The 144,179-nt window shown below is 46.3% G+C and overlaps 3 protein-coding genes across 3 annotated transcripts; all 3 read left to right on the top strand.

Moving 5' to 3' along the window:
* Positions 1-25,321: 25,321 nt before the first annotated feature.
* LOC143961791 (E3 ubiquitin/ISG15 ligase TRIM25-like) lies at positions 25,322-136,032 on the top strand. The gene is made up of 3 exons (XM_077471126.1): positions 25,322-26,313; positions 28,566-30,653; positions 134,132-136,032. The coding sequence occupies exons 1-2, from the start codon at positions 25,510-25,512 to the stop codon at positions 29,334-29,336; spliced, it is 1,575 nt and encodes a 524-aa protein (XP_077327252.1). The 5' UTR covers positions 25,322-25,509; the 3' UTR covers positions 29,337-30,653; positions 134,132-136,032.
* Positions 77,564-89,215, top strand: LOC143961790 (E3 ubiquitin-protein ligase TRIM21-like). Its single transcript, XM_077471125.1, has 2 exons — positions 77,564-78,354; positions 85,106-89,215. The coding sequence occupies exons 1-2, from the start codon at positions 77,579-77,581 to the stop codon at positions 85,974-85,976; spliced, it is 1,647 nt and encodes a 548-aa protein (XP_077327251.1). The 5' UTR covers positions 77,564-77,578; the 3' UTR covers positions 85,977-89,215.
* Positions 130,971-136,032, top strand: LOC143961786 (E3 ubiquitin-protein ligase Midline-1-like). Its single transcript, XM_077471122.1, is given in 2 exon segments — positions 130,971-132,378; positions 132,381-136,032. Coding segments are annotated over 2 exon segments (1,569 nt in total). The 5' UTR covers positions 130,971-131,243; the 3' UTR covers positions 132,815-136,032.
* Positions 136,033-144,179: the final 8,147 nt, after the last annotated feature.

Genomic DNA, 144,179 nt, shown 5'->3' with positions numbered 1-144,179 from the left:
GTGGTATTCTTCTAAAGAGTCCTCCCCTGGAATGCTTGAAGTACACTGGGTCTCTCCCGAACCAGAGACGGCACCCCACCACTCCAGAATCCTCCTTTAGTTTCCTTTCCTCGGGCTAGCCAGCCCCGAGGCATTAAAGTCAGGTGGATTCGCACCCCAGGCCATAGCCTTCCTGGGGGCTGAACAGGAGGACCAGGACCAAGTAGTCAGCACCTCATACTGGACCAGAACCCCGAACCACGTGACGTCCGCATCTTAAATACCCTCTCCCAGAAAGCACAGTGAAAACGCCACTCCCACTGGGTAGGCTCCAAGAGAGAGTAACGTAAGCACCTAACCAGACCAGTTCCACGCCTGCCACAAGAGATAGTGCCCCCTGTGGCCAGACTGAACATCTCACAGTCCAGTCAGACTGATGCAGAGGTCCAATTTAGACAATTATACCCGAACCAAACTGCAATTTAGGCAAAGTTTAACTTTAAAAAACGCATAGCGCATGCTATTCAGGAGTCGCCGCTACATATGTAAGGATAACAAGGTGTGTTATAAACTATATTTATTATTGGCATATTTGAGCCTTCTTAATATCATTGTTATTGTTACTGTGAAAGTGCCACATGTACCACTTTTTTTTTCTCTTTTTCTGCTCAATAAAAATGTATTAATTCCAAAAAAAAAGTTAATCTTTGGTAACAATTTACACATCACCTGAAACATGAGACAAAAACAGAGCAGCCATGCGGGGATCTGACCACATGGGGGCTCATTCATTCATAGAGTCGTGTATTGCCACATTCATTTTATATAATTATTTGAGAAAGACAGATCTTTTCCTTGGTGGTTTTTAAAGTAGCATTGAGTTTTTATTTTTCAGTATATAAATAAAAAAAGAGAAAATATTGAAAATAAAAACAATGTTCCCATTACTTTCTATTGTAAATGTAACCACTTCTGGACCACCACACACCGATATACGTCCTCAGAGCCGGTTCACACAGGGGCGACATGACTTCCAGGACGACTTTGTGAGGCAACTTGGAAACGACTTGAACATGACTTAGACACGACCTGGGGCGACTTACAACACAACTTTAAGTCGCCCCAGGCCAGGCCACTTTTGCCATGGCCAATCAGAGAATGAGCTCTGAAGGGGGAACTCCACGCCAAATTTATGAAAAAAAATTGGCGTGGGTTCCCCCTCCGAGAGCATACCAGGCCCTTAGGTCTGGTATGGATTCTAAGGGGAACCCCCTACGCTGAAAAAACGGCGTGGGGGTCCCCCCCAGATCCATACCAGACCCTTATCCGAGCACGCTACCCTGGCCGGCCAGGAAAGGGGGTGGGGACGAGCGAGCGCCCCCCACCTCCTGAGCCGCACCAGGCCGCACACCCTCAACATGGGGGGTGCCGACTTCCGGTTCCGGCACCGCATGGAGTAGCTGTTTCTCCTCACAGCTCCCGCAGACCGCCCTACAAAACGGCATATAAACTCGACGTTTTTCGCCTAAAAAGCTCCCTGCGATCATCCCCACGTATCCGACAGCGCGATGGACAGGTTCGTGGAAAAAACCGGGCCGCAATCCTATGCGGCCGCAACCGCGCGGTCGGCCCCGCCGCAACCGCGCGCTCGGCCCCGCCGCAAATCGAGGCCCCGGCTTCGGCCTACACGGAACTGGCCTGCGCGGCCTATCCAGCGGAGACGGCCCCGGCTATGGAGGTAGGCGATCAGTCGGCCACACACTCCAACCAGAGGGACTCCTCGCCTCTACAACCCCAGGCATCGCCGCAAATCTCTGGCCCTGCACTATCTTTCCATGCGCAGCAACCTCTCATACCTCAGCCATTGCAGGACCACAACACTGAAGTTCTGGCTCAAGCTGTGGCTGCTCTTCTATCCCCTATGATTGCAGCATCAGTAGAAAAGGCTGTCAGCGCAGGCATGCAAAAGATTCAAGCCCAACTAGGGGAACATGCTTCCAGACTAAATGAGGCAGAACACCGTATTTCAAATCTTGAAGATGAACTCTACCAGACGCAATCCTTTGAACATGCCCAAGATAGAACGAACAAGTTCATTCTGGAAAAACTCGACGACCTCGAAAATAGGTCCAGGAGGAGCAACCTGCGATTTGTAGGACTCCCCGAATCGCTTCCCTCGTCTGCCCTGTCTGACTTCTGTGCCCGCCGTATTCCTGAGGCTTTGGGCCTGGGAGGCCCTTACACAGTTGAACGCGCTCACCGAGTGGGAGCCTTTAATTCGGAACGCAAGTCACCGCGACCGATAATTGCCAAATACCTCAACTACTCCGACAAGGCCACCATACTGCAAAAGTACCGTCAATCCAGATCTGTGCAGATTGATGGCGTCAAAATCCTAATCTTTGCTGATTACTCGGCGGACGTTTCTAAGAAGCGTAAGGCTTTTCAGCACATCTGCGCAGAACTTCATCAACGCCAACTCCAGTTCACCCTGGCATTCCCAGCCATTCTGCGGATCAAAACACCCGCCGGGGAACAACTTTCTTTTCATGATCCTGAGGAGGCGGCATCCTTTTTGAAATCTTCCCGCTCTGGCTCGCATCTGAGTCCCTCACCCAAAGCCCAACCAATCAACCGAGCTTTGGATCAACGGAGCCCACGGAAAGACTCCCCCAAGCGGTTTAGGGCTTCCGGCCCAACACAACATGGCCTCGCTGCCCGCTGAGGGGCAAAGCATTTGACGGTGCCCCCCCGGCACACTCTCTTTTCTCTCCCGGAAGGCCTTTCCTGGCCCCCACTGACCTACTCCAGGTGAACTGTTTTTGGACTCTCCTTACTGGACCGTCCACACCTCTCAGGTACTGTTTGACAAAAGTTTTATGGTAAGGGGTTTATCCCCAGCGTCCTCAAGGTCCGTTATGGCCTGAAACCTCTGCTGTTCTCAGGTGCTATTCTTTTGCTACAGTGTATGATACGGTTTAGTTTATCTTTATTGATACCTTAGATGTTGTTTTTACTATTTGTATGCTCATATCTTCCTCCCCTGGGTGCCATTGTGCGGATCTACACCCACGCTCCTATTCCTTACAGCCGCAGTTACTATACCTTATTTATCATTTGTAGGGCGGAAACCCTCACTTCAGGCACAGGGCTGGTTATGGGAGCTGGTCCTCACGGTGACCCCCATGCGGAAAAAAGCGAAGTTGGTTAATGCGTATATTCTTTTTTGTTCCATATACTGTTGGTATACATACCCGCCCTCCCCCTCCCCCCTTTTGTCTCCCCATCTCCCCTTAAGGCCCGTTGATATTATGAGCCCCTGCACTGATCCCCTTCATAGGCCTGGGGAAGCTAGGCCCTCGGCAGTTTTTAGCTATCTTCCTCACTCAGGCCCCGCTGTTCTCATATCTATAACACCCTTACAACATATCCCTAACTTATCCTCACAATGCTACGGATAATTTCGTGGAACGTGAAGGGCCTTCGTTCTCCTTCTAAAAGGATGAAGATCCTTCGCCATCTCAAAAGACTGAACACAGACATAGCGTTACTTCAGGAAACCCATCTTTCCTCACCCGACTTTGCTCGGATGAGGAAACTCTGGGTGGGCACAGTTGTGGGCTCTGCGGCTCTAGGCCACAAAGCAGGAGTCCTTGTTCTCATTCACAAACGTCTCCCCTTTAAACTCTTATCCACAGACTCGGACGACCAGGGCAGACTTTTCACTATCCGCGTCCTCATTGGGACAAGAGAACTGACGTGTATGCCCCTAATAGTCCCACGAAGGACTTTTTCAATATGCTGACCACTTGGCTTCTACGCCACCCACACCTCCCTCAGATTATTGGGGGCGACTTTAATTCTGTCATCCACCAGATTGATGACAAATCCACGGGAATACGCCCCACCTCGGTCCCAACTTCTTTAAACCCCACGGTACTTGCAGCAACTATGGAAATCCTCCACCTTCGGGACATATGGCGATTTCACCACCCGACTGATAGAGAATTCTCCTCTTATTCGCACCCACATCATGTCTTCACCAGAATAGATTATCTTTTCTGCTCTGATGATCTCCTTCCTCTCATCCCAGAAGCAGAGATACATGATATAGCCATTTCTGATCACGCCCCCATATCCTTATCCCTTGAGACCCCAGACATACATCCCAACCCTAGAATTTGGCGTTTCCCCTCCTTTCTCCAACACAACGCGGATTTCCAAACTTACATCACTAAAGAATGGCAGTTTTACACGCAAACTAATGCTCAGCACGCTGACGACCCGAACTTATTCTGGGATGCTGGAAAAGCTTTTCTCAGAGGCCGCATCATTTCGTATGCGTCGTCCTTTAAGAAACATGCTCACCTCAACTACGACTCCTCCAGCTCTAGACTTCACATGGCTCAACGCGCATTGTATGCACAAGACTCCCCTGAAAACCGGGCTGCTTGGCAACTAGCCAAACAGTCTTTTGACACCTGGGCAGACACTGTGGAATCGACCAAGAAAGCATACCTAGACGCCACCCTTCACAAATTTGGGAATAAGGCGGGTAAGCTTCTAGCCCGCCTTAGCAAGGGAACCTATCGCCCGACCATTATCCCCTCCATCCGTGAGCCGGATGGTTCTGTCACGACCACGCAAAAAGGCATAAACGCTGCCATGCTGCGCTATTACTCGACGCTATATGCCGCAGATCCCATTGACAAACCCACGGCGTGTGACTTCCTAGATAAGGTTACTCTGACCCCAATCTCTCCCTCCCAATTAGAAACCCTCAATGCCCCTATTTCTCTTCTGGAAATCACTACCACGATACGACAGTTAGCCTCCTCTAAAGCGCCAGGCCCAGACGGTCTAACTAGCGAATTCTACAAATCACTGCATCCTCTCCTGGCACCCACTCTTCATAGTGTTTATCAACGTATGTGGTCTGGTGGCTCTTACCTTCCCACGGGCAATCAGGCCATAATTAAACTATTAGAAAAGAAAGGGAAAGACCCCCAGGAACCAGGTTCGTACAGACCCATTTCACTACTGAACCTTGATGTTAAGATTCTCTCTAAAATTGTAGCCACGAGACTGGCTGACATCGTCCCCTTTCTGATCCATCCAGCCCAATCCGGCTTTGTGAGGGGCAGAACGGCGACGATGAATATTAGAAAAGTGATGATGGCGCTAGAACACGCCAGATGCCATCCAAGGGGGGATTATGCCATTATCACTCTTGATGCCGAAAAGGCTTTTGACAATGTAAACTTTGATTGGCTTGCCATGGTTTTGCGTAAAATGGGATTCTCTGGCCCTTTCCTTCATCTTATTAATTCCATGTACACCTCCCCGGCGGCTAGGCTGGTAGCAGCTGGCCTCCTCTCCAATGAATTTCGCCTTCACAAAGGCACGAGACAGGGTTGCCCCCTCTCCCCACTCCTCTTTAACTTAGCACTGGAACCACTTTCGAGATATCTCTTAACAGTTGCCCCGCTGCATGGCATTCGAATAGGGAACCAAGAGCTGAGGACATCCCTCTTTGCGGATGATGTCCTCATCTTCTCCGCTGACCCTTCCGCAGATATGCCCACAATAAAATACACTTTTGATTTATTCAGGAAATGCTCAGGGTTGCGCATAAACTATTCCAAAAGTGAGATTATGCCATTAGGATCCCTCCCCCCACCTGCCTGGGTTCAAAACTCCATTTTTACAACGGCTAAGTCACATATCACTTACTTGGGAATCAAAATAGGGAAACTCCCGTCATCTCTCTACCACCTGAATTACCCCCCACTTTTTGCTAAAATCACTCAGGAATTAGACAACTGGATGGATCTGCCCCTCTCGCTCCTGGGAAGATGTCATTTGGTAAAAATGGTCAGTTTCGCTCGCCTGTTATATCCTCTCCAGACGATACCCCTACTGCTAAGACACAAAGACTCTAAATTACTGAATTCTGCGATCTCAAAATTTATATGGCGAAACAAACGACCACGTATAGCTTTCTCAAAACTCCATCTTCCCAGGACCGAGGGCGGTATTAATCTCCCAAACCTTAGAATGTATAATCTTGCTTGTCTTTTAAGGGTAGGTCTGGACTGGGTAACCCAAACATCCAAATGCTCTAATTACCAATTGGAAGCCGCAATGGTCCACCCCTACTCTCTAACAGCTCTTCTCCACTGCAAGTGGAAATCTATACCAATACCACATCAACATAACCTTCTGCTGAGAGACACTGCTATAGCATGGAGGGAGGTAAGGAAAAGCCTCAGACTCTCTCCTTTCATCTCCAAATTTCTCCCGATACAAGGCAACCCGGGCTTTTCTCCAGGTCTGGAACATAATCCCTATGACTCCTGGCGGCAAAAGGGTCTCTCCACCTTCTTCTCCCTTTGTGACCCTGCTACTGGCCAGCCTCTACCTTTCCATACTCTAACTGCTCGATTCTCCCTCAATGCAACCTCATCGTTTCATCATGGCCAATGTCTCAGCTTTCTCCGCAACACCTGCAGAGATGCATCCACGAGATTCACGTCGTCATTCCTCGAGGCCCTTATACAGAAGGACTCATACAAAATCTCGGATATCTATAAGCCTCTACTCATCCAAACGACGCCTCCCTTGGAATCCTCATCAGTGTCCAATTGGGCAAAAGACTTCCCGAACGACGGCATGGTGGACAAGATCCTTCAAGGTCTTCGCACAGTCTACAACTTGGTTCCCAACGAATCCTGGAGGGAAACTCAACTCAAAATCGCCCACCGGGCGCACATCCCCTTTCTCTATGCTAAACAACCCGGGTCCACTCCGTCTCCACTATGCCCTCTATGCCAACAACCTAAACCCTCTCTTGTGCACCGGTACTGGACTTGCTCCTTTATCTCGGCGTTCTGGGACCAAATCCTGGCTTTCATCTTTAAGATCACACTGCTGAAGCTACCCAAAGACCCTTTACTTCTTATTTTTGGATATTGGGACGCCACACTACTTCCCTGGTGAAAAGTTTCTGGCCCACGAGACAAAGAATGGGCCTTGATATGCCTCCTGATGGCAAGAAGGGCCATACTTGCCAACTGGATAACTACTGTTCCACCCTCAGTTATACAGGTTCACAGAGATCTCCTGCATCTCCTATTTCGTGACAAAATTAATGCTAATCTAGCCCACAAAAAAGCCGTTCAGCGCTTCCACAACAGATGGGACTCTTTTGTGAAATCGCAACTTACTCCTCAGGAACAAGCCCACCTAGATGAACACTCTTTTATCTACAATGGCCAATGGCCCCCCGCAACCCCCTCAACCACTGGGTAACTACCCACGACAAGACTACAACTATGGGCCCCCCCCCACCCCCCCTCCTCCTACCCCTCCCCCCCAATCAGAGCCCTCTTGATGATCTGATCTAGATGTTTTTCTTCTCCCCGAGGTTGAGTTAGTGTATAATTGTTCCATGATCCATCCAGTTATTGTTACCTCGTTTCTATTTGACTGTCAGGGAGAGTGATACTCTCCATTATGTGGTTTATGGGTCGGTGCCCCGGCACCAATTGTTACTTGATATATTGCTATCTTATAGCCTGTACATTTTCGAAAATGAGAAAAATTTTATATGTACTGTTCACCCATTTGTAATGCACCCTTTTCTTTTCTCAATAAAAAATTTTTTGAAAAAAAAAAAAAAACATGGGGGGTGCCTTGGGGAAGGGGGGGCCGCATGCCCCCCCTCACCCCAAAGCACCTTGTCCCCATGTTGATGAGGACAAGGGCCTCTTCCCGACAACCCTGGCCGTTGATTGTCGGGGTCTGCGGGCGGGGGACTTATCGGAATCTGGGAGCCCCCTTTAATAAGGGGGCCCCCAGATACCAGCCCCCCACCCTATGTGAATGAGTATGGGGTACAATTTACCCCTACCCATTCACCTGTGAAAAGAAATGTAACAAAAAAACACAACACACAAGGGTTAAAATTGTTTATTGCACAGCTCCGGGGGTCTTCCGTCTTCGGGGGTCTTCTCGCTGGACTCCTCCGCTATCTTCTGCTCTTTTGCTAGCTCTTTCACTAGCGGAGGAGCCCAGTTTTCTTCTTCGCCACCGCACGGGGTCTTCTTCCGACTTCGGGGGTCTTGTCCCCCTCTTCGGGGGTCTTGTCCCCCTCTTCAGTTCTTCTTGCCGGGCCACCGCGCCTTCTTCTAGCTCTTTTACAGGCGGTGGCCCCGTCTTCTGTCGCCGCTGTCGCCGTCTTCTGTTCTTCTCTTCTTCTCTTCGGATGTTGCCTCGTCGCTGCCTCCGCTCACAATGGCAGGGACTCGGCACACGGCAACTTATATAGGGACATCACCGGATGATGTCCCCACCCATTATGATATCACAGTCCCAGAGGATGCTTCCCCAAGGCACTCCCCATGTTGAGGGCACGCGGCCTGGTACGGCTCAGGAGGTGGGGGGGCACTCGCTCGTCCCCACCCCCTTTCCTGGCCGGCTGGGTAGCGTGCTCGGATAAGGGTCTGGTATGGATATGGGGGGACCCCCACGCCGTTTTTTCGGTATAGGGGGTTCCCCTTAGAATCCATACCATGCTCTCGGAGGGGGAACCCACGCCAATTTTTTTTTTTAAAAATTTGGCGTGGAGTTCCCTCTTCAGAGCTGATAATTCCGTGAGAGTCGCCTCCGTATACACGGAGATCCGACTTGTAGGCGACCTCCATTAAAATCAATGGGTACCAGTCACCTACAAGTTGGATTGAAGTAGTACAGCAACCTTTTCTGAAGTGGGAGCGACTTCAGTAGCGTGCATTAAGACGGCTCTCATTCACTTACATTGATTTTTACATGTTGTCCGACCTGAGGCGACTAGGGGCGACCTGAAGTCGGATCTGAGTCGCCCCTGTGTGAAGCGGCTCTAACTTTGAACAGGGATATCTTTGTTATGGCAGCAGCTAGCTGCCATAACCCCGCTATCCTCTTCTTCAGCAGGCAATCCAGTTTCCGATAAGAGTAGTCTCTGTGGTGGATTTGCCGCAAAATTACTTCTGTCGGCGGCAGGAGAGGACCCCCACCTCCCGTCGCTCTCCGGTGCCCTACACCACTTACTGGAGCCGTCGGTAGTGGCGGAGGCAATCGGATCCCTCTTCCTCCTGGGTATGGAGAGGAATGAGGGGAAGATGGCCACCACCCGTCTACATACCATTGCAGGGAGGAAGCAACGTCAAAATGTGACTTCCGCCCATAGCTCTTAAAAGGCCATTTTATTTTTTTTATTTTTTAAATGACATTTTTTTTATTGCATTTTAGTGTAAATATGAGATGTGAGGTCTTTTTGACCCCCAGATCTCATATTTAAGAGGTCCTGTCATGTTTTTTTTCTATTACAAGGGATGTTTACATTCCATGTAATAGGAATAAAAGTGACATTATTTTTTTTTAAAACAGTGTAAAAAAAAAAAAAAAAGGAGAAAAAAAAAATTTAAAAAAAATTAAATGCGCTCCGTCCCGCCGAGCTCGCGTGCAGAAGTGAACGCATACGTGAGTAGCGCCCGCATATGAAAATGGTGTTCAAACCACACATGTGACGTATCGCCGCGATCGGTAGAGTGAGAGCGATAATTCTAGCACTAGACCTCCTCTGTAACTCAATACATGCAACCTGTAGAATTTTTTTAAACATCGCCTATGGAGATTAAGATAAAAGTTTGTCACAATTCCAAGCGAGCGGGCGCAATTTTGAAGCGTGAGATGTTGGGTATCAATTTATTCGGCGTAACATTATCTTTTACAATACAAAAAAAAATTGGGCTAACTTTACTGTTGTCTTATTTTTTAATTCAAAAAATTAATTTTTTTCCAAAAAAAGTGTGTTTGTAAGACCGCTGCGCAAATACGGTGTGACAGAAAGTATTGCAACGACCGCCATTTTATTCTCTAGGGTGTTAGAAAAAAAAAAGTATAATGTTTGGGGGTTCTAAGTAATTTTCTAGCAACAAAAAACTTGTAAACAACAAATCTCAGAAAGAGGTTCGGGGCTTAAGTGGGTAAATTATTTAACAAATGAAACAAATGACTTGTCACACCCAGGAAGAGAAAACTTCCAGTTACTCCCACAGATACATTCTGATACTTCTCCTGAGTATGAGGTAGACGTTAGTGATGGACGAACTTCCGACGGGATGTTTCACGAATGCGGACCGCGAACGCGGCCGATAGTTCGCGAACTGGAAAGTTTGCGGCGGGCCCCATTGATTTCAATGGGAGGCGAACTTTGCAGACCTACAGGTCAAATTTGCAGCCACAAAATAATTAATAGCTGTGCAAACATAGTCCCACCACATGGCCAATGACATAACACATGTATGAGGTGAATTTGGGATCGACAACTACAAGCATCCTTTTTTTATATGGGAAATTGTTGTGACAATTCAGGACTGTGGAGCGCATGAAGGCAATGGAGGAGAGGGAAGGTCTGGGACCAGGGTAGGCAAAGAAGAGGGTACAGGAGATGATCACCAGCAGCGTGACATACAGCAATGACACCTGCACCGTGATAGAGTCATCTGACACCAGCACCATGATAGAAAGCACTGACATCAGCAGCGTGACATAAAGCATTAACACCAGCACCGTGATATACAGCACTGACAGCAGCACCATGATAGAGAGTACTGACATCAGCACGGTGATATACAGCACTGACACCTGCACCGTAAGCAGCCCCAGGAGGAAGTCAGCATAGCACAGGGATGGTGGGAGCCCCTCGTAATGAGCATAGCACAGGGATGGTGGGAGCCCCTCATAATGAGCATAGCACAGGGATGGTGGGAGCCCCTCATAATAAGCAGCCCCAGAAGGATGTCAGCATAGCAAAGGGATGGTGGGAGCCCCTCATAATAAGCAGCCCCATTAGGAAGTCAGCACAGCACAGGGATGGTGGGAGCCCCTCATAATAAGCAGCCCCAGGAGGAAGTCAGCACAGCACAGGGATGGTGGGAGCCCCTCATAATGAGCATAGCACAGGGATGGTGGGAGCACCTCAAAATATGCACAGCAGAGGTACAGCCCCAGGAGGAAGTCAGCACAGCACAGGGATGGTGGGAGCCCCTCATAATATGCACAGCAGAGGTACAGCCCCAGGAGGATGTCAGCACAGCACAGGGATGGTGGGAGCCCCTCATAATAAGCAGTCCCAGTAGAAATATGACACCGCTCAACCTCTTCAAAGAGGAGGGTACAGGCATATAGTACGGTGTGCTTTTTTTGGACAAGGAAGTGAGCCAAATGAAGAAAGAAGGTCTCTGTGCTCGATTAAAAAAATTGTTTATAGACATATACATGGTCTACTGGTCACATGTATTGAATTCCTCCGAGATCCATGCCTCATTCATTTTTAGAAATGTGAGGTAGTTAACACTGTCGTGAGCTAGGCGAGTACGCTTATCGGTCACGATCCCCCCTGCTTCGCTGAACGTCCTTTCGGACAGGACACTGGATGAGGGGCAAGCTAACAGTTCGATTGAAAATTGGGCAAGCTCTGGCCAGAGGTCAAGCCTGCCCACCCAGTAGTCCAGGGGTTCATCACTCCTTAGAGCGTCCACATAGCCCGTTAACCCGATGTAGTCGGACACCTGACGGTCTAGGCGTTCCCTGGTGCTGGATCCGGATGACACCTGTCGATGGGTCGGCTGAAAGAATGACCTCATATCCGAAGTCACCAACACATCTTCAAACCGGCCTCTTCTTGCAGGCGCTGTTGGATTGGTACCCGCAACTCCTTCTCTGGGAGTGGAAATTGCTCCTCTGCCAGCGCACGCAAAGGCAGAATGCAGCATTTCTCGAAGCAAGGCCTGGAAGTGTCTATTCTGCTAGCCCTCTGTGACGGCGGTAACATTTCCGCCATTTTGTGTTTGTACCGGGGGTCTAATTACGTTGCCACCCAGTACTGGTCCTTGACCCTTATGCTTTTTATACGGGGGTCCCTATTAAAACACTGGAGCATGAAGGCCCCCATTTGCACTAAAGTGGAAGCGGTCGCGCATGAGCAGCCACTGGCGCGGTGAAAAAAAATCCAGCTCCCCAGAACCTGTTCTGCCGCAGAGTTCATACAGGTAGACGTTAACTGCACGTTTCTGCTGGAGCAACCTATCAAGCATATAGAAGGTTGAGTTCCATCGCGTCGGGCAATCGCAAATAAGACGTCTGACTGGCAGATTGTGTCGCCACTGAATGTCAGCAAGGCGAGCCATGGCTGTGTAAGATCTTCTGAAATGGGCCGAGATTTTCCTTACCTGCCGCAAGATGTCCTGGACCCCAGGGTATTTAACAAGGAATCGCTGCACGACCAAGTTTAAGACGTGTGCCATGCATGGCACGTGCGTGATTTTGCCCTGTTTCAATGTGCTAAGCAGATTGGCACCGTTGTCACACACCACTTTACCAACTGTCAAATTGAGCGGTGTTAGCCACTGATCTGCCTGTGAACGCAAAGCTGAAAGGAGTGCCGGGCCAGTGTGGCTCTTGGCTTCCAGGCACAACAGACGCAGCACGGCATGGCAACGTCTCACCTGGCATGTCAAATAGGTTCTGGGGAGCTTGGGCGGCGCAGCGGAAGAGACGGTAGCAGCGGAAAAGGAGGAGTCAGCCGAGGAGGAGAGGGAGGAGGATGGAGTAGGAGGAGGAGGAGAAGAAGAGTCAGGCCTGCATGCAATCCGTGGCGGTAAAACCAAATCTACACGGGTGCCACGGGTTACACGCTTGACGGCCGTCAGAAGGTTCACCCAGTGGGCAGTAAAAGTGATATACCTTCCCTGCCCGTGTTTGCTAGACCAGGTGTCTGTGGTCAGATGTATCTTGGCACTGACACTGTGTGCCAGAGATACATTCACTTGCCGCTGAACATGGCCATATAGCTCTGGGATGCCCTTCTCTGAGAAATACTTCCTTCCTGGGACCTTCCATTGTGGTGTTCCAATGGCTACAAATTTGCGAAAGGCCTCCGAGTCCACCAGTTTATATGGCAGTAGTTGGCGGGCTATGGGTTCTGACAAGCCAGCCATCAACCGTTGGGCAAGAGGGTTATCCGGCGTCATCATTTTTTTACGCTTGAACATTAGGCCCACGGAAGCCTGCCTTTTTGCAGAAAAACGTGAGCTTGGCGTGATGGAAGGTGGAGTGGAGGACAATTGTGAGGAGAGAGGAGAAGGAGAAGTAGAAGACGAGGCTGGACAGTGAGAGCCTGCAGTGTGGCTTTGTGTGTTCCGTTGCTCATACTGGGCTCGCTGATGGCTGCTCATGTGCCTTCTTAAGGCGGTCGTCCCTAGGTGAGTGTTGGGCTTACCGCGACTAATGCCTTGACTGCAAAGATTGCAGATGGCAACGCTATTGTCAGTAGCGGACACGTTAAAAAAAGCCCACACTGCGGAGCCATGTGCCGGCGTCCTGAGAGCGCCAGATGTGACCGTACATGGTCGATGACTCGCTCCTGATACATTTGCAGTCTGCTTTGTCCCTCCTGTGCAATGTAAGTTATTCCTGCTTCTTCTCCCTATCTGCTGGTCCATATCTCCCTCTGAACTCCCCTCCTCTTCCTCTCTTGTGGGCACCCACGTGACATCACTAGACACGTCATCATCGACGTCACCTTCCCCACCACTATAATTAGAGATCTCGGAGTAGGCAGCAACACCGGGATCAACCTCCTCCTTGGGCTGATCTGGGTACTGTCGTCAGACTGCTGAGTAGCGGTTGTTGCTACCTCCTCTTCCTGATCCAATACCAAGAGTGGCTGTGCATCAGAAATGTCTTGATATGGATCGGAAAATAATTCCTGTGACTCAAGCGGAAGGTATGTGGTGGTGGTGGTGGTGGTGGTGTTGTTGGTGGTAGTGTCTTTGGGGGTGCACATAGCAGAGAGTGAAGAAGAGGGTGCAGATCGAGAGGATGAGGAGGGTGCAGAAGAGTAAGGCTGAGCGAGCCACTCAACCAAGTCTGGTGCGTCCTTTAAAGTAATTGAACGCACCTTCTGCAACTTCCAACTTTGGCTCAAGCCTGTTGCTCCTGCCCTACCCCTACCACCCCTGCGGAAGGGCCTGCCTCTTCCTCTGCCTGCAATTTTTTAAATGACCCTGTGACAAAACTCTCAGTCCCTATACCGATGAAGGACTGCTGCAGTATAAGGCAGCGGTCAGCAGTAGTGCACCTCAACACTATGTATTGTGGACCTATACTAGTCCTTATAGAATAGCAGACTGTACCTCACTCAACCCTATGTACTGTAGTACCCTATACCTTACCAGTCCTTATAAGGACCTTTGTGGAACAAGTAGGTTGTGTGTGACTGATTAGCAGACTGTACGTCAGTCCCTATACCGATGAAGGACTGCTGCAGTATAGGTCAGCAGTAGTGCACCTCAACCCTATGTATTGTGGACCTATACCAGTCCTTATAGAATAGCAGACTGTACCTCACTCAACCCTATGTACTGTAGTACCCTATACCTTACCAGTCCTTATAAGGACCTTTGTGGAACAAGTAGGTTGTGTGTGACTGATTAGCAGACTGTACGTCAGTCCCTATACCGATGAAGGACTGCTGCAGTATAGGGCAGCGATCAGCAGTAGTGCACCTCAACCCTATGTATTGTAGACCTATACCAGTCCTTATATAATAGCAGACTGTACCTCACTCAACCTTATGTACTGTAGTACCCTATACCTTACCAGTCCTTATAAGGACCTTTGTGGAACAAGTAGGTTGTGTGACTGATTAGCAGATTGTACGTCAGTCCCTATACCGATGAAGGACTGCTGCAGTATAGGGCTGCGGTCAGCAGTAGTGCACCTCAACCCTATGTATTGTGGACCTATACCAGTCCCTATAGAATAGCAGACTGTACCTCACTTAACCCTATGTACTGTAGTACCCTATACCTTACCAGTCCTTATAAGGACCTTTGTGGAACAAGTAGGTTGTGTGTGACTGATTAGCAGACTGTAAGTCAGTCCCTATACCGATAAAGGACTGCTGCAGTATAGGGCAGCTGTCAACAGTAGTGCACCTCAACCTATGTATTGTGAACCTATACCAATCCTTATAGAATAGCAGACTGTACCTCACTCAACCCTATGTACTGTAGAACCCTATACCTTACCAGTCCTTATAAGGACCTTTGTGGAACAAGTAAGTTGTATGACTGATTAGCAGACTGTACGTCAGTCCCTATACCGATGAGGACTGCTGCAGTATAGGGCAGCGGTCAGCAGTAGTGCACCTCAACCCTATGTATTGTGGACCTATACCAGTCCTTATAGAATAGCAGACTGTACCTCACTCAGCCCTATGTACTATAGCATCCTACACCAGGTTACCAGTCCTTATAAGGAGCTTTGTGGAACAAGTGGGTTGTGAATGATTAGCAGACTGCAGCATTCTTTCTATATTTGGAAGAAAGAATATTATACATGTACAAGCCTATTACCATACCACTGATACCAGTCCTGAAAACAACCTTTGTGGACCTAATATAGTAACAGCTACTGATTAAACTGACCCTCACTGCCTCACACACAGCTTCCTGCCTGTCCCTATATAAACTGACAAAACAGAGGCTACTGGAACAATAACTGGAATAGCACTTTTGTGGACCTGATAGTAACAGCTAATGACTAAACTGACTGTCCCTGCAGCACACACCGTCCTGTCCCTTTCTCTAAACTGACAAAAGACACTCAGGCTGCTGCAACAATCACTAGCACAGCACTGCCTCAAATCTATATCCTGAACTATACCTAACACCTATACCAGTCCTGAAAATAACTTTTCTGTACCAAATAGCTAGCGATTTGGGTCACTGTAATCTCTCCCTGCTCCACACAGCAACCTCTCCCTATAGTGACAGAAGAAAGAATGTAAAATGGCCGCCGGATCGGGTCTATTTATAAGTTAGGGGGAATGTCCAAGTGTCCATGTGCTGTAATGTCTCAATTGGCTGTCCTGTACCCCATGATGGATGTGTCATCATAGGTCAAAGTTCTTTTACACAGTAAAAACACGGAAGTCCGCCAGGCCAAAGGCGGCAATAGTCCGCCGATCGGGCGGACCGCGAACAGCCGAAATTCGCCGTGGGCGAACCGTTCGGCCATCACTATTCCCCCTTTCACTGCCCAGCCAGGAGTCCAGGTGGACACGGAGAATTTTACCCAAATACATTTTTTTAATTTCATTTTTACGGAGGACATGTTGGTGTCAATTGTGGCCCAGTGCAATCTGTATGCACAACAATTTATTTTGCAAAATCCAACATCTTATTATGCCCGTCCCTATGAATGGAGAGACCTAACAGTGGAGGAGTTCAAGGTTTTTTTAGGCCTCAAATTTAATATGGGACTCAACAAAAAAAAACAATTGCGTATCTATTGGTCAACCCACCCCCTCCACCACATTCCGCTCTTCTCCGTGGTAATGCCCAGAATCAGGTATCTGATGATCATGAGGTTCCTACATTTTAGTGACAATACCCAGTGCCCTCCCCGAAATGACCCAAAGTACGACAGGCTTTACAAAATTCGTCCAATACTTAATTATTTTTCAGAAACATTCCCCAAATTGTTTACCTTGGACCAACACATATGTATGTATGAGGCCCTTATTAAATTTAGTGGCAGGCTTAAAGTTAAGCAATTTATCTCCAGCAAAAGGGCCCGCTATGGGGTGAAGGTCTACAAATTATGCAACCGAGCCACAGGGTACACATATTCATTCATAGTGTACGAAGGGAAGGACACCCAGCTGCAGCCCCCTAATTGTCCAGACTACTTGGGATCCAGCGGGAAAGTTGTTTGGGACCTCATATACCCCCTACTGGAAAAAGGCTACCACCTGTATGTAGACAACTTCTACACATCTCTGCCCCTGTTCCACAACCTTCACTGGAAGAAGACGCCAGCATGTGGCACTGTAAAAAGGAATCGGAAGGGCTTTCCTTGCCTTGTCAATAAGAAGTTGAGAAAGGGAGAAACGGCAAGTCTGCGAAACCAGGAGATTCTGGCAGTAAAGTGGAGGGACAGAAGGGATGTATATATGTTGTCTTCTATCCACAATGATACGTTTGTGGAAATCCCCAGAAGGAATGGCCCCCCATAAAAAAAACAAAATGCATTTATGAATATAATTTGTTCATGTGGGGAGTCGACTTCAATGACCAAATGATGGAACCATACCTTGCCACAAGACGGACATACCATTGGTATAATAAAAGTAGCAATTTTTTTTTTTCAATTGGCCATATACAATTCCTATGTCATTTACCGCAACTCCACCCAAAAACCCCAAACGCTTCTTTGGCTACCAGGAGGAAGTTTTCACTGCCCTTATTTTCCCGAACGGCCCACAAGAAAATATCCGACCAGATGTTGTTAATCGACTCTCCGAGCGCCACTTTCCCGATAAAATCCCTCCCAAACCAACCGGCCAAAGACGTAAAAAAAGATGTAAGTTGTGTACCAGAGTCAGAAGAGACACATCTTATTATTGTGCACAATGTCCTTCTCAACCAGGCCTCTTGCATAGGTGACTGTTTTCGCCGTTACCATACTTCAATAAATTATTAGTGAAGTATGGTAAACATAATCCTCAGTTCCTGCCTTCATACACCTTCACACCCCTTATGCCACTGCCTGCTCTATAACTGACCCTGGCTTGTTATTTGACCACGCTTCTGTCTGCTGATTCTGTACATACCGTTGCCTGATCTGGAACTGACCCTGGACTGTTATTCGACCACTCTTATGCCTGCTGATTCTGTACATACCGCTGCCTGATCTGGAACTGACCCTGGACTGTTATTGGACAATGCTTCTGCCTAACGATTCTGTACATACCTCTGCCTGATCTGGAACTGACCTTGGACTGTTTGACCATGGTATTTGCCTGCCTCTTGGACTGATCTTGTATTCTGCAACTGGACTAGTGGGATTCAACACGGGGTCGCACATATGTGAGGGGCTCCAGAATAGTTTTTCTGGATGAAGAAAACAATTTTATTTGCTTTCTTATTCCTAGATTAGGGTCTGGAGACTCGGAGGCTTCAAAGAGATTTGGGTGGGAGAAGCCTCTACCCCTATCCTCATTCTGTCCTGAACGAGGCACTACTTCTGTCTGCTGCCTGTAGGACTTACTGCCATCATGCCACACTGACTACACCACATGGATCTGCCTACTACCAGGACCAATATTTTTGGCACTGCTGACAATATCTCTGCACTGACCCTGGACTGTATATAGACAGTATCCCTGCCTGCTGCCTGAAAAACTGTGTTCGCTGTTGCTGACCAAGTCCCTGCCTGCTGCCTGGACCAGTGATATCCTCCTGTGGACAACTGCGCTTCTAAAACCACAGGTAATCTTTTCTTTACCCTTTGCTCAGAATAATGTATTTGGGGGTGTAATTCTTGGTATGTGCATGCTATGTGTCCCTGGAACGCCCGACGGTGTTCCTTGCATTTTGCGCCTCTGTATGTGGCCAGGCTGTGTAAACGTCTCACACATGTGGTATTGCCATACTCAGGAGGAGTAGTAAAATGTATTTTGGGGTGTTATTTTTGCTATGTAAATGCTATGCGTTGGAAATATCTTATGAATGGACAACTTTGTGTAAAAGAAAATGCGTTTTCATTTTTTTCCACATTTTCTAAAAACTTCTCTCATTATGCCTCATAGATTATACGTTGGGGTGTTACATTTCCAAAATGGGATCATTTTCTGGACGTTTCCATTGCCCTGGTGTTCCAGGGCCTTCAAAACTGTAATAGGTGGTTGAGAAATGAAATGTGTAATTTATGCTCCTAGAATGCCTGAAGGTGCTACTTCAATGTTAGGCCTCTGTATGTGGTCAGGCTGTGTAAAAGTCTCACACATGTGGTATCGTCATACTCAGGAGAAGCAGGAGAATGTATTTTGGGGTGTTATTTGTGGTATGCACATTCCGTTTGAGAGAAATAAGCTATTACAATGACAATTTTGTGGAAAAAAAAAATTAAATAAAATAAAATCTTAATTTTGCAAAGAATTGTGGGAAAAATTACAACTTCAAATAACTCACCATGCCTCTTACTAAATACATTGAAATGTCTACTTTACAAAAAGGGGTCATTTGGGGGGGCATTTGTACTTTCCTGACTTGTTAGGGTCTCAAGAAATGAGATAGGCCTCAGTACATCAGATGTGATAATTTTTTTATGATTTGCACCATAGCGTGTGGACTCTATCACAGAAACGAAGAAACATGCATTTTTTTTTCTAAATTTTCTGTTTTTTTTTTTTCATTTATAGCGCAGAAAATAAAAAACCCAGAGGTGATTAAATACCACCAAAAGAAAGCTCTATTTGTATGAAGAAAAGGACAAAAAAATAATTTGGGTATGTTGCATGACTGAGTAATTGTCATTCAAAGTGGGAGAGCACCGAAAGCTGAAAATTGGTCTGGGCAGGAGGGGGGTTTAAGTGCCCAGTAGGCAAGTGGTTAAACAATAAAGGAAAACATATCGGCCCAACATGTCTACCCTAGATTGCCTGCAGGAAAAATTCACCCTGGACTTCACCAACACACTTACCCCCCTACTGTACGCACTATGGGTTGAGTGGTACTGGCTTTGATATTTTTGTCCCCACCGAGTTCATAGTGCTGAGTCCTTTGTTAGGTGTGTTTCCTGCAGGCAAACCAAATCCACCCCACTTCTCTCTAGTGTGGAAAGTACCACAGCTTTTTTACCCGCTGTGCCCAACCCTCTCACATTCCATGATCTAAATATCTACTTTGCAATATATACCACCTCCCATTACAAACCTATATATTATAATTTTTTTCCCCTTTTACCTCGTTAGTGTTTACCTCCAACTTAATATGCACCCCTATATTCTTAAATCCGTTTGTATAAACACAAACCTAATTTCTCCATTTTTGCCCTGTGTTTCCTATATTTTTTTTCCTTTTCCCATCTCTTACACCATCCTTATTATTTAACAAAGTGCTATTCTTTAACCCACACTTCTCCATTTTTAAGCTTTGAACCAAACTAGTGTTCCCCTCCCCTCCCCTTCCCCCTACACTATTCTCTACCACCCCCCCCCACCCCCCTTCTCTATCCCCTTTACACTTCCTCTCATCCCTTCCCCCCTCCCTCCCCCACCTAAGGGGCTTACAGTGACCTTTTCCCACACCAGTTGCTATTCACTTCCCCGCACCCATTCATTACCTTCCATCACTTTACAGCCCCCCACTGTGCAAATCTCCCCCCCTCCCATGGATCTGTACACCTGCAAACTATACCATTATAAATCCGCATTTATACACTCATCAGGGTATCCATAATTGTCCCATGTTTTCCTCCATCCACTTCTCAACCCCAGCCGGTGTATCAAAAATCTGGGTACCACCCAGAGCCGTCACACGTAGCTTTGCGGGGTAGAGAAGGGCATATGACAGTTTAAGTTTTTGTAAAGTGCGTTTAACCTGGACATACCCCATTCATCTTTTCTGAAGATCTAATGAAAAATCAGAGTAAAAATAAATTTTTACGCCATTGAAAAAGATGTTTCCCGCTTCTCTAGTTTTTTGTAGTAGCAGAACTTTGTCCTTGTAATTCAAGAACTTCATCAGTAGCGTCCGGGGGTATCCTCCTGCTGGGGGGGGGGGGGGGTCTAAAGGGCACCCTATGAGCTCTCTCTATACAAAATAAAGATGAAAATGAATCTCTCCCAAACAGCTCAATTAGCTACTTTTCCAGGAATACCGCAGGGTTCAGGCCCTCACTCTTTTCGGGCAGTCCCACCACCCGTACATTATCTCTTCCACTTCTGTTTTCCAATTCCTCCAATCTGGAGGCTTGTTTAAGAACCTGTCCTTGCATATTTTTCAGTTCCTTTAACATCAGCGACACACCATCTTCCAGCTGACCAATCCTTCCTTCCAGTACTGTTGTCCTTTCTACTATTTTCTGTACTTCACCTCTAACCACATTTATATCCTCCTTAACCCCCCTTATTTGTTCACCAAGATCTTTGATTGATTCACTTGATGTTTTTACTGCTTTCAGCACGTCTAGTAGCGTTGGCTCCTGCTCTGCTGGAATATTGTCCACTATTTCGGAGGCGCCAATTGCTTTTTCCAGTTTGGTCAGGTAGGCCCACGTTTTTACTGTTCTGTGCCATTAACGACTGTGTCCGCGGAGTGGAGCCAGGAGCATGAGCCTGGCCTTGACCATGACTTTTTCTATCCGTAGATCTTCCCTGCTGCGATTTTGGCTGCGACCCCTTCTTAGTGGGGGACTGCATGGGGGTGTGCGCGTACTGCTCAAGTTTTGCGGCCGCTACAGCAGCAGTTGAGGCCAGTTGGTGAGGATTTTTATCTTTCGCGGAACGTAATTGCAGCATTTTGCTCCCCCTTTAATACTTAGGGGATTACTCCAGCACAAAAAAAAAATAAAGCCTCTTTAACTACTTCAGCCCCAGACCAATTGTCAGCCTAAGGACCAGAGGTCTTTTTTACAATTTCGCACTGCACTGATTTAACTGGTAATTGCGCGGTCATGCAATGTTATACCCAAACGAAATTTGCGTCCTTTTCTTCCCACAAATAGAGCTTTATTTTGATGGTATTTGATTGCCTCTGCGATTTTTATTTTTTACGATATAAATGGAAAAAGACCGAAAATTTTGAAAAAAAAAAAAGATATTTTCTACTTTTTGTTATAAGAAAAATCGAATAAACTCAATTTTAGTCATACATTTAGGCCAAAATGTATTCAGCCACATGTCTTTAGTAAAAAAAATGTCAATAAGCGTATATTTATTGGTTTGCGCAAAAGTTATAGCGTCTACAAACTAGAGTACATTTTCTGGAATTTACACAGCTTCTCATTTATGACTGCCTATCTCATTTCTTGAGGTGCTAAAATGGCAGGGCAGTACAAACCCCCCCCAAATGACCCCATTTTGAAAAGTAGACACCCTAAGAAAATTGCTGAGAGGCATGTTGAGCCCATTGAATATTTTTTTTATGTCCCGAGTGATTGAATAATGACAAAAAAAAAAAATGTTTACAAAAAGTTGTCACTAAATGATTTATTGCTTGGTCTGTTGCCACATCAGAGGATATGCCCCTGCGTGGGCAATGTTTGGCCCCTGTGTGGGTAACTTTGTATGCTAATGGAAAACTCAATAAAAAAAGATTTTGCAAAAAAAAGATATATTGCTCACACATGCCATGGTTATATGTGGAATTGCACCCCAAAATACATTTTGCTGCTTCTCCTGATTAAGGAGATTCCACATGTGTGGGACTTTTTGGGAGCCGCGTACGGGTCCCCTGAAAACCAATCACCTCCTTCAGGATTTCCAAGGGTGCAAATTTTTGATTTCACTCCTCACTACCTATCACAGTTTTGAAGGCCATAAAATGCCAAAATAGCACAAAACCTCCCCAAATGACCCCATTTTGTAAAGTAGACACCCCAAGCTATTTACTGAGAGGCACGTTGATTCCATGGAATATTTTATATTTTGCCATAAGTTGCGGAAATATTACAAACCTTTTTGCACAAAGTTGTCACTAAATGATATATTGCTCACACGTGCCATGGTTATATGTGGAATTACACCCCAAAATACATTCTGCTGCTTCTCCTGAGTACGGGGAGCCTTTTTGGGAGCCTAGCCACATACGGGACCCTGAAAACCAATCACCGCCTTCAGGATTTCTAAGGGCATTCATTTTTAATTTCACTGAGCCTGAATCTGACAGATGAGTGACTTCCTCTTCACTATCTGTCATGCTCAGAAACGCGTAGGCCTCTTCACTAGTGTACCTTCGCTTTGCCATTTTGGGCTCTAAATTTAATGGTACAACTAGTGAGATTCACAGGCAAAAAAGCACCTAGGCTGTCAGCGACTGTATAAAACGCTACCAAAAAAAAACTGTTAGCGATCGCAGGCATCAGGCCTGACTCTGCGATCGCTGCAGTTATGTGTTTAGTGTTTTGTAAGTGACAGTGATCGATCGATACTGCACTTGGGTGGGCTGGGCGGAGGGGCAAAACGCAGGTGCTAGCAGGTATCTGGGCTGATCCTGCTAACAATGCATTTTTTGGAACCCTAAACTGCTGGGGACGCTAATATAGATCTGATTAGATCAGATATTGATCTGTTCAGATACTATACCACTAAGGAAGGTGTATACTTTGCGCGTGGGTGTTAGTGGTACTGGCACTAACCTGACGCTGCCTGGGGCGACGCAGACCCTATCTGACCCTAAAACCTAATTGATATCACCCGCCGGGTGATCAGGGGGTTAAACCTTTATTGGGTAATAAATGGCGGGTGCCCTGATGCTATAAAAAGCAAACTAACTAACCAGCGTCACCCATAACACTTATACGGTGATTAACTAGGGGTAATCAGGGGGTTAAAATCTTTATTAGGTAGTATATGGGGGTACCTGACGCTATATAAAAACCTGACGGGGAACCTAAATAACTAACTGGCTAACCAGCATCACCAGTAGCGCTTATACGTGATCACTGGTGAAAGGGTTAACTCTAGGGGCAATCAGGGGGTTAAAACTTTTATTAGGTTGTATATGGGGGTACCTAACTCTATAAAAACCTGGTGGTGAACCTAAAAAATAACTAGCTACCTAGCGGCACCAGTGACACTAATGCAGCGATCAGAAAAACAATCGCTTAGTGACACTGGCAAAAGGGGGTGAAAGGGTTACCTGGGGGGGCAATCAATGGGTTAAACCTTTATTAGGGGGGGTAGGGGGCTACCTTGGACCTAACACTAACTGCCCTGACACTTTTTACAGTCACAACAGACACTAAATGCAGTGGTCAGTAAATAAATGATCACTGCAATCAGTGACACTGTGACTGGGGGGGCAGGGGGTGACCTGGGGGGTGATCGGAGGGTGACTGGGGGTGAAAGTGTGCCTATGTGTACCTACGTGTCAGTGGACTGTTGACGCACTTACTATGATGTCTTCTCTCCTCGCCGTCCGGTCAAAAAGACCGCCACGAGGAGAGTGACATCACTTCCTCCTGCCTGTGTTTACAGTTACACAGGCAGGGGAAGCTTCTCATTCATCAGGAGCGATCGCGAAGGGATGGCCAGAAACCAACGGCCGTCCCCTCATCCCGGATCGCTCCTGAAGTGAAACGGACCGCCGCAGCCAGCAGGAGGGGGTCCGATCGGACCCCCCACCCGCTGGAAGGCAGGCACGTACGGGTTATGTGCTTGTGCCTGTCAGTGCCATTGTGCCGACGTATAATTACATGCGGCGGTCCTTAACTTGTTAATGCGTACGCCGCTATCAGCTATCAGCCAATAACATTGCGACAGCGCTCAGCGAATCACCAACAGCTGATTTTTCTTATGCTTATTACTGTTTTTTTACAGACAGTCTCCAAACTTCAGGATACAGTTACACTTCAACCAGCACTTGAACTAATATGTGGGGCTCCACTTTAACACTTCCATTCACCAAACGCTTGAATGCTTGAGCGGTCGTAACACTGTGATAGAGATATAACAGAGTCTAAAGGTCTCACAGGCTCTTTACTCACTTTCACCTTCAACAGATTTATGCAGATTAGAAAGAGAAGGAAGCCCGGTCCATATCAATGCGGTGTCACTGCAGGGTCAATATAGTATAGGGCAGCCTTCCAGGACTCATAGGAACACCACACAGGTCTCTCACCTCTCCTTCTCTCTTCCCCACCGCTCCTCATCTCCTCAGAGTCTCTTACCGCCATCAGCTGCATCTGTCTCTTGTACTCCTTACACCGCTACCAGCCTCCTTTCCACCGGGTCCCTGACCAGAAGAGTCTCGTCCGCTGTGTTAGGCAGTGAGCGGGGGAGGGGGGATCAGCACAGCGGTCTCACATCCCTCATTCCTCTCCGCTCATCTCCTCCACGCACGCCACACACGAGGCTCGCCGCAGCTCACCGCACACACGTCCGGCAATCTCAGAATTCTAAGTGTCAAACTCAAAATTTTATACAAAAAAAATGAAACCCATAATTCTGTATAATACCACCAGAAGAAAGCTCTATTTGTGGAAAAAAAAAATATGTATATTGAATTAATGTGCAGTGTTGCATGACCGCACAATTGTCAGTTAAAGTAATAGAGTGTCATATTGCAAAAAATGGCCTGGTCATGAAGGGGGGTAAATCTTCTGGAGGTCAGATGATTATATAACCAATTTCCTTTTCATCATGATGTAGTCATCTCCACTTTTCATGTCATTGCACTTAGTGCTCCGCATCTCTTCTCCACATCCGTCTTTCCCTCTCTCTCTCTTCTAATGTTGGGAGGTATAATTCTCATTACTACTGCAAAACGAATCTCCTCCCTTCTGTACTCTGATCTCCGTGTCCTATAATATTCATCCAGCCTCACCCTGTGTAGGAGGACGTCACCCCTCCCCCATCCACATTCCTCTCCGGTGTCAGAGACTTTCAGTTTCGTTTCTCTTCTGCTGTCAGCGATGGCGTCTGGTGATCTGAGAGCTGAGTTGGAATGTTCCGTCTGTCTGAACATTTATACGGATCCTGTAACCCTGAGATGTGGTCACAACTTCTGCCGGGTCTGTATTGATGGTGTGCTGGATACACAGGAGGGGTCTGGAGGATATTCCTGTCCTGAATGCAGAGAGAAGTTTCCGGATCGCCCTGCATTGCAGAAGAACATGAAACTACGTAACATAGCAGAGACTTTCCTGTCTACTCATCCAGATCAAGAGGAGTCCGGGGTCTTCTGTACTCACTGTGTGGACTCTCCTGTACCTGCTGTTAGATCCTGTCTGCACTGTGAGGTTACTCTGTGTGATAAACACCTGAGAGTCCACAAAAAGTCCCCAGAACACGTCTTATGTGACCCCACCTTGTCCATGGAGAGCAGGAAATGCTCCGTCCATAAGAAGATCCTGGAGTATTACTGCACTGAGGATGAGACCTGTGTGTGTAAGTTTTGTATGATTGGAGAACACACAGGACATAAGATGGAGTCACTGGATGAGGCTTCTGAGAAGAAGAAGGAGACACTGAAGAATGTTCTGCAGAAACTTCTGACAAAGAGAGAGAAGACGGAGGAAAGAGTCCAGAGTCTGCAGGAACACCGGAGGAAAGTAGAAGAAGAAGCCGCTGGTGACACCGAGAGAGTCACTGCCCTGTTTAGAGATCTCAGGAGACGTCTGGAAGACCTGGAGAAGAGAGCCCTGAGGGAAATCTCCGGGAGGGCAGAGTGGATCTCCATCTCCATCCGGGATCTGGAAATAAAGAAGGAGAGACTTGTCTGAATTATATACTAAAAACCACCTACCCCTACTGTGTAAATTAACAGACGACCTTGTCAGATGGAATAGGCCCACGTTCTCATGGTTCGGCAGGGCCGCCATTCTAAAGATGAATGTGCTTCCTAGATTGCTATATGTGCTTCAAGCTATCCCTATACAACTGCCTAGCTCCTTTTTTAAGTCCTATAGGAATATATGCACCAAATTCTTGTGGGGGGGAAAAAACTCAAGAATAAACTTTAGACATCTCACCTATCCGAAACACTTAGGGGGGATCAGCCTCCCCGATATTTACAATTACTATAGGGCGATCCATTTAACTAGAATAGCGGATTGGAATCTTCATAGTCAATATAAGGACTGGATCCCATTGGAAGCCTCCTTTACCAGTCTTTCTCTAGCCACTATCCCGTGGATAGAGCAGACCCACATCCCGACGGAACTATACCAACATCCACTAATAGGTCCTACCCTATTATGCTTCAAGCAAATTTGCTCCCAAACAAAGCTATCGTCGGTGACAGGCCCCCTTACACCACTTAGGCTTAACCCTAACTTTCCCCCGGGGATGTCTTCCCAATTCCTCGCAGACAGCTGGTCGAAAAATTTTGTTCAGGCCTTTCACTTCTTCGACGCGGGTAAACTACGTACGACCCAAGACATTGCGACTCAAATGGATAAAGGGCCCATTCCTCCCTGGTCTTATTTGCTGATTGTTCACTTCCTGAAATCGATTGACAAAGATTCGGTTTGCTCTAGACCTCTCACCACATTTGAAAAACTATGCACTCAAAACACCCCACAGCGGCACCTTATCGCCATCACACACAATCTCCTATTCGAAGATATACGTCCCAGTTCGAGTAAGCCCTGCCGGAAATGGGAAGAGGATCTTTCTCTAACGGTGACAGATGATCAATGGGAACACATATTTAAGCATATACACTCAGGTTCACTCAATGTGAACACGCAAGAAAACGGGTTCAAGATTCAGGTTCGGTGGTATCGCACGCCCGCTCTCATTAAAAAATGTTACCCTTCGGCCTCTGACACCTGCTGGAGATGCCGGAACGACATTGGAACATTTCTGCACATTTGGTGGGAGTGTCCGTTGATTCAGGCTTTCTGGAAAGATATTTGTCAAATTACTTCCCAGGTGACGACGTACCAGATAGACGCTACTCCAGCCCAATGTTTGCTTCACCTGACACCTCTATCACATCGCACTTACCATAAATCACTGGCAATGTTTATGCTTAATGCTGCGAAACAATGCATTCCCATACTATGGGGCTCCCCTAGGGTTCCCACACTGAAAGACTGGTTTAATAAGATCAACAAAATTGCCGATATGGAAGAACTGATTCACATCTCCAGAGATACAACTCCAAAATTTAACATGATCTGGTCCTGCTGGAAACATTTCACTTCCACCCCAAGATACACTGAAGTTATGGCACCAATAAGATTATAATTAGGTTCCATTTCTTGGTTTATTTCACGAACATGTCAAAGCAGCCTCTAGGATGGGGGAAGTGGCAGAATTGATGGTGTAGCAGAAAGCGACATTCTCCTCCACAATTTAAGGTTGTAACATCCTACTTTTTTATGTTTACCCCTGAGTGCGTGCAGGCCTCCTCCCTCCCCCTTCCTTTTTTTCTTTTTTTTTATTTATTTTTTTTTTTTTCTTTCCCCCTCTTCTACCTCCAATCCCTTGCCTACCCCCTCCCTTCACCTGTCCCACACTTGGTCATTCCTGAGAATATGGAAACGTACATCTTACCGTGGAAAATACGGAAACCGGATACATTTCTATATTAAGTACGTCTGAAGAATTCTAAGGTGATAGCTTATCAGGAGTAGTTTAGGTAGTGTACTCTATACCATGATACTATTTACTCTTTACCCGTCACCATTAGCCCGGGGTTCTTTGAAAGTTGTCTGGGGTAGATATTCCAACTACGTAAGGAGATTAGACTCTCCCCTCACCGAGTACCACACACGATCTTGCTACACCGCTCCTACTAGGTAATTGAGGTCTGTTCTTTTTTGTTTCGATTGTGCATGTAAGTGTTCATTTGTTAACTTTGATAACTGTTCATGTTTTTTTTGATGCTTTACGGCCTCTAGATATGTGTTCCCGTAAGATATGATGGAATGTCCTGTACTTTCCTGTATACCTATGTTACTTCCCTTGTTTTCCCCAATAAAATGTTTTAAAAAAAAAAAAAAAAAAAAAAAAGAAGGAGGAGCTGTCCAGGAAGTTGCGTCACATTGAGGAGCTGTGTAACGTGACGGATCCACTGACTGTCTTACAGGAATCAGACACAGGTGACTTGTGTGATACTGAGGATGGAGATAATGAGGACAGAGAGAGACATGAGGAGCTCCTCCATGATGGAGGGGGTCTGGATGTGGCGGGGGTCTTACACACAGGTTTATCTGATATAATAACAGAGGTAAATGTATACTTCTATATACAGGGAGCTGCAGACATATTACTGGATGGAAACACAGCTGATAATTATCTACAGATATCAGATGACAGGAAAACTGTATCCGAGACAGATAGAAACCAGAATCACCCAGAAACACCAGAGAGATTCCAGTATTGTCCTCAGGTGTTGAGCAGTCGGAGTTTCTCCTCAGGGAGACATTACTGGGAAGTGGATGTCGGGGGTTCAAAGAGCTGGAGAGTCGGGATGTGTTACCCCAGTATAGAGAGGGGAGGGAGGGAGTCAGGGATTGGATGTAATAAGAAGTCCTGGGTATTGGACAGGTCTGGTAATCAGTATTATGTGATACATGACAGTAAATTGATCTTCTTACCCACCAATCCCTCCAGTAACAGAGTCAGGATATATCTGGATTATGAGGCCGGGCGGATCTCCTTTTATGATCTGTGTGACCCGATCCGACACCTCCACACCTTCACCACCACCTTCACTGAGCCCCTCCATGCTGTGTTATGTGTATTGGGAGGTTGTATAAAGATATGTGGGGGGAGGCGGGAGATGTGAGAACCCCGCCCACAGTCTGGTGATGTCAGATGAAGGAGGGGAATTCATTTAATATTCATCCAATAGTATATAGCAGTGGGCGGGGCTTCCTGCAAGTTTTTCTACTATAAATAAATGTGAGATTTCTTACTGATCGCTGTGATTGGGTAGAATATCTGTCCAATTATTGGAGTAACAATAACATGTTCCTATTGGTCAGTGAGAAATCTATCTATCTATCTATCTATCTATCTATCTATCTATCTATCTATCTATCTATCTATCTATCTATCTATCTATCTATCTATCTCTCCCATAACAATCTGACATAATACTTTCTGTGTTTTCTCACAATATTTGACATCATCCATCTCCTCCCCTCTCTGCCCCTCCCCCACATGGGATCCCTTTGTATGGGGGAGGGGCAGCCATGATCAGACATAGAGGGGGGTGGGGTCACTGTGATGGGATAGGATAGGGTCACCTCTCCTCCCTCCCCCTCCCCCTCCATACAATCTATACTACATAGAGATGGAAATAAATGGAACAATCTGAGAGGAAATCTATGAAGACGTCATCTAGAGATTTATTACTGGAAGAAGAAATGTGATCAGAGAGCCCAGACTGTTTTTAGGCAGAGTGGGTCAGGATTAGATCCCCTGTCAGGTTTTTTCTTCTATCCGGGGCTCCATTACAGAGATTTCTCCTCACTTCCTATCCCGGTGACAACATTTATCTAGACAGGAAATGAGGGGAACTCTCCAACAGGAACACAGACTGAAATAAGAATGATATGTTTAGTATAATAAGGAAGGGGAAGGATTAGAGCCCCTGTCAGATGTTTATATGTCTGTGTCCCTGTACAGATTTCTCTCCCTCCTTGTATTGGTGTCACCAGGACAGAAAGTGAGAGGAAATCTCTCTAAGGCTGGGATCACATTGCTGTGCAGATCACATGTCATGTCTGTGTGATGTGAATTCAGCCGTACAAACTGTGTGACTGAAATCACATTCACACCAGAATGGTGCCGGACCCTTTTTTTGGTCCTCACTGGAATCGGATCACATTGGGTGTCACATCTATACAATCCGATTCCTGCACCATTTCAGCGTTTGCACTGCGATCTGCGAAGGGATCTGGGGGTGTCATTAACTTTCCATTGACCCCCCCGCAGCGGTTCTCAGATGTCAGTGTGACCGTCCGGTGATTGAGGTGTGATGAGGGAACCCGCACAGGAATCGCACTGGTTCCCGCATCCCACAAGTCTCATCCCAGCCTAAGGCTCCATTCACACCTATGCAGGGGGCTTTTCAGCCTTTCTGATGTGCTTTCCGCAGGTTTTTATTATATTATTTTTTATACTGTGATTTGCATTTTGCGTTTCTTATACACTTTTTTGGGGGGAGGGAATTTGTTGCTGGGAAGATTTAACCACTTGGTGCCCACACTATAGCCAAAAGACAGCTACAGTCTTAAAATGCAGGGAGGGCGTCCATGTACAAGGATGTAAGCCATCCTTGGGATTTGGCTTATCACAGATCGGGTAAAGGGCCAATCACAGCGAGCCCTTTACCATGTGATCAGATGTCAGCTAATGACAACTGATCACGGAAGGAAACAGGAGTCCGTCAACAGCTTTTTTTTCTTGCGCGCTGTCAGTGTTCAGAAAAGAAGAAAGCCGTTACCCATATTACTTAGGCACCCTTTATGTGTCACGCTACTTTAGGGTTCCAAGTTCTACCCCCTTTTATAGCCCCCCATCAATCCATGTCAGAGCCCTGAGTCCTCACCCATCTAAGATACATGGTGGGTTATGTCGGAGCTTACACAGGATTAATGAGGTCACCCCTCCATCATGTGACAGTATGTAAGTCCTCCGATTGGCTGCTCAGGCCTGAACACTGCATGCTGGGAGAAGGTCACATGATCCCTCAATACCCGGGAAACTGGGGACTTAGTGAGGACTTTGATGGAGGAACAATAAAGGAAAGTATAAGTGGGTTTGTTTGGCTCTTGGGTCACCTACAGAAGGGGGCGGGGCATTCATTCTAATGGCTCCTCCCAGTATATGAGCACTGTGTATAGTGAGATGGGACGGTGAAGATTTGTATAGAGTGCCGGAGCTGAGAGAGAGCACAGAGTGTAATATGACTTATTGTCTGTGTCCGAGCTATGATGTCATAGTAGGGAAATAGCTACCGAGGGACCCAATGTGGAAAGTACAGATAGAGGTGTACTGGCCCTTTAAGAACAAATCTATCTCTATCTATAGGATTATAATGTGTAGACAGTCTCATTCCTTATTATTAATACAGTTACAATGAGTTTATTCTATTGATTATTTTATTGTGTGAAGAAATAGAAATGAATAATAGATCTACAAATAGAAAGAGATGAAAATCGATGGAAAAATCTCAGAGGAAATATATGAAGAAATGATCCCGAGATTTACTAATGAAAGAAATAATGGGATTTATCACCAATATAATGATATCACTATAATAATGTATGATTACTAGAACTGGAATGTGTCCCCAATATAATGTGTCCCCATAGAATGGATCACCAATAGAATTGTTTGGGATCTCTTTTATAATGGATCCTAATATAATGTATCATGTGATGGTGTATTATAATCACTAGATGTGTCCTGGTGATGGGGTAGGAATTAGTAAATGAAATGTTATTGTGAAATAAAGATTCTTTATGATATCAATAGTATTATTATTATTATTATTATTCGGGGTTTATACAATTTACAGTTTACACAGCGCTTTACAACATGAAGGCAAACATTACAATTACAGTGTAATAGAGGAGGAATCAGAGAGCCTTGCTTCTTAGAGCTTACAATCTAGATGGGAGGGACAAGAAATACAAAAGTAAATAACTATGAGGGATGGGCTGATGGAGAAAATAAATGTACAGTTGTTAGGTGGGGGCAGGATAGGCCTCTCTGAAGAGATGAGTAAACAGGGATCCTCTGAAAGTGGACAGAGTAGGGGATAGTCGGTGTGACGGAACCGATCCCACACTCCGATTGAGTGCTTCCGTCAGTATACCGCTTCCTAAGTCTGAATATAGATATCAGATGCTCCAACCGCTCAAAAGCACAAAACAAGACGCCACTTGCTTAGCTGCTCAACATGGACTGATTTATTAGAACCAAAATGACAAGTATTTATAATACAGTAGAATACTAAAACCTAACCTAATTAGCATGAGCTAATTAGCTAATCTCACAGTCAGACAGATTGGACTAGCGAGTTCCAGAGGATGGGAGAGGCTCGGGAGAAGTCCTGGAGGTGAGCATGGGTTGAGGCAATTTATTTTTAATTTGATTTACTAGATGAGTGGAATCCAGTGAGGGATTGGCAGAGAGGGGTGGCAGACACTGAGCAGCTGGTAAGGTGGATGAGCCTGGCAGCAGCATTCATGATGGACTGAAGGGGGATGACCTGTGTAAAGTTAAGCCAATGAGAAGGGAGTTGCAGTAGTCAAGATGAGAGATGAGCAGGGAGTGGATTAGAAGCTTTGTGGTGTCATTGCATAAAAAGGGGCGTATCTTGGAGATGTTGCGGAGGTTGATGCGGCAAACTTTGGACAGTGGTTGGATGTGAGGCCTAAAGGAGAGTTCAGAGTCCAGGATAACACCTCGGACCCTGACATGCGGGGACGGGTTGATAGTTGAGCCTTTGATTTTGACTGAGAATACATGGGGAGGGAGAATTATGAGCTTGGTTTTGGATATATTGAGTTTGAGGAAGTGGTGTGACATCCAGGCTGATATGTCTGTTAGTAAGTTGGTGATACGTGAGGAGACTGATTGAGTGAGCTGGGGGTGGTGGGGTGGAGAGAGATTTGGGTGTCATCAGCATAGAAATTTAATTGAAAGTCATGGGAGGCAATCAGCTGACCAAGGGAGGAGCTGTAGATCTAGAGTAGGAGAGGTCCAAGGACAGAACCTTGGGGAACCCCCCACAGAGAAATAAAGAGGATAGGTGAAAGTAGAATTGTAAGTAGCACTAAAGGTGCAATGGGATAGGTAGGATGAGAACCAGCATAGAGTACAATCATGGGAATCAAAGGAGTCAAGTTTTTTGAGGAGGGTGCTCCACTGTGTCAAAGGCAGCAGAGAGGTCCAGGAGGAGTAGTACAAAATAGTGTCCACTGGGTTTAGCCATTTGTAGATAATTTGTGAGTTTAAGGAGAGCAGATTCCATGGAGTGTTGAGAGTGAAATCCAGACTGAAGGGGATCAAGAAGTTTGTTCTCAGTGAGATGGTCACTCAGTCAGTTGTTGACCAGACATTCAAGGAGTTTGGAGAAAAAGGGGAGTAAGGAGACAGGGCGTAGGTTGTAAAGACTGGTGGGGACCAGTGAGGGCTTTTTAAGGAATGGGGGTGACTAGTGCATGCTTCAGAGAGTTGGGGAAGATGCCAGAATAGAGGGAGAGATTGAAGATGTGAGTTAGAGAGTGTAGAATAGAGCCTTGCAAAGGAACAGGGTCCAGGGGGCAGGTGGTTAGGTGGGTGTTAGAAAAAGTTTAGTAAACTTTGTCTATAGTATCAGCGGGGTTGAATGAGGGAAGTAATGATTGTATCTGTGGACATGGAGTGTTAATTAGGGAAGGTATCTGTACAATGGAGATCTCCTCACAAACTGTATCAGTCTTATTTTTCTTAAGTGATTGGTGATCTCCTGGGCAGTGAGTGAGTTAGTGGGTGGAGGCGGTGGATGAAGAAGAAGAGAGTTGAAGGTAGAGAAGAGTTGATGGGGGTGGGGTAATAAGTTTATAACGAGAGTGATTAAAATAGGTCTGCTTGGCAGTGTGGAGGCAAGAATTGTATTTTTGGAGGGCAGATTTATATTGGTTGAAGACTTTGTGAGTCTTACACCACAAGCGCTCAAGAGTGTGGCTACGTTTTTTGAGTCTTTTGGTGTCATCTGTTTGCAAGGTTGTAGGGGTCGGGCCGGATTCTGTGTGTAGTGAGGGGGAAAGCTTGTCTAGGGAGTCTTATAGTGAGCTGTTTTAGACAGAAGTGACTAGGTTGGGACAGGACAGAGGTGAGATTTTGGCATAAAGGTGGTCAGTAGCAGAGAAGAGAAGGGTTAAGGTGGGTTAGGTGACAAATGTTTCTACAGGTAATTGTTAGGTTAGGACAGAGGGAAAGGATTGTTGGAGAGGTTGCACAGGCATGGGCGTCCGCAGCAGGGGGCAAGGGGGGTCAAGTGCCCCCCCCCGGAATCCCCAAGGTGTTGCCGCCGCCGCCATGCTGCATTATTTTTTTTTCTGAGTCGGCTCTCTCCTGTGTATCACAGCGCTGGATGGCTGTGTTCGGCGGCCGCTCTGTAACACAGTCCCACCCCCCCAGACCATCTCGTGTGATAGTAGAGAGAATCAACGCTCCACCTATCACATGAGCCGGTCTGGAGGGGCGGGACTGTGTTACAGAGCGGCCGCCGAACACAGCCATCCAGCGCTGTGATACACAGGAGTAGATGCCCATCCGTGCTACAGTGCCTGGATAGGAGGATCGAGGGGGGGAGGGGGGCTGCAGTGCTCTCCTCCACCACAGCACTCTCCTGCCCCCCCGCGCTCTTCTCCTCCACCAACACACTCTCCTGACCCCCCCAGTGCTCTCTTCCACCACTGCACTCTCCTGCCCCCCCCAGTGCGCTCCTCCACCACCGCACTCTCCTGCCCCCCCAGTGCGCTCCTCCACCACCGCACTCTCCTGCCCCCCCAATGCTCCTCTCCTCCACCACCGCACTCTCCTGCCCCCCCAGTGCGCTCCTCCACCACCGCACTCTCCTGCCCCCCCCCAGTGCTCCTCTCCTCCACCACCGCACTCTCCTGCCCCCGTGCTCTCCTCCACCACCACACTCTCCTGCCCCCCGTGCTCTCTTCCACCACCGCACTCTCCTGCCAGCCCCCAGTGCTCTTCTCTTCCACCACCGCACTCTCCTGCCCCCCCAGTGCTCTCCTCCACCACTGCACTCTCCTGCCCCACAGTGCTCTCCTCCACCACCGCACTCTCCTGCCCCCCCCAGTGCTCTTCTCTTCCACCACCGCACTCTCCTGCCCCCCCAGTGCTCTCCTCCACCACCGCACTCTCCTGCCCCCCCAGTGGTCTCCTCTACCACCACACTCTCCTGCCACCCCCTCCAGTGCTCTCCTCCACCACCACACTCTCCTGCCTCCCCCCAGTGCTCTTCTCCACCACCGCACTCTCCTGCCACCCCCTCCAGTGCTCTCCTCCACCACCACACTCTCCTGCCTCCCCCCAGTGCTCTTCTCCACCACCGCACTCTCCTGCCCCCCTCCAGTGGTCTCCTCTACCACCACACTCTCCTGCCACCCCCTCCAGTGCTCTCCTCCACTACCACACTCTCCTGCCTCCCCCCAGTGCTCTTCTCCACCGCCACACTCTCCTGCCCCCCCCAGTGGTCTCCATCACCACCACACTCTCCTGCCACCCCCTCCAGTGCTCTCCTCCACCACCACACTCTCCTGCCCCCCCCCACAGTGCTCTCCTCCACCACCACCACACTCTCCTGCCCCCCCCCCAGTTTTCTCCTCCCCTGTTCTTGCTGCTCTCCAGCTCTCCCCATCCTTCTCTAGCCACCATCCCAGTGCTTTCCCCCCAGTGCTCTCTGCCCCTGTTCCCCCCAGTGCTCTCCCCCCCCTCGTGCCCTCCACTCCCCCCAGTGCTCTCCCCCAGTGCTCTCCTCTCTCCCCCTGTTCTTTCCCCTCCAGTGCTCTCCCCTCCCCCCAATGCTCCCCCCCTGTTCTTTCCCCCCAGTGCTCTTCAGCTCTCCCCATCACTCTCTAGCCCCCACCCCAGTGCTCTCCAGCCCTCCTTACTCCCCACCCTTGTTCTATCTGCCCCCCTGGTGCTCTCCAGCCCCCCCAGTGCTCTCTACCCTCCATGCTCTCCACCCCTGTTCTTTTTGGCTCCCCCTTAGCACCCTCCATTCCCCACCCCTGTACTCTCCTCTCCCCCTGCATTTTGCGCCCACCCATGTGCTCTCCACCCCCCATAGAGCTCTCCAGTCCCCCGTGCTTTCCACCCCTGTTCTTTCTGGCCCCCACTTGTGCTCTCAAGCTCCCCCCATTGCTCTCCACTCACCCCTGCTCTTTGTGCCCCCCCCCAGTGCTCTTCACCACCCCACACTCTTAGCCCCCCCAGTGCTCTCAGCCTACCGTGCTCTCTACCCCTGTTCTTGTTGGCCCCCCCAGTGCTCTCAAGTACCCCCCCAAGCGCTCTCCGCTCCCCACCCCTGTGATCTCCACTCCCCCTCACTCTTTGCCCCCACCCATGTGTTCTACAACCCCGCCAGTACTCTTTGCTCCCCCTTCTCTCCAACTCCCACTCAGTGCTCTCCACTTCCCAGGACCAGAGGGCAGGCTGACTGGGGCCAGAAAATGAGGACGGCTGAAGGTGCAGGTGGCCAGGGACCACTCCATCTCACAGCAGACAGATCCTCTAGACGGAGCACCGTCCCCATCCAAAACGAGAACAGACCCTGCCTGCTGCTGGCCGTCATGGATATCCTGCTGGCATGCAAGGTACTGTACCTAGCATAAATAGCACACCTTCCCACAGACAGGGACTGCAGACTGGGACATGGGGCACAGGAGGGGCTGCAATGATGTGCACAGTGAGACTGCATTCACGGCACAGTAAAGCTGCATTTTATAGACACGGTGAGGCTGCATTTGATGGACACAGTGAGGCTGCATTTGAAGGGCACAGTGAGGCTGCATTTGAAGGGCACAGTGAGGCTGCATTTGAAGGGCACAGTGAGGCTGCATTTGAAGGGCACAGTAAGGCCGCGTACACACGCGGGGACTGTTCGCTCAACCTTGTCCGCTGAACAGTGTTTCAGCGGACAGTCCGCTCGTGTGTGGGGCTTCAGCGGACAGTTTCAGCGGACAGTTTGACGAACAAAGTTTTTCGGAATTTCCGAAAAACTGTCCGCTGAAACTTGGTTTGAGCGAACAGTCCGCCCGTTGGTAGGCTTGTTCGCTCAACTTTTGAAATGAGCAGACTTTTCCCGCCCGGAGAAAAGTCAGCCCATTTCGAGCGCGTCTGCAGGTAGGCGGGGCCCGCGAAGGAGATGTCGCTGGACCCGCTGCCTGGTATGGACTTAAAGGGACACCCAACGGCGAAAAAAATCGGCGTGGGGGTTACCCCTAAGTCCACAACAGACCCTTGTCCGAGCACGCTACCCGGCTGGCCAGGAAAGGGGGGGTGAGCGAGCGCCCCCGCCTCCTGAGCCATACCAGGCCGCGTGCCCTCAACATGGGGGGTGCCTTGGGGAAGGGGGGGCCACGCGGCCCCCCCACCCCAAAGCACCTTGTCCCCATGTTGATGAGGACAAGGGCCTCTTCCCGACAACCCTGGCCGTTGGTTGTCGGGGTCTGCGGGCGGGGGGCTTATCGGAATCCGGGAGCCCCCTTTAAGAAGGGGGCCCCCGGATACCGGCCCCCCACCCTATGTGAATGAGTATGGGGTACAATGTACCCCTACCCATTCACCTGTGAAAAAAAAGTACAAAAAAAACCACAACACAGGGTTAAAATATTTTATTGCACAGCTCCGGGGGTCTTCCGTCTTCGGGGGTCTTCTCCGGACTCCTCCGCTATCTTCTTGTAGCTCTTTTGGTAGCGGAGGAGTCCGGCTTTCTTCCTCCCCGCCGCCGGCCTCTTCTTCCGGTTCGGTTCTTCTTCCGGTTCGGTTCTTCTTCGGCTCTTCGGTTCTTCTGCCGGGCCACCGCGCCTTCTTATAGCTCTTTTAGAGGCGGTGGCCCGGTCTTCTGTCGCCGCTGTCGCCGCCTTCCGTTCTTCTTCTTCTTCTTCTCCAGGAGATGTTGACACGACGCTCTCTCCGGCCGGAATGCCAGAGCCGCGCTGCGCTGCCACTTATATAGTGACAATGGGGCGGTGTCACATGGTATATGTCACATGGGTTGGTCACATGGGTTGATGTCACATGGGGACTATGACATCGTAAGGGGGCGGGGTCACCATGTGACATCAACCCATGTGACCAACCCATGTGACATATACCATGTGACACTGCCCCATTGTCACTATATAAGTGGCAGCCCAGCGCGGCTCTGGCATTCCGGCTGGAGAGAGCGTCGTGTCAACATCTCCTGGAGAAGAAGAAGAAGAAGAAGAACGGAAGGCGGCGACCGCGGCGACAGAAGACCGGGCCACCGCCTCTAAAAGAGCTATAAGAAGGCGCGGTGGCCCGGCAGAAGAACCGAAGAGGGGGACAAGACCCCCGAAGTCGGAAGAAGAGGCCGGCGGCGGGGAGGAAGAAAGCCGGACTCCTCCGCTACCAAAAGAGCTACAAGAAGATAGCGGAGGAGTCCGGAGAAGACCCCCGAAGACGGAAGACCCCCGGAGCTGTGCAACAAAATATTTTAACCCTGTGTTGTGTTTTTTTTGTACTTTTTTTTCACAGGTGAATGGGTAGGGGTACATTGTACCCCATACTCATTCACATAGGTTGGGGGGCCGGTATCCGGGGGCCCCCTTCTTAAAGGGCGCTCCCGGATTCCGATAAGCCCCCCGCCCGCAGACCCCGACAACCAACGGCCAGGGTTGTCGGGAAGAGGCCCTTGTCCTCATCAACATGGGGACAAGGTGCTTTGGGGTGGGGGGGCCTCGTGGCCCCCCTTCCCCAAGGCACCCCCCATGTTGAGGGCACGCGGCCTGGTATGGCTCAGGAGGCGGGGGCGCTCGCTCGCCCCCCCTTTCCTGGCCGGCCGGGTAGCGTGCTCAGACAAGGGTCCGTTGTGGACTTACGGGGAACCCCACGCCGATTTTTTTCGGCGTTGGTGTCCCTTTAAGTTCATTCCAGGCTGCGGGTCCGGCGACGTCTCCTTCGCGGGCCCCGCCTACCTGCAGACGCGCTCGAAATGGGCGGATTTTCCTCCGCCTTTTGTGGGCGAGTCCGTTCATTTCAAAAGTTGAGCGGGCTGTTTGGCAAACTTAGTCCGCTGAAACAGTCCGCTCAAAAAGTGCCGTGTGTGGGCAAGTTCGTTCATTCAAAAGTTTAGACGGACTGTTTGTCAAACAGTCTGACGAACTTAGTTGGGTGAACAGTCCGCCCGTGTGTACCCGGCCTGAGGCTGCATTTGGTGGGCACAGTGAGGCTGCATTTGGTGGGCACAGTGAGGCTGCATTTGATGGGCACAGTGAGGCTGCATTTGATGGGCACAGTGAGGCTGCATTGAGCTCTTGAATCAAGTCTGCAGTCTCTGTCCATCTCCTGTAGCATGTCTGAAGTCTCTGAGGGAATCTGGAGAGGAGTCAAAAGTGGGAGCACCGTCGGGATGGGGGTCATGGGAGAAGTCAGACTTGTGTGGACTGTGGATAGGAGACTATAGGATAAAACCTCCAAGCTGGAGCTGACTGACTGAGCCCTGCACAGTGCACCTGAGAGGAGGTCAGTGAAAGCACCGCCAGGCCAGTCGGGGGTCACTGATGTAAGGGGGGAGAGAATACGATAATGTAAGGGGCACTGATATAAAGGGTTTCCTCCTTATATTAGTAACCCACCCCCCTTACCTTAGAGTATTCTTTCTGCAGAAGGTGGTCCCCCCCCCACGTTCTGAGTTTCTGGGGTCCCCCTTGATGATTGATCACTTACCACTATTAGCTGGAATTTGAATATATATATATATAAAAAGCCCTATGTGATTTCATATTTATATCTAATACTCTCTTCATCAAATGTGCTTTAAAATGTATGGTTTTCCCTTTCGTGAACAAGAAAATAATGACGTTATGCTGTTGGGCTGGTATAACAATGCTGTTGGACTGGTATGAAATTTTTTCCAGGGCTGGTTTTTGAAAGCATGGGCGTCCGCAAGGTTACTCAGGTGGCTGGGTACCAGGCCCATATAGCCTAGAGAATGTACATCTTTTTACATTGCAATACATCTGTTGTGGCCATATTTTTATCTTGATGAAAACAGTCTATTCAGTGACAGTATGAGATCAAAATATGGCCACAACAGATGTATTGCAATGTAAAAAGATGTACATTCTCTAGGCTATATGGGCATGGAACACAGCCGCCAGAGTCACTCCCAATACAAAGTGAAGATGAATTATCTGTTATATAACACATATGTATTACCAGTGTAAAGATTTTCATAAGATTGTCGAAAAGGGGCGGAGCATGAGTGGCCTTGAAATGATGCCCCCCCTTGGAAAAAGTTCTGCGGACGCCCATGTGCACAGGGTGCATAGGTAGGAGAAAACAAGGACAAGCGTGTTGTCATTGGAGTGAGTAGGTCAAAACAGGAGGCTAGACTAAGAAGTTTGGAAGTAGCAGGAGTGTTGTGCCACGTACACACGACCGGACTTTCCGGCAGACTAGGTCCGACGGTCTTCCCAACGGACTTTCAGCGGACTTCTGACAGACTTTGCGAATGAACGGACTTGAACACACACAATCACACCAAAGTCTGACGGAATCGAACATGATGATGGTACGGTGGAGCTCCGATGGAAAAATTTGAAACATGTTCTATTTCTAAAGTCCATCTGATTTTTGGACAGCAAAGATCCGATGAAAAAAAGGTGGTGTTGCGCTCCTAATACAGTGAAGATAATTAATCTTGTGACAGTAAATTATTATATTTAAACAAATATATATATATATATATCTCCGTATCTCCTATATGGAGATCAAAATATCAAATAAATATGTAAAAAAAGCATATACTAAATGAAAATTCATGAGCATTAAGTGTATAAAGTGCTGACGTGCTAAACATACAAACATACAAATTCTCATGCAACTGTGAATACACACAAACAATCTCCGAGCAAAAGGTGACTATAGTGATTAATAAATATCTTGATCAATAAAACAAATTGTTTAAAAAAAAAACTGAAATCATAAGAAAAAATAAAGTAACAATATAACTATACTAAGTAAGTGTATGGACACGAATCTGGGTCCAAATTGCAAAGGGCAAATAAGTGAAAGTTCTTATGGGAACAAGAGGTGGAAGCTTCCTCGGTAAACCACATCTGGTGATATTGTGAAGAGTGATCCTTCGGTGTCAATAACACCCGTGGCATATACTGGGTAATTACCTTACTGCTGTAAGGTAAACAGCATTTGAAAAATGCTATTGTTATCACTGTCCCGTCTGGCATTATTATATATTTTTTTATTTTTGTAAACAAAAAAAAAGCATATACTAAATGAAAATTCATGAGCAATAAGTGTATAAAGTGCTGACATGCTAAACATACAAATTCTCACACAACTGTGAATACACACAAACAATCTCCGAACAAAAGGTGACTATAGTGATTAATAAATAACTTGATCAATAAAACGAATAGTTTAAAAAAAAACAGAAATCATAATAAAAAACAAAGTAACAATATAACTATCCTAAGTAAGTGTATGGACACAAATCTGGGTCCAAAGTGCAAATAAGTTCTTATGGGAACATCAGGTGGAAGCTTCCTCAGTAAACCACATCTGGTGATATTGTGAAGAGTGATCCTTTGGTGTCAATAACACCCGTGGCATATATTGGGTAATTACCTTACTGCTGTAAGGTAAACAGCATTTGAAAAATGAAAGGAGATGAATCCAGCGCGTTCCTCCTATATACCAGTATCATATATCAGTGGTGGTCACTCTATTCCTTTCTGGGAGGAGGGTCCCTAAGGCCCGTATAGACACTCGGTATGAGACATCAGAGAGAAAGAGAGCCTACTAGATGTAGTATTTTGAAACCAATTGCTGAATTTATTTAGCATAAAAATTACTCACATTTGATTAAAATCAACAGTGCAGTGTACAAACGAGCATCGCGCTCGTATCAGACGTCACTTCTGGTGTCCGTATGCCTCCCTCCTACGCGTTACGTCACTGTCACATGATTTCAATGGGGATAGGCTATGGGCGGCGGAAGTGTGCTTAAGTAGGCGAGCATCTATGCTCGATTGCCGATCAGCCATTTTATTGGCAGAAATAACGTAAGTGGTCATGTTCCCATGGATTTCATTATAGGATAAATAAAAAATTAAACAAAAAGGACAACAAACAGAAAAACGAGCATACTTTTATTTCACTGTCAATTGCAGACACTGGGAACCACCCGCAGCATTTTTGTTGTAAATAAACAAGAATAAATACATATGTGTCGCTGCCGATATCCGGTGTCAGCAAAGGATGTAAGTTTACAAAAAATAATAATATATATAATAATGCCAGACGGGACAGTGATAACCATAGCATCACTATTGAGCGAAAATAACATATGTAATATTAATAGATCAGCCTTTATAAATAAACAATCTCCACAGAACATCTCTACTTATTTTAATCTCTTTGTGGAGCTACTCCTTAAAAAACGGAGGGGAGAACATGGGGGAAAAAACAAACAAAAAAAACAAAGAGGTATGATAATTAATCCTAGGCTATTTAAGGAGATTCAGGTAGAATAGAAACAGGCGTATACCCGATACGAAAAAATAATTCAATAATAAAATATATTGCAAAAAATGATTTAAAAAAAATAAAACTTAAAAAGGAACTACTTAAAAAGAGAAAATATATGTATGTATGTATATATATATATATATATAAAAATAAGACAACACAGCAGATAAAAATATAGAAAATATCCCAATATCTGAAAATTAACGTTAACCGACAACAGACTCCGGAAATGACGATCGATCGACCCATATAAGAACATATGCAACCAACATCAAAGTACAATATAAAGTGCATTAATATTTGCATCAATCTAATAAAATATTCTGACAAAGTTAAAAATCATTAATAAAACAGTTAAGATCAAATTCTATATTAAGTCCCCTCGGGGAAAATGTGTCCAAAATAAAAATCCATTTATATTCAATTTGGCTGAGGGTCCTAACTTTATGACTTCCCCTCCAATGTTTTTCATATGGTACAATCCCCCAGAATTTCAGGTGTGAAGGGTCTTTTCCATGATGTGTGGCAACATTCTTAGACACGCTGTGTTTGTCATACCCTTTCATGATATTTTGCACGTGTTCTTTAACTCTCACCCTTAGAGGTCTTTTAGTGCTGCCTACGTATTGCAGGCCACAACTACATTCAAGTACATAAACTGCACCCTCAGTGTTGCAACAAACAAATTCGCTGACTTCGTAGCTGTTTCCAGTGCTAGTAGAGGTAAAACTGAAAGCTTTTTGTACTGGATTTTTTGTTCTGGTGCAAAGCATCGTTTACACGGGTAAAAACCTTTTCCGGTGAAAAAGGTGTACCCGTTAGTTGGAGGGTCTGGCATACTTTTAACTATTATATCTCTAAGTGTAGGGGACCGTTTGTAAATGAATTTCCGTATGGGGGGAATGACAGTTTTCAAATGTATATAATTCAGCAAGATGTACCAGTGTTTTTTAATAATTCTCTCCACACTTTTATATTGGGCATTATACTCCAGGATAATAGATGTATTGTTATATCCCACTTCATTCTTCTTTTTATCCTGGATTAATTCTCGTCGGTCCATTTTCTATACTTCCTGGATCCTCTCTTTAATTTGGCTGCCATCATACCCCTTTCCAATAAACCTCTGGCCTATTTTGTTGGCTTGACTTAGAAAATCTTCTCGCTTGCTGCAATTCCTTCGGAGTCGCATCAGTTGTCCCTTAGGGATATTGCATAGCCAGTTATAGTGATGGCAGCTCGTTATAGGAAGATAGCTATTTCTGTCAACGTTCTTAAAGGACCTTTTAGTGCTAAGTTTATCGTTGTCCTGTGCAATCGTTAAATTGAGAAAAGTTACTTGACTCTGGCTTACTTCCCATGCAAGAGTAATATTTCTATAATTTTTGTTCAGATTCTCTAAAAATTCCATTAAGCGATTTTCCTCTCCTTTCCATAGTATAATGATATTGTCAATATACCATTTGTATACTACCAACTCTGTGGGTGTATTAGTGAAGACAACTTCTTCTTCCCACTTGGCCATGAACAGGCCAGCCACACTGGGCACACATTTAGCGCCCATTGCTACCCCTGTCTTTTGATGGTAGTAATCTCGATTAAACCGAAATAGCTATTTTTTAAACAAAAATCTAAGCATTTAACCAGGTACTTTCTTTGTGGACAGGATGATTTTGCATATTTTCTCAGACCCCATTTTGTAACTTCACACGCTTGATGGTGGAAAATGATGGTATATAGTGAAGACACTTCTGCGGTGGCTAAGATCCATGGTCCTCCATCTCTCGGGAGTTCTTCTATGATTTGTAAAATCTGTTTGGTGTCACTCAGATATGCCTTAGTACATTTCACTGCAGGTTGTAAAAGATTATCGATATATGCACCCATCCTGGATGTCAGCGAGTCGATTCCATTTACAATTGGTCTCAGAGGCGGATTCACTTTATCCTTGTGCAGTTTAGGTAGATAATAAATTACGGGGGTGCGATGTGCTTCTGGGATTAAGAATGTAGCTTCTTTTTTATTTAAAATATTATTTTTAAGACCTAAATGTACTACGAATTCCAGTTCTTTCCTTGATTTAAACATTGGATTCTTTGGTAGCTTAGTATAGGTGTTTGTATCACTCAGTAATTTTGCCATATTTTTATTATAATGTTGCTTTGATAGAATCCCGATCCCCCCTCCTTTGTCGTGGGGCGGATCACGATATCCTTTGTTTTATGGAGTTTCCTAATGCCACATTTCATAAACTTGGGTTCTTCTTGTTTTTTAATGTGCAATGATTTGAGATCTTCAGTTACAACCTTTTTAAAAACATCCACATATTTATTATTGTTGATATGAAGGATAAAGACAGACTTATTTCTTAATGTACTGTGTACTAATTCCTGGTCTCTTGTCGGTACTCGTGTTTTCATTGGGTTGCTTGATATGTACTTTTTATGTTCAGACTTCTGACATACTTCTGGATGCCTATATACGTCTGAAATGTATCCAGATTTTTTATGTGGTCATATTTTAGACCTTTATCTAGTACACCGATTTCTTCTTGTGTCAAAGGTGCACCACTAAGGTTAAAAACGCCTTCTCCCTTTACTCTCTTTTTCTCTTGTTCTCTCTTGCCTGCTCTTCTTCCTCTTTTCTTCCTGGACTTCTTCTCATTCCTCTTGGTTCGTCCATCGGTCTCGGTGGATAATGTTCTGTACTTCTTCCTAAAAAAGCTTTATTCTCTTGAGGATCAGGATAATAAGTTTGATAGTATCTATCATTTCTGTCATCTTCTGGGTAGTCTCTTAATGGATTATAATAATTATAGGTAGGTATCGGGTATTGCTCATATGGACAGTGCTGTATCTGAGGTGGACCCCAATTATCTCTATCCCTATAGTTATTCTCATAGTATGGTGTCTGATTTCTTGTTTGGAGCCCCTGTGTGGCATAATTGGGTCCCTTATGTTGTTCATAAGGTGGTCTATTCCAATTATTACCATATGTCTATTTCTTATTGTTGTTCTTCCAGTATGGTTTCTTCCATCCGTTTCTTGGTGTTTGATTATGTTGTGGTGGTCTCCTATCCGACTGATGTGGTTTTGATTGTTTGGGATGGCCGTAACCTTCATTTGGTCTCATCCATATTGGGTATTCCCTCCTATTTCCCATAGCTTGTTCATTGGGTGGGGGAAGTTTATATGTTGCATTCCTGTCGGGAGCTGCATTCGGCTGTGGGTGTATGGCCTCTGCTCTATTTGTTTTTTCAGGTGTAGAGTGCGTAGAGATAGGGTCTAAGTGCCCTAGATAACCTGATCATTTTTAAAATCGTTAGTATCTCTAACATATTTATTACTTTTTCTACTTTGTACTTCTTTATCTTTTTTTATCTAATCTTTATTACATTGTGCAGTGAGTGCTCTAAACTCAGCTGACTCTTTGTGTATCTCAACCTCCTCTTTGATCCCTCCTATGTTGTGCTCTATCATTTTGATTTTCCTATGTTTTCTCTTGAGAAGGAATTGGAGAAGCTCCAATCCCTTCTCATTAAAGAACCTAAACCATTCACCATCGATTCCTGGTCAACCAGGCCATTATTGGGTGGAATATCCCATCTAAGGCGTCTGGGGACCAAGTTATCTTTTATATATTGTTCAAAAGTTGTCGTATCCCACCATAAGCTGACCCTTGTTTTTCCATATTATGGCCTAGCGTTCTCATCAGACTTTCTATATCTCCATTATTTGTATGCGAGTTTGTAGTACTGAAAACCTTATTGAAATTGATCTTTATTTTTTCCATAAAGGAAAACACTTCCATAGTGGATATATAAATAATATATATATATATATATATATATATATAAAATACTCCTGTGCTACTATGGGATAGTAAGGTATAAATACAGAGTGCTGCAGACACCGTATGAGTCAAACAATTTTCAAAATAAAATCAGTGAAAAGAAGGTGGTGTTGCTCTCCTAATATACTGAAGATAATTAATCTTGTGACAGTAAATTACTATATGTAAAAATATATATATATACAGTATATATCTATCACCATATCTCCTATATGGAGATCAAAATATCAAATAAATATGTAAAAAAAAACATATACTAAATGAAGATTCATGAGCAATAAGTGTATAAAGTGCTGACGTGCTAAACATACAAATTCTCATGCAACTGTGAATATACACAAACAATCTTAGAGCAAAAGGTGACTATAGTGATTAATAAATATCTTGATCAATAAAATGAATAGCTTTTTTTAAAAAAACAGAAATCATAAGACACGAATCTGGGTCTAAAGGGCAAATAAGTGAAAATTTTTATGGGAACAACAGGTGGAAGCTTCCTAGGTAAACCACATCTGGTGATATTGTGAAGAGTGATCCTTCGGTGTCAATAACACCCGTGGCATATACTGGGTAATTACCTTACTGCTGTAAGGTAAACAGCATTTGAAAAAAGCTATTGTTATCACTGTCCCATCTGGCATTATTATATATTTTTTTATTTTTGTAAACTTACACCCTTTGCTGACACCGGATATCGGCACCGACACATATATATTTATTCTGTAATAGAGGTTTTTTTTGTGTGATTAAAAAGTTTTATACTGTATGACGCTATGGTAGAAAATGTTTTCTTTGTTGCATGAGAGCATCTATGGGAACAACCGAGGCATCTATGAGAACAGCCGTGGCATCTATGGGAACAGCCGTGGAATCTATGGGAACAGCCTTGGTACCAGCCCTGTATTCTGAATTGGAAATTTGGATATCCCATTTAAACCCTGTAAAGGGGAAAAGTGTATCCAGCCAAACACGAAAGTGTGAGGCATATACAGCGGGTGAGTGTAACCACATAAGCGGAGAGGAGTCAAGGCAGCAGCCAAGGCATCTATGAGAACAGCCGTGGCATCTATGGGAACATCCGAGGCATCTATGGGAACAGCCGTGGCATCTATGTGAACAGCCGTGGCATCTATGGGAACAGCCGAAGCATCTATGAGAACAGCCGTGGCATCTATGGAACATCCGAGGCATCTATGGGAACATCCGAGGCATCTATGGGAACATCCGAGGCATCTATGGGAACATCCGAGGCATCTATGGGAACAGCCGAAGCATCTATGAGAACAGCCAAGGCATCTACGGGAACAGCCATGGCATCTATGGGAACATCCGAGGCATCTATGGGAACAGCCGAGGCATCTATGGAAACATCCGAGGCATCTATGAGAACAGCCGAGGCATCTATGGGAACAGCCGAAGCATCTATGAGAACAGCCAAGGCATCTATGGGAACAGCCGTGGCATCTATGGGAACATCCGAGGCATCTATGGGAACAGCCGAGGCATCTATGGGAACAGCCGTGGCATCTATGGGAACAGCCGTGGCATCTATGTGAACAGCCGAGGCATCTATGGAAACAGCCGAGGCATCTATGGGAACAGCCGTGGCATCTATGAGAACAGCCGTGGCACCAGCCCTGTATTCTGAATTGGAAATGTGGATATCCCATTTAAACCCTGTAAAGGGGAAAAGCATATCCAGCCAAACATGAAAGTGTGAGGCATATACAGCGGGTGAGAGTAACCACATAAGCGGAGAGGAGTCACATCTAGAGCGATGTGGTGGAGGAGTGGAGATGTAACCTGCTTTTTATTCAAGAGACACTGCTTAACGTTTTTTCACTATTTCATTATTTGGATTATGATCTGAAGATTCAATGTATGGACTATGATTTCACTGGGTCACATTATATTATGTTCTCAGGAAGTTTTGCAGTGGTGTTGGTAACAATTGTTTTTAGGAAGTGGACATTGTCTGATAGAACTTGAAACAATTCATTTGATTCTCGTTCTCTGTTTATTTATTTTCAACGTTGAACAATATTCAGTCACAGGGTGATTTGTTTTTATAGATTGTATGTATCTGCCATCACTATTCATCTGGTGACATGCACTATATAATCATTTGTGTTAATTGATTTTGATACAAGTTATATATTTTTTTTATTTTATATATTTTTATTCTATTTCTGTCTGCACAGGGCAGGGTTCGCACAGTGGAGTAACATTTAGAAATTCATCTTCACTGGAGTGGATCCATAGTATTTAATATTTTTTTTCTTAATTCACTGGTGTGGATTTATATTATATTCAGCACTGCTTATTCTATCGTTTAGATTAGGATTATTGTACACATTTTGTTTTTATAAAGTGGCGGCTTAGCTTAAAGGTTTTTGCTCAGCGCAGTGCTGATACACAGTAGATGGGGAAAGAGAGTATCTTTGCTTTACATATTCTGTAATATAGTTCTTGTTTATTTACAACAAGAATGCTGCGGGTGGTTCCCGGTGTCTGCAATTGACACTGAAATAAAAGTATGCTCGTTTTTCTGTTCGTTGTCCTTTTTGTTTAATTTTTTATATATCCTATAATGAAATCCATGGGAGCATGGCCGCTTACATTATTTCTGCCAATAAAATGGCCGATCGGCAATTGAGCATAGATGCTCGCCTACTTAAGCACACTTCCCCCGTCCATAGCCTATCCCCGTTGAAGTCACGTGACAGTGACGTAACGCGTAGGAGGGAGGCATACGGACACCGGAAGTGACGTCTGACAGGAGCGTGATGCTCGTTTGTACACTGCACTGTTGATTTTAATCAAATGTGAGTAATTTTTAGGCTAAATAAATTCAGCAATTGGTTTCAAAATACTACATCTAGTAGGCTCTCTTTCTCTCTGATTGTTCATACCGAGTGCCTATAACGGCCTTAGGGACCCTCCTCCTGGAAAGGAATAGAGTGACCACCGCTGATATATGATACTGGTATATAGGAGAAACGCGCTGGATTCATCTCCTTTCCAAATGCTGTTTACCTTACAGCAGTAATGTAATTACCCAGTATATGCCACGGGTGTTATTGACACCGAAGGATCACTCTTCACAATATCACCAGATGTGGTTTACAGAGGAAGCTTCCACCTGTTGTTCCCATAAGAACTTATTTGCACTTTGGACCCAGATTCATGTCCATACACTTAAGGCCCGTACACACGGTCGGACTTTTTGACAACAAACATGCAAATTAGCTGGTTTGGAGCAACATCCGACTGTGTGTACGCTCCATCGGACAAACTTTTTCTCTTTTCATCGGACTTTTGTTGGCTGTGCGAACGGACAAACTTTTTGACAACAGAAGTCCGATGGAGCAAAGTCCGACCGTGTGTATGCAAAAGCATCGGACTTTTGTACAAGGTACAAACACGCATGCTCAGAACCATTGCAAACGATCAGACTACAATACAGAAGTTGACCAAAGGTGGCGCAGGAGTCATTGAACGTCCTCTTTTGAAGCAGCGTCAGTACGTTGTGACGTCAACACGTTCGTGTTTGTTGTCAAAAAGTCCGACCGTGTGTATGCAATACCAACTTGTGGACAACACACTTTGTACAAAAGTCCACGGAAAAGTTTGTACAAGTCCGACCGTGTGTACGGGCCTTTACTTAGGATAGTTATATTCTTACTTTGTTTTTTATTATGATTTCTGTTTTTTTTTTTTAACGATTCGTTTTATTGATCAAGTTATTTATTAATCACTATAGTCACCTTTTGCTCGGAGATTGTTTGTGTGTATTCACAGTTGCGTGATAATTTGTATGTTTAGCACGTCAGCACTTTATACACTTAATGCTCATGAATTTTCATTTAGTATATGTTTTTTTTTACATATTTATTTGATATTTGTATATCCATATAGGAGATACGGTGATAGATATATATTTATTTATTTGCTTACATATAGTAATTTACTGTCACAAGATTAATTATCTTCAGTATATTAGGAGCGGAACACCACATTTTTTTCACTGATTTTATTTTGAGAATTGTTTGACTCATACGGTGTCTGCAGCACCCTGTATTTATACCTTCCTATCCCATAGTAGTGCGGGAGTATTTTATATATATAAAGATCCGATGAAGCCCACACACGATCGAATTGTCCAGCGGATTTGTTCCGTTGGTCCTTTGCTGTAGAAAAGACCGGTCGTGTGTACACGCCATTAGTATTAACAGGGATTTTGAAGTCACTGAGAGTGATTGTGGGAATTTCAGAAGAGGGAAAGTAGAATAGTCATGCCAAAAAGTCATCAAGGATGATGAATGGTGATATATTGTATTAGTGAATGGGAGGTGCAGATGTATGTAAATGATAGATGTGTGTGTGTGGAGGGGGGTTGGGGTATTAGTGAATGGGAGGTGTAGTTGTGTGTGATGATAGATCAGTGTGTGTGTGTGGAGGGGGGTTGGGGTATTAGTAAATGGGAGGTGTAGTTGTGTGTGATGATAGATCAGTGTGTGTGTGTGGTGGGGGGGTTGGGGTATTAGTGAATGGGAGGTGTAGTTGTGTGTGATGATAGATCAGTGTGTGTGTGGAGGGGGGGTTGGGGTATTAGTGAATGGGGGGTGTAGTTGTGTGTGATGATAGATCAGTGTGTGTGTGTGGAGGGGGGTTGGGGTATTAGTGAATGGGAGGTGTAGTTGTGTGTGATGATAGATCAGTGTGTGTGTGGAGGGGGGGTTGGGGTATTAGTGAATGGGGGGTGTAGTTGTGTGTGATGATAGATCAGTGTGTGTGTGTGGAGGGGGGTTGGGGTATTAGTGAATGGGAGGTGTAGTTGTGTGTGATGATAGATCAGTGTGTGTGTGGAGGGGGGGTTGGGGTATTAGTGAATGGGGGGTGTAGTTGTGTGTGATGATAGATCAGTGTGTGTGTGTGGAGGGGGGTTGGGGTATTAGTGAATGGGAGGTGTAGTTGTGTGTGATGATAGATCCGTGTGTATGTGGAGGGGGGGTTGGGGTATTAGTGAATGGGAGGTGTAGTTGTGTGTGATGATAGATCAGTGTTGGGGGGTATCACAGACGGGTAATGAGGGCACAGGGACAAGGGAGGTCAGATGATTCAAGGGGTATCACCGTAAATTTTTAATTCCTAGAAATTGTCCAGCATGCTGGCCAATTATCACAAGAAACCAAAGTTCTCCATCCTGGACCAGGCATGTACTGGCCATCGGGACTACCGGGACTTTCCCGGTGGGCCAATGGCTCAGTGGGCCTTTTTTTCAGAGGCCCCCTTTTGCATCTACGGTATGGTGAATTCCCCCAGAGGTCCGCACTGATTTACCCGTCAATCGCTGAGAGCTGGCGCCTGATGGGTAGATCGAGAAGCAGAGTAGCGCAGGAAGCATCTGTGATAGGTTCTCTCTCATGTCACGCAGCGCTGCTCCCCAGCGGCTCCTCCTCTATTCTCGTCCATCCCCATTTGCTTGTGACATCATCCAAGATGGACGAGAAGAGAGGAGGGGCCACCGGGGAGCAGCGCTGTGTGACATGAGAAGTAAAAAAAAAGTAAACACTGTGCCCCATGTTCCCTGAATGTGCCCCATGTGCTCTGATGTGCCCTGATGTGTCCCATGTACCCTGAATGTGCCCCATGTGCCCTGATGTGCCCTGAATGTGCCCTGATGTGCCCCATGTACCCTGATGTACCCCATGTACCCTGATGTGCCCCATGTGCCTTGAATGTGCCCTGATGTGCCCCATGTGCCTTGAATGTGTCCTGATGTGCCCCATGTACCCTGATGTGTCCCATGTACCCTGAATGTGCCCTTATGTGCCCTGAATGTGCCCTTATGTGCCCTGATGTGTCCCATGTACCCTGAATGTGCCCTGATGTGCCCTGAATGTGCCCTGATGTGCCCCATATACCCTGAATGTGCTCTGAATGTGCCCCATGTACCCTGATGTACCCTATGTACTCTGGTGTGCCCCCTGTGCCTTGAATGTGCCCTGATGTGCCTTGAATGTGTCCCGATGTGCCCTGATGTGCTTCATGTACCCTGATGTGCCCTGATGTGCCCCATGTGTTTTGATGTGCCCCATGTACCCTGATGTGCTGTATCCTGATGTGCTGGGCTCTGTACCCTGATGTGCTGTGTCCTTATGTGTCATGCCCTGTACCTTGATGTGCTATGTGCCCTGTCCTGATATGCCCTGTCCTGATATGCCCTGTCCTGATGTGCCATGCCCTGTACCCTGATGTGGCCTGTTGTGCTGTACCCTGATGTGCTGGGCTCTGTACCCTGATGTGCTGGGCCCTGATGTGGTGGGCTCTGTACCCTGATGTGCTGGGCCCTGATGTGCTGGGCTCTATACCCTGATGTGCTGGGCCCTGATGTTCTGGGCTCTGGTCCCTGATGTGCTGTGCCCTGGGCCAGTCTGGATAAAGTCCAGGGCCACATTTTTGTCCCAGTCCAGCCCTGTCCCGGACACAACTGAACTGAAATGACCCCCTAATATCTAAGCTGTTACCACTCACGGCTTACAGGTGTGTGGGGCACCTTGCTCCTGACACCTCTGGTCAGTACACTCGGCTCTCCAGCAGACTGGTTCACATCTTATCATAGCTCCCAACGGTCCCGGATTTCGAGGGACTGTCCCAGGATTTCGAGCAATGTCCCTCTGTCCCTCATTCCTCCTCCCTTGTCCCTCATTTTGGTCTGATCTATATAGATGTATATAAAATGCACTACTTATCTATCAAAAAGTGTTTCCCAGCGCTAAACCTTTCATCTGTTTTCTAAATTGCTGAATTTGTAAATTCCAAAAGTCGATATAAAGGGATAGTAGTGGTAAAAAAAAAGCACTTGTGGGTTTAACCAAATTTTAGTTTTTTTTTGTATAATTCTCCTTTAAGGGGGCGTGGCAAGGGGCGTGTCCTATACTTTTGCTGATAGGTGTCCCTCATTCCCATCTCAAAAAGTTGGGAGGTGTGTGTTATCACAGACCACACCCACCGCTCTCCCCAGCAGTTACAGGTTAGACATGCCGGGCAATGTGACTTGGAGAGAGAACTCACACTCACTGGGGGGATTTACTAAGAGGAAGGCACCGCACCACTTCATACATTAATTGTCATTCATTGAACGTGCGAACCGACGCACATTGAAACGCAAAACCATAATAAATATGTAAACGGCAACTGTCGCTACGGTAACTGCGGTTTTCTCATTGATAATAGCACACGCCCAATCCGATTGGTTCATTTCATCTCATTGGATGTGTCTTGTTAATTAGTGTTCTCTGTGAATTAACCCTTTTGATGCTGATCTCATTCCTATCACTCCTAATATATCCTTGAAATGTGTTTTGTATTTTATTTTTTTTACACAAATCTTTCCATACATTACAAAACAGAGAAGAGTTTCTAAATCCGATAAATTTATATTTTCAGATCTTGATCATTAAAGGTGACCATACACTGCAATCAGTTAGATCTTATATAAATTAGATTTAGTGGAAGAGACTGATTGATTTCCTATCATTTGAAATAATAGTTGAAGTTCTTCTTCCTATTACCTAAATATCGAGTTGTACAGAGATTGGCCAATCAGATTGCATAGTGCATGACCATCTTAAGTGCCAAACTTGGGACGTAGTTGTGCCATGACCCACTTGTGTTTTCCGAACGATATTTCTCGGGCATTATACAAGGAACATGAGAGACCACCTTTTTCCAAGACATGCCAGAGAGATCAGGAATCTTCAAACTACGGCTCTCCGGCTGTTGTGGAACTACATATCCCATGAGGCATTGTAATACTCTGACATTCACAGACATGACTGGGCATGATGGGAATTGTAGTTCCTGAACAATCGGAGGGCCGTAGTTTGAAGACCCCTGTGCTAGACCATTATTATGTCTCCAGAATTGGGAGTGTGGCATCTACCCAACTTCTCTCTGCTGGTGGACACAACAACCTACATCTATATATATATATATACACACACACTGAAGCAGGAAGAAATATACATTGGCCCGGAAGTGAATCTGTACACAGGAAGTAGGTGTGTGTTTTGAGGCCAAATCATTTAGACATAAACACAAGACCCCCACAAACACCACTCCATGTACAAAGAAATCAAAATGGTCTTAATTTGCAAATAAGAATCATCTCTTCCTCAGAGAACAGAGAGCGGGGCATGGTGGGGGAAGAAATTGGCAGCAGTACAAGCAACTTCCTGTAGGGGGAGTGATGTCATTCCTGTGTGCTGACCACCGCTTCCGGGAACAAGATATGCACCTCCACGCCCACAAGATATACAACCCTCCGCACACACACCCCACAAGATATACATACCTCCATACACACACCCCACAAGATATACATACCTCCGCACACACACCCCACAAGATATACATACCTCCACACACACACCCCACAAGATATACATACCTCCACACACACACCCCACAAGATATACATACCTCCACACACACACCCCACAAGATATACATACCTCCGCACACACACCTCACAAGATATACATACCTCCACACACACACCCCACAAGATATACATACCTCCGCACACACACCCCACAAGATATACATACCTCCGCACACACACCCCACAAGATATACATACCTCCGCACACACACCCCACAAGATATACATACCTCCACACACACACACCCCACAAGATATACATACCTCCACACACACCCCACAAGATATACATACCTCCGCACACACACCCCACAAGATATACATACCTCCACACACACACCCCACAAAATATACATACCTCCGCACACACACCCCACAAGATATACATACCTGCGCACACACACACCACAAGATATACATACCTCCGCACACACACACCCCACAAGATATACATACCTCCTGTGAGGATCAAAGTATAAGAAACCAAGATGGTTGACAGTATGTTTCACTAAATGCTTATCTTGTCTGTTTTATTGTAGTTTCTTAAAGACACATCATCCTTAAGTCTGGATGGGTGTGTCACGTACACATAAGAGGAAACCTTATCTTAAGGACCATCTGCCACATCAGCTCTAAAAGCAGAAGACGCCTAGAGAATTGCCTTTTATGGAAATTGTTGTTGTGTTTCAACATTCCTGAAGCCTGTCTTTTGTGTATATAAGACCTGTGTTAATAAAGAGTCTCAGAAGAGTTGGGTGCAGTCTTCTGAGCAGAAATACTGAGAACTTTTTTCCGTGTCTCTTTGCTTAGATAAGAACTCTAATAATAATTGGGAAACGGTAACATAACTTGATGAGTAGGTGACTTGCTGTAGTCACACCTAACAATTTTGGCGCCCGAACAGGGACCCGCTGAAGAAACTACAAGAGGCGAACGAACATAAGGACGGAACGAAGAGGTCGGGCACATCAGGAACCACAGACAAAACCTGCGCAGGTAAGAAAAGCTTTATTTTCTTATAAACTCTGTGCTTCTTAGATTTGTGCACACCCGATCTGTCTGTATTGTTCTTCAGGTAATACCAACCTCTGTAGTAAGCGAGTCTTGAATTTAATATTTGACTTATGTTACCGTTGTTTCTTGTCTGTCTCCTTGTCATCTGTCTGTTGTGACTGAGATAAGCCCTGTTTGTATGGTGTGAATTGAAACATATATCATCCCAATGAGTAACGGAATGCGCCTTTAACTCGTAAGAGTACTTTGGGGGTCCGACACTTAAGTTTGATATACGCTTTTGATTCATGAGCCTAAAAACGGGTTGAAAGTATAAGTCCTGACTGCCTCGATAAAGCAGGAATAAGAAACGAATGCTGAGAGATTCCATGGTAATGGGAAGGGAATAAGGTCTCCACAAAGTCCGGAGATCTAGTTATATGTGTTTGGCCACCAAAAGGAATGCTTGTATATGTTGTAGCCGTCAGTCTGGTCATAATATTTGTCAGTTGGCTAGCATATAAAGTAATTCGATTTCAGAAATCTCATCCAGGAGAGGTTTTTAGTATTTTGGCACCCTAGGAGGAGAAGGCAACGAGACACTTAGTAAGTGATCCAAACGTCACCTAGGCAAGACTGTCAAAATGGGCCAGACACATGGTAAACCCCAGGAGGAATCTCAGAAATGTTATGCTGTTAAAGACATAATTACAATGTTGTATGGGAAGGACAAGGCACAGGGCACGAATAGAGTTCTCAAGAAATTTGGAATGGATGGAGAAAATGGGCTAAGTGTAGAAGGTTGGGAGAATATAAAGAGAGACAGACAGGGAGAGGTCCTGCAGAACAGATGGGTATCACAAATACAATGTTTAATTAAGGTTTCCAACAGGGCTAAAGAGGAGGGATGGAAGTATTGTCATGAACAGGGTGGATGGGATATGAAGGTCCGACGCAAGAGTCTCCCTTCAGCTCCCGAGGATGGAGTAGAAACGGAAGGTACTCCACCTCCTTATAGCACTACCAAACCGGGTAACGAAAGACCAAAACTTTATCCTTCCTTAAAAGGAAGAGGATGGGTATGCCGAGTATGCGGTACCCAGAATACAGACTGGGCACAGGAATGTGTACATTGCGGAGCTCAAAGACCAGAGCCCGTAGCTCCAGTCCACAGTCGGACTAGGGTAATACAAGTAAATAATCCAAATGCGGGTCAAGCAGGACAGCCACCTACAGTGACTCAACAAGTCGTTCTGAGGACATGGACACCTTGGTCGGCTGACACTCTTATGGCATTAATACAGAATGCTCCTGATCCCGTAGCAAAACCTGCCGCATTCTGTAGATTCGTGACACAATTACTAGACACACATGAAGCAGCTTGGCAAGATGGGGAAGATTTGTGTAGACATAAAATGACACTGACGATGTTTAATCAATTTATGAATGAAATTGCTCCACATAGACCACAAGGGGATCGAGCGGCAGATCCACCAGGAATACACCCCCGTCATATAGACTCTAGACCCCTGTTTATTAATCAGTTACGAGAATTTTGCCAAGGGAAACAGCAGGAAAGGGGTTCGACAGCGCCCATAAAACAGGCCCCAGGTGAGACTGTTACAGAATTTTACCTCAACATGGAAAGCATGATGGCTGACGAAGGTCTAGATTTAGCCTTACCCGTCACCATTAGGGCTTTCAATCGACAGTTTATGGAAGGACTAGTACCCCAAATAGGTGACAAATTGAAGGCATGTACTCCCGAATGGAGAGCCATACGGGACAGAGGAACATTGTTGCAGAAAGCACAAGGCATAGAGGCTGATTTAGCAGAAGCTAAACACAGAAGGACACCGGGAGTTAACACTGTTGCCCGGGTCAATGAAGGAGGGAATTCCTCCCGTAAACCTCTTACCTGTTATTACTGCAACAAGGTGGGACATATAAAAAGAAACTGTAGGAAAAGAATAAAAGACGAACAGGAAGGAAATACGGACAGAGACACGAGGGACAACAGACAGAGGCGTACCAACGATAGGGACGATCCGACAGCATGACTTGCCCCAGTCCTAGCTGAATCAGAGAATAAAATACTCCACATGTTGATGAAGGTGGAAGGTAAACATATTCCTTGTTTAGTTGACACAGGAGCATCACGCAGCTTATTATCTGATTCAGTAGTCCCTCCACACATGACATCCCGTGACACCATACCCATAAGTGGTTATGACGGTCTTTTGTCCGATGCCCCACTGACTAAACCTTTAAAAGTAAAAATAGGGAATGGCAACCACCTGACACTTGTGTATTGTTGCAATATGTAGATGACCTATTGTTATGTTGTCCGGATAACGATACTTGTTTAAAAGTCACTCTATCATTGTTACAATTCCTGGCTGAAAAAGGGTGCAAAGTGAATAGAACTAAGTTACAGGTATGCCAGAAAAAGGTTGTCTTTTTGGGCCACTGTATATCCCAGGGTACTCGACACCTCACTGAAGAACGAGTCCAGGCCATAAGACAAATGAATGTCCCACGCAACTTTAAGCAACTTCGTATGTTTCTGGGAATAGTGTCATATTGTAGACAATGGATACCACATGCCAGTTCTCTGATGCAGCCATTATATGATTGCTTGAAAATAGTACCCTATGTACTCACAGAAGCAGGTCATAAGTCTTTTAGCACCTTAAGAAAGTTACTAATTTCGGCACCTGCGATCGGGATTCCTGACTATACCAAAACATTTCATTTGTACATTGCTGAAATCACGGGACACGCAACAGGGGTGTTGACACAACAACACATCAAACAAAGGCCGGTAGCATACTTCTCAGCGGCTCTCGATCCTGTCTCTAGAGGATCACCGTCCTGTGTACGGGCAGTCGCAGCAGTGTCAATTATCATTGACAAATCCTCAGAAATTGTCTTAGACAATCCTGTAGTGGTACATACCACACATGACATACACGCCATCTTGTCACAGGTTCAGCCAAAACACATATCAATGGCGAGGCAGCTGCGCCTGCAATGCACCTTGCTCCTACCTCCCAATGTTACCTTCCAGCGATGCACTTCTTTTAACTTAGCACAACTTCTACCCTTACAGACAGATTTGACAGGGGGGAGTAATGGTGAAGGCACAGCACAAGAAACTCAGGATTCTGACACACTTTCATTTCATGACATAACATCTGATGAACACGATTGTTTTCAACTTATGGAACAAGAGACCACGGGGTTCCCACATGTCACAGACACACCCATTGCAAATGCAGAACACACACTGTACATAGATGGTAGTAGATTTGCCGATGACAAAGGTAAATATCACACAGGTTATGCTGTGGTAACGGACACACAGGTAATTGAGGCAAAGTCACTACCAGCACACATGTCTGCACAAGAAGCGGAACTAACAGCTTTAGAACACTTAGAGGGACAAGAAGGGAACGTTTACACTGATTCTGCATACGCCTACGGTGTGGCACATGATTATGGCCACATATGGAAAGCTAGAGGTTACCTTACAGCAGCAGGCACACCTGTTAAACATGGTGAAGGAATCAAAAGAGTCCTGAACAATCTTCAAAAAGTTAGAAGAGTAGCCATTATGAAGATAGCGGCACACACGAGCGCAAAAACAACTGAGGCAAAAGGAAACGCATTTGCAGATTTAGCTGCAAAGAAGGCAGCTCTAGGGGAAGTAAGCCCTGAGACCTTAGCCACGGTACAGGTGAGTATGCCCGAAACCACATGGCAGCAGCTGATCGAACTACAGGAACAAGCAGGGACTACTGAGAAGGACCATTGGGTTAAGGAGGGAGCTGCACCAGGCCTTGACAATGTATGGAGAGAGGGAGAAAAAATATGTCTACCCGCCTCTCTATACCCCGCAATGGCAGCGGCTGTCCACTTGCCCACTCATGTCAGCTCCAATTCTATGTATAGGATTGTAAGCCAAGGATGGCTAGCCCCTGGATTCAGTAGTACTGCAAGGAACTACTGTGCTGCATGCCAAATCTGTCTGTTAAATAACCCAGGACAGAGAGTGAAAACCCCACGTAAACATCAGGTCCGGGCCCAATATCCCTTTCAGAGACTGCAAATTGACTACATACAAATGCCTAAGAGCGGCCCTTTTGAATTTGTTCTCGTGTGCATCTGCCTATTTTCAGGCTGGCCAGAAAGTTATCCTGTGAAATCAGCTACGGCAAAAGCCACCGCCAAGAAACTGATTACTGAGCTAATACCTAGGTTTGGTCTCCCAGAAACAATAGAATCGGATAGGGGGACACATTTCACGGGAGAAATAATGCAAAATGTGATGGCAATGTTAGGGGTTCAACAAAGTTTTCACACCCCTTACCACCCACAGAGTTCAGGATCAGTAGAAAGAGTAAATGGGACAATAAAGCTAAAAATACAAAAAGCCATGCAAGAGTTAAATAAACCATGGCCTGAGTGTCTACCCTTAGCTTTGTTCTCTATTAGGTACACTCCAACAGGAAAAACAGGGTTATCCCCATATGAAATACTTTTTGGGAGTGTACCCAGATTAGGTTTATATTTTCCTCAAAGTATGCAATTGCAATGTGATAGTTTAACTACATATGTGATACAATTGCAACAGCGTCTAACTAAAATCCACAAGAGTGTGTATTCTTCTCTTCCAGACCCTAATTCTGTCACAGGTACTCACAACTTACAACCGGGAGACTATGTGTATGTAAAGAAACATACCAGGAAGACACTGGAACCAAGGTTCGAGGGTCCTTTCCAGGTGCTATTGACTACAACAACCTCAGTGAAATTGGAAGGGAAACCTACCTGGATCCACGCTTCACACTGTAAAAAGGAGCCAGTTGGCAAATGACAACATGTATCTTTTTATTCTTTTTGTTTCAGTAATCCTGGCCAATAGTTTGGTTACCTCACAGAATGAAATTCACAAGGATGAAGGATTTTCTAAAAAAATGTTATTACTGAAGTTTAAATATGCTTATGCTCGGAAGTCAGGATATGAGAAATGTTGGGTTTGCAGTAAATTACACCCCAGCACGGCTAAAATACCACTGATGGCAGTTCCTATAAATTATACTGATCTTGCTAACAGTAGCATTAACATAATTGGAACAAATACCAGCAAGACAGTAATGTTTAAATCAAATGGTCTCGCCTTTCCCCCTGCCTGGTGTTTCAACCTAAGGAACACAACGGGAGGAAATAGAGAATGCCAAGACAGCAAGTTTAACTTGTCCATTGTCGTATTAAATGGAAGCTTCTACCCCAGTAATACCAGTACACACCAGACATTATCTGACTTCCTCACTAACATTGTGGATAATAAGGTTAGGTGGTTAGTGTCCAACCTTTCCCTCTATGGATACACCTCTCGTTATAGACATAATATCAGTTCAAGTCCAGTAGCCTTAGGAAACAATATATACATCTGTTGTAGGGATAAGTGTTATACCTGGATACCTAGAAGGGCTCAGGGATGGTGCTACCTCGCAAGTTTGGTACCAGTAATGGGAGTAGTGGGTGATGAACGAGGTGATCACCTACTAGAAGCTAGTATGCACCCCAGATATCCCCTCAGATATCGTAGCAAAAGAGAAATATTTTTAGAGCAGGACATGGCATGGGCTTGGTTCCCGTCATGGACAGGATGGGGTATAGACTTAATGAAGCGACTAAATAACTATACTGGAATAATTAATGATATTTTGGAGAAAAAACTCTGATGACATTACTAAGTTAAATCTAGAGACCAGAGCCATCACAAAACAAATAGAATTACATGAGTTAGCGATTGAAAGTATGAGTGCAGCATTAACAGGACTCTGTGAGACCACAGAAGACTATGAATGTTGTACTTGGATACATAACACCAGCATCGAAGTACCCGATTATTATGACATCATTGCACAACACCGCACGGAAGTAAAGGATCTACAGGAGAAGGCCCGTAATATTGGCCGTGACTGGGATCCTTTTGGTGAAACTTTTAGTTTCTCAGGGTTATTTTCTTGGTTCAAGAAGGCAGCAATGATGATTATAGTAGTGCTTATATTCATATTTCTCATTTATTTGTGTTTTAAGTTGTTTATGTGTTTTTGCAAGAAAGCCAAGGTAAATGCTGTAGAAAAGATGGAACTTTTGTAAGTTGATAAGTTGGATGAGATAGGTGGATTTCGTTTCTTGACATCACCCATCTTTCAGAAAGGCCACTCTTCCTGAATTTTAGATGTTGGTACTATCCAGGAGGATGGGTGTATACCCCTCTGACAACTCGCGGTCAGGGAGAGTACTTTGGACATAGGCCGACTAGAACTTGTTCAGGTGGACCCAGGGTAAGAGGGAAGGGTGATGTCAAAGGGGGAAATTGTGAGGATCAAAGTATAAGAAACCAAGATGGTTGACAGTATGTTTCACTAAATGCTTATCTTGTCTGTTTTATTGTAGTTTCTTAAAGACACATCATCCTTAAGTCTGGATGGGTGTGTCACGTACACATAAGAGGAAACCTTATCTTAAGGACCATCTGCCACATCAGCTCTAAAAGCAGAAGACGCCTAGAGAATTGCCTTTTATGGAAATTGTTGTTGTGTTTCAACATTCCTGAAGCCTGTCTTTTGTGTATATAAGACCTGTGTTAATAAAGAGTCTCAGAAGAGTTGGGTGCAGTCTTCTGAGCAGAAATACTGAGAACTTCTTTCCGTGTCTCTTTGCTTAGATAAGAACTCTAATAATAATTGGGAAACGGTAACATAACTTGCTGGGTAGGTGACTTGCTGTAGTCACACCTAACACTCCGCACACACACCTCACAAGATATACATACCTCCACACACACACCCCACAAGATATACATACCTCCGCACACACACCCCACAAGATATACATACCTCCGCACACACACCCCACAAGATATACATACCTCCACACACACACCCCACAAGATATACATACCTCCGCACACACGCCCCACAAGATATACATACCTCCGCACACAAGATATACATGCCTCCGCACACACGCCCCACAAGATATACATACCTCCGCACACAAGATATACATGCCTCCACACACACAGCAGTTGCACATCTCACATACACAGCGGTCACACATCTAGATGCATTTGGCTCATCTAGCTGCAGGAACCCAATTTTTAGGGAAATGAATAGTAAAGCAGATGCAGATTTCTAGGACTGGACTAACAAAGGTTTCTAGTGAAAGGCAACTGGTGTTTTCTATTAAACAAGGTCTAAATGTGCCATTGACATGCATCACAGTTGAACTTAGGAATGTGTCTTTGCAAAGTTAAACTAAATGAAATCCTCTCTTATTTTTTTATTTTTGCTTGGGGATAGATTGCAGGGGGATTAGAAGTCTTGTCAGTTTTTGGGGATTTCGGCTCCTCTGATAGGGTGAAGACACCTCCCAAATGTTGCCACGTTCTCCTTCAAATTTATTCACTTCCTGTCACATAGCCAAACAGGAAGTGAGGGTAAAACCCTACCAATGTCTTTACTTGGGGACACACAGGTCAATCTAAATAGTTTCCCCATTAGGGAACTTGCACTCTAGCATTTTACTATGTACACTAGAGTGACCAGACGTCCCTGTTTTCCGGGGATAGTCACGGATTCAAGACATGATCCCTGAGCCTGTCTGTCCCCAGATCTGTCCCCGGATTGGAGGGGGTGTGCAGGGCTGTCTCATGCCTCCAGTATAAAAATCCAGCAATTGGCGGTCAAGCAGGGGGCCTCGGTGAGAGTGGAGCTGTCAAATCTAAGCACTGATGTCGGGGATGGGTGGGGCCGCACATCCTCTGATCAGAGTGTCTCTCTCTCCCAGCTCCGCCCCCTTACTCCTGGCTACAAGTTGCAAATGTAAGGTAAGAGCGGGGCTGGGACAAAGGATAGACAGGTTCCATGGAGGCAGAGTTGCCCTGTGATTTCACTCATTGCTCTCTCCTCCTGGCTGCATTCACTAAAGAAATAAGTGTGTGTGTGTGTGTGTGTGTGTGTGTGTGTATGTGTGTATGTGTGTGTATGTATGTGTCTGCATGTGAGTGTGAGTGAGTGTGTATTTATATGATGTGTTGTGTCCCACAATGAAGACTGTTGATTTACTTCCTGCTTCTGCCATAAATCTAATCTATGTTTGCATTCCTAGGCTGCATATTCTGTGCTCTGCAGAGAAGTTCTGGTAACTCTTCACTTGCTGCCACTTACTGTACCCGCTCTGAGGCCAACACCTTCTATTCAATTCCTAGCCTGCTCATACCTAAGCGTAGTGAGGAGTGACTGGATGTAGACAATTTTTGAGCATAAGTTTTATTTTTTATATATATTACCAGCCCATCCACCAATGGTCACGTGTACTTTTTGAACAATTAATTTAGGTAGGTACAGTCAATATCTATTGAAGTATACGTAGGCATGCCATTATTCATTTCTCTTCCTGCAGCTGGTGCTCTGGGTACTTTTCCTTGATTAATGTGATCCTCTCTGTGTACCCCGTATGTCTCTGTGTACTCGGTATGTCTCTGTGTACTCGGTATGTCTCTGTGTACCCGGTATGTCTCTGTGTACCCGGTTTGTCTCTGTGTACTCAGTATGTCTCTGTGTACCCGTTTTGTCTCTGTGTGCCCGGTATGTCTCTGTGTACTCGGTATGTCTCTGTGTACCCGTTTTGTCTCTGTGTACTCGGTATGTCTCTGTGTACTTGGTATGTCTCTGTGTACCCGGTATGTCTCTGTGTACTTGGTATGTCTCTGTGTACCCGGTATGTCTCTGTGTATCCGGTATGTCTCTGTGTATCCGGTATGCCTCTGTGTATCCGGTATGTCTCTGTGTACCCCATATGTCTCTGTGTACCCGGTATGTCTCTGTGTACCCGGTATGTCTCTGTGTACTCGGTATGTCTCTGTGTGCCCGGTATGTCTCTGTGTACTCGGTATGTCTCTGTGTACCCGTTTTGTCTCTGTGTACTCGGTATGTCTCTGTGTACCCGGTATGTCTCTGTGTACCCGGTATGTCTCTGTGTATCCATTATGTCTCTGTGAACCTGGTATGTCTCTGTGAACCTGGTATGTCTCTGTGTATCCGTTATGTCTCTGTGAACCTGGTATGTCTCTGTGAACCCGGTATGTCTCTGTGTATCCGGTATGTCTCTGTGTACTCGGTATGTCTCTGTGTACTCGGTATGTCTCTGTGTACTCAGTATGTCTCTGTGTAGGGGGTGCTGCAGCAGTAAATGCATAATTTAAGCCTTCATTGGCTGTTACAGGTCTGAGCAATTGGGCTGTTTCTCTGTGCCATTGTCAAAACTAGGGATAAGCTGAACACCCCCCGGTTCGATTTGCACCAGAAATTTCGAATGGACAGAAAATTCGTGCAAACTTTAGAAGCCCATTGAAGTCTATGGTACTCAAACGTTCGAAATAAAAAGTGCTAATTTTAATAGCTAATATGCAAGATACTGTCCTAAAAAGGGTTTGGGGACCTGGCTCCTGCCCCAGGGGACATGGGTCAATGCCTAAAATGTTTTTAAAAATGTCCGTTTTTGCGGGAGCACTGATTTTAATGACAATTAAAGTGAAAAAAAGTGAAATATTCCTTTAAATATCATGCCTGGGGGGTGTCTGTAGTATGCCTGTGAAGTGTCACGTGTTTCCCGTATTTATAACAGTCCCTGCACAAAATGACATTAAACAGAAATAAAGTCATTTAAAACTGCTTGCGATTTTAATGTTATATCTGGTTCCGGCAATATGGATGAAAATCATTGAGAAAAATGGCATGGGTAGCCCTCCCTGCCCATTACCAGCCCCTTTGGGTCTTGTACGGATATTAAGGGGAACCCCGTACCCATATTAAAAAAAGGAAAGACGTGGGGCCCCCAGGCCCTATATACTCAGAACAGCAGTATACAGGCGGTGCAAACAAGACAGGGACTGTGTAGGTTTGTTGTGTTAAGTTGAATCTGTTTGTAATTTTCAACTGGTACATTTTTAAAGTGTAGCTCCAGTCAAAAAAACTATTTTTAATCTTTTTGGAAAACATAGGGAAGGGTTATCACCCCTGTATAATTTGTTTTGTCGTCCATCTTTTTTCATCTCACTTGCTGTTGTCTCCTTCCGTTTGCAAGTAGGAGATGTTTGTAAGTTGGATGTCTGAATGTAGGGGCCTGCCCTATATGCTCTGCAGAAATGGCGGAACAAGGTGTTGGTGTTGCCACAACATTGTAAGCCCTCAAAGTGACTCTTGGTGGGTGCTGGAGCGCCCTGCTGTGAACAATTATATCAAGAATTGTAATTACATGCCATTGTTGAACAGTGGTAGAAAAATTGGGCCTTTGGTGGTTGTGGTGCTGGTGCCACAACACTATAAGTCCTCACAGTTACTCTGGGTGGGCACAGGAACGGGCCCTGCTGTGAAATATTATATCAAGAATTGTAATTACCTGCCCCTGTTAATTGGGCCTTAGGCACTGGTGCCACGACACTGCAACCTCTCCCATATACTCTAGTTGTATATGGGGCTGAAACAGGAGCTGAAAAATTGGGCCTTAGGCACTGGTGCTGGTGCCATGACACTGCAACTTCTCCCATATACTCTAGTTGTGGTGCAGGAATGAGCCCTGCTGCAAAGCATTACATCAAAAATTGTAATTAAACGCCCCTGTTAAACAGTGGCTGAAAAATTGGGCCTTAGGCACAGCTGTGTGAAGTTGGCACCCCATGTTTGTAAAACCTCAATAAAAATATACCATTCGTTTGTGCCGCGTTTGTACTGATTTGTGCCGCAAAAATTAGCATTTGTGCTGGTTCGGTTTCTGAGATATTAAACATTCAATTTAATGCAAGCCCCGCCCACTTTGCACCCCATGTTGCTGAATTTGAAAAACAAACACGCCATTCGTTTGTGCCACGTTTGTGCTGGTTTGTGATGCAAAAATAAACGTTTGTGCCCGCTTTGGTTGTGGAGATATTGTGTGTTATATGTTGTGAAACCCCGTCCATTTTGCACCCCACGTTACCGAATTTGAAAAACAAACGCGCCATTCGTTTGTGCCGCTTTTGTGCTGGTTTGTGCTGCAAAAATAAAGGTTTGTGCCGCTTTGGTTGCAGAGATATTGTGCATTATAGTTGCTGAAACCCCGCCCACTTTGCACCCCACATTGCTGAATTTGAAAAACAAACGTGCCATTCATTTGTGCCGCGTTTGTGCTGGTTTGTGCTGCAAAAATAAACGTTTGTGCCGCTTTGGTTGCGGAGATATTGTGCGTTATAGTTGCTGAAACCCTGCCCACTTTGCACCCCACGTTACCGAATTTGAAAAACAAATGCGCCATTCGTTTGTGTCGCGTTTGTGCTGCAAAAATAAACGTTTGTGGCGCTTTGGTTGCAGAGATATTGTGTGTTATATGTTGTGAAACCACATTGACTTTACACCTTGTTACTACATCTTACATACAGAACTTACAGAACCTATACTCAGCTTGGGTTTCCTTAATGTAAAGCTCCTCCCACTGTGCTGAGCACTGCACTTCATACTGTACCCTGGAAAAGGCAGCATTGGAGCTCGAACAACTTTTTGCTTGATGGTTTCATTCTAGCTCAGGGAATCCAGGGTAAATAAATTTTTAACATCTTTAATTTTACTTATTATTAATAATTGTGCAATGTATTCAATTGCAGTGAAAATAATACTTTTGGAATAGGTGATCGTGTGTTTGCTGTGTGTATACAAAGTATTTTTTTTTTGCAATACTAGCACATGACATCTCTAAGCCCAGTGTATTATATACCTTTTACTCCTCCAATTTCCCTTAAACACTTCCCGTAACCCACCTTAACCACTTGCCGACCGCCGCACGCCGATGTACGTCGGCAGAATGGCACGGGCAGGCATAAGGGCTTACATGTACGTCCTTGCCTGCCCGCCGGTCGGGGGCCTGATCGGGCCCCCGCCCGGTGCCTGCGGCGGTCAGCATTCGTTCGGGAGCGATCCCGGACGAGGGGACGGCCATTCATTCATGGCCACCCCCTCTCGATCGCTCCCGGCGAATGAAAATGTCCGGTGACATCACTTCCTCTCCTGTAAATGTAAACACAGGAGAGGAAGTGATGTATTCTCTCCTCCGTGTCGGTAGTTTTCGTTCCGGCACCGAGGAGAGAGGTTCGGTGAGTTGCACCAACACACCCCACATACAGTAGAACATGCCAGGCACACTCACACCCCCCCTTTACCCCCGATCACCCCCCAATTACCCCTGCCCCCCCCAGTCGCAGTGACACCAATTGCTTTTTTTTTTTTTTTTTGCATTGGTGTCATTTGTGACTGTAGTAACTGTTAGGGTTAGCCCCCTTTAGTTCTAATGTGCCCTCCTAACCCCCCCAATAAAGGTTTAACCCCGTGATCACCCCCCGTCGCCAGTGTCACTAAGGCTGGGTTCACATTGCAGCGGTTTATGAGAACGAATGTGATTCGCACCGCACTGCAGTGCAAATCACATCCGATCTCTGTGCGATTCGAGTTCAGCCATACAGATAGTATGGCTGAATTCGTGTCGCACCCGCTGCACCTGCCGCACCCGCCGCACCCGCCGCAAATTCGCACGGGACCCTTTTTTGGCCCGCAGCAGAATCGGATCGCATGGGTGTTCACACCATGCGATCCGAGTTTGCAGATCGCACTGCGATATGCGAACTGATCTGGGGGTGTCATTAACATTTCACTGACACTCCCAGCAGTTCGCATAGGGCAGTGTGAACTGCCGCCGGGAGGCATGCGATGCGGGAACCCGCCGCGGATTCATGGCGTTCCCGCATCGCTCCAGTGTGAACCCAGCCTAATAAGCGATAGTTTTTCTGATCGCTGTATTAGTGTCACAGGTGACGCTAGTTAGGCAGGTAGGTATTTAGGTTCGCCGCAGCTTTTTATAGCGCCAGGGACCCCCATATACTACTGCATAAAGCCCCCTGATTGCCCCCTAGTTAACCCTTTCACCAGTGATCACCATATAACTGTTACAGGTGACGCTGGTTGGTTAGTTATTTTTTTATAGTTTCAGGGCACCCGCCATTTATTACCTAATAAAGGTTTAACCCCCTGATCACCCGGCGGGGGTCATTTGTGACTGTAATAACTGTTAGGGCAGTTAGGGTTAGCCCCCTTTAGTTCTAAGGTACCCCCTTAACCCCCCCAATAAAGGTTTAACCCCATGATCACCCCCCGTTGCCAGTGTCACTAAGGCTGGGTTCACATTGCAGCGGTTTATGAGAACGGATGTGATTCGCACCGCACTGCAGTGCAAATCACATCCGATCTCTGTGCGATTCGAGTTCAGCCATACAGATAGTATGGCTGAATTCGTGTCGCACCCGCCGCACCCGCCGCAAACTCGCACGGGACCCTTTTTTTGGTCCGCAGCAGAATCGAATCGCATGGGTGTTCACACCATGCGATCCGAGTTTGCAGATTGCACTGCGATATGCGAACTGATCTGGGGGTGTCATTAACATTTCACTGACACTCCCAGCAGTTCGCATAGGGCAGTGTGAACTGCCGCCGGGAGGCATGCGATGCGGGAACCCGCTGCGGATTCGTGGCGTTCCCACATCGCTCCAGTGTGAACCCAGCCTAATAAGCGATCGTTTTTCTGATCGCTGTATTAGTGTCACAGGTGACGCTTGTTAGGCAGGTAGGTATTTAGGTTCGCCGCAGCTTTTTATAGCGCCAGGGACTCCCATATACTACCGCATAAAGCCCCCTGATTGCCCCCTAGTTAACCCTTTCACCAGTGATCACCATATAACTGTTACAGGTGACGCTGGTTGGTTAGTTATTTTTTTTATAGTTTCAGGGCACCCGCCATTTATTACCTAGTCTCACTAGTGTACCCCTAAATTTAGGGGTGTCTACTTTCCAAAATGGGGTCATTTGGGGGGGGTTTGTGCCATCTTGGCATTTTATGGCCTTCAAAACTGTAACGCCCTTAGAAAGCCTGAAGGCGGTGCTTGGTTTTCGGGGCCCCGTACGCGGCTAGGCTCCCAAAAAGTCCCACATATGTGGTATCCCCGTACTCAGGAGAAGCAGCAGAATTTATTTTGGGGGGTCATTTCACATATGCCCATGGCATGCGTGAGCAATATATCATTTAGTGACAACTTTGTGAAAAAAAAAAAAAAAAAAAAAAGTTTGTAATTTTCCCACAACTTGTGGCAAAATATAAAATACTCCATGGACTCAACATGCCTCTAAGCAAATAGCTTGGGGTGTCTACTTTCTAAAATGGGGTCATTTGTGGGGGTTTTGTGCCATGTTGGCATTTTATGGCCTTCAAAACTGTAATAAGTAGTGAGGAGTGAAGTCAAATATTTACGCCCTTAGAAAACCTGAAGGCGGTTCTTGGATTTCGGGGCCCCGTACGCGGCTAGGCTCCCAAAAAGTCCCACATATGTGGTATCCCCGTACTCAGGAGAAGCAGCAGAATTTATTTTGGGGTGTCATTTCACATATGCCCATAGCATGTGTGAGCAATATATCATTTAGTGACAACTTTGTGAAAAAAAAATAAAAAAAAATTAAAGTTTGTAATTTTCCCGCAACTTGTGGCAAAATATAAAATATTCCATGGACTCAAAATGCCTCTCAGCAAATAGCTTGGGGTGTCTACTTTCTAAAATGGGGTCATTTGTGGGGGTTTTGTGCCATCTTGGCATTTTATGGCCTTCAAAACTGTAATAGGTAGTGAGAAGTGAAATCAAAAAATTACGCCCTTAGAAAGCCTGAAGGCGGTGCTTGGTTTTCGGGGCCCCGTACGCGGCTAGGCTCCCAAAAAGTCCCACATATGTGGTATCCCCGTACTCAGGAGAAGCAGCAGAATTTATTTTGGGGTGTCATTTGACATATGCCCATAGCATGTGTGAGCAATATATCATTTAGTGACAACTTTGTGTAAAAAAAAAAAAAATTTTTTTTTTTGTCATTATTCAATCGCTTGAGGCAAAAAAATAAAATATTCAATGGGCTCAACATGCCACTTATCAATTTCCTTAGGGTGTCTACTTTCCAAAATGGGGTCATTTGGGGGGGTTTTGTACTGCCCTGCCATTTTAGCACCTCAAGAAATGAGATAGGCAGTCGTAAACTAAAAGCTGCGTAAATTCCAGAAAACGTACCTTAGTTTGTAGATGTGACAACTTTTGCGCAAACCAATAAATATACAATTATTGACTTTTTTTTTTACCAAAGACATGTGGCTGAATACATTTTGGCCTAAATGTATGACTAAAATTGAGTTTATTGGATTTTTCTAATAACAAAAAGTAGAAAATATCATTTTTTTTCAAAATTTGCGGTCTTTTTACGTTTATATCGCAAAAAATAAAAATCGCAGAGGCAATCAAATACCATCAAAAGAAAGCTCTATTTGTGGGAAGAAAAGGACGCAAATTTTGTTTGGGTACAACATTGCATGACCGCGCAATTACCAGTTAAAGCAGCGCAGTGCCAAAGTGTAAAAAGACCTCTGGTCATTTACCAGCAAAATGGTCCGGTCTGAAGGTGGTTAAACAAACGACTGGACTACATATGAATTAAATGGCCATCTGGCCGTAATTTATTTAACAAATCTGTTTCATAAATAACATAAACAACTTTAAAATAACTGTAAACCTTCCCAGCCTTTAAACGGGTCATGGGTACTAGCATAATAACATACTGGTCACTGCGAACGACTTTGAACTTTTGACCTCTTGACCTCCAGACGGAATCCCCTGTGTCGGAGGCTATACCCAAATCATTGCAGTGACCTACCCCTTTTAACCCTTCCAGGTTAACCCCTCGTAACCTGGAAGTACCATTAAACCACCCCCATCCATGGATGGGTACAACAGTTTACTACCCGTACCTCCCATTATTACCTTAAAAATCCCAAAGAACCGCCACAGCCCGAAAGGGGTAAAGCCTTACCCTTTTGGGCACCTCCACACTCGCAGCCCTCGCTGAATGCCCTCCTGCAAGCCTAACATCCACAGATCCGTCCCAACGTCATTCAAATAAACGCCATCGCTCCTCAAATACCTCCACGTTTCCATTTCTAATTCCCTATGTCTGACTGCAAGGCCCCCATTTCTGATGAAGAACTTGCTGACCTCCTTGTTGACCTTCACCCTGGCCCTGTCTACCTTCTTGTCCGATAGGGCCCACCTCCAAGCCATCCTGCCCACCATGTCCGACCACACCATATTAGGGTAAGCAACTTTTAACCGTAAAAAAACGCATTTTATGTCCCGGATGAGATCTCTTATCGACCTGGCCCCCATGTCATTGCCCCCCACATGAAAAAGCAACACATCGGGTGACCTGTCCAGGCGTGAAAACCTATGCACTTCTCCAAGCACCCTGTTCCACCTCATGCCAGGGATCCCGATCCAGTGAATTTGCGCCTCCTGCCTCGGTATGCGAAGCTGCCTGCCGTTCGGCCGCATATCCGCTCTCTTTGCTTCCCAAAAAATGTATGAGTGGCCCAGTATCCATACCAAGCCCACTTCATAACCTGAGGAGAAATAAAGATTAACACGTGAAAAAAACACTAACAAACCCATCCTAACCCCCTAGCCCAAAACATGAAACTAAGAAAAAATTTCCATTAATCTAACAGCTGTGGACGGACATACAATTTAAACCTGTCCGAGTCCCACCTCCCAAATCGCCTAACCGCCTCGACTCCCAACCCCGCTCCTGAAGCCTCAGTGGCAGCCCCAATCCTGAAGGAGTGAGAGGAAAAATTTGTTGGGTCAAAACCCGCCGCCACCACGCACTTACGAAAAACTGTCACAAACTGAAACTTGGACAGGTAAGCGCCATCCAAATGCAGTAAGAATGGGCCCGAGACCGTCGGCCGCACCGCCAGGAAGCTTTCCACAGACCTAACAGGGCAGATTGCCACCTCCCCTATCCTGGCCAACTCCACTTGTAACCCTCTACCCTCCTGGTCGGTCTTTGACCGCCGAATCCAGATTCTAACCCCAGCCTGGCCCAGTTCCGCATCCTCCCGCGCCAAACCCCCCGCAGCCCGTTTCGACGGGCTGAACAGTTTGCTAATCCGGAAAGCCCCAAAGAAGGCGAGGGCGAAAGCCGCCCGGAAAAGCGTTTGCTCATTGGCCGAACTACAAACCCCTACCACAGCCCGACTCAGGGCACGAAGCAGGTCGAAAGAGACTGGTCGCTTCCCGTCCCTCCTCGATGTCTGACTTCGCCATCAAGGCCCCCCGGCCGTAGCGCTGAACCCAAGCAATCGCTGCATCAAAAGAAGTGTATGTCACCTCACACTCCTCCGGGGGGATAGCGTCGTTCACAGAACCCCCTTTTGGGAACGACAAGTGATGGATCCTTCTTTGGCACCACACCGAGAGGCGAAACGACCAGGTCCGGGAAAGGCACCTCACTGAATGGGCTTCCTCCTTGCCTAGTTTTGCAGCAACAACAGCTGGGTTTTGCAATGCGGACTTCAAATTCTTAGCCAGGGGTGGAGCCGAGGTCAAAGTACAGGGGATCTTGAAACCGGAAGTAAATCCGTCTTCCAACAATTTCGCTCCCGCCCGGTCGGGGTATCTACTGAGGAAAGGCAACATCCTTTCCACTCACACCGGCGTCGTCCCTCTTATGCGCAATATCTCCGGGATGCCCGCTCCCCTTCTTGAAACACTTGGAGAGAGCGTGCGTACCCCCGCAACCGGAACATAAGTGCTTGAACCGACAGTTGGCCCCAAACTTGCAGGTGCCTGCGTTACACTGCCAGCAAAAACCCCAACGTTTCTCGGTCGGCTGCCCTGAGGTTGTCGAACTTCCGACCCCCGGCTGAAAAAAACGGGTTAGGAGCCCGCGCCGCTGTCATGAGCTTCATCCACAGGCTAATGTCCTTGTGATCCCAGCGAAGAGACAGTCGGACTGCCATACGTTATCTAAACTGCTCATCATAGCGAAGCCAAGCCGTACCACCATATGTCATGTGTGCTTCGCTGATGGCTTCCAAATACACGAACAGCGCCAAACAGTGCTCCGGTGTCCACCTTCCCACGATGCTCACCAGGATCGCGAATGCCTGTAGCCAGTTGGCAAATGTGCGCGGGATTAACCTATACCGACGCTTCTTCTCATCCTCCTTCTTCCGTTCCTAGGGCTTCAACCTATCCAGATTGAACTTCTCCAGCGGCAACAAGGTGAAAATTTCAATGTACTCACCTTTCCAAATCTTCTCCTTCACCTCGGCCTTCAGGTGTGCTCAGAGGGGGCCCTCAAAGCAGACGTATACCTCACTCTTCACCGTATCCGCCAAACGGACTGAGCGGAGCCCCTCCATAAATCAGATGTCCCCCAGCAGATTCCCTCCATAAATCAGATGTCCCCCAGTGGAGCCCCTCCATAAATCAGATGTCCCACAGCGGAGCCCCTCCATAAATCAGATGTACCCCAGCAGATTCCCTCCATAGATCAGATGTACCCCAGCAGATTCCCTCCATAAATCAGATGTCCCTCAGCAGAGCCCCTCCATAAATCAGTTGTCCCTCAGCGGAGCCCCTCCATAAATCAGATGTCCCCAGCAGACCCCCTGCATAAATCAGATGTCCCCCAGCGGAGCCCCTCCATAAATCAGATGTCCAACAGCGGAGCCCCTCCATAAATCAGATGTTCATCAACGGAGCCCCTCCATGAATCAGATGTCCCCCAGCAGACCCCCTGCATAAATCAGATGTCCCCCAGCGGAGCCCCTCCATAAATCAGATGTCCAACAGCGGAGCCCCTCCATAAATCAGATGTTCATCAACGGAGCCCCTCCATGAATCAGATGTCCCCCAGCAGACCCCCTCCATAAATCAGATGCCCCCAGCACAGCCCCTCCATAAATCATATTTCCCCCAGCGGAGTTCCTCCATAAATCAGATGTCTCCTCAGCGGAGGCTCTCCATAAATCTGATGTCCCCCAGCAGAGCCCCTCCATAAATCAGATTTCCCCCTGTAGATGTCCCCCCAGCAGAGTGTTCCTTTACAGTGTTGTATAAATGTACTGTATTCACGACAATGTGCAACTTCCACCATCTAAGAAAAGACCAACCAGCGAACTATACTATATCGTGATAATTTAATATATGGTTTACAAAACAACGCACCTTCTTTTCTTCAGCACCACAATCTCATCTCCGGTTGGGCTCCTCCCCCCCCCCAGGTGCAGACTGCTGTACCGGACTCGGCAAGTTACGCACCCCCCCCTTCCCCCCCCCTTCCCTTTAGTCGCCTGTTGTATCTTATGCATGTTCCTTATATGGCCGTGGCTCCCCTAAAAGGGCAGCATGATGCCATACTATCCGCAGATCCATCCAGGTGAGGCCACCTCCTTCTCCTTCTTTTGGGGGAGATAGGTGTGGCCTCCGTTTCCTGCAAGGAGTAATATGTTCACAATGCTTTTAACTGTCAATGTATCTGCACCCTTCTGACTCTTACCCCCCTTTTCAAAAAATGTCTTTGTTTATCTTACGATATTTTCATTGTCATGTACCATTCTTTTCAATAAAAATTTACGAAAAAAAAAAAAAAAAAGAAAAGACCAAATACATCCAGAAACAACCACCGTCCACATCCAGAAACACCCACCGTCCACATCCAGACACAACCACCGTCCACATCCAGAAACAACCACCGTCCACATCCAGAAACAACCACCGTCCACATCCAGAAACAACCACCGTCCTCATCCAGAAACAACCACCGTCCACATCCAGAAACAACCACCGTCCACATCCAGAAACAACCACCGTCCACATCCAGAAACAATCACCGTCCACATCCAGAAACTACCACCGTCCACATCCAGAAACTACCACCGTCCACATCCAGAAACAACCACCGTCCACATCCAGAAACAACCACCGTCCACATCCAGAAACAACCACCGTCCACATCCAGAAACAACCACCGTCCACATCCAGAAACAACCACCGTCCACATCCAGAAACAATCACCGTCCACAGAAACAACCACCGTCCACATCCAGAAACAATCACCGTCCACATCCAGAAACAACCACCGTCCACATCCAGAAACAATCACCGTCCACATCCAGAAACAATCACCGTCCACATCCAGAAACAATCACCGTCCATATCCAGAAACAATCACCGTCCACATCCAGAAACAATCACCGTCCACATCCAGAAACAACCACCGTCCACATCCAGAAACAACCACCGTCCACATCCAGAAACAACCACCGTCCACATCCAGAAACACCCACCGTCCACATCCAGAAACAACCACCGTCCACATCCAGAAACAACCACCGTCCACATCCAGAAACAACCACCATCCACATCCAGAAACAATCACCGTCCACATCCAGAAACAATCACCGTCCACATCCAGAAACAACCACCGTCCACATCCAGAAACAATCACCGTCCACATCCAGAAACAACCACCGTCCACGTCCAGAAACAAGCTCTGTCCTCATCTAGAAATGAAAGCTACAAGATCACCCCACAATCCGTCTAATAACAAGCGTTTTTGGACCCTACTACATTGCGCGCATGCGCGGAGAGTGAGGCAGAATCTTACATTTAGAGTCTCTCTCCTCGCTGCTCTCTGTGGCTGGCCTGTCATTGGAAAATGCATCTGATGAACTGAGCATGCCCAGTCGATACGTCACACCAGCTGATCAGGATATCAGCTAAAGTGATGTGATGTGCTGTGCATGCGCAGTGCACAGGATGCATTTCTCTATGAGAGACATTATTCAACAGGACACCGGCACCCATGCAGGGGGTTGCCTACCCCTGATCTATCCCATAGTTTGTAGACACATTAGCGTTTCTGCAAACCAATCAATACACACTTATTGGGATTTTTTTTTACCAAAAACATGTAGCAGAATACATATTAGACTAAATTGATGAAGAAATTAGATTTTTAAAATGTTTTTATTGGATATGTTTTATAACAAAAACTAAAAAAAAATAAAAAAAAAAACATTAAAAAAATATATATTTTTTTATTTTATAGCACTAAAAATGCAGTGATGATCAAATACCACAAGAAAAAGCTTTGTGGGAAAATTGTTATATATTGAATTTATGTACAGTGTTTCATGACGACCCAATTGTCAGTTAAAGTAACACAGTGTCGTATTGCAAAAAATGGCCTGGCCATGAAGGGGGGTAAATCTTCAGTTGGTTATATAACCAATTTCCTTTTCATCATGATGTACTCATCTCCACTTTTCATGTCATTGCACTTAGTGCTCCGCATGTCTTCTCCACATCCGTCTTTCCCTCTTTCTCTCTTCTAATGTTGGGAGGTATAATTCTCATTACTACTGCAAAACTAATCTCCTCCCTTCTGTACTCTGATCTCCGTGTCCTATAATATTCATCCAGCCTCACCCTGTGTAGGAGGATGTCACCCCTCCCCCATCCACATTCCTCTCCGGTGTCAGAGACTATCAGTTTAGTTTCTCTTCTGCTGTCAGCGATGGCGTCTGGTGATCTGAGAGCTGAGTTGGAATGTTCCGTCTGTCTGAACATTTATACGGATCCTGTAACCCTGAGATGTGGTCACAACTTCTGCCGGGTCTGTATTGATGGTGTGCTGGATACACAGGAGGGGTCTGGAGGATATTCCTGTCCTGAATGTAGAGAGAAGTTTCCGGATCGGCCTGCACTGCAGAAGAACATGAAACTACGTAACATAGCAGAGACTTTCCTGTCTACTCATCAAGATCAAGAGGAGTCCGGGGTCTTCTGTACTCACTGTGTGGACTCTCCTGTACCTGCTGTTAGATCCTGTCTGCTCTGTGAGGTTTCTTTGTGTGATAAACACCTGAGAGTCCACAAAAAGTCCCCAGAACACGTCTTATGTGACCCCACCTTGTCCATGGAGAGCAGGAAATGCTCCGTCCATAAGGAAGTTTTGAAGTATTTTTGTACCAAAGATAACGCCTGTGTCTGTGTGTCCTGCAGTTTGGCTGGAGAACATCGGGGACACCAGATGGAGACACTGGATGAGGCTTCTGAGAAGAAGAAGGAGACACTGAGGAATGTTCTGCAGAAACTTCTGACAAAGAGAGAGGAGACGGAGGAAAGAGTCCAGAGTCTGCAGGAACACCGGAGGAAAGTAGAAGAAGAAGCCGCTGGTGACACCGAGAGAGTGACTGCCCTGTTTAGAGATCTCAGGTAGACATTTGCACTAACAAAAAATTCATTTGTTTTCTTTTCATTCTTTTTTTGCTTTTATTTGAAATTCGGAAATGAGAAAATTCGGAAATTGAAAATCCAAATTTTGAATTTTGAATTCCTGAATTTCTGAATTTTCCAATTTTGGAATTTCCATTTCTGAATTTTCGGAATTCAAAAATTTGAAAATCCAAAAATTTGCAAATGAGGAAAAAAAAGCAAGAAAATCTGTAAAATTTGAAATAATAACTATTAAATTCTAGGTATTGGAATTTCCTTTCAAATTTGGCTGTTAGTGAATGTAATGAATACAAATGTATCTGAAGTTATGAATTATCTGAAATAACGAATGCCGCATCTAAAAAAATGGAATGGAACATATTAATAATAAATAGTACAAAGGTTTTGTTATTATTATTGTTATTTATTATTATTATGGAAAAAATTGTGTAAACTGCGCTTAGGTGAAAACAATATACAATAAATAAATCAAATGATAGGCCGCAACTTGAAGTGAGATACAATCACTAAATACAGGTAAAAGATAAAAGAAAAGCAGCGCCAATAAAAAAATTTGTTTAAAGATTAACTATGTGAAAATGGAATGGTATATGAACCAAATATACAATATGCAAATCATATGAATATTATAAAACATGAAGGGAACATGAAATAAAAGTTCATATAAAGTTGCAGGGAATCCAGGCGTTCCAAATATCACCACTGTGACCACAAATACTTCTTGAAAAATCTTGTGCCCGTCACCAGATAAATGATGCGCTTACCAGATACACAGATATAAAAAGCCTTGAGGATAATGCAACTAGCTCCAATACAGCCTCCTGTGTCCTAGGGTCATCAGTATGGAAATACAGCCCAATTCTAATCTCTGGAACTCCAGTGGGTCAATCACCAGCAACACCAGCAAAGAGAGAAAATGCTTCCATAGTGTAAAATCATCAAAGGATTTATTGAGATAAAAGAAACACACTTACAAAATAGCAGCTAGTATCAAGCGTAGAGACAGGATAAAAAATACGCCGGCCGGCATACAAACAAACGAGCGTCCCGTCCTCCCCTCGTCGAACGTGGTGACGTCACTGCGTACCTCCCAGACGCGTTTCGTCAGAGATGACGTTTTCAATGGGGAACGGGTAACGCAGCGACGCACCACCTTATATATCCGGACCTCGTTCTGAAGCGCAGGTTCCGGTACAGAAACGCCATCTTAACTCATGGCAAAAACACCCACAAACCCGTACACTAAAGGGGAAAAGGTGAAAACAGAAAAAGAAAGCAATGAGGCTGAACGAAAGACAGCGAATACCATAGGTACCTAATAGAGAAGCTGTATTGGAGTCTTTGAGTATCCAAATCGAAACATAAGTTCCGACGTATGGAATATGTAAACTAGTATCCATACGAACAGGCGGAACGACAAAGCATCTCCACAACAATTTACAAAAAATTATATATATAAAATTAGTGAAAAGTAAAGGAGATATTATAAAAAATCAATTATGAAACCACATGTGTACAAGTAAACATACAGAGGCAATATATGCCGATAAATAATGAAAAAACTGTATGTATATAATTTATGTGTACATAATAATTATATAAAGTGTACGGTGCATATATGTATAAATTTGGATTAAAAAACCGATACACTATGACAGATATCATATCATAGCAGATATCAATATTCCATCAAATCATGCTATACATATGTCCAAAGTGACAGAATGCAATAAAGTGGAAAGAAAGAAAGAAAGTGAGTGATCCCCAATATTCCACCCCAAAAAAAAGACAATTAATATAAAAAGATCTAAACCGTAACCATATAATTAAATTAATAATCTATACCGGTTCAACGCTTCAGAAAGAGTTTACAGAAAAAAACAATAAGTATAGTACATGCAAAACATATACATGAATGTGCCCATATATATACCCCATAGTACCTGGGAGAGATATACACATATAAATATAAATATATAACCTACATCCATAGGGTAATACCAAAAAAGGGGGGGGTTAAAAATATAGGGGGTAAAAATTTGGATAAAAAAATATATCTTAACAGAAAATATAACTGGAAACATATAGAAAAAAGGATATATTCACATATATAACCATTTCTCCAATAGCCAATATCTCAAGGTGATTTTAATCAAAACATATGGAAAATGTAAACGCACTACCATTTAAAAAAAGGTTTCTAGTTCCCAATTTTTCTATCCATTCAAGAGTTATCAATGAAGGCGTTAATATCTGTATCGATGTTTAATCCATAAGGGGTATACGTTTTTAAACGATGAATCCAAGCCATCTCTAGTCTAGAGATGCCCCTCACCAAAGGGCTCCCTCGCCAATGTGGCTGGAATTTATCAATACCTAGAAATAACGTTTTAGACGGATCTTTATTGTATACGGTCAGATAGTGTTTGGACACGGAGTGTTTAGGAAAACCTATAAGAATGTTGGTGATATGTTCATTCAGGCGCACCTGTAATGGGCGTTTAGTTCTGCCCACATATTGCAACCCACAGGGGCACTGAAGTAAATAAACCACCCCCGTGGTGCAACATGTGATGCAGGGTTTTATAGTGTAAGTTTGCCCTGTGGCAGTCCCCTCGAACGAGATGGTACGTCTTCTGGGGCAAGAGTTGATAGAACACACCCTACATCTGCCACATTTATAATATCCAGTCAATTGGTCAAAAAAACCTTTAGTTCTAAGTGGAGGATCTACGACGTTGGGGGCCAGACGATTTCGGAGTGATGAAGCACCCCTAAACACCACTCTAGGTTCCTCAGGGATTATGCTCCTTAAGGAGGCATCACTGCTGATAATATGCCAGTGCTTCTTAATGAGTTGTTTAATTTGTTTCTGCTGGATAGAATATGTAGTCACAAAGGGAACAGGCCCTTGGGCTTCAGCAGTTCGTGGGCCCTTCTCAATGAGTAATTCATGCCGATCCAAATTGGTCACCATTTGAATGGTGTTATGTAAAAAATCAGACTGGTATCCCTTCTCCCGAAATCGAGTGGTAAGGACTTCAGCTTGAGACAAGAATTCACTGACATCAGAGCAATTACGTCTCAGTCGAATATATTGACTTTTTGGTATTGACTTAAGCCAAGGAGTGTGATGGCAGCTGTCAATAGGAATGAAGGAATTTCTGTCGGTGTCTTTGAAAAATGTAGAAGTGGTAAACCGTTCATCCTTTACCGCAATAACAAGGTCCAAAAAGTGGATGGTGGATTGACTGGCGACATAATTGAGCTGTATTCCCCTCTCGTTCACATTTAAAGAATCCAAGAAGGCATACAAATCATCGCCATCACCATCCCAAAGGAGGAGGACGTCATCAATGTACCTGGCCCATAGGACTATTTGGGGTACATTTTTAGCATAGATGACGTCCTCCTCCCATCGGGCCATGACCAATTTGGATCGGCATGAATTACTCATTGAGAAGGGCCCACGAACTGCTGAAGCCCAAGGGCCTGTTCCCTTTGTGACTACATATTCTATCCAGCAGAAACAAATTAAACAACTCATTAAGAAGCACTGGCATATTATCAGCAGTGATGCCTCCTTAAGGAGCATAATCCCTGAGGAACCTAGAGTGGTGTTTAGGGGTGCTTCATCACTCCGAAATCGTCTGGCCCCCAACGTCGTAGATCCTCCACTTAGAACTAAAGGTTTTTTTGACCAATTGACTGGATATTATAAATGTGGCAGATGTAGGGTGTGTTCTATCAACTCTTGCCCCAGAAGACGTACCATCTCGTTCGAGGGGACTGCCACAGGGCAAACTTACACTATAAAACCCTGCATCACATGTTGCACCACGGGGGTGGTTTATTTACTTCAGTGCCCCTGTGGGTTGCAATATGTGGGCAGAACTAAACGCCCATTACAGGTGCGCCTGAATGAACATATCACCAACATTCTTATAGGTTTTCCTAAACACTCCGTGTCCAAACACTATCTGACCGTACACAATAAAGATCCGTCTAAAACGTTATTTCTAGGTATTGATAAATTCCAGCCACATTGGCGAGGGAGCCCTTTGGTGAGGGGCATCTCTAGACTAGAGATGGCTTGGATTCATCGTTTAAAAACGTATACCCCTTATGGATTAAACATCGATACAGATATTAACGCCTTCATTGATAACTCTTGAATGGATAGAAAAATTGGGAACTAGAAACCTTTTTTTAAATGGTAGTGCGTTTACATTTTCCATATGTTTTGATTAAAATCACCTTGAGATATTGGCTATTGGAGAAATGGTTATATATGTGAATATATCCTTTTTTCTATATGTTTCCAGTTATATTTTCTGTTAAGATATATTTTTTTATCCAAATTTTTACCCCCTATATTTTTAACCCCCCCCTTTTTTGGTATTACCCTATGGATGTAGGTTATATATTTATATTTATATGTGTATATCTCTCCCAGGTACTATGGGGTATATATATGGGCACATTCATGTATATGTTTTGCATGTACTATACTTATTGGTTTTTTCTGTAAACTCTTTCTGAAGCGTTGAACCGGTATAGATTATTAATTTAATTATATGGTTACGGTTTAGATCTTTTTATATTAATTGTCTTTTTTTTGGGGTGGAATATTGGGGATCACTCACTTTCTTTCTTTCTTTCCACTTTATTGCATTCTGTCACTTTGGACATATGTATAGCATGATTTGATGGAATATTGATATCTGCTATGATATGATATCTGTCATGCTATACTATAGTGTATCGGTTTTTTAATCCAAATTTATACATATATGCACCGTACACTTTATATAATTATTATGTACACATAAATTATATACATACAGTTTTTTCATTATTTATCGGCATATATTGCCTCTGTATGTTTACTTGTACACATGTGGTTTCATAATTGATTTTTTATAATATCTCCTTTACTTTTCACTAATTTTATATATATAATTTTTTGTAAATTGTTGTGGAGATGCTTTGTCGTTCCGCCTGTTCGTATGGATACTAGTTTACATATTCCATACGTCGGAACTTATGTTTCGATTTGGATACTCAAAGACTCCAATACAGCTTCTCTATTAGGTACCTATGGTATTCGCTGTCTTTCGTTCAGCCTCATTGCTTTCTTTTTCTGTTTTCACCTTTTCCCCTTTAGTGTATGGGTTTGTGGGTGTTTTTGCCATGAGTTAAGATGGCGTTTCTGTACCGGAACCTGCGCTTCAGAACGAGGTCCGGATATATAAGGTGGTGCGTCGCTGCGTTACCCGTTCCCCATTGAAAACGTCATCTCTGACGAAACGCATCTGGGAGGTACGCAGTGACGTCACCACGTTCGACGAGGGGAGGACGGGACGCTCGTTTGTTTGTATGCCGGCCGGCGTATTTTTTATCCTGTCTCTACGCTTGATACTAGCTGCTATTTTGTAAGTGTGTTTCTTTTATCTCAATAAATCCTTTGATGATTTTACACTATGGAAGCATTTTCTCTCTTTGCTGGTGTTGCTGGTGATTGACCCACTGGAGTTCCAGAGATTAGAATTGGGCTGTATTTCCATACTGATGACCCTAGGACACAGGAGGCTGTATTGGAGCTAGTTGCATTATCCTCAAGGCTTTTTATATCTGTGTATCTGGTAAGCGCATCATTTATCTGGTGACGGGCACAAGATTTTTCAAGAAGTATTTGTGGTCACAGTGGGGATATTTGGAACGCCTGGATTCCCTGCAACTTTATATGAACTTTTATTTCATGTTCCCTTCATGTTTTATAATATTCATATGATTTGCATATTGTATATTTGGTTCATATACCATTCCATTTTCACATAGTTAATCTTTAAACAAATTTTTTTATTGGCGCTGCTTTTCTTTTATCATTTATTATTATTAGATTGCTACTTTCCTTTTGTTTTGATTTGTTATTTCAGATAATTCGTAACTTTGGATAAATTCATACTCGTTCACTAACAGCTAAATTTGAAAGAAAATTCCACTACCTATAATTTAATATTTATTATTTCAGATTTTCAGGTTTTCAGATTTTCATTCTTTTGAATTTTCAAATTTTGATTCTTACTTTTGGAATTTCAAATTTCTAAATTTTATAATTTTCAAATTTATGAAATTTAAAATTTTAGAATTTTCTCATTTCAAATTTTTCGAATTTCCGAATTTCCAAAATTTTGAATTTCCAAAATTTCAAATTTCCAAAATTTTGAATTTTCTAAATTTCAAATTTCCAAAATTTTGAATTTTCTATATTTTGAATTTTCAAGTTTTCAAAATTTCAAGTTTTCAAAATTTCGAATTTTCAAAATTTCAAATTTTCAAAAAATTCAAATTTGAATTTTGGAAATATCAAATTTCTTAAATTTTGGTTTTGGAAATTTGGAATTTAAAAAATAGAAACTCGAAAATTCTAAATTTGAATCTCAGAAATTCGAAACTCAGAAATTCAAAATTCAAAACTCAGAAATTTGAAATTTGAAAATTCAAAATGTCCAAATTTAAATTTGGAAATTTTAAATTTGAAACTCAGATATTCGAAATTCTGATATTTGAAACTCAGAAATTGTAAATTCGGAAATTCAAAATAAGAAACTTGGAAATTTGAAAATTCAGTATTCAAAATTTTGGAAATTGAAAAATTAGAAAAATTTGTCAAAATTTGTTAAAAAACTAATTTGGAACTAAACAAATTGCACATGTCTAATCTCAGGAGACGTCTGGAAGACCTGGAGAAGAGAGCCCTGAGGGACATCTCCGGGAGGGCAGAGCGGATCTCCATCTCCATCCGGGATCTGGAAATAAAGAAGGAGGAGCTGTCCAGGAAGTTGCGTCACATCGAGGAGCTGTGTAACGTGACGGATCCACTGACTGTCTTACAGGAATCAGACACAGGTGACTTGTGTGATACTGAGGATGGAGATAATGAGGACAGAGAGAGACATGAGGAGCTCCTCCATGATGGAGGGGGTCTGGATGTGGCGGGGGTCTTACACACAGGTTTATCTGATATAATAACAGAGGTAAATGTATACTTCTATATACAGGGAGCTTCAGATATATTACTGGATGGAAACACAGCTAATAATTATCTACAGATATCAGATGACAGGAAAACTGTATCCTGGTCAGATATAGAGCAGAATCACCCAGAAACACCAGAGAGATTCCAGGATTCTCCTCAGGTGTTGAGCAGTCGGAGTTTCTCCTCAGGGAGACATTACTGGGAAGTGGATGTCGGGGGGTCAGATGAATGGAGAGTCGGGATGTGTTACCCCAGTATAGAGAGGAGAGGGGTGGACTCAGGGATTGGATATAATAAGAAGTTCTGGGGATTGGACAGGACTGATGATGAGTATTCGGTGATACATGACAGGAAAGTGAGCCTCTTCCTCACCAATCGCTCCAGTAACAGAGTCAGGATAGATCTGGATTATGAGGCCGGGCGGATCTCCTTTTATGATCTGTGTGACCCGATCCGACACCTCCACACCTTCACCACCACCTTCATTGAGCCCCTCCATGCTGGGATATGTGTATGGAGAGGTTGTGTAAAGATATGTGGGGGGAGGCGGGAGATGTGAGAACTCCGCCCACAGTCTGGTGATGTCAGAAGAAGGAGGGGAATTCATTTAATATTCATCCAATAGTATATAGCAGTGGGCGGGGCTTCCTGCAAGTTTTTCTACTATAAATAAATGTGAGATTTCTTACTGATCGCTGTGATTGGGTAGAATATCTGTCCAATTATTGGAGTAAACAATAACATGCTCCTATTGGTCAGTAAGAAATCTATCTATCTATCTATCTATCTATCTATCTATCTATCTATCTATCTATCTATCTATCTATCTATCTATCTATCTATCTATCTATCTCTCCCATAACAATCTGACATAATACTTTCTGTGTTTTGTCACAGTATTTAACATCATCCATTTCCTCCCCCTGCCCCTCCCCCACATGGGGTCCCTCTGTATGGGGGAGGAGCAGCCATGATCAGACATAGAGGGGGGGTGGGGTCACTGTGATGGGATAGGATGGGGTCACCTCTGCTCTCTGCCCCTCCCCCTCCATACAATCTATTCTACAAAGAGATGGAAATAAATGGAACAATCTGAAAGGAAATCTATGAAGACGTCATCTAGAGATTTATTACTGGAAGAAAAAAATGTGATCAGAGAGCCCAGATTGTTTTTAAGCAGAGTGGGTCAGGATTAGATCCCCTGTCAGGTTTTTTTTCTTCTATCCGGGGCTCCATTACAGAGATTTCTTCTCACTTCCTGTCCCGGTGACAACATTTATCTAGACAGGAAATGAGGGGAACTCTCCAACAGAAAAACACAGAGTTAAATAAGAATGATATGTTCAGTATAATAAGGAAGGGGAAGGATTAGAGCCCCTGTCAGATGTTTATATGTCTGTGTCCCTGTACAGATTTCTCTCCCTCCTTGTATTGGTGTCACCAGGACAGGAAGTGAGAGGAAATCTCTCTAAGGCTGGGATCACATTGCTGTGCAGATCACATGTCATGTCTGTGTGATGTGAATTCAGCCGTACAAACTGTGTGACTGAAATCACATTCACACCAGAATGGTGCCGGACCCTTTTTTTGGTCCTCACTGGAATCGGATCACATTGGGTGTCACATCTATACAATCCGATTCCTGCGCCATTTCAGCGTTTGCACTGCGATCTGCGAAGCGATCTGGGGGTGTCATTAACTTTCCATTGACCCCCCCGCAGCGGTTCTCAGATGTCAGTGTGACCGTCCGGTGATTGAGGTGTGATGAGGGAACCCGCACAGGAATCGCACTGGTTCCCGCATCCCACAAGTCTCATCCCAGCCTAAGGCTCCATTCACACCTATGCAGGGGGCTTTTCAGACTTTCTGATGTGCTTTTTGCTGTGATTTCTGCAGGATTTTTACTGTGATTTGCATTTTGTGTTTTTTATGCATTTTTTTTTGGGGGGGGATTTGTTGCTGGGCAGATTTAACCACTTGGTACCCACACTATAGACAAAAGACGGCTAAAGCGCTGTCTTAAAATGCCAGAAGGGCGTCCATGTACATCCTCACATTGCCCACCCCCCTTGGGATTTGGCTGATCAGGTAAAGGGCCAATCACAGCGAGCCCTTTACCATGTGATCAGATGTCAGCCAATAACAGCTGATCATGGAACTAAACAGGAGCCGGTCAACAGCTTTTTTCCCTTACACTGTCAGCATTAAGAAAAGAAGAAAGCTGATAACCGGCTTCTGTTAGAGGGACATCGGTCACCTTAGTGCCCACCAGTGCTGCTAATCAGTGCCCCTCAGTGCCATCTATCAGTGCCCAGCAGTGTCATCTATCAGTGTCCCTCAGTGCCATCTATCATCTGTCACTTTATCTTTCTGAAAGTATCTGAGGAAAGCCAGGGGCATATATGTCACATGGCCTGGGGCCCCATAGTAGGTGACATTGTCTGGGGCCCACCAAATAGGTCAGGTTGCCAGGAATCTGGATGATATAACATTGTCTGGGGGCCCCAAACACTTTGAAAGATCTGGGAGACGGGGCCAAGCTAAGGGTTTTGTAAAAGAGACGGCCACCTTGGGGGCTTCATCAGGAGGGGGCACAGAAATGGGCGGGACCTGCAATCTATGGTGCTGAAGCAGTTCACAGTTGGGGGACACATGTTGTTCTTTTTTCTTGTCCTATCACTGTCTGGGGGCCCCAAGTATGTCATATTACTTAGGGACCCTTTATGTGTCACGCTACCTTAGGGTTCCAAATTACATTAATAAGTCTCTTTGTCATTTGCTCACTTTGTGCAGTCACAGCCCCCCGGCCCACTTCTACCCCTTTTATAGCCCCCATCAATCCATGTCAGAGCCCTGAGTCCTCACCCATGTAAGATACATGGTGGGTTATGTCGGAGCTTACACGGGATTGATGATGTCACCCCTCCATCATGTGACGGTATGTAAGTCCTGTGACTGGCCGCTCAGGCCTGAACACTGCATGCTGGGAGAAGGTCACATGATCCCTCAATACCCGGGAAACTGGGGACTTAGTGAGGACTTTGATGGAGGAACAATAAAGGAAAGTATAAGTGGGTGTGTACGGCTCTTGGGTCACCTACAGAAGGGGGTGGGGCATTCATTTGAATGGCTCCTCCCAGAATATGAGCACTGTGTATAGTGAGATGGGACGGTGAAGAATTGTATAGAGTGACGGAGCTGAGAGAGAGCACAGAGTGTAATATGACTTATTGTCTGTGTCCGAGCTGTGATGTCATAGTAGGGAAATGGCTACCGAGGGACCCAATGTGGAAAGTACAGATAGAGGCGTACTGGCCCTTTAAGAATAAGTTTATCTCTATCTATCTATGTATCTATAGGAATATAATGTGTAGACAGCATAATTCCTTATTATTAATACATTTACAATGAGTTTATTCTATTGATTATTTTATTGTGTGAAGAAATAGAAATGAATAATTGATCTACAAATAGAAACAGATGAAAATCGATGGGAAAATCTCAGAGGAAATATATGAAGAAATGATCCCGAGATTTACTAATGAAAGAAATAATGGGATTTATCACTAATATAATGATATCACTATAATAATGTATGATTACTAGAACTGGAATGTGTCCCCAATATAATGTGTCCCCATAGAATGGATCACCAATGGAATTCTATGGGATCTCTTTTATAATGGATCCTAATATAATGTATCATGTGATGGTGTATTATAATCACTAGATGTGTCCTGGTGATGGGGGAGAATTAGGAAATTAAATGATAATGTGAAATAAAGATTCTTTATGAAATCATTATTATTATTATTATTATTATTATTAATAATATTATTATACTGGGTTTATATAGAGCCTATATTTTATACAGGGTTTTACAACATGAAGACAGACATTATGAAGATAGACATTACAATTACAGTGTAATAGAGGAGGAATCAGAGAGCCCTGCTCCTTTAGAGCTTACAATCTAGAAGGGAGGGTCAAGAGATACAAAAGGTAATAACTGTGGGGGATGGGCTGATGGGGAAAATAAATGTACAATTATTAGGTGGGGGTAGGATAGGCTTCTCTGAAGAGATGAGTTTTCAGGGATCGTCTGAAAGTGGACAGAGTAGGAGATAGTCAGACAGATTGTGGTAGCGAGTTCCAGAGGATGGGAGAGGTTCGGGAGAAGTCCTGGAGGAGAGCATGGGGTGAAGTGATGAGGGAGTTATAGCGCAGGAGGTCTTGGGAGGAATGAAGAGAGCGGATTGGTTGGTATTTTGAGACTAGCTTAGTGATGTAGCTGGGGCCAAGTTGTGGATGGTTTTGTAAGTTATTGTTAGTATTTTGAATTAGATTTACTAGATGAGTGGAATCCAGTGAGGGATTGGCAGAGAGGGGTGGCAGACACTGAGCGGTTGGTAAGGTGGATGAGCCTGGCAGCAGCATTCATGATGGACTGAAGGGGGATTTTTTGCTAAAATATTGGGCTTGTAATGCCGCGTACACATGATTTGGAATTGCGCTCAAGCTTGTGTTGCCTACATATGGTCACACCAAATCCCGACAGTCAAGAACACGGTGATGTACAACACTATGACAAGCCGAGAAAATGAAGTTCAATGCTTCCAAGCATGCCTTGAATTGTTCCCGAGCATGCGTAGGAATTTTGAGCTTCGGAATTGCATACAGACCAACAAGAATTTCCGATAGAAACTTTTTCCGTCAAAAAAATTGGGAAAATGCTCTCAATCTTCTGCTGGCTGAAATTCCGCCAGCAAAATTCCGATGGAGAATACACGCGGTCGCATTTTCCGATGAAAAGCTCTCATCTGTCTTTTGCTGGCCGAATTTCCGATCGTGTGAATGCGACATTAGACCGCTGCGCAAATACGATGTGATATAAAGTATTGCAATGACCAACATTTTGTTCTCTAGGGTGTCTGAATTTTTATATATATATGTATATATATATATAATGTTTGGAGGTTCTATGTAATTTTCAAGAAAAAAATAGATTTTAACTTATAAACAACAAATCTCAAAAACAGGCTGGGGGGCTGAAGTGGGTAAAGATCAGGTGACAACCCTATATACATAACATAATGACATCAAATATAAGAGACAAATAAGATAAGTAAATAAAAGGTAAACTGTGTGAAATAATAAATAGCACTAGAATCCAGAGATCTCCAACGTTTGCTGGACACCCCCAAACATCTTCTGGAAATATAATCTACACAAAAGGGTGTAAAGCGCGTTAGTAATGAATTTTATGGATTTTATGCTCATAGCTGTAAAGCTGTAATTGTGACAAGTAACTCACCTTTCCAAGTTTATGGACTTGACCCTCAAACAATCCAGTGGAAACCACGGCACAAATGTGGCCAACAGATTCCTGTTTAGAATGAAATGACAAATTATCAGGCAAAACAACAAAATCAGCAAACATGTAACAGAAGCATACACATAGTTCCCATAGAATTCACACTTACCTGCTGGTGTGTAATTAGGTGATGTAGGTACACATCACTTACCTGCATTGTAAGAAAATATGACATTTTAATAACAATAACACAATCTTACAGGATTGATTTGGATACATTTTGTGTGGTCTCTTACCTCATCTACCAACCACTTTGTTCCACGCAGTGTTATGAAGGAAGAGACATGGAGCTTGTAAGGCCCTCCAACCACCTCCAATGACTCCTCATCTTCCTTACTCCATAACATTTCAACTGGAGAGAGAAAAAAAAAGGTTTGTTTGGTAGAATATCAAACCTATAAGGTCAATGAAACAAGAACTGGATAAAACGTAATGCCAAACAGTGGCAACTTAATAACGGCCATAAGATAGAAAAGGCCAGACCGACAGGGCACAGCCAAACATATGACCAACGGGGTCAAACTATCAATAATCCATTAACTGATTCCTCTCTCCTCTACGGTTTGCACAATACTCCATGTAGTATCTAGCGAGGGCTTAAAATGCAAGATTTATGTATTGTATTACATGTATAATAAACATTAGTGATGGACGAACTTCCGACGGGACGTTTCGCGAACGCGAAATGCGAACGGACCCAAACGTTCGCGAAACCGAACGTTCGCCGCGGGCCCCATTGACTTCAATGGGAGGCGAACTTTGCAAACCTTCATGTCGAATTTGCGGCCACGTGGTAATTATTAGGGGGTAAAACGTAGTCCCACCATCTGGACAATGACATAATACATGTATGAGGTGAATTTGGGATCGATAACTACAAGCATTTTTATTTTATTTGGGAAATTGTTCTAACAATTCAGGACTATGGAGCTAATGAAGGCAATGGAGGAGAGGGAAGGTCAGGGACCAGGGTAGGCAAAGAAGAGGGTGCAGGAGATGATCACCAGCAGCGTGACATACCGGAATGACACATGCACCGTGATAGAGGCATCTGACAGCAGCACCGTAATACAGAGCACTGACAGCAGCACCGTGACATACAGCGCTGACAGCAGCACCGTGACATACAGCGCTGACAGCAGCACCGTGACATACAGCGCTGACAGCAGCACCGTGACATACAGCGCTGACAGCAGCACCGTGACATACAGCGCTGACAGCAGCACCGTGACATACAGCGCTGACAGCAGCACCGTGACATACAGCGCTGACAGCAGCACCGTGACATACAGCGCTGACAGCAGCACCGTGACATACAGCGCTGACAGCAGCACCGTAAGCAGCCCCAGGAGGAAGTCAGCACAGCACAGGGATGGTGTGATCCCCTCATAATAAGAACCCCCAGGAGGAAGTCAGCACAGCACAGGGATAGTGTGATCCCTTCATAATAAGAACCCCCAGGAGGAAGTCAGCACAGCACAGGGATATCATAAGCAGCCCCAGTAGAAATATGACACCGCTCAACCTCTTCAAAGAGGAGGGTAGGGGCATATAGTACGGTGTGCTTTTTTGGGTCAAGGAAGTGAGCCAAATGAATTAAGAAGGTCTGTGTGCTTGATTAAAAAAATAGTTTATAGACATATACATGGTCTACTGGTCACATGTGTTGAATTCCTCCGAGATCCATGCCTCATTCATTTTTAGAAATGTGAGGTAGTTAACACTGTGGTGAGCTAGGCGAGTACGCTTATCGGTCACAATCCCCCCTGCTGCGCTGAACGTCCTTTCGGACAGGACACTGGATGAGGGGCAAGCCAACAGTTCGATTGCAAATTGGGCAAGCTCTGGCCAGAGGTCAAGCCTGCCCACCCAGTAGTCTAGGGGTTCATCACTCCTCAGAGCGTCCACATCGGCCGTTAACCCAATGTAGTCGGACACCTGACGGTCTAGGCGTTCCCTGATGCTGGATCCGGATGACACCTGTCGATGGGTCGGCTGAAAGAATGACCTCATATCCGAAGTCACCAACACATCTTCAAACCGGCCTCTTCTTGCAGGCGCTGTTGGATTGGTACCCGCAAATCCTTCTCTGGGAGTGGGAATTGCTCCTCTGCCAGCGCACGCAAAAGCAGAATGCAGCATTTCTCGAAGCAAGGCCTGGAAGTGCTGCATTCTGACAGCCCTCTGCGACGGCGGTAACATTTCCGCCATTTTGTGTTTGTACCGGGGGTCTAAGTACGTTGCCACCCAGTACTGGTCCTTGACCCTCATGCTTTTTATACGGGGGTCCCTATTAAAACACTGGAGCATGAAGGCCCCCATTTGCACTAAAGTGGAAGCGGTGTGGTGGCCTGGCTCCTGCTCATCATCCAGGATAATGTCGTCCTCTTCATTCTCCTCTCCCCATCCTCGCACAACAGGGATCCCAGAAAGGTTTAAAGCATGCTCTTCTTGCTCCTGCTCATCCGCCCCGGCACCATCCTCCTCTGACTCCTCATCAGACTCCTGTTGTTGACTTGTCTCAGATAGAGTAGCCCCCCCTGGGAATTCATCCAGCATTGCGACTTCCTCATCTTCCCGCTCCTGCTCCTCCACAGCCTGATCAATGACACGACGCAATGCACGCTCCAGAAAGAAGGCATAAGGTACCATGTCACTGATGGCGCCATGGCTGCGACTGACCAGTTTGGTGATCTCCTCAAATGGCCGCAGAAGTCTGCATGTGTCGCGCATGAGCAGCCACTGGCGCGGTGAAAAAAACCCAGCTCCCCAGAACCGTTTCTTTCGCAGAGTTCATACAGGTAGACGTTAACTGCACGTTTCTGCTGGAGCAGCCTATCAAGCATATAGAAGGTTGAGTTCCATCGCGTCGGGCAATCGCAAATAAGACGTCTGACCGGCAGATGGTGTCGCCGCTGAATGTCAGCAAGGCGAGCCATGGCCGTGTAAGATCTTCTGAAATGGGCCGAGATTTTCCTTGCCTGCCGCAAGATGTCCTGGACCCCAGGGTATTTGACAAGGAATCGCTGCACGACCAAGTTTAAGACGTGTGCCATGCACGGCACGTGCGTGATTTTGCCCTGTTTCAATGCGCTAAGCAGATTGGCACCGTTGTCACACACCACTTTACCAACTGTCAAATTGAGCGGTGTTAGCCACTCATCTGCCTGTGAACGCAAAGCTGAAAGGAGTGCCGGGCCAGTGTGGCTCTTTGCTTCCAGGCACAACAGACGCAGCACGGCATGGCAACGTCTCACCTGGCATGTGGAATAGGTTCTGGGGAGCTTGGGCGGTGCAGTGGAAGAGACGCTAGCAGCGGAAAAGGAGGAGGCAGCTGAGGAGGAGAGGGAGGAGGATGGAGTAGGAGGAGGAGAAGAAGAGTCAGGCCTGCATGCAATCCGTGGCGGTAAAACCAAATCTACACGGGTGCCACGGGTTACATGCTTGACGGCCGTCAGAAGGTTCACCCAGTGGGCAGTAAAACTGATATACCTTCCCTGCCCGTGTTTGCTAGACCACGTGTCTGTGGTCAGATGTATCTTGGCACCGACACTGTGTGCCAGAGATACATTCACTTGCCGCTGAACATGGCCATATAGCTCTGGGATGCCCTTCTCTGAGAAATACTTCCTTCCTGGGACCTTCCATTGTGGTGTTCCAATGGCCACAAATTTGCGAAAGGCCTCCGAGTCCACCAGTTTATATGGCAGTAGTTGGCGGGCTATGAGTTCTGACAAGCCAGCCGCCAACCGTTGGGCAAGAGGGTTATCCGGCGTCATCATTTTTTTACGCTCAAACATTAGGCCCACGGAAGCCTGCCTTTTTGCAGAAAAATGTGAGCTTGGCGTGATGGAAGGTGGAGTGGAGGACAATTGTGAGGAGAGAGGAGAAGGAGAAGTAGAAGACGAGGCTGGACGGTGAGAGCCTGCAGTGTGGCTTTGTGTGTTCCGTTGCTCCCACTGGGCTCGGTGATGGCTGCTCATGTGCCTTCTTAAGGCGGTCGTCCCTAGGTGAGTATTGGGCTTACCGCGACTAACGCGTTGACTGCAAAGATTGCAGATGGCAACGCTATTGTCAGCAGCGGACACGTTAAAAAAAGCCCACACTGCGGAGCCATGTGCCGGTGTCCTGGGAGCGCCAGATGTGACCGTACATGGTCGATGACTCGCTCCTGATACATTTGCAGTCTGCTTTGTCCCTGCTGTGCAATGTAAGTCATTGCTGCTTCTCCTCCCTATCTGCTGGTCCATATCTCCCTCTGAACTCCCCTCCTCTTCCTCTCTTGTGGGCACCCACGTGACATCACTAGACACGTCATCATCAACGTCACCTTCCCCACCGCTATAAGTAGAGATCTCGGAGTAGGCAGCAACACCGGGGACCAACCTCCTCCTTGGGCTGATCTGGGTACTGGCGTCAGACTGCTGAGTAGCGCTTGTTGCTACCTCCTCTTCCTGATCCAATACCAAGAGTGGCTGCGCATCAGAAATGTCCTCTTGATATGGATCGGAAAATAATTCCAGTGACTCAAGCGGAAGGTATGTGGTGGTGGTGGTGGTGGTCGTGTTGTTGGTGGTAGTGTCTTTGGGGGTGCACATAGCAGAGAGTGAAGAAGAGGGTGCAGATCGAGAGGATGAGGAGGGTGCAGAAGAGTAAGGCTGAGCGAGCCACTCAACCAAGTCTGCCACTCAACCAAGTCTGGTGCATCCTTTAAAGTAATTGAACGCACCTTCTGCAACTTCCCACTTTGGCTCAAGCCTGTTGCTCCTGCCCTACCCCTACCACCCCTGCGGAAGGGCCTGCCTCTTCCTCTGCCTGTCATTTTTTAAATGACCCTGTGACAAAACTCTTAGTCCCTATACCGATGAAGGACTGCTGCAGTATAGGGCAGCGGTCAGCAGTGGTGCACGTCAACCCTATCTATTGTGGACCGATAGCGGTCCTTACAGAACAGCAGACTGTACCGCACTCAAGCCTATGTACCGTAGCACCCTATACCAAGTTACCAGTCCTTATAAGAACTTTTGTGGACCAAGCAGGTTGTGTATTAGTGTTTAGCAGACTGTACGTCAGTCCCTATACCGATGAAGGACTGCTGCAGTATAGGGCAGCGGTCAGCAGTGGTGCACGTCAACCCTATCTATTGTGGACCGATAGCGGTCCTTACAGAACAGCAGACTGTACCGCACTCAAGCCTATTTACCGTAGCACCCTATACCAAGTTACCAGTCCTTATAAGAACTTTTGTGGACCAAGCAGGTTGTGTATTAGTGTTTAGCAGACTGTACGTCAGTCCCTATACCGCTGAAGGACTGCTGCAGTATAGGGCAGCGGTCAGCAGTGGTGCACGTCAACCCTATCTATTGTGGACCGATAGCGGTCCTTACAGAACAGCAGACTGTACCGCACTCAAGCCTATGTACCGTAGCACCCTATACCAAGTTACCAGTCCTTATAAGAACTTTTGTGGACCAAGCAGGTTGTGTATTAGTGTTTAGCAGACTGTACGTCAGTCCCTATACCGCTGAAGGACTGCTGCAGTATAGGGCAGCGGTCAGCAGTGGTGCACGTCAACCCTATCTATTGTGGACCGATAGCGGTCCTTACAGAACAGCAGACTGTACCGCACTCAAGCCTATGTACCGTAGCACCCTATACCAAGTTACCAGTCCTTATAAGAACTTTTGTGGAACAAGCAGGTTGTGTGTTAGTGATTAGCAGACTGTACGTCAGTCCCTATACCGCTGAAGGACTGCTGCAGTATAGGTGAGCGGTCAGCAGTGGTGCACGTCAACCCTATCTATTGTGGACCTATAGCGGTCCTTACAGAACAGCAGACTGTACCGCACTCAAGCCTATGTACCGTAGCACCCTATACCAAGTTACCAGTCCTTATAAGAACTTTTGTGGACCAAGCAGGTTGTGTATTAGTGTTTAGCAGACTGTACGTCAGTCCCTATACCGATGAAGGACTGCTGCAGTATAGGGCAGCGGTCAGCAGTGGTGCACGTCAACCCTATCTATTGTGGACCGATAGCGGTCCTTACAGAACAGCAGACTGTACCGCACTCAAGCCTATTTACCGTAGCACCCTATACCAAGTTACCAGTCCTTATAAGAACTTTTGTGGACCAAGCAGGTTGTGTATTAGTGTTTAGCAGACTGTACGTCAGTCCCTATACCGCTGAAGGACTGCTGCAGTATAGGGCAGCGGTCAGCAGTGGTGCACGTCAACCCTATCTATTGTGGACCGATAGCGGTCCTTACAGAACAGCAGACTGTACCGCACTCAAGCCTATGTACCGTAGCACCCTATACCAAGTTACCAGTCCTTATAAGAACTTTTGTGGACCAAGCAGGTTGTGTATTAGTGTTTAGCAGACTGTACGTCAGTCCCTATACCGCTGAAGGACTGCTGCAGTATAGGGCAGCGGTCAGCAGTGGTGCACGTCAACCCTATCTATTGTGGACCGATAGCGGTCCTTACAGAACAGCAGACTGTACCGCACTCAAGCCTATGTACCGTAGCACCCTATACCAAGTTACCAGTCCTTATAAGAACTTTTGTGGAACAAGCAGGTTGTGTGTTAGTGATTAGCAGACTGTACGTCAGTCCCTATACCGCTGAAGGACTGCTGCAGTATAGGTGAGCGGTCAGCAGTGGTGCACGTCAACCCTATCTATTGTGGACCTATAGCGGTCCTTACAGAACAGCAGACTGTACCGCACTCAAGCCTATGTACCGTAGCACCCTATACCAAGTTACCAGTCCTTATAAGAACTTTTGTGGACCAAGCAGGTTGTGTATTAGTGTTTAGCAGACTGTACGTCAGTCCCTATACCGATGAAGGACTGCTGCAGTATAGGGCAGCGGTCAGCAGTGGTGCACGTCAACCCTATCTATTGTGGACCGATAGCGGTCCTTACAGAACAGCAGACTGTACCGCACTCAAGCCTATTTACCGTAGCACCCTATACCAAGTTACCAGTCCTTATAAGAACTTTTGTGGACCAAGCAGGTTGTGTATTAGTGTTTAGCAGACTGTACGTCAGTCCCTATACCGCTGAAGGACTGCTGCAGTATAGGGCAGCGGTCAGCAGTGGTGCACGTCAACCCTATCTATTGTGGACCGATAGCGGTCCTTACAGAACAGCAGACTGTACCGCACTCAAGCCTATGTACCGTAGCACCCTATACCAAGTTACCAGTCCTTATAAGAACTTTTGTGGACCAAGCAGGTTGTGTATTAGTGTTTAGCAGACTGTACGTCAGTCCCTATACCGCTGAAGGACTGCTGCAGTATAGGGCAGCGGTCAGCAGTGGTGCACGTCAACCCTATCTATTGTGGACCGATAGCGGTCCTTACAGAACAGCAGACTGTACCGCACTCAAGCCTATGTACCGTAGCACCCTATACCAAGTTACCAGTCCTTATAAGAACTTTTGTGGAACAAGCAGGTTGTGTGTTAGTGATTAGCAGACTGTACGTCAGTCCCTATACCGCTGAAGGACTGCTGCAGTATAGGTGAGCGGTCAGCAGTGGTGCACGTCAACCCTATCTATTGTGGACCTATAGCGGTCCTTACAGAACAGCAGACTGTACCGCACTCAAGCCTATGTACCGTAGCACCCTATACCAAGTTACCAGTCCTTATAAGAACTTTTGTGGACCAAGCAGGTTGTGTATTAGTGTTTAGCAGACTGTACGTCAGTCCCTATACCGCTGAAGGACTGCTGCAGTATAGGGCAGCGGTCAGCAGTGGTGCACGTCAACCCTATCTATTGTGGACCGATAGCGGTCCTTACAGAACAGCAGACTGTACCGCACTCAAGCCTATGTACCGTAGCACCCTATACCAAGTTACCAGTCCTTATAAGAACTTTTGTGGAACAAGCAGGTTGTGTGTTAGTGATTAGCAGACTGTACGTCAATCCCTATACCGCTGAAGGACTGCTGCAGTATAGGGCAGCGGTCAGCAGTGGTGCACGTCAACCCTATCTATTGTGGACCGATAGCGGTCCTTACAGAACAGCAGACTGTACCGCACTCAAGCCTATGTACCGTAGCACCCTATACCAAGTTACCAGTCCTTATAAGAACTTTTGTGGACCAAGCAGGTTGTGTATTAGTGTTTAGCAGACTGTACGTCAGTCCCTATACCGCTGAAGGACTGCTGCAGTATAGGGCAGCGGTCAGCAGTGGTGCACGTCAACCCTATCTATTGTGGACCGATAGCGGTCCTTACAGAACAGCAGACTGTACCGCACTCAAGCCTATGTACCGTAGCACCCTATACCAAGTTACCAGTCCTTATAAGAACTTTTGTGGAACAAGCAGGTTGTGTGTTAGTGATTAGCAGACTGTACGTCAGTCCCTATACCGCTGAAGGACTGCTGCAGTATAGGTGAGCGGTCAGCAGTGGTGCACGTCAACCCTATCTATTGTGGACCGATAGCGGTCCTTACAGAACAGCAGACTGTACCGCACTCAAGCCTATGTACCGTAGCACCCTATACCAAGTTACCAGTCCTTATAAGAACTTTTGTGGAACAAGTGAGTTGTGAATGTTTAGCAGACTGCAGCAGAAGGGCAGCAGTCAAGTATAATATCCTTTCTATATTTGGAAGAAAGAATATTATACATGTACAAGCCTATTACTGTACCACTGATACCAGTCCTGAAAAGAACCTTTGTGGAACTAATAATAACAGCAAGTCTTTAAAATTACCCTCACTGCCTGACAACACTGCTTCCTTCCTGTCCCTATACAAATTGGCAAAAAAAGAGAACGATTAGTGGTTACTGGAACAGCTCTTTTGTGGACCTTGATAGTAACAGCTAATGATGATGATGATGATGATGATGATGAAAGACTAATCTGGCTGTCCCTGTAGCATACACCGTCCTTTCCCTTTCTCTAAACTAACAAAAGACACTCAGGCTGCTGCAAGAATCAGCAGCACAGCAAACCTATCAACACCTAACACCTATACCAGTCCTGAAAAGAACTTTTGTGTACCAAATAGCTAGTGGTTTATCTCTCCCTACTCCACACAGGAACCTGTCCCTATCGTAACAGAAGAAAGAATGTAAAATGGCCACCGGATCGGGTGTATTTATAGGTTAGGGGGAATGTACAAGTGTCCATGTGCTGTCATGTCTCAATTGGCTGTCCTGTATCACATGATAAACGTGTCACCAAAGGTTAAAGTTCTTGTATACATTAAACACGTAAGTCCGCCGCGGCGAACGACGGAAAAAGGCGTTCGAACGTGCGGACCGCGAATGTCGGAAATTCGCCGCGAAACGACCGCCGGGCGAACCGTTCGGCCATCACTAATAAACATTACACTTAATATAGTACATAGGAGGTAAAACAGACTGACTAAACACAGGAAAAATAAATATAGATATAAAAAAGTACAATAAATATATATATCTATATACCGTATATACTCCAGTATAAGCCGAGTTTTTCAGCACATTGTTTTTGTGCTGAAAATGCCCCCCTCGGCTTATACTCGAGTCAAGCACTTGACCCGTGTAGCCCAGATATACACTCAGCTGAAATAGCCCCTTTACTCCTACCCCTTTTCCCTTAATAATAGACCACACAGTTCTCGTCGAGTAAACTGGCCACAACAGCCTTTATTAAAAACAACCAAAATAAAACTCCAAATTACTTTAATAATAAATACCCTTAAATAACCTATAAACACATATAACCAAGAAACAACATGTTTTACCAGATTGATTGGTCAGTGACGGAGCTAAACTCCTTCTTTCCATATACCTATAAATATATATTCGTATATATCTATATATACACCCAGGGGGGCACTGCGGGACTTTCTCCATAACCTCATAGGCCTCCAGCTGTCCCGCTCGGAGACAACCACCGTTCCCGCAGTGCAACAACACCAGTATTCATCAAAACGTTTGATGTACACACCGGAGGGGCCATCTACCGACGAGCCCCCCACCCACTTTTTCCACCTCTATAACTGCTACCGTCACTGACCAATAAATAACTACCGCCAACCCCAGCTGTCATGACGACCCTTGCTCCCGAACCTGCAATGACAAACAAACATTAACACAGCCTACAGTAACAACAACCTATAAAGGGAGGGTGGGTGGGAAAAACTGCCTCCTCGTGTCTTCCTCTTTCCGCACTGCCCGTTCCCGGCTCCGCCCCCTTCTTTTAACTGGCCGCTCCCCTTCCTTCGGCCCCGCCTCTCCCTTCTAAATCCCACCCCTTCGTGTGTCACTAGACACACGGTCATGCCCGGCCCTCCTCTATCCATCCCTGCGGTCCGTCCCGCTCCGGTCCTCTCTTGACCCGTGTAGCCCAGATATACACTCAGCTGAAATAGCCCCTTTACTCCTACCCCTTTTCCCTTAATAATAGACCACACAGTTCTCGTGGAGTAAACTGGCCACAACAGCCTTTATTAAAAACAACCAAAATAAAACTCCAAATTACTTTAATAATAAATACCCTTAAATAACCTATAAACACATATAACCAAGAAACAACATGTTTTACCAGATTGATTGGTCAGTGACGGAGCTAAACTCCTTCTTTCCATATACCTATAAATATATATTCGTATATATCTATATATACACCCAGGGGGGCACTGCGGGACTTTCTCCATAACCTCATAGGCCTCCAGCTGTCCCGCTCGGAGACAACCACCGTTCCCGCAGTGCAACAACACCAGTATTCATCAAAACGTTTGATGTACACACCGGAGGGGCCATCTACCGACGAGCCCCCCACCCACTTTTTCCACCTCTATAACTGCTACCGTCACTGACCAATAAATAACTACCGCCACAGCCTGAAAGGGTGAAACCTCATCCTTGATGGCACCTCCACACCCGCAGGGCCGCCTGAATGCCCTCCTGAAGCCCCAACGACCAAAGATCAATGCCCACATCCGTAAGATGGACCCCATCCTTCCTTAAATAAAGGCCAACATTGACCTCTAAGTCCCTATGGCGAATCACCATCCCCCCTTCTTTTGCCAAAAACCTCCCGACCACCTTATTGATTCTAATCCGAGCCTTGTTGAGTCTGTACACAGACCGGGCCATGCGCCAAGTTGTCCGCGCCACCATGTCTGACCACAGCAGCAACGTGTCCGGGAAAGCTGTGCGCAGGTATACCAGGTCCGCCTTGATATCCGCGATCAGGTCCCTGACCGTACGAACACCCAGGTCGTTACCTCCCGCATGCACGACCAACACATCCGGCGGCCCATCCAAACCAACATACCTTTCCACTTCTGGGACCACCCCGCCCCACATCATACCCGGCCTACCCAGCCACCGGATGGTCGCCTCCCGCCCCGAGATCCCCAACTGTCTCCCACCTGGTCTGGCATCCCCTCTCCTGGCCCCCCAGCACACATAGGAATGCCCCAGGATCCAGACGAGGCGCGGAGGCCCTCCATCTGAAACAACAGAACAGAACATAGCAATCACTCACCACCCACTGTACAAAAAACCCCCCTCTCTTTTTTTTTTTTTTTTTTATTTATTCACAAACCAACTGCGGTCTAACATAAGCACGTAATCGTCTGGATTCCCACCTCCCCAGCCTCCGCACGTCCGCTTCATCCAACCCGCGTCTGGCGGCCTCCGTGGCCGCCCCGATACGGAAGGAGTGGGAAGCGTACGCTGCACTATCCAAACCCAACCCTTGTAGGCATTTTCGCAGTACCGCCACAAACTGGTATTTGGACAAGAAAGACCCATCCGCATGAACCAATAAAGGACCACCCCCTGCCGGCCTTTCCCGAACAAAGCTACCCACCGCCCGAACAGTGCATGCCACACAGCCCGGCAACGCATGCAATGACAGACGAACCCCCACACCTCGTTGGTCCGTTTTTGACCTCCTCAACAGCACCGATACGGTATCGTCGAGCACTGCTACATCCTGCGCCAACAAACCACCCCCGACCGCCTTGGAAGGGCTCACCAATTCCCCGATCCTGAAAGCCCCAAAGAACGCCAGCGAAAAAGCCGCCAAAAACAACAACCCTTCAAAGCGCGATGAACACACCGATCCCAATTGTGCGCACAACGCCAAAAGATTCACGAAAGAAATAGGCCGCCGCGCATCCTGACATTTATGCTCCAACCGATATCCCTTAACAGCCTGTTTCACCCAAAAATCCTTCGTCCAATCCGCCATCCCCCGCAGCTTGAACCAAAACGCCAACCCTGTCAATTTCCTATTTATGGAGGAAACCGACTTCCCCTCCTCCATGTTCCTGGTCACCCAATACAACACCAAAAGCCTCATCTCACGCTCCTCAGCCCCGACCTCCGCCTCCCGGACCAAAGCCAGCCATTCCAACCATACCTTAGTATAAGCCGACCATGTGGCCGCACTTAAGGACCGCCGGATCCATCCTGCGGCGATTCCAATGCCAACTCCCAAATCCAGCCCGGGCAGGGAACTCCCTCCTCCATCGCGTCCGGCGCCAGAGTCCTGAACCTGTCCCACTGGAACCGAGACAAAGAATCAGCCAGGGCATTATCAACCCCCGGGATATGCACAGCATAAAGCAAAATGTTCAACTGCAAGCAGCGCAACACCAACTGCCGCATCAGCCGTATGACGGGTTGTGAAGACGCCGACATGCTGTTGATCACCTGCACAACCCCCATATTATCGCAATTGAGCCGCAATTTCAAGTTCCTGCAAGCCTGCCCCCACAGTTCCAAGGCCAGCACCACCGGAAAAAGTTCCAGCAGCACCAAATTCCTAAGGAAACCCGCCTCCACCCAAGATCGCGGCCACGGCTCCGCGCTCCAGTGACCTTGAAAGAACGCTCCGTAGCCTGTGGATCCCGCGGCGTCAGTAACCAACTCCACGTCGAAGTTACTCACCGGGCCCGACATCCACACCGACCTGCCATTGTACTCGGTCAGGAATCGATACCACACCAAAAGGTCTTCCCTGTGCTCCCTAGTCAATCTGATAAAGTGTGTAGGCGACCGCACCCCGGCCGTGGCCGCCGACAGCCTGCGACAAAATATCCTCCCCATGGGAATGATCCTACACGCAAAATTCAATTTCCCCAACAATGATTGCAACGCACGCAACCGAACCTTCCTACAACCGTGAATCTCCCGAATTTCCCTCTGCAAGTCCCTGAGCTTCCCCTCCGGCAATCGGCACTCCATCGCCACGGAGTCGATCACTATGCCCAAGAAGCTCAGCTCTGTACGCGGGCCCTCCGTCTTATCAGCAGCCAAAGGCACCCGAAATCTCTCCGCAATGTGCTGCAACGTGGACAGCAGAATCGCACACACATTGGAAGAAGGAGGGCCCACACAGAGAAAATCATCCAAGTAGTGGATGACGGAGTCAACACCAGCCACGTCCCGAACCACCCACTCTAAAAAGGAGCTAAACGCCTCAAACATCGCGCAGGAAATGGAACAACCCATCGGCAAACATCTATCTACATAAAACCGTTCCTGCCAACAACAACCCAGCAAATAAAAACTATCCGGGTGAACCGGCAACAGTCGAAACGCAGATTCCACGTCGGACTTCGCCATCAACGCCCCACGACCGTATCGCCTCACCCAGCGGACCGCCGCATCAAACGACGTATACGACACTGTACAAGCCTCCGGGTCAATGAAGTCATTCACCGACCCCCCCTTCGGGAATGACAAGTGGTGAATCAACCGAAATTTGTGAGGCTCCTTTTTGGGAACCACCCCCAACGGCGACACCACCAACTCGGCTAACGGCCTCATCGTAAAAGGCCTCGCCATCCGACCCAATGCCACCTCCTTCGCCAGCTTCTCAGAAACCACCGCCGGGTGCTCCAAAGCCGACTTCAAATTCCTCGCCAGCGGGGGCACCACCGATAACGCACACGGGATCTTAAACCCATGCCGAAAACCGGCGTAGAGCAACCCCGCTGCCGCCCTATCCGGGTACCTATTTAGGAAAGGAACCATCCTTTCCCACATCACCGGCGTCGTCCCTCTTGTGCGAAGGCTCTCCGGCACGTTTTCCCTTCTTAAAACACCGCGCGAGTGCATGTCCTCCCCCGCAGCCCGAACACTCGTGTTTGAACTTGCAGGCACCACCAAACTTGCAGGAGCCCTCGTTGAACTGCCAACACACTCCCCATTTTTTTCCGGCCGACAGTCCCGAAGAGTGGCTACTCCCGGCCCCCCCTTGAAATGGCCGATCAGGGGTCCTAGCCGACGCCATGAGCCTCATCCAGAGGCTAATGTCCTTGTGGTCCCAACGCAAGGCAGGTCGCACCGCCCTGCGTTGACGGAACTGCTCGTCGTAGCGAAGCCACGCCGTGCCACCATAAACCCTATGGGCCTCCCCAACCGCGTCCATGTAACAAAATAAGGCCGAACAGTGTTCGGGGCTCTTTTCCCCGATGACGCTTGCCAAAATGGCGAACGCTTGTAGCCAGTTGGCAAACGTGCGCGGGATTAAACGGTACCGACGCTTCTCTTCATCCTCCTTCTTCGTATCATCAGGCTTAACCCTATCCAGGTTGAACTTCTCCAGGGGCAAAAAGGGAGAAAATCTCCACATACTCCCCCTTCCAGATTTTTTCCCTCACCTCCTGTTTTAAATGCGCCCCCAATGGTCCCTCGAAGCATACATATACCTCGCACCGAGCCGCATCTGCGATCCTCACAATGTCCGACCTCGCCGTCTTCTCCGTGCTCGGCGAATCCGCCGTACTCACCTTATCCGAAACCTCCGGCACTTGACCGCCCACGGGTATCGCCCCCGACCCCCCACTGAGCACCCCGTCGGCGACCCCAGGAGTCGCACCGCCGGCCTGTTCCACGCAGTCGACACCCCGCCCCACCACGGGATCCAGAACCGGGCTACCAGCAAAACGGCCCACCAGAACCCGCAAACCCTCCAACAGGTCCTGCAGCTGGCCCCGCGCCACCTCGTCGGGCACACTCCCGCCCCGCGGCTGGGCAGAGGTCGCCAGCGGCGGCGCGGGAGACCCCGTCATTCCCCCCCCCACCGACACAGAATCCAACAAACCCCGTAAAGCAGCAGTGAAAACAACATTGTCGGTCGACTTACCGGGCTGACTGGGCGGACTCCCCACAGCCGCTGTTCGGACCTCCCTGGACGTGATCGGTCGACTGGGCACCTCCTCCTCCTCCGACAGCTCCCCCTCCGATCTGCTCGCACCGGCCAAGTCCTCCGCACACGGCGACCCCTCTGGCGAGGGGCCCCTGGAAGGCGGGCTGCTCCACGCCCCTCGTTGACTGGCGGCTGCCCCCCCCGCTGTCCAGCGGGACCGGCCGTCTCTCGGCTCCGCTGGCAGGCGGGCCGCTCCGGGCACCGCTCCTGCTCCGCGATGCCCGCCCCTGGTCACCTGACAGTCCCTGCCCCCCCTCCGGACTGGCGCTACCCCCGCCCGCTCGGCCCCCAGCGGCTGGCCCAACGCTGCTCCTTCCGTCAACCCCCCGCGAACCGTGCAGGGCTGCCGGGGGGATCGTCAATGGTGGACCCCTGGCCGCAAAAGCACCCTTCCTGGCCACGCCATGAGGAGCCCGTTTGCCCGCCCCCCTCGTCTCCCGCAGGGCTGCTGGCGGGGTAACTCCGGTCCCGCTTCGGATATCCGCAGCCGTGCGTCCATGTACACGAGCCGTGCGGGGGGTCCTGCCGTCCGCCCCCCCCGCTACGTGCAGAGCGGCCGGGGGAGACACCCCCGCAGAAGTCCCCTTGCTGACGGCCACCCTTCCGGCATCCGTACGGCGCCTGACCCTCCTTCTGGAAGCCCCCCCCGGCCCCTGCAGGGCTGCAGCATCCAAAACCCCCGGTGATAAGGTCCCGCTCGGGCCTGGCAAAGGCCCGCCATGAAACTCCGTGGCCCCGCCCCCTCCCGCATGTCCGCGGCCTGCAGGCCGCCCAAACCCCTCCGGATGTAGTGGCTGGCTCCTCTTAGCAGGCGGGAGGGAGTGCTCCCCCCGCGGGCTCCTGAATAGTCTACCAGGCCCCCCCACAGTCCCAGGCGAGTACCTTGTCGGCGGCCGGGAAATCCGCCCACGTGCCGCCATTCCGCCGCCGTCCGCGCCTCCTGGCCGTTCCTCCCGCTCCACGGACCCGTCCAGCGCCGCCGCCACCTGCTGGTGCAGCCAGTCCGGTCCCCGCGATGATGCCGCCGCCCGCAGCCTCTCCAGCAGCGCCTCCACGTCGGCCATGTTCGTGACGAAAAACGAGGAGCAGTGAAAAAACTGCCTCCTCGTGTCTTCCTCTTTCCGCACTGCCCGTTCCCGGCTCCGCCCCCTTCTTTTAACTGGCCGCTCCCCTTCCTTCGGCCCCGCCTCTCCCTTCTAAATCCCACCCCTTCGTGTGTCACTAGACACACGGTCATGCCCGGCCCTCCTCTATCCATCCCTGCGGTCCGTCCCGCTCCGGTCCTCTCTTTTCTGCAGCAGAGAATTACAGTTTCTGAACCGACTTTGGGGCCCCCGTATCTCGAAGCCACTTGGTGCTAGGAACCCCAAATTTAGTGTGCAAACCCAGTGGAACTAGCACTACAACATATCCTAGCACTAAGTGGCCCCCGAGATACGGCCCCAAAGTCGGTTCGGAAAATGTCATTCTCTGCTGCAGAAAAGTGCTTGACATTTTTTGAACCGACTTTGGGGCCCTGTATCTCGGGGACCAGAGGCGGCTCTAGGCTTTGTGAGGCCTTAGGCAAAAATTAGACATGAGGCCCCACTCGCGCCCATAATGGGAAGAATAATTAAAGCAATAAAAATGTAATACTACATTGCAATGTACAGTGTAAAATTAACTGATGGCAATCCCTCCATGGCCAGTCCTCAAGGATTCCAGTATTGTATTGGATCATATCACACCGGCGAGCTCATCCAGACCGCCCTTCCCTTTCCCAGGCTGTGCTCTGCTCTCAGCTGGGTGTGTCTTGTCAGCAGACCACCATTTGTGAGTGGCACAAAGAGATAACATTGACAGCTCAAGGTGGCAGCGCCATCCTTCTTCCCGATGCTGTGCTCTCCCCACCAGTGGCATAGCATGGGTTGTCAGCGCCTGGGGCAAGGCAAGTAATTTACGCCCCCCTAACCCATGGACTTTTAGCTCTGGTCTGGTCACATGATCCCCCGTGTCAGTCATTAGTGGCTGCAGGGGAGAGGAGAGAGCGCTTGGCACTGTTGTAGAATGCTTGGGCCTGCCCTCTCCACCCTACTGGTAAAGGAGGCCATCCATCAAAGTTATAAGCCAATAACAACCATTGGAGTCTTACCACTTCCTCTGGCTAGTCTAGATCTGTATATGATAGAGTTTTTGGGGGCTCAGGTCTCCTGAATGTTCCCCCAGGTAGGTAACAGGAATGCAACACCTATAGGGCCTTTTTTATGCCCTGAGATAGTTTGGACGGCTTGAAGGGCAAGTTCACCTTTTCATAAAAAAATTAAAAGCTAAACTAACTTCAAGTATCCTGGCCACCCCTCTGGATCTCGCTGTTCATAGTGCCCATGAGACCCCAGGCTTCTGGTGTAGAGGGCAGTGGTCTTTACACAGTACATGACCCTGGAGGAGGAGGAGGGGGAGAGGACAGAGGAAGGGGTGTAGAGAGGTTATGGGTAGGGAAAAGAAGACAAATGGGGGGGGGGGGGAGAACATAGTGAGGGAATGGGGAGAAAGAGCGGGGGGGCAGAGAAGGGAGGGAAAGAAGACAGGGAGGGAGGGGGGAGAGAATGGGAGAGCAGAGAGAGAGAGGGAGGGGGAGAGGACAGAGAGAGAGAGAGAGGGGGGGACGGGATAGAGAGAGGGGGGAGAAGAGAGTGGACAGAGGGAGGGGGAGAGGATAGAGAGAAGGTGGGGGAGGACAAAGGGGAAGGAAAGAGAGGAGGAGGGAGGGAGAAAGGGCAGAGAGAGAATAGGGGGACAAAGAGGGAGGGAAGGGAGAGAGGAAGGAGGGGGTAGAGGAGAGTGTGGACAGATGGAGGGGGAGGGTATAGATAGAGAGAGAGGGAGGGGGAGAGAAGAGAGAGAAGGAGCGGGAGAGAAGAGAGTGAGGGGAGGGGGAGGGGGAAGAGGAGAGAGGGAGGGGGAGAGGAGAGAGTGAGGGGAGGGGGAGGGGGAAGAGGAGAGAGGGAGGGGGAGAGGAGAGAGGGAGAGGGGGGGGAGAGGAGAGAAAGAAGGAGGGGAGAGGATAGAGGGAGGGGGAGGAAAGAAAGAAGGAGGGGAGAGGAGAGAGTGAACAGGGGGAGGGTGGGAGGCAGAAAGGACAGAGGGGAAGAAAACGGGGAGGGAGGAGAGACGACATAGGGGTGAATGATAAAGAGAGGGAGGGGAGAGAGAGGAGGGGGAGGGAGGAGAAAAGAGAAAGTGAGAGGTGATGGAAATAATGGGGGGGAGGGGGATAGGAGGGTTAGAGGGCACAGGGAGGGGGGATAGAGGGGAGGATAGGTAGAAGGAGAAGAGGGGGAGGGGCTGACGTTATAATTAGGATAGGTGGGCAGTGTTGTACTGTAGGATCGTAGACAGTGGAAGCCCGTTCATTAGGGGCTCATGGGTGCCGCCCTCCCTATCTATGTGCCCGGCCCCCTGATCCACATACAGGGCGCTGAAAGAATGGATTCCATTGGGGGGGTTTGAAGCATGTGATTAGAGCTGGAGGCTCCAATAGGCTTCAAAAAAAGGTGATCTTGGGGTGCAGAGCATTGCGCTCCAAGCCCACCCAGTTGTCCTCCCGGCCAATCAGGAAGCAGGTCATGAGACCCGTCACTCGATTGGCCGAACGAAGATGAGATCCGATCAGCCGACAGGAGGAGGAGGGAGGAGACACTGGGGAACAGGGGAATGAGAAGCTCGCTATATGGGGTAAGTGCCGGCCCTGACTGACTAACGGGGCGGTGGGGGGTGCCGCTCCTGAACTTGGGGGGGGCCACTGTGCCATCTGCGACCTGACAGGGGGCTGGCGGATGGTGGATTGTTTGCCAGCCCCTCCCCAAAGAAAACACCAGCCACCACTGATTGCAGATAAAAATCAGGGTGTTCTGAGCTCCTCCTCCTGCCATCCAGACACATGTGCCCTCACCTACAGTTCAAGTGGGACTTATATACCATGCTTTCACCCCCAGCCCCACAATAAGTGCTCCTCCTTCGTAGACATGCTGGAGATTGTAGTCCCATAGTCCCGCCCAGCCTCTGCATCTATGACGCACAGCCCTCTACTCACTGTGCGTGTACTTCTTCCAGGGCCCCCGAGTCCCGCTACCGCTGCCCGCAGGTCCTGCTGTCTGCATCAGCAGTATGATGTGATGTGTTAGGCAGAGAAGAAAACTCTTCCTGACATGAGGCCTTGGCCGAGATGAGGCTGCCGGGGAGCAATTCAGGAACCATGGTGCCATGGTGAGATCGAGGACTCACCTGGTCGTGCTTGGTAGACCTGGTGTTATCCACATGCAGGTCCACAGACTCTGGTAAGAGTACCCATTCTTTATTTATCTGCCTGGTGTTATTGCCTTCGGATGCCCATTGGATGTCTCCCCATTCCTCCATAATATGATAACCCATTTGTTGATTCAGGGTTTTACAACATACAACACTTTTTTACACTTTTTTGCACTCTCTCATACTAATATTGTTTTTTGTTAGCGCTACATTTTTGCCTCTCATGTTCTAAAAGGTGAATACATCCTTTAGGTTGGTACACATGCACAGGTGTATTTGGTCAGATCACTAGCTAACAGGTTCTTGCACCTACACAAGCCATGCGGATGCAGGAATCCCCCCCAGCGGGGACTCTACCCTGTTATTACACACTTATTAGTGCTGCAGCCGATTGGCTACAAGCCACTAAGTGAACAAAAGGCTTCCAGCAGTCCTGTTCAAGAGAAGCTGATCTAATGATTGCTTTCTGTCTAACAGGAAGGGCTACACACACACTGAAATTCAGGGGATCCCTGCTGAACTGGATAAATCTCGATCTGTGTGTACCCAGCTTTACTTTATTCCTTGCTCCAGCAAGCTCCCTCCACTGCTGTGACTTGTCCCCTTCTTGCTGTACTAATGTCAGATAGTTAGTACAGTGGCTACTCCTGAGTGGTCAGTTTTTTTTTTCCGTACAGCCTGCTGGGTTAAAAATAAAATAAAAATACCGGTGTCTACTTTACTGGGTATGGTCACAATCCAGCCTCAACATCATACCATAGGTTAATTTCCCTATGTGGCAGTGGCGGCTGGTGCTCAAAATTTTTGGGGGGTGCAAACAAACTGAAAAAAAAAAAACATCAATTGCCGTCACTGTGCCATCAAATGCAGCCACTGTGCCATCAAATGCAGCCACTGTGCCCAAACGCAGCCACTGTGCCCATCAAACACAGCCACTGTGTCCATCAATTGCCATCACTGTGCCATCAAACGCAGCCACTGTGCCCAAACGCAGCTACTGTGCCATCAAACGCAGCCACTGCGCCCAAACGCAGCCACTGTGCCCATCAACTGCTGCCAGTGTGCCCATCAATTGCTGTCAGTGTGCCCACCAATTGCCGATACTGTGCCCATCAATTGCTGCCAGTGTGCCCATCAATTGCTGCCAGTGTGCCCATCTATTGCCACCACTGTGCCCATCAACTGCTGCTACTGTGCCCATCAACTGCTTCAAGTGTGACCATCAACTGCTGCTACTGTGCCCATCAACTGCTGCCAGTGTGCCCATCAATTGCCGCTACCATGCCCATCAAATGCTGCCAGTGTGCATCCCCCACCCTCCCGGCACTTACCTTGTCTTGGTGGGGCAGCGGGTCACATTGATGTCCTCCACTCTCCTTTATGTCTTCTCCCGTCCTCTGCCATCAAACACAGCCACTGTACCCATCAATTGCCATCACTGTGCCATCAAACGCAGCCACTGTGCCATCAAATGCAGCTACTGTGCTCATCAATTGCCGCCACTGTGCCATCAAACGCAGCCACTGTGCCATCAAATGCAGCCACTGCGCCCTTCAATTGCTGGCACTGTGCCCATCAACTGTTGCCAGTGTGCCCACCAATTGCTGCTACTGTGCCCATCAATTGCTGCCAGTGTGCCCATCAATTGCTGCCAGTGCGCCCATGAATTGCCACTACTGTGCCCATCAAATGCCGCTACTGTGCCCATCAACTGCTTCCAGTGTGCCCGTCAATTGCTGCTAATGTGCCCATCAACTGCTGCCAGTGTGCCCATCAATTGCCGCTACCGTGCCGATCAAATGCTGCCAGTGTGCATCCCCCACCCTCCTGGCACTTACCTTGTCTCGGTGGGGCAGCGGGTCACGGCGATGTCCTCCACTCTCCATTATGTCTTCTCCCATCCTCTGCTATGATTGGAAGCCTGATAGGCTTCCATTCACAGTGCCTGTCTTTCAGCCAATCAGGTGACAGGTAACAAACCCAGGCACCTGATTGTCTGAGAGGCGGTTCAGTGTTAGCAAAGCGAATATTCATTTGCTTTCCTAACACTACACTGAGTGAACTTCGAGTGCCCAGCATGGCGCTTGCTGTTCACCTTTTTGGATGCCTATTAAAGCCTATGGCTAACCAGGTGCTTCCAAAAAATACCCCACCACGTCGACCATAGATAGATTCATGCAATGCACGAATCTATCTATGGTGATAGAGAGGTGGCAGGAGAGAGGGGGCGGCACCCGTGCACCCCTTATGGACACACTGCCACTGCTGTGTGGTATGCGATTATGTCAAGGCTTTGGGTGAAGGAAGAGAGATTAGAATCAGGTGAGAGACTGCCCCCCCTCCCCCACACTGCTCAGGGAGTTGGGGTGTATTATGGAATACCATTTCTTGCTGTTTATGATAAGATCTTTTTGATAGGTTGGGAATTACTGGGACATCTGAGGTGCTATATAGATGTATTCCACATACACAACATATCAGTAAAAATAATCATTTAATAAGATATGTGTATGTGGAATACATCTATATAGCACCCCAGAAGTCTCAGTAATTCCTATTGTATTCAAGAATGTTACTTTCTCTTTCAGTAAAGCTTTACCTGCAGAGTGCAGGGCAGATTTGCAGCACTATATTGTATGGTGTAGATTGTAGAAGGCAGAGGAGGTCAGTACTCCCAGGTAAAAGCAGCCATCTGTCCTCTGAGATCTTCATTCTACCAAGGGAGAGCTGTGCTGTGTGCTGCGTAGGAGGAATGAGCAGTGGCGTTGCTAGGGGGGTGCAGGGGGTGTGGTCAGCACCCGGGTGCCACCCACTACAGGGGTGACACCATCCTGAGGGTGACAGAAGCCCTAGCCCCTGGCTCCCTTTTGCAGTTTTTTTTCAGCCTGAAATCCCTCTTTCAGCGCCACGGCCGTGCCTGGCCTGTGTTCTCCTACTCCTCCTCCCCTCTGTCTCTCACTACGGCGCTGCTGCCCAAGCCTGTCACACTTGATTCTCCATGTGGGCAGCACGGCTGCACACTGTCTTCTCCTCTCCAGCTGCCGCCCACGTGTTCCGTGTACCTGAGCCACCCGAGCTGGTGCGGTAACGGGGGGAGGTGGTGAGTATCAGCTTGCGATGGGGGATAACTAATAGAGGGGGGGTGCTATGTCCTGGGAGATCTGTACTAATAGAGGGGGTGCTATGTCCTGGGGGGTCTGTACTAATGAAGGGGGTGCTATGTCCTGTGGGGGGTCTGTACTAATGGAGGGGGTGCTATGTCCTGGGGGGTCTGTACTAATGGAAGGGGGCTGCTATGTCCTGGGGATCTGTACTAATAGAGAGGGGGTGCTATGTCCTGGGGGTCTGTACTAATAGAGAGGGGGTGCTATGTCCTGGGGGTTGTACTAATAGAGAGGGGGTGCTATGTCCTGGGGGGTCTGTACTAATGGAGGGGGGTGCTATGTCCTGGGGGGTCTGTACTAATGGAGGGGGGTGCTATGTCCTGGGGGTCTGTACTAATGGAGGGGGTGCTATGTCCTGGGGGGTCTGTACTAATGGAGGGGGGTACTATGTCCTGGGGTCTGTACTAATGGAGGGGGGTACTATGTCCTGGTGGGTCTGTACTAATAGAGAGGGGGTGCTATGTCCTGGGGGTTGTACTAATAGAGAGGGGGTGCTATGTCCTGGGGGGTCTGTACTAATGGAGGGGGGTGCTATGTCCTGGGGGGTCTGTACTAATGGAGGGGGGTGCTATGTCCTGGGGGTCTGTACTAATGGAGGGGGTGCTATGTCCTGGGGGGTCTGTACTAATGGAGGGGGTGCTATGTCCTGGGGTCTGTACTAATGGAGGGGGGTACTATGTCCTGGTGGGTCTGTACTAATAGAGAGGGGGTGCTATGTCCTGGGGGTCTGTACTAATAGAGAGGGGGTGCTATGTCCTGGGGGGATCTGTACTAATGGAGGGGGTGCTATATCATGGGGGATCTGTACTAATGAAGGGGGTGCTATGTCCTTGGGGTCTGTACTAATAGAGAGGGGGTGCTATGTTCTGATTGTTGTACTAATGGAGGGGGTGCTATGTTCTGTGAGTCTGTACTAATAGAGAGGGGGCGCTATGTCCTGGGGGGTCTGTACTAATGGAGGGGGTGCTATGTCCTAGGGTCTGTACTAATGGAGGGGGTGCTATGTCCTGGGGGTTTGTACTAATGGCGGTGGTGCTATGTCCTGGGAGGTCTGTACTAATGGAGGCGGTTTATTTGTCCTGGGGGTTTGTACTAATGGAGGGGGTGCTATATCCTGGGGGGGTCTGTACTAATGGAGGCGGGTTATTTGTCCTGGAGGTCTGTACTAATGGAGGGGGTGCTTTGTCTTGGGGAGGTCTATACTTGGAAGGGGGTCTGTACTGATCAAGGGGGATCTATACTTATTGGCGGGGGTCTGTACTGAGGGATTACTATAATTGGTGAAGGGGGCTGTACTGATGGAGGGGGTCTATACTTAGTGGAGGGGGGTCTACTGAAGGAAGGGGGTCTGTACTAAGGGGTGACTATAGTTGGTGAAGGTGGGTGACACCATGTTTTACCACACCGGGTGACACCAACCCTGGTGACGCCCCTGGGAATGAGATTGAGGATGCACCGTGTTCTCTTCCTGCTCCACTTACCTGTACTGGAGCTGTGAAAGCCCGGACTCAGACAGCTGGACAGGAACCCGAGGAGAGAGCGAGTTTTCCCCCACTGCTGCCTCAGAGGGGAGCTCTGCAATGAATAAGGGCACATCCAAAGCTCTCTTTCATGGCAACAGGGGGTATAGGATTGCCAGTAACTAACTCCTGTGAGCACTGCAGCCACAGCTGTGGTGTAAGCAGTCAGGAGTTTTCCGATGCTTCCTCTGTAGTTCATGTGGTACAACAACCCCGACAGCTGGCAGCGGAGTGATATTCAGATGTCAGGGATGTTGTAGCCGGAACTACAGAGCCAGTATCAGATCAGTTCTTATAGAAGTTACACAGATTCAAATGATAAATAGTCCCACCTTCAGCTACCAGTGAGCTGCCGAAAAAGAGTTCTAACACATTCTGACAGTAAAAAAGTCCAGAGGTGTGTTGGATGTGCCTGGGCATTAGGGTGTGGCCAGGCACACCCAGCATACCCTGTGTGCACGCTTATGGTAGGAGTCAAGACCCTATACATTTCCAGTTCAGCCCTGCAGCCTCAATCGCTTCCACTACAAGTGATAAGTTATCATATGTCAGCACACATTTGCAGCACAGCTTTCAGTGGCTATTTGCTAACTTAGCATTCGCAGCCGCTTATAAACGTAATGCACCGCAGATGAGATCTGTAAATTACTATGGCCAAAATATTTTCATTTTAGACAGAAACATAACTAACCGGCATGTCAACAGGAACCTCTGAGTGGAAAACTGCCTCCCTTCCATACATCAGAGAAAACGGAGAAGATTGTGTTGTGATTTGCACTTTGGACCTCAGAGAGAATAATGTTGCTTCCAAGTAGATGTCCCGGTTATCCTGCTTCTCGCTGACTAATTTTATAAGAGCTCTACAATGACAAAAAAAGAAAAAAAAGAATAGCTAAACAAACAACACATTTACAACTCTCTTGAAATCAATATAATACTTCTTGATATAAAAGGTGCAATACTGAAAACCAGTGAAATTCAAAAAGAAAACTAAAAAGAATAAAGTTGTAATAAAATATTATTAAGTAGACTACAAAGCCTACTGCTGAGCTGTAAGAAGATAAGGATGTATCAAATACAAAGAAAGTATCAAGATAATAACTCTTAAATCATTTTTACAACAATCCTATTTTGAAATTACACCTACTTGATTCACAAACTCTTAGCCTTGGTCAGACAGGATTCTTTTGGGACAATCGTGTCTGTAGATCATTGAACAAAGGTGTTGTCCCACTTCAGCAGCACTTTTAGTTTTTAGTGGGAATGCCTCCACCCACTTAGGAAAAGAATCGGTTGCTGTGAGGATATATCGATATCCATCAGCTGCTGTTGGCAATGGTCCCGTCAAGTCGATTCCAATGAGCTCCCAGACATTTGGCATGTGATAGGTTAAAAAATATATTATTTTTAAATGTATGAAATATAATGTGTAGCTTATGTAAAATAAGATATAGCTTTAAGAACATTTACCTTAATAAACTGCAATGGCTGTATAACTTTCATCGGTTTTCCCACCTTCTGACACTTATCACATTCCAGGACCTTCAAGAAAAGAATTGTTATCATGTGTGCAGCTTTCACAAGTATGTAAATACACAAAAATAAGTTGATTGCTTACCCAGTTGTCAATATCAAGTGTCATGCGATTCCAGTAGTATCTTGCGCACACTGCAGAGCGTGTCTTTATGATGCCCGTGTGACCCTCGATTGGAGAATGATGAAATTCAAAGAAGATTTTCTTTGCCTCTTCTTTGGTTTGGATGGCTTTTCGGTTGCCATAGAAGAGCTTTCCATATATAATAAAAGTGGACATTAAAAGCTGCATTCATTAAAGAGCTATCTTACCAAACCAGCGCAACAGATTACATTTCTGATACTCACCATTTGGTGTGAATTTGGAGGCGTACTTCCGAAGGTTCCCTTGTTCATATTTAGAAAACCCCGATGGGTATGTTCCCACAGAGAGGACATTAAAAACCTCTTCCCACTTCTTCTCCATACCTAAAAATCTAGCAGACCACTATCAGATAACGTTGAGCATCAAAACCTATACACACAGGTTGGTAAGATCTTACTAATAAACAAATGCACATATCTTGATAAAGCCAAAAAAATCAAAAATAGTTTTATAGAGGTAAGGAAATTTACAGTCTTACTATGTTTTGTGGCTGTCTGTCACTGTCTACTTTGGTAATATACTGAACATTCAAAACTACCCTTATTACAATATATAAGCATTGAAGGGGGTTTTAAACCCTCGCCATGTCTCAAAACACTTTCCATTTCTTGGAAACACTGGTGCTAGTATGGTGATCATTTTCGGTTGTGCAATTATTTCAAGCCCACTGATCGGAACTCATAGATCCCACTGGGGAGTTGCCACCATAAGTCATGGTTGTGTAACATCCCCAAGGGCAAGTTCATCAGTTTGAGATGGAATTGCACACGGGAAGATGATTTCAATATTCAGTCACAAGTGTTATCTTCCAGATTCCAGGAGAAGGGATATGATTAAATCTCTTTAGAAAATAAAATTTGTGTGCACTTTGGATAGCGCAACATTGGTGGCTGACAAAGTGAGAGATACTAGCACCAGTGTTTCCAACTTTAGAATGGAGCTAGATTATAATATTCAGCATAAAATGTCTGGAAAAAAAATTTCCAAGAACTGGTCTATTTTGAAACAGGACAGAGTGCTGGGCCTTTTGTTGCCGCAACGTCCTGCGTTCATTTACAAAAAAATCTCCATCCTTATGTGACCGACTTGCACCTGGGGTGGTTGATCCTCTGGTGCAATTTGAAAGTAGGTTATTCTCCTTCCTCTTGGGTTTTTATGCCTGTGGGCGATGTACAGACTGCAGGCACTCTAAATGTAATGTTAAAAAGCAAAAAAACTTTGTGGCAGCTCCCACAAATAAGGAATATAAGATTGGTCAACTTATAACCTGTGTGACAGTTGGTGTTGTTTACATGCTCCAATGTGGCTGTGGTCTCCAATATATTGGGAGGACAACTAGACCTCTCCACGTCCGATTGGGAGAGCATGTAAACAACATCAAAAAAAGCTTGAAGACGCACAATGTTTCTAAGCCCTTCAAGCTGGTCCATGATAAAAATCCTAAGAGCCTTCAATTTTGGGGCATCAAAAGGGTTACTAAGCACTGGAGAGGTGGTAACTTCTTACGTCAGCTTAGCCGCAGGGAATCTTATTGGATCCATGAGACCAAGGTTCTTGTGCCGGGAGGCTTGAATATCGAATTCAATATTAATTGCTTCATCTCTGATCGGTAGCTTTATTCTGTTACATTTTATTTATTTTTATTATTTGTTTATCAATTATAGTCTTGTTTTAAACTTTTTTATCAATTTTATTGGTATATGATGTTGGTATCCATGGGGATTAGTAAGGACGCTGGTGGACATTAATGCGATTGTCTTATTTTCTTTTTTTCTTTATCTACCCAACAGTAGCTTTGGTCCGGTTATAGTTGTGTTTCTAAACACACTATTTCTGTTATCCAATTATCATATTATTGTATGGGGATTCAGCTCTGTTTCACTTCCTGATTTCCAGTGTCCCGCTGTCTGGTGGTTTCTATAGTGAACAGTACTGTCACGTACCTTACTGCGTAGTCAGACTGTTGAGGGTGGCCTCTCGCACGGTTCCGGTCTCCACGCCCCTGGAGGTGGGAACAGGGAGCGTGAGGACAACAAAAGGGTGCAGTTGCCTGCAGGTGGAAGTTGAAGACCTTGAAGACGCTGGGTCCTCACAGACGAGGAGGTGTAGACTGGTCACGGAGGTAGGCAGCGGAAGTTCAGCAGGTATGCAGGAAGCACTGCGTGTCTATAACAGGCAAGGTCGGCAACTGGCGGGCAATGCGGTACAGAAACAAGAGGCAGGTGCGTAGTCAAGGACAAGCAAGGGTCTGGTAACGTGCTAGCGAATGAGGTACAGAATCAGGAAGCAAGCCAAAGTCGAAAGTCCAAGCCGAGGTCAGTGGTAGTCCAGGAGATCGTAACAAGGGGTATCCAAGGAATGGGTATCAGGAACAAGGTCACAGGAACAAGGATCACAGGAGCAAGGTCACAGGAACAACGATCAGGTCTTTCAGGAGTAGCTAAAGACGATCCAGCACTGGTGTCAGGCCAGGATCCTGTTTATATAGAGGGAAGTGAGCCAGGATTGGTGGAGATGGCCGTCCGTGCGTGAATACGTACATACGTTCAGTTTGCGCGGGTGCCTTCGCGTTTTCGGATTGGCTTACGTCCACGTGTTCGGATTAGCGTACGTCCCGGAACTCGTACGCCTCTGACGGGGACACCGCGCATGGCGCCTGGAACGAAGAGGAACTGCTGCTATACGGGGACGGGCATACATACGGTGAGTTCCCTGACAAGTACACACTTACTTCCATTGGTCAGACGGATCAGCTGATCAGGTTTATAAAGCGGGTGGCTTGTGTCATGCCATTGCCGCTGATGAAGTCCTGCCCCTTAGGGACGTAACGCGTACGAAAACCACGTGACCTTGATCGTGATGTCACCTGCGTCCTACACTCTGATCTCCGTGGATACACTCTGCTACTTGTATGCCATTTATCCCTAGCACTGGGGCACAGTGCGATTTTTCTAATGCCGCGTACACACGACCAGACTCTTCGAGGGACTAGGTCCGATGGACTTTCGGCGGTGTTCTGACGGAGTTCTGATGGAGTTCTGATGGACTTTCCGAATGAACAGACTTGGACACACACAATCACACCAAAGTCCGATGGATTCGAACGTGATGACGTACGACCGGACTAGAATAAGGAAGTTCAAAGCCAGTAGCCAATAGCTGCCCTAGCTGCCCTAGCGTCGGACTAGCACACACACGAGCGCATTTCTCGGTAGGAACTGGGTCCGGCGGAGTTCCGGCAGAAAAATTTGAAACATGTTCCATTTCTAAAGTCTGTTGGATTTTTGCAAATCAAAAGTCCGCTGCAGCCCACACATGATCGAATGGTCCGCCGGAATCGTTGCGTCGGACCTTTGATGTTGAAAAGTTCAGTCGTGTGTACGCGGCATAAGTGTTATTTATCTCCTTTTAATAAACAAGTTGTGATCATTCAGAGAGCACTAGATATTGTTGCTTTTATTCCATGTACCGTTTATTGGAGCTGATGAGGAATTCCATGTGCAGTCTTGGTACCGTTTACAATCTTAATGTGAGAGCTTGCTGACTAAATACCCTTAAAGGGAACTGCAGTTTTGACCTGACTGATTTACTCAGGGGTCCACCGCATTTCTCTAGATGGTGGAGGTTGTCACACAAGTCACCTTATATGATTGATTCATCACTCACTACACTGGAGATTCGCTGGTGTTCTTTTGAATCAACTTGTGTTTTATGAAGAAAATTTAAGAACTGTTGTTTGTGCCACTTTATTGATTCTGTTATTATTCTAGTACAGGTATTTTTTTTTATTTGTTTTTGTGCTGTACTGCCATATATATATATATATATATATATATATATATATATATATATATATATATGGAAACAATTGCTGGCTATTTCCCCACAGTGAGATCCCCCCACTTTCTGCTCTGGTGACATCAAGACAGGAAGTGAGGGGAAATCTCCTGCAATGACATAACCATGTTAGATGATCTAGTTATGTATAATACTAAAGTATTGTAGCGGCCATAACCCTTTGCAGGGCGGCCTTAACTTTTTGGGCTTACCGGTTACCTCTATATGTTCTATGTTCTATATGAGGGGGGGACCTATATATGTGGGTATATAATAAGCTGTATGTTGGGGTCCCCTATTTGTGTATACATAATTATCTGTATGGGTTTCCCTATAAAAAAAATAAACCACACAGAGCGTTCTTTATACATACAACACATTTCATACAACTACCACACTGCTCCTTACAAAAGGTCCTCTATAGATGTCCACAGAGTCCAGCATATGTCCCATACATGCACACAGCCCAGTATATCATCTTTATATGTGCACACTGAGCTCTGTCACGAGACCCCCATATCCCAGAATATAGGGATCACCAGCAGGGGTATTGAATTAAAATTCAATTTTGTCCGGCCATTAAAATACTCTTTGGACTGAGGTACAAATCTCAAGTTGGTGCCATGACTCTGAAAGATTGTAGTCCTGCCCATCAGCGTGTTCCTTAACCACTTTCAGACCGGACCATTTTGCTGGTAAATGACCAGAGGTCTTTTTACACTTTGGCACTGCGCTGCTTTAACTGGTAATTGCGCGGTCATGCAATGTTGTACCCAAACAAAATTTGCGTCCTTTTCTTCCCACAAATAGAGCTTTCTTTTGATGGTATTTGATTGCCTCTGCGATTTTTATTTTTTGCGATATAAACGTAAAAAGACCGCAAATTTTGAAAAAAAAAGATATTTTCTACTTTTTGTTATTAGAAAAATCCAATAAACTCAATTTTAGTCATACATTTAGGCCAAAATGTATTCAGCCACATGTCTTTGGTAAAAAAAAAGTCAATAATTGTATATTTATTGGTTTGCGCAAAAGTTGTCACATCTACAAACTAAGGTACGTTTTCTGGAATTTACGCAGCTTTTAGTTTACGACTGCCTATCTCATTTCTTGAGGTGCTAAAATGGCAGGGCAGTACAAAACCCCCCCAAATGACCCCATTTTGGAAAGTAGACCCCCTAAGGAAATTGATAAGAGGCATGTTGAGCCCATTGAATATTTTATTTTTTTGCCTCAAGCGATTGAATAATGACAAAAAAAAATTTTTTTTTTTTTTTTTACACAAAGTTGTCACTAAATGATATATTGCTCACACATGCTATGGGCGTATGTGAAATGACACCCCAAAATAAATTCTGCTGCTTCTCCTGAGTACGGGGATACCACATATGTGGGACTTTTTGGGAGCCTAGCCGCGTACGGGGCCCCGAAAACCAAGCACCGCCTTCAGGCTTTCTAAGGGCGTAAATTTTTGATTTCACGCCTCACTACCTATTACAGTTTTGAAGGCCATAAAATGCCAAGATGGCACAAAACCCCCACAAATGACCCCATTTTAGAAAGTAGACACCCCAAGCTATTTGCTGAGAGGCATGTTGAGTCCATGGAATATTTTATATTTTGCCACAAGTTGCGGGAAAATTACAAACTTTTTTTTTTTTTTTTTTTTTTTCACAAAGTTGTCACTAAATGATATATTGCTCATGCATGCCATGGGCATATGTGAAATGACACCCCAAAATAAATTCTGCTGCTTCTCCTGAGTACGGGGATACCACATATGTGGGACTTTTTGGGAGCCTAGCCGCGTACGGGGCCCCGAAAACCAAGCACCGCCTTCAGGCTTTCTAAGGGCGTAAATTTTTGAGTTCACTTCTCACTACCTATTACAGTTTTGAAGGCCATAAAATGCCAAGATGGCACAAAACCCCCACAAATGACCCCATTTTAGAAAGTAGACACCCCAAGCTATTTGCTGAGAGGCATGTTGAGTCCATGGAATATTTTATATTTTGCCACAAGTTGCGGGAAAATTACAAACTTTTTTTTTTTTTTTTTTTTTCTCACAAAGTTGTCACTAAATGATATATTGCTCACGCATGCCATGGGCATATGTGAAATGACACCCCAAAATAAATTCTGCTGCTTCTCCTGAGTACGGGGATACCACATATGTGGGCCTTTTTGGGAGCCTAGCCGCGTACGGGGCCCCGAAAACCAAGCACCACCTTCAGGCTTTCTAAGGGCGTTACAGTTTTGAAGGCCATAAAATGCCAAGATGGCACAAACCCCCCCCAAATGACCCCATTTTGGAAAGTAGACACCCCTAAATTTAGGGGTACACTAGTGAGACTAGGTAATAAATGGCGGGTGCCCTGAAACTATAAAAAAATAACTAACCAACCAGCGTCACCTGTAACAGTTATATGGTGATCACTGGTGAAAGGGTTAACTAGGGGGCAATCAGGGGGCTTTATGCGGTAGTATATGGGGGTCCCTGGCGCTATAAAAAGCTGCGGCGAACCTAAATACCTACCTGCCTAACTAGCGTCACCTGTGACACTAATACAGCGATCAGAAAAACGATCGCTTATTAGGCTGGGTTCACACTGGAGCGATGCGGGAACGCCACGAATGCGCGGCGGGTTCCCGCATCGCATGCCTCCCGGCGGCAGTTCACACTGCCCTATGCGAACTGCTGGGAGTGTCAGTGAAATGTTAATGACACCCCCAGATCAGTTCGCATATCACAGTGCGATCTGCAAACTTGGATCGCATGGTGTGAACACCCATGCGATCCGATTCTGCTGCGGACCAAAAAAAGGGTCCCGTGCGAGTTTGCGGCGGGTGCGGCGGGTGCGACACGAATTCAGCCATACTATCTGTATAGCTGAACTCGAATCGCACAGAGATCGGATGTGATTTGCACTGCAGTGCGGTGCGAATCACATCCGTTCTCATAAACCGCTGCAATGTGAACCCAGCCTTAGTGACACTGGCGACGGGGGGTGATCACGGGGTTAAACCTTTATTGGGGGGGTACCTTAGAACTAAAGGGGGCTAACCCTAACTGCCCTAACAGTTATTAGTCACAAATGACACCCGCCGGGTGATCAGGGGGTTAAACCTTTATTAGGTAATAAATGGCGGGTGCCCTGAAACTATAAAAAAATAACTAACCAACCAGCGTCACCTGTAACAGTTATATGGTGATCACTGGTGAAAGGGTTAACTAGGGGGCAATCAGGGGGCTTTATGCGGTAGTATATGGGGGTCCCTGGCGCTATAAAAAGCTGCGGCGAACCTAAATACCTACCTGCCTAACTAGCGTCACCTGTGACACTAATACGGCGATCAGAAAAATGATCGCTTATTAGGCTGGGTTCACACTGGAGCGATGCGGAAACGCCGCGAATCCGCGGCGGGGTCCCGCATCGCATGCCTCCCGGCGGCAGTTCACACTGCCCTATGCGAACTGCTGGGAGTGTCAGTGAAATGTTACTGACACCCCCAGATCAGTTCGCATATCGCAGTGCGATCTGCAAACTCGGATCGCATGGTGTGAACACCCATGCGATCCGATTCTGCTGCGGGCCAAAAAAAGGGTCCCGTGCGAATTTGCGGCGGGTGTGGCGGGTGCGGCGGGTGCGGCGAATGGCTGAACTCGAATCGCACAGAGATCGGATGTGATTTGCACTGCAGTGCGGTGCGAATCACATTCGTTCTCATAAACCGCTGCAATGTGAACCCAGCCTTAGTGACACTGGCGACGGGGGGTGATCACGGGGTTAAACCTTTATTGGGGGGGTTAGGGGGGTACATTAGAACTAAAGGGGGCTAACCCTAACTGCCCTAACAGTTATTACAGTCACAAATGACACCAATGCAAAAAAAAAAAAAAAAAAAAATAAATGACATTGGTGTCATTGTGACTGGGGGGCAGGGGTAATTGGGGGGGTGATCGGGGGGTAAAGGGGGGGTGTGAGTGTGCCTGGCATGTTCTACTGTGTGTGGGATGTGTTGGTGCAACTCACCGATCCTCTCTCCTCGGTGTCGGAACGAAAAATACCGACACGGAGGAGAGAATACATCACTTCCTCTCCTGTGTTTACATTACAGGAGAGGAAGTGATGTCACGGGGGATTCCTATTCGTCGGGAGCGATCGCGAGGGGGTGGCCATGAATGAATGGCCGCCCCCTCGTCCCGGATCGCTCCCGGACGAAAACCGACCGCCGCAGGCACCGGGCGGGGGCCCGATCGGGCCCCCGACCCGCGGGAGGCAAGGGACGTACATGTACGCCCATATGCCTGCCCGTGCCATGCCGTCGACGTACATCGTCGTGCGGCGGTCGGCAACTGGTTAAAACTGATAATTCAACTTCATTAAGTTCGTATGATGATAGATTTACCACATTTAAATTGATAGTCTCCTCATTAGGAGGGAATGCTCCATCAGGATTCATACCTCTCATAAGGTCGCATTTTCGATCGGTTTAAAAAAAAAATTGTCCACAACGGGAGCCGAGGCAAACGCTTAATTCCCCAATGGGACATCGTTTGTCGTCCAATGTGAGGGAACTATACCCCCTGTTTTGCCTACCCCCAGGCCTGGGCTGGCAAAGCCAGCCTGAATGGAGGGATTGGTAATCCTTTTTCTCAGGGATTTTTTCCTGTGAACCCCCACCCTGGGAGTTTCTCTTTGATTTCCACGAGGGCTTCTGTCTACTCGAAACTCTTGACAAGAGGGACCATAGAGAGGACGCTCCAGATAACAAGTTGTCATTTTTAGCATTCTTGTGATGATGTCCTTGGTTTCTGGTTTTTATAGTATTATGATTTCTCCAATTGTAAGCCCGTGAGTCCTGAAAGGCAGCCTTGTCCCTACAGAACTTCTTTTCTTTTTTTAATTAGAATTTCTTTATTAAAGTGTTCCAATGATTCATTAAGTTCCTTATCATAATTCTCATATAGGACATGGTCCTTAACCTCTTCCTGCCCGCCCTATAGCCGAATGACGGCCGTAGAGCAGGTGCTTTCGTCCGGGAGGCCGTCCCTGGACATCCTGATGTTTACTTCTGCAATGCACACCGCCGCGGGCGTGCATTGGGGAAGTTCTGTGTTTGCTGCTGTGATTGGCCATTTACAGCGCGATCGGCGCATCGAATGGGAGATGATCTCATATGTAAACATATGAGATCATCTTGGGAGATGATCTCATATGTAAACATATGAGATCATCTCTCAGCGCCGCTCTCCCTCCTCACACAGACAGCGTGTGAGAGGGGAGAGATGAACGGCTGCAGTGGCCATAAGTGTGAAAAAAAAAAAGTGCCATCCGCTCAAGTGCCATGCTCCCCCAGTGCCATCCACCCCAGTGCCATCCACCCCAGTGCCACCCTGCCTCAGTGCCAGCCTGCTCCAGTTCCATCCACCCCAGTGCCATCCGCCCCAGTGCCATCCACCCCAGTGCCTTCCACCCCAGTGCTACCTGCCCCCAGTGCCACCTGTTAGTGCTATCTGTCCCCAGTGCCACCTGTTGTCAGTGCCATTTGTCCCCAGTGCCATCTGTCATCAGTGCCACGTATAAGTGCCATCTGTCATCAGTGCCACGTGTCAGTGCCACATAGTGCCATCTGTCATCAGTGCCACATATTAGTGCCATCTGTCATCAGTGCCACGTATCAGTGCCATTTGTCATCAGTGCCACCTGTCAGTGTCACGTGCCATCTGTTGTCAGTGTCACGTGTCATCAATGCCACTTATCAGTGCCATCTGTCATCAGTGTCACACGTCATCGGTGCCACGTATTAGTGCCATCTGTCATCGGTGCCACGTATTAGTGCCATGTATTAGTGCCATCTGTCATCGGTGCCACGTATCAGTGCCATCTGTCATCAGTGCCACGTATAAGTGCCACATGTCATCAGTGCCACGTATAAGTGCCATTTGTCATCAGTGCCACGTGTCATCAGTGCCACGTATAAGTGTCATCATTGCCACGTATCAGTGCCAACTGTCATCAGTGTCACGTGTCATTGTCCTGGTGCTCCAGGGCCTTCAAAAGTGTAATAAGTAGTCAACAAGTTAGATGTGTAATTTATGCTCCTAGAACATGTGATGGCGCTCCCTGCATGTTGGGCCTCTCTATGTGGCCAGGCTGTGAAAAAGTCCCACACATGTGGTATTGTAATACTCAGGAGGAGTAGCAGAATTTTTTGGGGGGTGTCATTTGTGGTATAAACATGCCATGTGAGAGAAAAAACCTATTACAATGACAATTTTGTGGAAAAAAATGAAAAATCGTAATTTTGCAAAGAATTGTGGGAAAAAAATGACAACATCAAAAAGCTCACCATGCCTCTTACTAAATACCTTGGAATGTCTACTTTCCAAAAAGGGGTCATTTGAGGGGTATTTGTACTTTCCTGACTTGTTCGGGTCGCAAGAATTGAGATAGGCCACCAGTACATCAGATGTGATCAATTTTGTGCGATTCGCACCACAGCTTGTAGACTCTCTAACTTTCTCAAAGACCAAATAATATCCACTAATTTGGGTTATTTTTACCAAAGATATGTAGCAGTATAAATTGTGGCCAAAATTTATGAAGAAAAATTAATAATTTGCATAATTTTGTCACAGAAACAAAGAAATATGGGGTTTTTTTTCCCAAATTTTAGGTCTTTTTTCATTTATAGCGCAAAAAATAAAAACCCCAGAGGTGATCAAATACCACCAAAAGAAAGCTCTATTTGTGGGAAAAAAAGGACAAAAAATTCATTTGGGTACAGTGTTGCATTACTGAGTAATTGTCATTCAAAGTGTGAGAGCACCGAAAGCTGAAAATTGATCTGGGCAGGAAGGATGTTTAAGTGCCCAGTAAGCAAGTGGTTAAAAGAAGTGAATTGCCTATATATTGGTTCCAATTCCTTTTCAATTTCAGTTATTTTGCGTTGATATTAGGGACACCCTAAGTAGGGACATCATACTCATTGAGCAACTTGAGAGATTTTTCTTTATGATTGAGATTTTGCCTGTCTATAGGAGTGATGTACATATTTAAACTCCTCTCATTGGCTCAGTGTTTCACACTCAGCTAATTGAAGAGAATGCCATGTCGCTGATTGGTTGTTTGATCTTTTTGTTTTTGATCATAGAGTTACTTGGCTACATTACCATTCTTGGGTGGAATCCGCCCCTTGTGTGCAGCTCGAGTGCCGAATCCACTTGTACCCCCCGGGTTCTTCTCATCGGGTTACAGATCTGATGCCGGCTGGCAGACATTTCTCCATCACACCTTTCTAATATGTTGGATGCCCTCTGAACAGCGATCTACAGCATTACATGGTTAGAATATACCATACAATTTTTTGATCATGTCTTTATTCAAATATTGTTTGAAAAAGATCAACTATTTGCAAATACTGTTTGTTTACCATTACTTGTGTCTTCTTATAATGCTTATAGATGGGAATGTAATACATCACCAGCCCCTGAAGAAGAGGTTAGATCTCTTAACAACCTTGAAACGCGTCGGACCGTTTCTTGGTCCCATTATTTAGCTGGGATCGATATTTGTGGTGATATTATCCCTAATATGTTGGTATATTAACACTGTAGTTTTTATGTGCATCCTCTAATAATCACTGTGCATCCCTAAGTTCTTATTGTTATTTATGTGATTTTCCTCTTTATGCAATACAATTTATACTTTGTTACAAACTTTGAAGACTACTGACTAATTAAAGTCCCAATAGAGGAAAAAATTGGTTTTGTATTCTCCATAAATCAGATGTCACCAGCAGAGCCCCCCCATAAATCAGATGTATCCTCGGGGGAACCCCTCCATAACTCAGATGTCCCCCAGCAGAGCCCCCCATAAATCAGATGTCCCCCAGTGCAGCCCCTCCATAAATCAGATGTCCCCCAGTGGAGCCCCTGCATAAATCAGATGTCCCCCAGCAGAGCCCCTCTATAAATCAGATGTCCCCCAGCAGAGCCCCTCCATAAATCAGATGTCTCCCAGTGGAGCCCCTCCATAAATCAGTTGTCCCTCAGCGGAGCCCCTCCATCAATCAGATGTCCTCCAGCAGAGGCCCTCCATAAATCAGATGTATCCTCAGGGGAGCCCCTCCATAAATCAGATTTCCCCCAGCAGAGCCCCTCCATAAATCAGTTGTCCCTCAGCGGAGCCCCTCCATAAATCAGATGTCCCCCAGTGGAGCCCCTCCATAAATCAGATGTCCCCCAGTGGAGCCCCTCCATAAATCAGATGTCCCTCAGTGGAGCCCCTCCATAAATCAGATGTCCAACAGCGGAGCCCCTCCATAAATCAGATGTCCCCCAGCGGAGCCCCTCCATAAATCAGATGTTCATCAACGGAGCCCCTCCATGAATCAGATGTCCCCCAGCACAGCCCCTCCATAAATCAGATGTCCCCCACAGGAGCCCCTCCATAAATCAGATGTCCCCCAGCGGAGCCCCTCCATAAATCAGATGTCCCCCAGCAGAGCCCCTCCATAAATCAGTTGTCCCCCAGCACAGCCCCTCCATAAATCAGATGTCTCCTCAGCGGAGCCCCTCCATAAATCAGATGTCCCCCAGAGGAGCCCCTCCATAAATCTGATGTCCACCAGCGGAGCCCCTTCATAAATATTTCCCCCTGTAGATGTCCTCCCAGCGGAGTGCTCCTTTACAGTGTTCTATAAATGTACTGTACTCACGACAATGTGCAACTTCCACCATCTGAGAAAAGACCAAATACATCCAGAAACAACCACCGTCCACATCCAGAAACAACCACCGTCCACATCCAGAAACAACCACCGTCCACATCCAGAAACAACCACCGTCCACATCCAGAAACAACCACCGTCCACATCCAGAAACAACCACCGTCCTCATCCAGAAACAACCACCGTCCACATCCAGAAACAACCACCGTTCACATCCAGAAACAACCGCCGTCCACATCCAGAAACAACCGCCGTCCACATCCAGAAACAACCACCGTCCACATCCAGAAACAAGCTCTGTCCTCATCCAGAAACAACCACCGTCCACATCCAGAAACAACCACCGTCCACATCCAGAAACAACCACCGTCCACATCCAGAAACAACCGCCGTCCACATCCAGAAACAACCACCGTCCACATCCAGAAACAACCACCGTCCACATCCAGAAACAACCACCGTCCACATCCAGAAACAACCACCGTCCACATCCAGAAACAACCACCGTCCTCATCCAGAAACAACCACCGTCCACATCCAGAAACAACCGCCGTCCACATCCAGAAACAACCGCCGTCCACATCCAGAAACAACCGCCGTCCACATCCAGAAACAACCGCCGTCCACATCCAGAAACAACCGCCGTCCACATCCAGAAACAACCACCGTCCTCATCCAGAAACAACCACCGTCCTCATCCAGAAACAACCACCGTCCACATCCAGAAACAACCACCGTCCACATCCAGAAACAACCGCCGTCCACATTCAGAAACAACCACCGTCCACATCCAGAAACAACCGCCGTCCACATCCAGAAACAACCGCCGTCCACATTCAGAAACAACCGCCGTCCACATCCAGAAACAACCACCGTCCTCATCCAGAAACAACCACCGTCCACATCCAGAAACAACCGCCGTCCACATTCAGAAACAACCGCCGTCCACATCCAGAAACAACCACCGTCCACATCCAGAAACAACCACCGTCCTCATCCAGAAACAACCACCGTCCTCATCCAGAAACAATCACCGTCCACATCCAGAAACAACCACCGTCCACATCCAGAAACAACCACCGTCCACATCCAGAAATTAAAGCTACAAAATCACCCCACAATCCGTCTAATAAGAAGCGTTTTTGGACCCTACGACGTTGCGCGCATGCACGGAGAGTGAGGCAAAATCTTACATTTAGATTCTCTCTCCTCACCGCTCTCTGTGGCTGGCCTCTCATCGGAAAATGCATCTGATGAACTGAGCATGCCCAGTCGATACGTCATACCAGCTGATCAGGATGCATTTCTCTATGAGAGACATTATTCAACAGGACACCGGCACCCATGCAGGGGGTTGCCTACCCCTGATCTATCCCATAGTTTGGAGACACTTTAGCGTTTCTGTAAACCAATCAATACACACTTATTGGGATTTTTTACCAAAAACATGTAGCAGAATACATATTAGACTACATTGATGAAGAAATTTGATTTTTAAAATGTTTTTATTGGATATGTTTTATAACAAAAAGTAAAAAAAAAATAAAAAAAAAATAACAAATATATATTTTTTATTTTTTTTTAGCACTAAAAATGCAGTGGGGATCAAATACCACCAGAAGAAGCTTTGTGGGAAAATTGCTATATATTGAATTTATGTACAGTGTTTCATGACAACCCAATTGTCAGTTAAATTAACGCATTGTCGTATCGCAAAAAATGGCCTGGCCATGAAGGGGGGTAAATCTTCAGATGGTTATATAACCAATTTCCTTTTCATCATGATGTACTCATCTCCACTTTTCATGTCATTGCACTTAGTGCTCCGCATGTCTTCTCCACATCCGTCTTTCCCTCTTTCTCTCTTCTAATGTTGGGAGGTATAATTCTCATTACTACTGCAAAACGAATCTCCTCCCTTCTGTACTCTGATCTCCGTGTCCTATAATATTCATCCAGCCTCACCCTGTGTAGGAGGACGTCACCCCTCCCCCATCCACATTCCTCTCCGGTGTCAGAGACTTTCAGTTTAGTTTCTCTTCTGCTGTCAGCGATGGCGTCTGGTGATCTGAGAGCTGAGTTGGAATGTTCCGTCTGTCTGAACATTTATACCGATCCTGTAACCCTGAGATGTGGTCACAACTTCTGCCGGGTCTGTATTGATGGTGTGCTGGATACACAGGAGGGGTCTGGAGGATATTCCTGTCCTGAATGTAGAGGGAAGTTTCCGGATCGGCCTGCACTGCACAGGAACATAACACTACGTAACATAGCAGAGACTTTCCTGTCTACTCATCAAGATCAAGAGGAGTCCGGGGTCTTCTGTACTCACTGTGTGGACTCTCCTGTACCTGCTGTTAGATCCTGTCTGCTCTGTGAGGTTTCTCTATGTGATAAACACCTGAGAGTCCACAAAAAGTCCTCAGAACACGTCTTATGTGACCCCACCTTGTCCATGGAGAGCAGGAAATGCCCCGTCCATAAGGAGGTTTTGAAGTATTTTTGTACCAAAGATAACGCCTGTATCTGTGTGTCCTGCAGTTTGGCTGGAGAACATCGGGGACACCAGGTGGAGACACTGGATGAGGCTTCTGAGAAGAAGAAGGAGACACTGAGGAATGTTCTGCAGAAACTTCTGACAAAGAGAGAGGAGACGGAGGAAAGAGTCCAGAGTCTGCAGGAACACCGGAGGAAAGTAGAAGAAGAAGCCGCTGGTGACACCGAGAGAGTCACTGCCCTGTTTAGAGATCTCAGGAGACGTCTGGAAGACCTGGAGAAGAGAGTCCTGAGGGACATCTCCGGGAGGGCAGAGCGGATCTCCATCTCCATCCGGGATCTGGAAATAAAGAAGGAGGAGCTGTCCAGGAAGTTGCGTCACATTGAGGAGCTGTGTAACGTGACGGATCCACTGACTGTCTTACAGGAATCAGACACAGGTGACTTGTGTGATACTGAGGATGGAGATAATGAGGACAGAGAGAGACATGAGGAGCTCCTCCATGATGGAGGGGGTCTGGATGTGGCGGGGGTCTTACACACAGGTTTATCTGATATAATAACAGAGGTAAATGTATACTTCTATATACAGGGAGCTGCAGACATATTACTGGATGGAAACACAGCTCATAATTATCTACAGATATCAGATGACAGGAAAACTGTATCCTGGTCAGATAGAAAGCAGAATCACCCAAAACACCAGAGAGATTCCAGGATTCTCCTCAGGTGTTGAGCAGTCGGAGTTTCTCCTCAGGGAGACATTACTGGGAAGTGGATGTCGGGGGGTCACATTGGTGGAGAGTCGGGATGTGTTACCCCAGTATAGAGAGGGGAGGGAGGGAGTCATGGATTGGATGTAATAAGAAGTCCTGGGGATTGGACAGGACTTTTAATAATTATTCTGTGATACATGACAGTGATGAGATCCTCTTCCCCACCAATCTCTCCAGTAACAGAGTCAGGATAGATCTGGATTATGAGGCCGGGCGGATCTCCTTTTATGATCTGTGTGACCCGATCCGACACCTCCACACCTTCACCACCACCTTCACTGAGCCCCTCCATGCTGGGATAGGTGTATGGAGAGGTTGTATAAAGATATGTGGGGGGAGGCGGGAGATGTGAAAACTCCACCCACAGTCTGGTGATGTCAGAAGAAGGAGGGGAATTCATTTAATATTCATCCAATAGTATATAGCAGTGGGCGGGGTTTCCTGCAAGTTTTTCTACTAAAAATAAATGTGAGATTTCTTACTGATCGCTGTGATTGGGTAGAATATCTGTCCAATTATTGGAGTAACAATAATTGGTCAGTGAGAAATCTATCTATCTATCTATCTATCTATCTATCTATCTATCTATCTATCTATCTATCTATCTATCTATCTATCTATCTATCTATCTCTCCCTCCCATGACAATCTGACATAATACTTTCTGTGTTTTGTCACAATATTTTACAATATTTTACATCAGCCATCTCCACCTCCCGCCCCTCCCCCACATGTGGTCCCTCTGTATGGGGGAGGGGCAGCCATGATCAGACAGAGGGGGGGTGGGGTCACTGTGATGGGATAGGATGGGGTCACCTCTCCTCTCTGCCCCTCCCCCTCCATACAATCTATACTACAAAGAGGAAATAAATGGAACAATCTGAGAGGAAATCTATGAAGACGTCATCTAGAGATTTATTACTGGAAGAAGAAATGTGATCAGAGAGGCCAGACTGTTTTTAAGCAGAGTGGGTCAGGATTAGATCCCCTGTCAGGTGTTTTTCTTCTATCCGGGGGTTCCATTACAGAGATTTCCCCTCACTTCCTGTCCCGGCGACAACATTTATCTAGACAGGAAATGAGGGGAACTCTCCCACAGGAACACAGACTGAAATAAGAATGATATGTTTAGTATAATAAGGAAGGGGAAGGATTAGAGCCCCTGTCAGATGTTTATATGTCGGTGTCCCTGTACAGATTTCTCTCCCTCCTTGTATTGGTGTCACCAGGACAGGAAGTGAGAGGAAATCTCTCTAAGGCTGGGATCACATTGCTGTGCAGATCACATGTCATGTCTGTGTGATGTGAATTCAGCCGTACAAACTGTGTGACTGAAATCACATTCACACCAGAATGGTGCCGGACCCTTTTTTTGGTCCTCACTGGAATCGGATCACATTGGGTGTCACATCTATACAATCCGATTCCTGCACCATTTCAGCGTTTGCACTGCGATCTGCGAAGTGATCTGGGGGTGTCATTAACTTTCCATTGACCCCCCCGCAGCGGTTCTCAGATGTCAGTGTGACCGTCCGGTGATTGAGGTGTGATGAGGGAACCCGCACAGGAATCGCACTGGTTCCCGCATCCCACAAGTCTCATCCCAGCCTAAGGCTCCATTCACACCTATGCAGGGTGCTTTTCAGCCTTTCTGATGTGCTTTTTTGCAGGTTTTTATACAGTGATTTGCGTTTTGTGTTTTTTATGCATTTTTTGGGGGGAGGGGATTTGTTGCTGGGCAGATTAAACCACTTGGTGCCCACACTATAGCCAAAAGACGGCTACAGCGCTGTCCTAAAATGCCAGAAGGGCGTCCATGTACATCCTCCCATTCTCACACTACCCATCCCCCCTTGGGATTCTGCTGATCACAGATCGGGTAAAGAGCCAATCACAACGAGCCCTTTACCATGTGATCAGATGTCAGCCAATGACAACTGATCACGGAAGTAAACAGGAGCCTCAACAGCTTATTTCCCCTCACGCTGTCAGCGTTAAGAAAAGAAGAAAGCCAATAACCGGCTTCTTTTAGAGGCACATCAGTCCCCTTAGTGCCCATCAGTGCTGCTAATCAGTGCTCCTCAGTGCCATCTATCAGTGCCCACCAGTGTCACTATCATCTGTCACTTTATCTGTCACTTTATCTTTCTGAAAGTATCTGAGGAAAGCCGGGGGCCACATATGTCACATAGCGTGGGGCCCCATAGTAGATGACTTTGTCTGGGGCCCACAAATAAGTCACATTGGCAGGAATCTGAATGATATAACTTTGTCTAAGGGCCCCAAATATTATGAAAGGTCTGGGGGACGGGGCCAAGCTAAGGGTTTTGTAAAAGATACGGCCACCTTGGTGGCTTCATCAGGAGGGGGGCACATAAATGGGTGGGACCTACAATCTATGGTGGTGAAGTAGTTCACAGTTCATGAGGGGCACATGTTGACATTTTTTTATTGTCCCATCACTGCCCGGGGGCCCCAAGTATGTCATATTACTTAGGGACCCTTTATGTGTCACGCTACTTTAGGGTTCCAAATTACATAATAAGTCTCTTTGTCATTTGCCCACTTAGGGCAGTCACAGCCCCCCGGCCCACTTCTACCTCCTTTTATAGCCCCCATCAATCCATGTCAGAGCCCTGAGTCCTGACCCATGTAAGATATATGGTGGGTTATGTCGGAGCTTACACAGGATTGATGATGTCACCCCTCCATCATGTGACGGTATGTAAGTCCTGTGATTGGCCGCTCAGGCCTGAACACTGCATGCTGGGAGAAGGTCACATGATCCCTCAATATCTGGGAAACTGGGGACTTAATGAGAACTTTGATGGAGGAACAATAAAGGAAAGTATAAGTGGGTGTGTACGGCTCTTGTGTCACCTACAGAAGGGGGCGGGGCATTGGTTCTAATGGCTCCTCCCAGTACATGAGCACTGTGTATAGTGAGATGGGACGGTGAAGAATTGTATAGAGTGCCGGAGCTGAGAGAGAGCATAGAGTGTAATATGACTTATTGTCTGTGTCCGAGCTGTGATGTCATAGTAGGGAAATGGTTACCGAGGGACCCAATGTGGAAAGTACAGATAGAGGTGTACTGGCCCTTTAAGAACAAATCTATCTATCTATAGGATTATAACGTGTAGACGGTCTCATTCCTTATTATTAATACATTTACAATGAGTTTATTCTATTGATTATTTTATTGTGTGAAAAAATAGAAATGAATAATAGATCTACAAATAGAAAGAGATGAAAACTGATGGAAAAATCTCAGAGGAAATATATGAAGAAATGATCCCGAGATTTACTAATGAAAGAAATAATGGGATTTATCACTAATATAATGATATCACTATAATAATGTATGATTACTAGAACTGGAATGTGTCCCCAATATAATGTGTCCCCATAGAATGGATCACCAATAGAATTCTATGGGATCTCTTTTATATTGGATCCTAATATAATGTATCATGTGATGGTGTATTATAATCACTAGATGTGTCCTGGTGATGGGGGAGGATTAGGAAATGAAATGTTAATGTGAAATAAAGATTCTTTATGAAATTATTATTATTATTATTATTATTATTATTATTATTATTATTATTATACTGGGTTTATATAGAGCCTATATTTTATACAGGGCTTTACAACATGAAGACAGACATTATGAAGGCAGACATTACAATTACAGTGTAATACAGGAGGAATCAGAGAGCCCTGCTCCTTTAGAGCTTACAATCTAGAAGGGAGGGTCAAGAGATACAAAAGGTAATAACTGTGGGGGATGGGCTGATGGAGAAAATAAATGTACAGTTATTAGGTGGGGGTAGGATAGGCTTCTCTGAAGCGATGAGTTTTCAGGGATCATCTGAAAGTGGACAGAGTAGGAGATATTCGGACAGATTGGAGTAGTGAGTTCCAGAGGATGGGAGAGGCTCGGGAGAAGTCCTGGAGGTGAGCATGGGGTGAGGTGATGAGGGAATTAGAGAGCAGGAGGTCTTGGGAGGAATGAAGAGAGCGGTTTGGTTGGTATTTTGAGACTAGCTTAGTGATGTAGCTGGGGCCAAGTTGTGGATGATTTTGTAAGTTATTGTTAGTCTTTTGTATTTGATTTACTAGATGAGTGGAATCCAGTGAGGGATTGGCAGAGAGGGGTGGCAGACACTGAGCGGTTGGTAAGGTGGATGAGCCTGGCAGCGGCATTCATGATGGACTGAAGGGGGATTTTTTGCAAAAATATTGCGCTTGTAATGCCGCATACACATGATTTGGAATTGCGCTCAAGCTTGTGTTGCCTACATATGGTCACACCAAATCCCGACAGTCAAGAACACGGTGATGTACAACACTATGACAAGCCGAGAAAATGAAGTTCAATGCTTCCAAGCATGAGCCAACTTGTTCCCGAGCATGTGTAGGAATTTTGAGCTTCGGAATTGCATACAGACCAACAAGAATTTCCGATAGAAACTTTTTCCGTCTGAAAAATTGGGAAAATGCTCTCAATCTTCTGCTGGCTGAAATTTCGCCAGTAAAATTCCGCCAGCACGCAGTTGCATTTTCCAATGAAAAGCTCTCATCGGTCTTTTGTTGGCCGAATTTCCGATTGTGTGAACGCGGCATTAGACCACTGCGCAAATACGATGTGACATAAAGTATTGCAATGACCAACATTTTGTTCTCTAGGGTGTCTGAAATTTTATAAATATATATACAATATATATATATAATGTTTGGAGGTTCTATGTAATTTTCCCGAAAAAAATTGATTTTAGCTTATAAACAACAAATCTCAAAAAGAGGCTCGGGGGGGGGGGGGGGGCTGAAGTGGGTAAAGATCAGGTGACAACCCTATATACATAACATAATGACATCAAATATAAGAGACAAATAAGATAAGTAAATAAAAGGTAAACTGTGTGAAATAATAAATAGCACTAGAATCCAGAGATCTCCAACGTTTGCTGGACACCCCCAAACATCTTCTGGAAATATAATCTACACAAAAGGGTGTAAAGCGCGTTAGTAATGAATTTTATGGATTTTATGCTCAGAGCTGTAAAGCTGTAATTGTGACAAGTAACTCACCTTTCCAAGTTTATGGACTTGACCATCAAACAATCCAGTGGAAACCACGGCACAAATGTGGCCAACAGATTCCTGTTTAGAATGAAATGACAAATTATCAGGCGAAACAACAAAATCAGCAAACATGTAACAGAAGCATACACATAGTTCCCATAGAATTCACACTTACCTGCTGGTGTGTAATTAGGTGATGTAGGTACTCATCACTGCATTGTAAGAAAATATGAAATTTTAATAACAATAACACAATCTTACAGGATTGATTTGGATACATTTTGTGTGGTCTCTTACCTCATCTACCAACCACTTTGTTCCACGCAGTGTTATGAAGGAAGAGACATGGAGCTTGTAAGGCCCTCCAACCACTTCCAATGACTCCTCATCTTCCTTACTCCATAACATTTGAACTGGAGAGATAAAAAAAAAGGTTTGTTTGGTAGAATATCAAACCTATAAGGTTAATGAAACAAGAACTGGATAAAACGTAATGCCAAACAGTGGCAACTTAATAACGGCCATAAGATAGAAAAGGCCAGACCGACAGGGCACAGCCAAACATATGACCAACGGGGTCAAACTATCAATAATCCATTAACTGATTCCTCTCTCCTCTATGGTGTGCACAATACTCCATGAAGTATCTAGCGAGGGCTTAAAATGCAAGATTTATGTATTGTATTACATGTATAATAAACATTACACTTAATATAGTACATAGGAGGTAAAACAGACTGACTAAACACAGGAAAAATAAATATAGATATAAAAAAGTACAATAAATATATATCTATATAACGTATATACTCCAGTATAAGCCGAGTTTTTCAGCACATTGTTTTTGTGCTGAAAATGCCCCCCTCGGCTTATACTCGAGTCAAGCACTTTTCTGCAGCAGAGAATTACAGTTTCTGAACCGACTTTGGGGCCCCCGTATCTCGAAGCCACTTGGTGCTAGGAACCCCAAATTTGGTGTGCAAACCCAGTGGAACTAGCACTACAACATATCCTAGCACTAAGTGGCCCCGAGATACGGCCCCAAAGTCGGTTTGGAAAATGTCATTCTCTGCTGCAGAAAAGTGCTTGACATTTTCTGAACCGACTTTGGGGCCCTGTATCTCGGGGACCAGAGGCGGCTCTAGGCTTTGTGAGGCCTTAGGCAAAAATTAGACATGAGGCCCCACTCGCGCCCATAATGGGAAGAATAATTAAAGCAATAAAAATGTAATACTACATTGCAATGTACAGTGTAAAATTAACTGATGGCAATCCATCCATGGCCAGTCCTCACGGATTCCAGTATGGTATTGGATCATATCACACCGGCGAGCTCATCCAGACCGTCCTTCCCTTTCCCAGGCTGTGCTCTGCTCTCAGCTGGGTGTGTCTTGTCACCAGACCACCATTTGTGAGTCTCACAAAGAGATAACATTGACATCTCAAGGTGGCAGCGCCATCCTTCTTCCCGATGCTGGGCTCTCCCCACCAGTGGCATAGCATGGGTTGTCAGCGCCTGGGGCAAGGCAAGTAATTTACGCCCCCCCCCCCAACCCATGGACTTTTAGCTCTGGTCTGGTCACATGATCCCCCGTGTCAGTCATTAGTGGCTGCAGGGGAGAGGAGAGAGCACTTGGCAATGGATGGTAAAGCCTGGAGCGGTGACATTATGCAAATATTTACCAGCCACTGTTGTAGAATGCTTGGGCCTGCCCTCTCCACCCTACTGGTAAAGGAGGCCATCCATCAAAGTTATAAGCCAATAACAACCATTGGAGCCTTACCACTTCCTCTGGCTAGTCTAGATCTGTATATGATAGAGTTTTTTGGGGGCTCAGGTCTCCTGAATGTTCCTCCAGGTAGGTAACAGGAATGCAACACCTTTAGGGCCTTTTTTTATGCCCTGAGATAGTTTGGACGGCTTAAAGGGCAAGTTCACCTTTTCACAAAAAATTAAAAGCTGAACTAACTGAAGTCTCCTGGCCACCCCTCTGGATCTCGCTGCTCATAGTGCCCATGAGACCCCAGGCTTCTGGTGTAGAGGGCAGTGGTCTTTACACAGTACATGACCCTGGAGGAGGAGAAGGAGGAGGGAGAGGACAGAGGAAGGGGTGTAGAGAGGATATGGGTAGGGAAAAGAAGACAAAAGGAGGGGGAGAGAGAAAATAGTGAGGGAATGGGGAGAAAGGACGGGGGAGAGCAGGGGGGCAGAGAAGGGAGGGAGGGAGGGGGGAGAGAATGGGGGAGCAGAGAGAGAAAGAGAGAGAGAGGATAGAGAGGGAGGGGGAGAGGACAGAGAGAGAGAGAGGGGGCAGGATAGAGAGAGGGGGGAGAAGAGAGTGGACAGAGGGAGGGGGAGAGGATAGAGAGAAGGTGGGGGAGGACAAAGGGGAAGGGAAGAGAGGGGGAGGGAGGGAGAAAGGGCAGAGAGAGAATGGGGGTGACAAAGAGGGAGGGAGGGGAGAGAGGAGAATGTGGACAGATGGGGGTATAAATAGAGAGAGAGGGAGAGAAGAGAGAGAAGGAGCGGGAGAGAAGAGAGTGAGGGGAGGGGAAGGAGGAGATAAGAGAGGGAGGGGGAGAGAAGAGAGAGAAGGAGCGGGAGAGAAGAGAGTGAGGGGAGGGGGAGGAGGAGATAAGAGAGGGAGGGGGAGAGGAAAGAAAGAAGGAGGGGAGAGGAGAGAGTGGACAGGGGGAGGGAGGGAGGCAGAAAGGACAGAGGGGAAGAAAACGGGGGGGGAGGAGAGAAGACATAGGGGGGAATGATAAAGAGAGGGAGGGGGAGAGAGAGGAGGGGGAGGGAGGTGAAAAGAGAAAGTGAGGGGTGATGGAAATAATGGGGGGAAGGGGGGATAGGAGGGTTAGAGGGCACAGGGAGGGGGGATAGAGGGGAGGGTAGGTAGAAGGAGAAGAGGGGGAGGGGCTGACGTGATAATTAGGATAGGTGGGCAGTGTTGTACTGTAGGATCGTAGACAGTGGAAGCCCGTCCATTAGGGGCTCATGGGTGCCGCCCTCCCTATCTATGTGCCCGGCCCCCTGATCCACACACAGGGCGCTGAAAGAATGGATTCCAATTGGGGGGGTTTGAAGCACGTGATTAGAGCTGGAGGCTCTAATAGGCTTCAAAAAAAGGTGATCTTGGGGTGCAGAGCATTGTGCTCCAAGCCCACCTAGTTGTCCTCCCGGCCAATCAGGAAGCAGGTCAGGAGACCCGTCACTCGATTGGCCGAATGAAGATGAGATCCGATCAGCCGACAGGAGGAGGAGGGAGGAGACACTGGGGAACAGGGGGATGAGAAGCTCACTATATGGGGTAAGTGTGGGCCCTGACTGACTAACCTGACTGATGGGGGCGGTGGGGGGTGCCGCTCCTGAATTTGGGGGGGGCACTGTGCCATCTGCAACCTGACAGGGGGCTGGCGGGGGGTGGATTGTTTGCCAGCCCCTCCCCAAAGAAAGCACCAGCCACCACTGATTGCAGATAAAAATCAGGGTGTTCTGAGCTCCTCCTCCTGCCATCCAGACACATGTGCTCTCACCTACACTTCAAGGGACTTATATACCATGCTTTCACCCCCAGCCCCACAATAAGTGCTCCTCCTTCGTAGACATGCTGGAGATTGTAGTCCCATAATCCCGCCCAGCCTCTGCCTCTATCACACACAGCCCTCTACTCACTGTGCATGTACTTCTTCCAGGGCTCCCGAGTCCCGCTACCGCTGCCCGCAGGTCCTGCTGTCTGCATCAGCAGTATGATGTGATGTGTCAGGCAGAGAAGAAAACTCTGCCTGACATAAGGCTTTGGCCGAGATGAAGCTGCCGGGGAGCAATTCAGGAACCATGGTGCCTTGTATCAGTGTCCGACCAGCGTCCAGCATGGAAGGGTGGGGGGCGGATCTTTAGAGCTTTCATCTGGTGGACGGACACAGATACAGGGCATGGTTCCTGTAATTATTCCCCGCTGCAGCGATCCCCCTCACTGCTCAGTGCAGGCAGGCAGCGCTGCTAGTAGTGTCCTGACTCCCACAGTCGGCTGTAGCATCAGACCCACGGACAGCACGGGTCCACCAGCTGCCCAAGTTACGGCAGTGCTCCCCTTTCTTCAGTAGGCAAATTGTGTGATCGTGAGGCCCCTGTGAGCGCGAGGTCTTAAGCGATCGCCTAATTTGCCTAATTAAAGAGCCGCCTCTGTAGGGGACACTTGGTGCTAGGAACCCCAGCTTGGATATGTTGTAGTGCTAGTTCCACTGGGTTTTCATACTAAATTTGGGGTTCCTAGCACCAAGTGGCCCCCAGATACGGGGCCCCAAAATTGGTCAACTGTGTCCATCTGCAGCAATGTCATTTCGGGACCCTTTGGGTTTGCAGCTAGAGGGCATCTTCCCAGATATTGCCTGGATGACATAAGGCCCATAGAAATCTGGCTCAATCGTTCTGCCTTTCCTTCCTTTCTTCCGCATGTTGAAGAGAAGAACTTCTTGCCCTATGGTATAAAAAAAGCTTTAATATTTTTTCTGAACTTTCCTTTCCTTGCTTTTTGTTGTTTTCCGTTGTGGCTGCTTTGACCATCTCCATTGCAGATTTCTTCTCCTCCAAGAAGGAAACAGATCGACTTTCTTCTGGAAGGACAATATGGGAAAGCTAAAAAAGGATATATAAAAAATAAATATAAAACACAACACATTAAAAGTATGGAAAAAACTTAATGACAACATATTTTTTAATTAACAATATTTAACAAACACAGGTGCACTATTTGACCTAAAGCTGTATGGACTGCCTGATTGTAGGAGTCAAGAGCCTATTGCATTAGGGTGTGCACCCCAAAGCTCAAACACACATGCGTGTTTATATATATATATATATATATATATATATATATATATATATATATATATATATATATATATATATATATATATATATATATATATATATATATATTAGAGATAGATAGATACTGTATACACACAAACCCCATTTATGTTCCTGCCGCCAAGTGTCTTTTCTGAAATACTTGTTCATAATAAAAAAAATCCATACTTGCAGTAGCGCCCCCTATACTGCATGGGTTTAATGCTCATTAAGCTCTGGTTCACACTGGTGCGATTTGACATGTCAAATTGCATGTAAAATCGGCGGCAATTGCAGCATCCTAATCGGTGCGACGTCGCATCTGCACTGATTTCAAAAAGTAGTTTCTGTACTACTTTTTGAAATTTCGGCCCGTGATTTACGTTGACATCTGTGAACAATTAATAATAATAATAATAATTAAGTAAACAATTAATAGGGGAACTTCAAAACATCAAGGTTGATGAAAATGACATATTAGTAACAATTGATGTAAATTCCCTATACACAAACATTAGACAGGAAGATGGACTAAACAGTGTTGAATGGGCACTACACAAACAGTCGGATTTAAAGCAGGATCAGATTGAATATATACTAGAGGGATTAGAATTGGCAATGAGCCACAATTATTTTTGGTAACAAGCCATGTTCAAACCAAAGGGGTAGCCATGGGGGCAAAATATGCCCCCAGTGTGGCGAACCTATTTCTAAATCACTGGGAAGAGGAACGAATATATGGAGTACCCAGAAAGAACCTTAAAATGTACAGAAGGTACATAGACGATATTATCATTGTCTGGGGAGGTACACAGGAAGAACTGCAGTTTTTCTTTGATGAAATCAATCAAAATATCTACGGAATAACGTTCACAGGAAATTGGGATAATCAGAGCATAAATTATCTAGATCTACAGATATACTGTATAAACACAAAGGATCTTTGGGCACAAAAACTTTCTTCAAGGCCACGGACCGCAATGGGTATATCCCGACCTCGAGCTGTCACCACCCACAGTGGATCAGGAATATACCCAAGGGACAACTCATGCGGTTATATAGGAACTGCAGTAACATAGCAGATTTTGAATAACAGGCGGAAGTTATCATAGGAAGGTTTATATCAAAGGGTATAAAGAAAAAGATCTTCGACTTCTCAAAGAGAAAGTAATAAAGATGGAGAGAAACAAGTTGATCGAGTGGAAAAAAAAAAACACTAAAAAAAAAAAAGAACGTAGAGACCGCCTTCCTTACAGGCTTTAAAAGACAACACAAGGAAGTAAAAAAGATAAAAAAAAAAAAACATTGGCCTATCCTGAAGACAGATGATATACTCAAGACGATACTGCCAAACAATCCTTCCTTTATTTATAGAAAGACCCCAACCCCGAGGAACAAGCTAGTAAGAAACACAATTGACCCCCCAAGGGAAATTAAGATAGCTAAGAACCTAAAAGGGTTTTTCAAATGTGGAAGATGCCTCCCATGCCGGAATAGTAAAAAAAAACAGTAGAAGAACAACCACCTTCACTTCAACTACCAATGGAAGGGAATATACGATCAAAGAACTGATCACCTGCAACAGCACCTATGTTACCTATGTCATTGAGTGCCCCTGTCGTAAACAATATGTGGGACGAATCACACGAGAGTTGCATAACAGGATTAGGGAGCACCTTACCAACATCAAAAATGGGTACCACAAACACAGAGTCTCACGACATTTTAGAGATTTTCATAATTGAGACCCAAACCAGATGACTTTTTATGCAATT

This window comes from Lithobates pipiens, unplaced genomic scaffold (assembly GCF_037356315.1).
Source record: "Lithobates pipiens isolate NorthernLeopardFrog02 unplaced genomic scaffold, aLitPip1_a1.2 Scaffold_8, whole genome shotgun sequence".
Lineage (NCBI taxonomy): Eukaryota > Metazoa > Chordata > Amphibia > Anura > Ranidae > Lithobates > Lithobates pipiens.
This window is presented reverse-complemented; position numbering and strand designations above follow the sequence as displayed.

Bases quoted from the DNA above. Each gene is read 5' to 3' on its own strand.
- LOC143961791 (XM_077471126.1), top strand. From the start codon at position 25,510: ATGGCGTCTGGTGATCTGAGAGCTGAGTTGGAATGTTCCGTCTGTCTG. The intron at 26,314-28,565 runs GTCTGAATTATA...AAAAAGAAGGAG, and splicing joins AAATAAAGAAGGAGAGACTT to GAGCTGTCCAGGAAGTTGCG.
- LOC143961790 (XM_077471125.1), top strand. From the start codon at position 77,579: ATGTCACCCCTCCCCCATCCACATTCCTCTCCGGTGTCAGAGACTATC. The intron at 78,355-85,105 runs GTAGACATTTGC...GTCTAATCTCAG, and splicing joins GCCCTGTTTAGAGATCTCAG to GAGACGTCTGGAAGACCTGG.